At 36.0% G+C, this 144179-nt stretch overlaps 2 protein-coding genes and 1 pseudogene across 7 annotated transcripts; 1 reads left to right on the top strand and 2 right to left on the bottom strand.

Moving 5' to 3' along the window:
* Positions 1–26926: 26926 nt before the first annotated feature.
* LOC107518236 lies at positions 26927–27546 on the bottom strand (annotated as a pseudogene).
* Positions 27547–30530: 2984 nt separating this feature from the next.
* Positions 30531–61844, top strand: HPS3 (HPS3 biogenesis of lysosomal organelles complex 2 subunit 1). Of its 3 annotated transcripts, none has more exons than XR_004950338.1 (17): positions 30531–30840; positions 34185–34676; positions 35219–35390; positions 35490–35575; positions 38597–38789; positions 42399–42480; positions 44935–45089; positions 46584–46692; positions 48458–48639; positions 49482–49662; positions 50545–50778; positions 52005–52190; positions 52525–52713; positions 53682–53789; positions 57550–57756; positions 58388–58482; positions 61036–61164. XR_004950338.1 is itself a non-coding variant. In XM_016159701.2 (17 exons), the coding sequence occupies exons 1-17, from the start codon at positions 30624–30626 to the stop codon at positions 61161–61163; spliced, it is 3012 nt and encodes a 1003-aa protein (XP_016015187.2). In that variant the 5' UTR covers positions 30531–30623; the 3' UTR covers positions 61164–61844. The 3 variants fall into 3 exon arrangements, 2 of the variants coding, with proteins under 2 accessions (XP_016015187.2, XP_036074678.1); XM_016159701.2 differs by having other exon boundaries at positions 58392–58482; positions 61036–61844; XM_036218785.1 differs by lacking the exon at positions 50545–50778 and having other exon boundaries at positions 58392–58482; positions 61036–61844.
* LOC107518210 (ceruloplasmin) lies at positions 52578–108510 on the bottom strand. Of its 4 annotated transcripts, none has more exons than XM_016159676.2 (20): positions 108155–108510; positions 100163–100410; positions 98176–98388; positions 97272–97445; positions 94765–95019; positions 93586–93757; positions 90477–90616; positions 89147–89299; positions 87468–87682; positions 79028–79178; positions 77477–77689; positions 76165–76372; positions 74686–74825; positions 73365–73493; positions 70206–70312; positions 68396–68612; positions 67845–67984; positions 66552–66714; positions 56230–56331; positions 52578–52710 (listed from the first exon to the last, which is right to left on the bottom strand). In XM_016159676.2, exons 1-19 carry the CDS (start codon positions 108394–108396, stop codon positions 56231–56233), a joined length of 3381 nt encoding a protein of 1126 aa, XP_016015162.2. In that variant the 5' UTR covers positions 108397–108510; the 3' UTR covers positions 52578–52710; position 56230. The 4 variants fall into 4 exon arrangements, with proteins under 4 accessions (XP_016015162.2, XP_036074677.1, XP_016015169.2 ...); XM_036218784.1 differs by lacking the exon at positions 52578–52710 and adding an exon at positions 55227–55747; XM_016159683.2 differs by lacking the exons at positions 52578–52710; positions 56230–56331 and adding an exon at positions 61956–63064.
* Between the last annotated feature and the right edge of the window lie 35669 nt (positions 108511–144179).

Raw genomic sequence — 144179 nt, 5'->3', positions numbered from 1 at the left:
GTGAGCTGAGGTTTGGTATTTACAACTCAAGAATGTCTTAATTTCAATAGTGACTTTTTGAATTCCTTAGGAGAAACTAGTTTTCAACGTATGACTAAATATTAAAGAGAAGTTCTAAAGTATTTGTTTAGCTTAGAATTTTGAACTGGATTTTTAACTTAAACCCCTCCCTTGACCCAATTATCTTATCTTATTTTTAAAGTAGCCAGTCATTAAATCTTTAAATTTCAGAATGAAATGATTAGTTAGGCTAGGTTACTCTGCTGCAAAAAGAAACTCTTACATTTCAATGGTTTAAAGAACAAATAAACAAATATGTTGGGCTTGGGTGACAGTTTAAAATGAATGCTTCAGGTTGATGGTAATTCTTCCACATGCTGTTCTTCCAAGCAGTCATTCAGGGACTTAGGCCAATTTAGCACCTTTCATCTTTAGCAATCTGTTTCAAAATAATGTCAATCATTGCCATTTTAGTCCATGGAAAGGAAAAAGGAACAGAAATCCACATCTGGACATTTTCTGAATCGAGGTGAAAGTTGCAAATTTTGCATCAGCTCACATTTTACCTTGAAAAGGCAGAGGAATGCTGGTCCTTGTTAGGCAGCTATGTCTAAGTTCCACCTCCATTACTGAAACAAAAAAGGAAAATCGTGTTTGTGAAGAACTAGCACATTAAACATGCAACTTTAGACATATTACATAGATTTCGATTGCTGTAGGTATTCTAAAATATGTGGAGTTCTATTAAGAATATACTATTGGGTACATGAACTAATGGTGTAATAGTACAGAAAGATTTTTAAATATATATTAGGAAAATAGAATACATTCTCCCTCAAATAATAAGAGAATAAATACATTTTTTCCTTTGAATTTAAAACAAATATCAAATAAACATTTTTTACATTTTAAATCATTTCAAATTATTTCAGCTTATCAAGTATTAATATCACATATTCCAAACTAAACCTTTCTGGACTTCAAGCTAAAGTTTGGCTATTTCATTACAATTAATTGCTTTCTCCATTTCCAGAGATGTATAATCGTCTTCATCACAAAAGCAAAAGAAATAAAAGTAAAAAATAAAGCATGGTGAAGTGTAAATGAGAGTTATGAGGTGTAAAAAAGCTTTGTAGAAGCTATCAAAAAGACTTGAGAGGTGGCATTTACTATGTGCCAAACATTTTCCAATGTACCTATCCTATCTAGACAGAGAAACAAATTCCACTGGAATTTTTCTAACATTAAAAGCATTTAAGCATTGAACTACTGATGCTTGGCTGCTAGAATATAGCAACAGACCTGTTATTATATTTTCTAAAATTATAATAAACATCACAGTAAATACTTTGATATTTACTAAAGGAGAAAAATCTATTCTCCTTTAGTTGCCGGCTAACTTTTTGATGACAGATGATTAGTAGATTGGCTTACCAAAGCAAGAGCAGCAATACAACAGAAAACCAAATCTTCATTTTGCATATTTATTATGTCTCTGTTTTCATATTTAAAAACTTCCTTTCTGCTAATGGTTCTTTGAAAAAGAAATAATGAAGTCGGTAAAGTTAGTCAAGGATTTTACAAAGACTACCCTAAATATTAAGTAAACTAATTTAATTTAGCTTGTCATGATTAGAACATAAATTTATGATATTATTTTTCTTGTTTATAATTTATAATATTGGGATATTTTATATGTGCAGGAAAAAGATTTGGTTTTAGTTTTTTCTCAAATCCTGTGAACTAAAGGGGCTTCCTGATGGTCTGGCTTTGAGTAATTTTTCAGGGTAGGAGGAATCTCATAATGGGAAAGCAATTTGCCCCAATCAGATATAGTTTTACTTTTATAGTGGCCAAATTTACAGCACTTCTTAAGATAAGTATGCACTTTGTTCTCTTTGGTTCCTAAGGCAGTTGTCATAGTTGAAACAGACTCATTTAGTTAATTTTATAACCTCTTCTAATCAGTCTTTACTTGCGTCATTTAATTAGGATAAACAGAGGATCAAGACGTTATTTGCTTTATCTGTTATTAAATGAACATCTACATTTTCCAGGACACACTGAATTCCTCTTCAAATTTTTGAAAGTATATAACTCTTCAGACAGTATAGTATTTATTTATATTATTAATTATAGTATTAATATATTATTAATATCTTATATAAATAGAAACAACATTCCCATTATTTAAAGGCATATACATAACACACAATTCCAAAATTGTAACAAATATTTATTTTAATATATCCTTCCTGTTTTATTTGTTTCTTTCAGCTTTCTTTTTTGACAAACAAGGAACTATCAGTACTTTACTGCCTTCAAGTTTGCATGCCCAGATAATTATTTATTTATTTTTCCTCTCCTTTTCTTGAAACAAATTTCTTAAGGAGTTAATGATTAATAGCATTTTCTTTATCTTTTGTTATGGAAACACCACTTTTTTCTCAAAATCATCTTCAGGTGGATTCAAAAATTTTTTTTTTGCAATGAATTAAGTTCAAGTATTAGACTGTCTCTTACATAAATAAGCATTAACTTCAAGTTATTACCATTCAAGCAATTAAGAAGTTTTTCTATATCTATATGCAATCTCATATCTTAATTTAAACCATTTTCCTCAATTTGATTTTCACTAGAAGTAGAGAAAAAGAGATTAATCTTATTCATCAAAATTCTGGTCTTAGAGTCATGTCATGTAATGAATGAAATACGCCATAGAGATCATTTAGTCAGCACAACAATTTAATACTTGATTTTTCTAATATTCTTACCTCAATGTCCACTAGTCTCTTTTAAAAAACTTACAGTTGGGAGAAATTCACCCCTTGATGTTCAGAAAGCTGTGAAAGTTGGAAAGTCAGTTCTTATGCTGAGATTATTATGACTATATTTATTCTCTTACATTATTTTCCATGTGCTGTCCTCTGAATCTTCATCAATTTTAGCATTCACTCCTCTTTTAAGGAGTATGACTGAGGAGGAAAATTCATTGTCCCTGGACCCTTCTGAGTTCTTAACTGAGACTCCGTAACAAAAACAGATTAACACAAGAAAAACAAACACAAATTTATTAACATGATATACATTATGTATACATGGGGATACCTAGGAAAAATGAGTAACTCAAAGAGGTGGCTTTAGAATTTGGCATTAAATATTATCTTAATAGGGAAAGGGAAAGGGGTACATAAGCTTCTTAGGAGAGTAAATAGTTTTTGAAAGATAAATGGGAGATCTGATAGTTTGTGACAAAGTTTGCCTGGGTGTCCTGTCCACTTCTAGTCTGTTCTCTTGTGATAAGAATCAATCTTTGCTAGTTGATGAAGCTCCTAGGGAGAGAGAGCTGTGACAATTGAGTTCCTTTTGGAGGAGGCTCTTTCTTTAGGTAGAAAGGGAGAGTTCAGAGAAAATCTCTCCCCAAATTTGCTGTTATAAAGAGCCTATAGCTCAAAGTAATCAATATACCAAAGTGGCAAATTTTGGGGTGGCGTGTCCTTAACTTCTACTGTTGTAATTTATGGTGGCATCTTTGTCTACCCTTCAATTGAAATTGAACTAAACTCTTCGGTTAAGACAGATGTGACAAGTAATGTTATAGGATATTTTTAACTAGTATGAGATACTCCATACTAGTTAAAAATATCCTATAACATATTACACTCTCCTACATTGTAATAATGTTTATAATAATGGTATACTATAACCCTCAAGGTTTTCTTATTCATTTTTTGTCTCCACATAAATTAATATGTATTAAATCTATTCAATTTCTTTATATTCATTTTATATATCAATTTATATTAATGCATTAATATATCTTAAAGTTCTATATTAATATATTTTCAATATCTTCATCTTTACTTTCCCCAGAACTCTTTTTGTAAATGTTAATGAATACTTTGATTTTAATATATATATTTAGAAATACTACTTTTTAACTTTAATCTCCTAATGTCCTATGTTGGTTAGTTCATATCTGTTCTCTAACAATTAGACATTAAAATGAGATTTAATAAGCAAATATTTTGTTAGGTAATATTCCTATATGAGAAAAATGATGAGGAAACAGAGTAAACCTTCAAAACACATGCCTTCAGATACCAAGTGAAACAGAGGGAGAGAACAATCCTAGCCTGCTATGTCTTTTAAGTGACTAGTCTGTCATTTATGAGATTCTGCATGATAGTCAGAGAGTCCTCAATTCATAGTGAGATGGAAGATAAGTCATGTGTCTCCCAGGAAGAGACTTGCCTTACCATTTCTGCTTTTCTCATTCATTATCTGTAAGCGGCCCTTTGGAAGCATGACCTTTACATAAATACAGCAGTAGACTTCAGCAGACAGGGACAGGAACCTTGGTCAAAATGCTTCCTATAGTTGGAGATCTGTGAGGCACAATCTCATTGCTACCTTATGTCTATATCTGATGAGAAGTTTTCAGTCAATAATAACACATTTTGATCTTGTGGAAAATAGTTGTACTGTCATAATCAGAAAATACATTTTATATATCTTTCATCTAATCCAAACAGAAATATCAAAATTTAATAGTAATTCAAACACATAATATTACTTTAGAATAAAGGGACTCTTGTAGGTTGTGTTAGCATTTGGAAGACTGAAATTTGCCCTCGATCTCAGGATGTTGGAATAAGACTAGGATTCACTTGACATCTGTTTTAGAGGTAAATATCATGGAAAGGTCAATACATCTGGAATAGATCAGAGAGTCTAAACGTGAATATTGATTTTGAATGGGAAATGCAGTATCTTACATAATTTACCAAAAATTTGAGTAAAGATAGTTGTTTACAACTTTTCCAAACAAATGTGCCAGCAATATAGACATACGTGGAATATTTATTTAAAATGAAAATATATCAACATTGATTATTAAACTATTACATTTTGCATGGTTTAATGCCACACTTATGTTCAATTCTAAGGATTTGTATATTTTACAATGCATTTGTTATAAAAACAAATTCAATTTTTTTATTTTTATATACTGTAAAGAGGTAAATGTACCTAACATATTTTTATTAACATCTTGAACAAATTGATATTTTGTTAACTTTTAGGAAAAATATTGAGTCATTTTCAATTTCTGGAATTATTCAAACTTTATACAACAAATCTAAAATAAGATTACTATACATGTAAGTATCTTAACATTTTTTTTAAAAAAAAATTCAAATCCTGAGTGAAAAAAGAAATCTCATCAGTTCCCTATTAAAGTCAAAAATTCACTCTCAGCTCATTAATGTGAATTGGTCTTATAACAAATGACAATGCAAAAATTTTATACAGTTTATATTTTAAAATATTTTTCGAATTGCTTTCTATTGAAGAATTAAAATAGAGTTGAGTTTATAAAGAACTATAAAGAACTAACAGTCTATCTGCTGTTATTCAAAAACAGAGAGAAAGTATAATTTAAAATCCAGAAATTCATCTTTATTGACTATGGAAAATGAAAACAATTTTATAACAAGGGCCACAGAATGGTGAATGAGCAGTTCTAGTTATTTCATTATTCAAGAGATGAAAATTATCCTGTACACTGAAGAACATTGCAATCATTCTTATGTAAATCACACAGTTTGGACCTAGGGATTTTTAATCAGTAACTACAATAGTTCAGGGAGAACTATTTGTCTTGATTTTAAATAATGAAAAAAAGCTATCTGTAAACTATTATTACAATATAAAATAAATCCACACACAGAGAGCATCTCTTGTTTGCTAAGATTGTTTTCTATTTTAATTTAGATTTATTGTCAAATATGAGAGATGACTTTACCTGAAAATAACCTTTTTTGTCTTTTCAGGGCACTACTAAAATGCTGCTACAAAGATAGCACATTTTGCCACTTTAATTATTGAAAGAGTGACCTTTTACAAATGATATTCCTAGGTCTGGCCTCATGAGCCTACTAAATCAGAATGTTTAAATATGATCCAAAAAATTTTAATAAGTTCTTCAGCTAATTCTTCTGTTTTAAAGTTTGAGAGCCAACACTAAGAGATAGTACATAAACTTTACTGAGAACGATAAATGAAACAAACACATAGACATCCTTAATGACAGATGTAGCTTTCATAAAATGTAGATTTCATGTCATTTTCTGAACTCGAGGAATTGTGTACAACTCCAGGGCTTCCATTTTCTTGTCTTCAAGATGAGGAAACTTCATAGATCTGAATAGAAACTAAACTCTTAACATTAGTAAGCACACTTTGGAATAGATTTAAAAACCAGGGTCTAAGCACATGATCCTTTCTTAATTTTTTATCTACAATCCATCTCAAGAATTCTGGAAGAGCTGGTATCTCTTTTCTGCTTTATGCTTATTGGAAACTGTTTTCCTCAGTTAAATATGTAAAATTAAATCACCCTGATGAAATTACACCAAGGTTACAAATAATGAGTTCTATTTTGTGTTTTTTTTCTTCCTATTTTCATTAAATTTCCTCATAGTAGATATAAAAACTGTTTCTTAATTGGTAGTGATTTGCAAATATATTGAATACTAACATGTAAAAATAAATTAGATTTTCTCTCAGTAGAAAGAAAATAATATAGCCCGATTGAATCTCAGTGTAGTTTTATAGCATATATGAAACCATAGGGCATTTAAAATAATCATGTGACACATATAACATTAATTTTTATTGTTACTTCATGAACCCAATAATAAAGTAAATTTTAAATTGTAGAATAATCATTTATCTACATGTGAAATGTAAAAAGTGGTCCTAACATTTGAAAATTGCAAATTCTGTTATTTTAGTACAGCCATTATTAAAAAGACAACGATCTTTAAAGGCATTTAATTAAGATAGGTTTATTGTAGCCTATATTTTCAAAAAAAAATTAATATATTTGAGATGTAAAACTGATATCTAAGAATTAGTTTATGCATCCATGATAAAACTATGTGGTAGTATCTTGCATATAAATTGTGTAGCAGTTAACTTTCCAGGGATGTAGTTTATCTGCAAAGAATTATTTCTAAACAAGAGATTTGGAGTCATTTTGATCAATTTCCTTCTTCCTAAAATACCACAGTTTGTAGTAAATCCTTACAATGTTATATGATTCAGCAATAAAAAGTGTCAAGCCACAAAAAAGGTATGGGGGAAGCTCAAGTATATATTGTTCAAGAAAGAAGCCAGTCTAAAAATACTACCTACTTACTATATGATTTAAATTATTTACATTCTGGAAAGGTAAAAGTATACAAACAGTAAAATGATCAGTGGTGGTAGATTCGTGGGATGGGAAAGATGAATATATAAAGAACAGATTTTATTTAGTCACCAAAACTGCCCTGTATGATACTGTAATGGTGGACATATGACATTACACATGTGTCTAAACTCGGTACCACATATGACACAAAAAATGAAGCCTCTTGTAAAATGTGGATTTTAGTTAATTGTGTATCAATATTGGTTCAATTGCACCAAATGGACCATATTAATGTAAGATATCAATAATAGAGGAAACTGGTGTTGGGTGATGCATATGGAACTCTATACTTGGCCCAATTTTTCTTGAAACCTAAAACTACTCTCAAAAACAAAGTTCATTAATCTTTAAAAATTTGTAGCTGTTTTATGTGGGAAATATAGGAGTGATGAAGACAGTGCAAGTGATAAGATAATGAACTAATGAAATTTAAAAGTGATATATGTTAAAACTGAGAAAATCAATTGAATTATCTAGTCTTCATTTAAGTATTAATTTATGTAATTTTGAAATTTCAGTCAAAATTTGTGGGATTTAAAATTGCCATTAATGGCCCAAAGTTTGCTCTTGGGGGAAAAATAGGAGTTAGAACATGGGCATCAAACCCATCAAACCCATCAGATAAGCCTTGTGAAAGAGCTTCTGGTGAAGGCCTTTCTAGAAGACATTTTTAAAATATGAAGCCATCTGTCTCTGCAATGCTCTAGGTCCATATCTGTTAAAGATATAACCAATTCCTCTAGTATGATCTTAGCTGTCCTTCTGGACAGTAGGAATCCAGGTGATCTCTTGACTCTTAAGCTTGATCATTAAAGCTGTATAGTTCTACTACCTGTTTCATGTGCCACTTTTATTATAAGTTTTTTCTAAATTATATTAGCAGTAAATCTAGTTTTAAAAAGTAGAATTCTTGAATTTCAGACACTCAGCAACTATTTATTTTGAATTAGGTGTTAAAAAGTTAATTGGAAGATGGTTAATGATGTACTGTTTATTATAAATAATGAATTACAACTATATGAATTAACAGAGAGAGATATATACACATATATACATATATAAAAGGATATGTGTGTATATATACATATATGTATATGTACATATATATGTATATACATATATATACATAAAAGGATATATATACATGTGTATATGTGTGTGTGTATGTGTGTGTGTGTGTGCGTGTATAAATAAAGCCTTTTTAGAAATCCTTTATTTGGTCATAATTCTTGGCTTCAGAAATTAATCAATAGATTTTGATTATGCTCAACAGAAAGAAAAGAGGAAATGGTAAATCACATTATATCAGACTCAGAATGGTAGAACTGGAAAATACCTTTCAGATAGTTTACTCTGAGCCTTCCAGATTGTCAGTCAGCTCATAGATCAAGCACATAGATCAAACCAAGTCAGATGAAGCTTAAAAAGAAAAGTTCCATTGCTTGTCAAATGTAAAAGTGTATGGAATTCACATAAAAATTTGAATTTACTTTTCACTTTAAAATCTCTCTGGACTTACCTTATTTCATAGTACTTATCCTTATTAAATAGAATGTGCAGTGTCCGTTTCTTTACTTCAGCCACTTTCCCTATGAATTTATGTTCAGTTCATTCTATTCAATTTTGTTCTCTTTCTATCCTCTCTGCCATCTCGTTTTATGGATCTTGACTTCTTTTTGCTTCATTTTGTATTTAAACTAAATGTGACTCCAAAGAGAATATGTAATATGCCCCAGTCATGTACATAAAACAAAATAAAATGTGTGCTGCCTGGCAACAAATAGAACAGAATTAAAATTTGGTCATGTAAAGCTCATTATCATAGAGGCTCATCTAATTCTATCTTGGAGAAAATTACATTTTTATGGTATGTTTTGATTCTGGTAGAAAGAAGTGTGTTGGAACAATAAAAACAAAGGTAATGAGGAGAAATTTTGTCTAGAAGTAAATCTGTTTAAAACATTTACTAACAGGTAGAATATTAAATAATTTTTGTGTTATAAATTGGGTTTAAATTTGTTTTTAAATTATGCCAATAGATTACACTTTATTCCTCAGCAAACCACCTTACAACTTTCAGCAAGGAAAACCACCTGAATAATAAAGACATCACCTAATGAATTAGTACAGTTGGTGGTTGTCTTTAAATATTTCTTTGGGGGAAGGGACACCTACTCAATTAGAGGCCTTTTATTTTATTTTTTTCAAACCTATCATGTCATGAATTCATAGGAAATGAGCTACAGCAGCTCAGATTCCTTACCATTCATTCTCACAAAGTGTGGTTCTCTGAGTGGAGCAATCTTGGCTGTTAGAGTGCTTAATATGCTCAATGCGTACATTAACTCTCTTGTGTAGAATATCGCCCTTAACTGATTTGTTTACAACAATGCCAACTGTTAGCTGGGTAACACTGTAAATCTGTCTAGTTTTGCTATGGAAACATTTCTGGGGCATTCCTTTTTACGAATGCTCTTTCCCTTGATATCTGCAATATCACCTTTCTTGTAGATTCACATGTATGTGGCCAAAGGAACAACTCCATGTTTTCTAAAAGGCCTAGAGAACATATAGCACGTGCCTTTCCTCTTCCGTTTGTGTTGGTCATTTTAGCAAATTACTGGAAGTAGGTGGTCCTGCCCAAATGGCTGTTCTGATACTATTTTTGTGTGTGTGATTCTATCAGTTCTTTTCCTTGAAGATAGCACAGTGTCTTTACTCATTAACCTCTTTTCCTCACAATGAATATTTTTCACAATCAATTTATTTATTTATCTATCAATTTATTCAACATATTTGTTAATTCACTTCACAAAAGTTTATTGAGCATCTAGCCATGAGGGATAAAGCAATGAAAATATACAACCCAATCCTCACAGACTTTAACCATCCAATAAGTAGAGATGGACAATGAAAATTATTAAACTGATAAATGTATAGTAATTAGGTAGTAATAAATGCAGTGGAGAAAATTAAAGTGAGGAAAAAATACCAGATGTGCAAGAAGTAGGATATAATAAAATATTCTTGCTTGTTCCTCACTCAATTATAAGTAAGCAAATCTATTTTTAAAAATGAATATCAGGGCACAATATTTTAAGCCATTTAAAATAAAATATATTTTTAAATAACCAACATATTAAATTATCTGTTTTTCCCTCAAGTGTTCTTAGCAGAATATACAGAATAATAAGTTGCATTATATCGTTAAAAGTATAATAATTTAATAAGATCATAAATGATTTGGTGAAACAAAATTGTATGAGTTTCTTTAAAAAAAGAATTTCTGAAGGCCTTTAGTACAGTAGAGGGCCATCTGAATCCATGGTGAGGGGTATACTATGCATTGCTCCAAATTGTAATTGATTACAGAAACATTAACTGTCAGAAGAATCTCAAAAAAAAAAAATCCTGGAATTTCAGGGCTTGCACTTAGGATAACATTGATTCGATCAATTCTGAAACATGGTTCCAAAAGCCAGTATGTTATCACCTTTATGCATTACTCTCATTATAAAGAGGTGTTTTTTAAATCACAGTGCCTTTTAAAGAGAGTTATTTTTCCTTGTAAAAAAAATGACCAAGAAATTATATTTTAATTCTCAATAAGTTTGGAATAACATCATGGGTGTTATCTATGTGAATGCCCATCTGGACAATGAAACAAAGACAAGCTATGTGTTTCAAATCCAAACTGACTCTCTAGAAGTGGTCCTCATCAATCTTTGAGTTCCTTCAAAAAGCAAGATGTATTATTTAAGATATGTTCAATAAATTGATAGTGTTTTGCTCATTGTCTAATGAAATGCATATGTCTAAAAGTTCTCAGTGAAGAATGAAGATCATGAACACTCAGAGAATTTTTAGCATTTATTAAAATTTCTGTTAGATGACAATGCTGAATTTCATACTCCTGAAATGTCAAGACAATAATATGCTATTTCAGACTTTGCGTATAATATTATAGAACATCATCATTATTTGACTATGTTAGATAATAAACCTTATTTTCATTCTGCTGTGAGGCACTAGCTAACCCTCTGGGATGCAGTATATTGTTAATGGGTATGTGACTGCCAGACCTTCCCTGAATTGTGTGGTTTCTGGTACTTATGTATTTTCTCAGAATAGATGAAAACACATGTTAAAATTAATGACTAACATTAATCGATACATATATGTCACATTATATTTAATTCACATCCCTTTACAGGAAATCAAAATTTTTATCTTCACTTTACAAAGACATGATGAGAAAAGGTTAAGTGATTTTCTAAAAATGACACCTGTCAGTAAATGAAAAGTTGAAGATTCAGTCTCTCACTGAAATCTTTCTTCATCATTTCGGTTTGATATACTTTAACCACACAGAGAAACAAGTCAAAGCCAATTTGTGAAGTGGGCCAACACAGATACTGTGAGACATTACAAATAATAGGATGAACACTTTTTTTTCTCATACTCCTTTGCAATTAAGCAATCCATCCTTTTTTTTTTTTTTTGCAATCACACCAACAGCTGTAGAATCTAATTTAATTTAATTTAATTATTAGTAGAATAGTGGCACAGAGAAAGCATGAAGTAGGAAACAGGATATGAAACACTTACCTTTTACTCAGCAGGCCATTCATTCCTGGACATCCTATCAAATACTTCATCGATCAGCATTTTTAGAAGGGGAAAGAGGAAAAAAGAAGAGAGCCAGAGCAAGTGTAAAATCACATATGAATGCCAGTGGAAAAGAAAGGAGAGTAAGATGGGAGTAAAAGAAGAGGCATGATAAAATTTCCCATCTGAGTTCAATTGATGATCATTAAAAATACATTACTATTTTCCTTTACTTCAAATCTCACTGATCCAGCATTGAAGTCTGCACAGATACAATCTAATAGTTTGAAAAAAATCAGATTATAAACTACGTGTCTTTGGAATTAGAGGAATTAAGTTGTCTTGCATCATTAAGTATCACTTGCATAATTAAATGTTTTAAAAATAGCAGGCCAGTTCTTTGAGTTTTTAAAATCTTTAAACTGTAGACAGTAATATTTTTTATAAAATCTAAGGAGTCAAAGGTTATCATTAGTCTAATTTACATTACATAAACTACCTTATTGCAAATAAAAATAACTGTAAGAGTTCATCAAAAACCGTATTTGTCATCTTTCTTTGAAACAAATGAGTAATTAAATTTAAAAAGAAAATTTTGGTAAATATTTAGTTTGTGGAACTTGGTATTTTTTACAAAATAGCTCTGATTTCTAGGAATAGAAATATATTTAGTAGTCATATATGAATATAATACAGCTGGGTCTCATTACTGTTATTTGAATGTAACTGTAAGGATAACAACAATTTACCTAATGCACACATGCATCCTTGTATGTTCCCCACTATGCATGTAGAGGTGAGAAGGAATAGTGAATTCATAGACTATCCCCTCAAAAATTCGTGAAGCCTAAATGCTAATTATTACTTGTTTTAATGCCTGATTCTTGAATATTGTTACTAACGTTTCATGACAAACCTTTGCCTCTTCAGTCTAAAATACACTCATGCATTTCTAACACTGTTTAATTTAATATGCCTGTTAATGGCCTATAATCAATTCCTAGCCATTAGATATGTAAATAATATCATTATGTAATTTAAGGTTAATTGTTTCAAGGTTTATCCTTTCTTCACAATTAGCTACCCATGGTTTTGAGCTCTACCCCATATCATATGAATGAAGATAATAAAAAGAATAAATTGAATTCATTAAAGAAGTATTTTATTGTGATTTATGTACCAAGAAGTTATTAATGGAAGTCACTTGCAAAGTAAATTTCATGACTATGCTGTAACTAAATTTAATATCTAAATGAAAATTAATAATTGAAATAGAAAAAGTTTAAAACCTGTTTCCAAAATTTGACACCACCAGCATTTAAGACATTTTAATCTTTTAGTATGGAATATCTTAAACATAAACAAAATTATGGAGACTGTTACTATAAACCTCCATGTATCAAATATGCAGCTCAACATTATCAAGTCCTAGGAAATCTTTTTCTCTATACTTTCAATTGCTCCCTCATTCCATTCTTTTGAAGCAGAGCAGAGACATATTTCACCTGTAAATATTTTAATATAACTTTAAAAACTTAATCACAATACATTTCTTACTTGCCCCCAAATTAACGAAAATTCCTTTATATCAATTAATATTCTATCAATATTTATATCAAAATTTTATTCACATCAGTATCCAAATAAAGTTCATACATTGTAATTGGTTGATAGGTCTTTAAAGTCCTTTTAATCTATAGGCTTCAGCATTGTCACTTCTTTTTTTCACCTTGTTCAAAAAAACAGATTTCTAAAGTCTAGAAACTGATGATTATATGTTCAGTGGCTCACTTCATATTTTTCTGTCTCCTCTATTTCCTATAAATTGGTAGTTAGAAATGGAGTCCTGATTAGATCCATGTTTTTGTTGTTGTTTATTAGAAATAAATTGTAGATGATTTAGTATCCCCATTATCCTCAGGGTATACACTTTCCAAGACCCTTGGTAGTTGCTTGAAACCTATGTGTACTATGTTTTTTTCCTATAGCTATATACCTATGATAAAGTTTAACTTATAAATTAGCACAGTAAGGAAGTAATAAGGATAACTAATAAAAAATAGAATGATTATAACAATATAATAAAAGTTATGTGAATGTGTTCTTATTTCAGGGGATCTCTTGCTGATGCCTCAGTGTTTTCTGGTGCAACATGTTGCTGTGAATTGGAACACATTTCATGTTCATGGCTTCTGCCCACAAATGTAATGTCTTTCCCATCTTAATTAAACACTTGTCATGCACTGTAACTATGACTTTCAGGGTGAGGTGCAACACAGCAAACCTAGCACAAATTTCTCTTTCCTTCTTCGCAATTTCATGGATAGAAGATTTGTTCTTACCGTAGATTTTAGCATACAGTTTGTTTTCTTTCATGATGAAGCGGAGGACTTTTACCTTTTTTTTACTAAAGGAAAGCACTATATGGCTTCACTTTGGTATTTCCGAATTGCTAGCATCGCTATGATTACACTTTGGGGGCATCATTAAGTAAAAAAAAGGCAACTTGAGCACAAGTACCATGATACCAGGGAGGTTGATCTGAAAACCCACAGGGCTACTAAGTGACTAATGGGCAGGGAGTGTATACAGCATGGAGACATTGCACAAAGTGTTGATTCAAATCCTGGGTGGGATAGTGGGGGAGAGATTTAATCATGCTACTCAGAACAATGTGCAATTTAAAACTTATGAATTGTCAATTGAATTGTTTATATCTGAAATTTTCCATGAAAAGTGAAACCAGGGATAAGAGGGACTACTTTCTTTAAGGAGGTACACCAGATCTCTTTGGCTCTCCTTTATTATAGCAGCAACCACTGATAATCATTTCCTACCTATTAATTCCTTTCAGTTCTTCTGTGTTTATTAGCTAAAATATTTCTATAAAGAGGAACCTCTTCACATCAAACAACTGGTTATCCAGAGGTCCTGCTCCCATAGTAAAGGCGGGGGGGAAAAAAGTATATTTCTTTCCTTTAAGTCACTGGACTTCAAAGTAGAAGTTGATTCACTTTCATATCCCAAATATGACTACTGAAATAAATAGATTTGATTTTATGAGCCACCTAGATTCCATTGAAAGTACTCAACTCTGCATTCGTAGTTTAAAAGGAGAAAGAGATAATACACAAACAAAAGGGTGGGCTGTACTCCAGTAGGTAAACAAATGGATGTGACTGTGCTCCAATAAAATTTTACTTACTAAAACAAGCATAGGCTGGACTTGACCAAGGTAGTGTAGTTTGCTGACTCTTGTTCTAATCCTTACTTTCCATAATATGCTTCTCATCCTTTTTTATTTTCCTTTGGCTGTTGTTTGTACATTTTCTGCAAGCAGTGCTTCTGCTTCATCTCTACCTTTCCCGTACATCTAAATGGAAGTAACATTGTTTTCTCATGGTTAATATTAATAATATAATCAGTCATATAGCTATTTGTACCTTGTGTGTCTGGAGTCTCCTCAGAGCAGGTTCAGCGGTTCAGCATTTCCTATGTTCGTACACATTATTTAGTTTATCTGAAGCCCTTGTAATTGAACCTAAATTTGGCTAGATACTTTATATGAGCCTTGACCCACATTTTTTTCTTTGACTTAAATATATTGCTCCATTTTCTTCTCCTATGAGGCGTTACAATAAAAAGGTATAACTACAAAATGAATTTCTTTTTAAACATGTGTTGGACTTATTTCGAGTTTTTCAAAGAGATTACTTTTTTTTAAAGTCAATAATATATTTAACATATCTGGAATTGGAAGGTCGGGAGTCAACGACCTGCCCCCACCTGGAGAACCAGCACCTAAAGGTCTGTGGGGCAGCGGGCAGGGGTGCTGCCTGGCTCACCTTGGCCCTGAGTGTCCAGGTCCCAGAAATTCAGGCTCTAGCCCCAGGCCTCTTGACTGAACAGGAAGAGAACACGAGCCAATTTTTCTGGCGTCCTGCTCCCCCTTGGAGCTTCTTCTCTGTCTCTTTCTCTATTGTTGCTTGGCTCTTCTGCAGACTGGCCCGCTCCAGGCCCAGGCCACTTGGGAACCCCTTGAGGGGAGCTCCGGGCTGGAAGGGGTGACTGGACTTGGGTTCACCTTCTCAGGGCCCTGTAATTGGCACAGGTGAGTTGCTCAATCAACGTTCCTTGGAAGCGGGACAAGCCGTCAATTAATCACAGCTGTTGCCCATCAAATTAATTAGGGCCAGGCAGGGGAATCTCTTTTCCTTCTTTCCTCTGGTATGTCTTTCCATGACACAGCAGCCCCACACTTTTTCCAGATAAACCATTCCATTTTCTTTCTCCTTTCAGCATGCAAGTCAAAGCCCAGGACCCTTCCACCTTTTTCGGCCTCCAGGCCGCCCATTCCTTACCTCTGCCATGATTTTGTACCCATTTGCTGCCAATTCGACTGCCCTCCCATCACCCATTTAACCAGTGTCCTTATCCCATTGCCATATCTATGATCCTCACCTACCTGATCCAACACAAGCAGCCCATTCTCCACCTCCCACACCCTCACCCTGGACAGACTATAGGTTCACAGCAGGGCTTTGGACCACCAGCAAGCACACTGTTCCTTGGGCTTTGGATGCTGTCAAGCCCACTGCTAAACCAGGCTGGGGCAGCCAGGGACTGGGCCTTGGGGGCAGAGAGTTGGATATCATTTTATTATGCATGGCGAGCACCTCAGAAGTTGAGAAACATGTCCCCTCCTACAGCTATGGAGCCAGGGACAGTCCCATTCTTCCTGTGACCAGAAAATCAGAAGACGAAAGAGACTGAGCACATGCAAGCAGAGCACAGAGAGAAAGGCCTCTGTATGTCTTGAGTGCACAGCTGGGAAGCCTCCTTGACTTCGAGAATCTTCACACGTCTGTATCAAATAGGCACAGCCTCATTTTCCCAGTCGGGAAAATGGTAATTGGACCTGTTGCAATTACCTCAATCTCTAAAGAGCTAAGTACAAATAGGTTTCTGGCTGGGAGGAGAGAGAGAGAGAGAGAGATGGTTCTGTGATATCCAGGCAGGTGGAAATATGTGAGTGTGTTGTGAGTGCCGTCGTATGGTTTCACTTGTGTTTAATAATGTGGGTGCATTGTGCATGGACTTGCATAGGAGTGCAAAGCTACGTGTGTGCCTCAAGAAACTTTTGGGGGTATTAATGTCTGGCAGAGTTTGTGACTGTGTCATATATGTTCCCCAGAGACATCTGTCAACATTTGGTTGGGCCTGTATGTGATGGCCATGTGTCCCAAAGGAGGAGAATCCTCTGTCTCATTATGATTGTTTTCTGGGTGACAGATGATTGTTGGACCCCTAATGGTGAACTGTCTTTATCGAACTGTCTCGTCTGTGTGCTTGCCCCTTAAAACAAAGCAAACAAACAAACGAAACCTTGGAATGCATCTGTGCTTCCACTGAGAATCTGCATTTCAAAAGAGTCAAAGTAAGGAAAAGAAATCCACCCAATAAGATCCCCCCACCTGTACACACCTGAGCCCAGAATCATTATGATGGAGCTTCATGCACTGTCTCCCCACAACCATTTGGTGGCCTGCTCAGCCTGCTCAGCTCAGCATCCAGGTCAGGACCAGAGCCTCCTGTCCTGAGGACATGGCTGACACATCCACTAACAAGAGCCAAGGGAGGTCCAGTCCACCTAAGGCCACAGCTCAGCCCAGGGCCTAGATGGCTGAGGGGAGGCCTGGCTGTTGCATCTCTCAGATGTTTTCCTCATTAGTGAGTCAAGAACCTTTCATTTGCTCCAAGGTTACCTTGTACTTCATCCTTTCCTTTTTTTGCTTCATGTATGGAATTTTTCGTGACCATGAAAAAGGTACGAGAAGTGACACACATTTCCAGTGGCTAGCCTTAACTTTTGAGGATTCCAGACAAGTCAGCATTGGGCCCAGAGACTCTGCGGCACCGAGCAGCCACCAGCTGAATCTCAGAAACCTTTCTCCCTCCACCACCTTACTTCTCTTTTGATGTCTGAAAAGAATTGACCCAATTATCCATTTCTGAGGGTTGGCCTCAGGAAATGCCTCGTATCCTGTACTGTCCCTTAAGGAATTTGGATTTTTTTATGTGGAGCAATGATGATAGAGTTTCAGAGAGAGGACATCACCTGGATAGGGTAGGGTTATAAAGTATTTGGCATCTGCCTGGGTCCCCAGGAGCCCTTCTTTAGCCTGAGGCCAACAGAACAATTGGCTCCCAAGTATCCTTGTTCTAAACAAGATTGTTCATTGTTCTTCAAGGTTGACCCTTGTGAAAGCTATGGAGAAAGGACTGGGGGTCCCTTTGTCAGGAGAGTCACAGTCGTCTTTTCCTTTCCCTATTTTTTGCTCCTTTGTTCCAGAATGGATTATCCTGTCCCTCTTCCCGCTCCCGAGGAGCCAACTTCTCACGGAGAGTCAGACACATCCTTTGGGAGTCCTTCTTATTTTCAAAATACAGGAAGAAGTTGATGGACACCCTTTCAGGAAACACAGAGACAACTGTGCTGCCGACCCATTTCAGATGGCACTCAGATAACTCCAAAATCTTTGCTCTTCTGTTCTGCAAAAAGATGGTAAATGATCCCATTGAATCCAAACAAGGTTCCAGTGTGTCCATAAATCTGTCTTCACGAGAATGCAAGACTAGGGTTTGGTGCCTCCAATCCTGCTGCGGTCTGTCCAGTTGACATAATGAAACCTCGTGGGGGTATGTGGCTTAACACCCTTACCTGCATGTCGGGGTACTGCATTCTACTCCATCGTTGGTCACCTGTGTGGGATGCTCAGCACCCGCGGCCTGGTGTGCCACAGTCTCCCAAAGGCTGAACCCCTTTACACACATGTCATTCTCTCCCTTCTGCCCTTAGGCTCTGACCACACAGTTCTCATGTCTAAATCTCTAAATTGGCTTCTGTTTGTTTGCTTGTCGGTGTCTTGCTCTCCTTTTTAAGTCCACATGGGAGAAAAATCATAATGGTGCTGTCCCTTGCGGTCTGACACAGTTCCCTTCCCTTGGTAGGGTGGGGGACTCCTTGAAAGGGCCAGTCACAAAATGAATGGGCGAGTTTAGGAGTTCCTAAGTGGCAGAGGCCTGTGTTCCAGGCAAAACGCAGCTCTGAAATTCCCAGGGCTCTCCGGAGACCTCTTGTCCCTGGCCTATATAATAGTGGCTAGACTGGCCCCTGGCCCATAGGGGACAGCTTATGGCATTTGGGCAAATAGAATACAGATGTGATCATGATTATAGAAGCCAATGCATGGCTACGAAGGATGGCCTCCCAGCGGGCAGGCAGCTAATACCTGACCCCTGGCAGAGGACAGAGCAGGCACCCTGAGCCTCAATTCTCCTGGGGTCTCCAGGAGCACTGAGTTCTCTGGAGAGTGAAAAGCTGGTCCATCAGGTACACCCAGGACTATGACTGGGGATTAGGTAGTTACCTACACTCCTGGAGGCTCCTGGAGGGGTCAGCTATTGATAGAGCCTCAGCTGTATGCAACAGTCCTGACCTGCCGTTTTTAGTTCAGGACCCACAAATGGCACACTCACAGTGAAAGCCTAGGATGAGAGCCGGCCTTTTTATGTCAATCGCCTTGAGAGCCAGGCCTAGAATTTGGAGGTCTAAGACTCATTGCGCTGACCCCACCTGGAGAACCAACACCTATCTAAACCCCTAAAGGTCTACAGGGAATCCGGCAGGGGTGCAGCCAGTCTTACCCCTGCCTTGAATGTCTGGGTCACCATTATACATGCTCTCACCCCAGGCCTCTTGACTGATAGAGAAGTGAATGCAACCCACTTTTTCCTGCCTTCCACTCCTCCATGGAGCTTCTTCTCTCTCTTTCTCTGTTGCTGCTTGGCTCTTCTGCAAACTAGTCACCACCAGGCCCAGGGCACCTGGAAACCCAAGTGAGAAGCTCTGGACAGATAGAGGTGACCGGACAGGGGTTCAGCTTCTCTAGGCCTCATGATTGGCACAGGTGACTTGCCCAATCAATGCTCCTTAAAGGTGGGACGAGCTGTCGGTTAATCATAGTTGTTGTCTTTTGAATTGATTAGAGCCAGGCAAGGGTCTCTCTTCTCCTTTCCTCTGCTGTGTCGTCCCTTGACACAGCAGTCTCACACTCTTTCTAGAAAACCCATTCCATTTTTCTTCTACTTTCAGTATCCAAATCCAATCCCAGGACCCTTCTACCTTCTTCAAATACCATGCAGCCCATTCCCAACCTCTTAAGTTTCCGTACTTTCTTGCTGCCAATTCTACTGACCTTTCACCTTCTATTTGACCAGAATCCTTACCCCCTCTACACAGCCATTATCCTCACTTACCTGATCCAACACAAGAGGCCCATTCTCCCCTCCCCTCCCCTTACCCTGGACAGTCTGTTTGTCCACAGCTGGGCTTCAGACCACCAGCAAGCACACTGCTCCTAGAATCTTGGCTACTGTCAAGTCCACTGCCCAGCCAGGCTGGGGCAGCCAGGGACTGGGTCCTGGGGGCAGAGGGTTAGGTCATATTTTATTAGGCCTGGCCAGCACCTCAGGTGAGCCTCTGTGTCCCATCCACTAGCCAGTTTCCCAGCACAGACCCTTTCCTCCTTTGGCCAGGATGCCAGAGGGCTGAGGTAATCGGTCTGGGCCCAGGTATCAGTGTCTCGGGTATTGCTGACCCAGAAGGAAAGGTTTGATGGTGTAATACCCAACTGGAAGAATGCACAAGAGACAGACAGGAGGATGAAATGGCAAGCACCAACTTTATCGTATGGAATGCAGTTCTGTTGAGGAGTCTGTCTATTGCACGGGGCACACTTGTCCTGCTCCCCTTTCTTGTGCTCCCCTTCAGCTCTCCAGGATACCTCTTATAGCTCCTCATATAGCAAAATACAAAAGTAGCATTCAGGTTATTGTGTGATACAATAGCAGAATTATGTTTACCTATTTTCTAAATCTGGGGTCCTAGTCATAGCCAGAGGTCTGGATCACAGCCAAATCTTAGACCAACCAGACGTTGGGCCAGTCAAGGCCATGGACCAGCCAGGCCCTGGATAACAGCCAAACCTAGGACCAAAGACAGACCTTGGGCCAGCCAGGCCTGGCACCCACACCAGGCATGCAGGGGACAGAAGAAAAAAGCCTCTGAAGGCCTTGAGAGCTTGGCTGGGAAGCCTATTTGACTTTGTGTCTGTATCAAACAGGCATAGGCACAGCTCGCCTCATTTTCTCAGCCGGCTATGGACCTGTTCCACATACCTCAGTCTCTAAAGAATTGACTTCAAATAGGTTTCTTGCTGGGAGTTGACAGTGACCATGTGTATGTGTGCGTATGTGCGAGCGTGCATGTGTGCGTGCGTGCGTGTGTGTGTGTGTGTGTCTGTATGTGTTTCTCTGTCTATGTGTTTGTGTGAGATAGAGATATGGTTGTGTGATATCCAGGAAGGCAGAAATATGTGAGTGCTCTCATCTGTGTACCTGGGTGAACACTTCTATGAGTGTCTGCATTCGGTTTCACTTGTGTTTAATAATGTGGGTGCATTGTGCAGGAACGGAAGCAGAGAGCAGGCGGCATGTGGGCCTCAAGAGACTTTTGGGGTTGTCAATGTCTGGTAGAGTGTGTAAGTGTGCGAATATGTTCCCGAGAGACATCTGTCAACATTTGGTTTGGTTTGGGTGTGAAGGCTGGGTGTTCAAAAGGAGAACCCTTTCAGCCACGTTATGATTGTTTTCTGGGTGACAGATGATTGCTGGACCCCTGGTATCGAGCTATTTGTATGAAACTGTCACGTCTGAGTAGCATGCCCTTGAAACCAGTATCACCTTGGAATCCATCTCTGCTTCAATCAAGAATCCAAATTTCAAGAGTCAAAGTAAGAAAAAGAAATCCACCCGAAAAGATTCCCCCTCCCCCATATACCCGAGCCCAGAATCATTAGCACGGAGCTTCATGTGCTGCCTCCCCACCATCCGGTGGCCCGTAGTCTGCTCGGCCCAGCAGCCAGGTCAGGACCAGAGCCTCCTGTCTTGAGGACATGGCTGACACACTTGGTATCGGGGGCCAAGGGAGGCCCAGTCCACCTGGGGTCACAGCTTGGTCCAGGGCCCAGTTGGCTGAGGAGGGGGCCTGGCTCTGGCTTTTCTCAGATGTTTTCCTCGTTATTGAGTCGAGAACCTTTCATTTGCTCCAAGGTTACTTGTACTTCATCTTTTCCTTTTTTCATGAATTTTTCATGACTGTGAAAAAAGGTATGCGAGGTGACCCACATTTCCAGTGGCCTGCCTTAACTTTTAGGATCCCAGACAAGTCAGCACACTCTTTTCTGCTCCAGGAGGGCTCTGCTATCAATAGAGCTCTAGCTGTACACAGTAGTCCTAACCTGTTGTTTTCAGTTTAGGACACACAAATGGCACACTCACAGTGAAACGAGGTCACTGCCCATGGCCCAGTCAAGACTCTTATCACCATCCACCTGCCAGCATGGTGGTAGGAATGAAGTAAGCACGTCTCATTGAAGGCCCAGGATAAGATCTGGCCTTGTTATGTCAAACTCCCTGGGTGCCAGGCCTGGAAAGAGCCTGAAATTGGGAGGTCTGGAGTCACCACCCTTCCCCTACCCGGAGAACCAGCACCTGCCTAAACCCCTAAAAGTCTGAGGGGCAGCAGGCTGGGGTGCTGCCAGTCTCACCCCTGCCTTGAGCATCTGGTCACCGATAAAATGCTCTTGCCCTGGCCCTCTTGACTGATCGGGAAGTGAATATGAGTCACTTTTTTCTGCTCCCACTCCCCCCTAAAGCTTCTTCTCTGTCTCTTTCTCTGTTGTTGCTTGGTTCTTCTGCAAACCAGTCCCCTCCAGACCCAGGGCACTTCAGTACCCCAGAGGGAAACTCTGAGTGGGAAGGGGAGACTGGACAGGGGTTTAGCTTCTCCAGGCCCCGTGTTTGGCACAGGTGACTTGCCCAATCAACACTCCTCAGGGGAGGAATGAGCTGTCAATTAATCACCGCTGTTGCCCATTGAATTGATTAGGGTCAGGCAGGGGGCTCTCTTTTCCTTCTTTCCTCCACTGTGTCTTCCCATGACACCACAGCCCCACTCTTTTTGCAGATGCCCCATTCCATTTTCCTTCCACTCTCAGCTTTCAAGTCCACTCCCAGAACCCTCCAATTATTCGGCCTCTAGGCAGCCCATTTCCAGCCTCCTCCATGTTTCCGTACTCCCTTGCTACCAATTCTACCGCCCTTCCTTCTTCCATTTGACCAGCGTCCTTACCCCATCTCAACAGCCATGATCCTTACCTACCTGATTCAACACAAGTGGTCCATTTTCCCCCTCTCCCACTCTCATCGTGGACAGTCTGTTTGTCTACAACAAGCACACTGCTCCTGGGACCTTGGATATTGTCATGCCCACTGCCCAGCCATGCTGGGGAAACCAGGATCTGGGTCTGGGGGCAGAGGGCTGGGTCTTATTTTATTAGGCCTGGCTAGTACCTGGGAAGGCGGACCCCACATCCCCTCCACCAGCCATGCCGCCAGGTACAGTCCCTTTTTTCCTGAGGCCAGGAAGTCAGAAGGCTGGGGAGACCGAGCTAGGCTTAGGTATGCAGAGCACAGAAAAGAAAGGCCTTTGGAGGCCTTGAGAGCCCAGCTAGGAAGCCTCCGTAAAGTCAGGGGCCTTCATGTGTCTGTATCAAATAGGCACAGCCATGGCTTACCTCATTTTCCTAGCTGTCTCTGGGTGTGGTGGACTTGTTCCATGTCCCTCAATCTCTCAAGAATGGAGTTCAAATAGGTTTCTGGCTGGGAGTTTACAGTGTCCCTCTGTGTGTGAGTGTGTGTGTATGAGACAGAGATGTGGTCATGTGATATCCAGGCAGGTTGAAATTTGTGAGTGCCCTCGTGTGTGTGCCTGGGTGAACATTTCTATGAGTGTCGTCGTATGGTTTCATTTGTGTTTAATAATGTGGGTGCATTGTGCATGGACTTGTGTGGGAGGGCAAAGCTACATGTGTGCCTCAAGAGACTTTTGGGAGTATCAATGTCTGGTAGAGTGTGTGAGTATATCAAGTGTGTTCCCCAGAGACATCTGACAGCATTTGCTTGGGCCTGGGCATGAAGGCCGGGTGTCCAAAGGATCACATTATGATCATTTTCTGGATGACAGATGATCGCTAGACTCCTGGTGCCAAACACTTTGTATGGAACTGTCGTGGCAGCGCAGCGTAACTCTGAAACCAATATCACCTTTGAATCAATCTGTGTTTCATTTGAGAATCTGAATTTCAAAAGAATCAAAGTAAGGAAAAGAAATCCACCTGATAAGTTCCCCCAACCACCACACAACTTAAAATGGTTTTATGAGATAGTTTCTGCTGTAAATAATTTTTGCTTTAATAAGATTTCAGATTCATCCAATAGTTTAGTAAATGGTTCTCAAAGTTTGGTCTGGAGATTAGCAGCATTAACATCACCTGGGAATTAGTAAGAAATGCAATTTCTCTGACTCCACCCTAAACTGTGGAATAAAAAAAAAAAGCTGGGAGTGAAGAACAGCAAAATGTCTTATCAAGCCCTCCAGGAGATTCTGATGTACACTCAGGTTTGTGAACCATTGCTTTAGTGTGAAGTGTCTATTTCTTTGGTTTAAGAAATATATAACTATAATGAGAAGACTCATTTTCATTATAGTTGCAAATGGAGGGGCACTCACAGTCCAAGTTTGGGTTGATCATTGAATTCAGGATATGATGCAGTTTTAAGAGCAACTCTCCATTTCTGTAGAAGCCATCAAACCGATCTAAACATTAGAAGATTCACTTGAATAAGAGATTATAAACTTTGTGTCACTTTGTTGTGTGAATGCCAGCCTCTGACTGCTCTAGCTTTGCATATTTTAGGGTCTAAGTGCCAGACCATCAGTGGAGATGAGGGGTGCCCAGCAAAGCCCTGATAGTCTTCTGAGATCTCCACAGCTGGAACTCACTTCTGCTTGAGGTCGCTAAGATTTCTATTAACAACAAGGGTTTAATTAAAATAACATGTCTTCTAGAGTTTCAGTTATGATTAGGCTTGCTTTCAGAAAACTCATAAAGAAAAGTGAGTCCACATGGTCTGCCACCTTTCCAGCCTGGCGGCTGCTGAAATGTTTATATTCCTCGCCGATTTTTCATAGTCTGTTTCTACGGATCATTACTGCATTCTTGGGACTGCGAGGCTTTTCCGTCACTATTCCCTTCTTTATTTCCTCTTCTCCAGACTAGTGTCATGAAAACCCACAGAGGCTGTGTATGGCCCAATAACCTTCACACTATTCTTGGTTTGCATAGGGAATTATTATTTCCACTCTGCCTTGGGGTACACCAGGAGGCTTCTTAAGGCTGCTCAGGCCCATTGTCAACCCTCACCTCAGTGCCACTTCTGCAGGGTCTTTGGCATCTCTGTGGGCCAGCTGTTTGTTGTGTTATTAGGTTCTGTCATCTTGTCCTCTCTGGCCTGTCTTGTGTAATAGTGGAGAGCCTGAGTTTGGGCAGAACCAGAGGTCTTTCTCAGAATCCACACCTCCCTCAACATCTTTACTTCCCTCAAGCTCTCCCTCTCTTACTGTATTTAGCACACTTTATTTAGTCAATGGTTTGGAAGGTGTTGACCCTGAGGAAAAAAAAAACCTACCAAGAAGGGCTTCTAGTGGCTAACTGGGCTCAAACTTAAAAACAGCCTAGTAGCCATTTCTAAACACAAGCCACACTTTAGGGAGAAGCCTGCATTGAACTGCCGGCCCACATTGTGTTCCTGCTGGCAGAGCCAACCCTTATAAAGGCGTGCTTGAAATCACATTTTAACCAATAGAATTGAGACTTTCTCAACCCAACAAAAGTTGTGCAGAGATACCCTCTTTAGTATCTTCACCAACCAGTCAGAGAAACTCCACTCCATCCTATTAGGACAGTGTCTTTTGAACTAATGAAACAGGATTTGGAGTCTGCATTTACATGAGGACAGACCAATCAGGGACCAGAGGCGAGGACTTCTTTTAATATAAGTCAGCATCGCTCTGGCTTGGGGAGTGCACTTTCCCTTTCCCCCGAACATGGAAGACTGCATTACTCCAGCTGAATCTGAAACTCCAAAAACATCTCACTGGAGTAGAGCTGTCTAGTTTGAGAGGCACCTCACCCAACGACCCCCTAATAGCCAAGCTGTTTCATAATTGAGTTGTAAAATGTCTGAGCTGTTCCACAGCTGTGCTATATCACAATTGAGCTGTCTGCAGTAAATAAAGTTTCCTCTTTTATCATACCCTAAATTGGTGATTCCTGTTGGTGTTAAATTGACTCTAATAACCATTGGTTGACAGAGGCCACTGGTCCCACCTAATGACATAGTTTTCCAAATCTTTTTGTCATATGAATTGATCTAGACTTTTTAAAACTTGAAAGACGAGAATTAGGTTCTCTGGTCATCTTTTCCACATCTTTTCCACAGAGGCATATAATGGGCCTGGCTCCTGCTGCCTAAATTGGGAGAGAGGATCCTGGGTAGCAGAAATGGCAGAAATAACAGTTAATATATCAAAATATAAAATACAAAGAATGCGTGAGCCACCTGCCATGTGCCAAACGCTGTGATAAATGCTTTAACTGCATTGTCTCATTTAATCCTCTTGACAACACTCTAAGGTAGGAAATGAGGAATCTGAGGCCATGAGAGATTAAACAACTATGACTACATAACTATAAGGGAGGGTTCCATTCACCTGGGTCAAAGCTCATTCATTCAGCAACTACTTATCAAATACAACATGTCAGGCCATGTTTTAGGTTCTGGAGATATAATTGTGAAGAAGACAAAGTCTCTATTCTCGATTTGCTTATTTGTTAGAGGAGAGGGCTAAAGTAAATAAGAAGTAGAAAAATAAGGTAGGGTAAATTGATAGAAGGTACCAGGAGTCTGGGGTGGAGGGTGTATTATATGGAATGTCAGGGAAGTGATATTATTATTATTATTATTATTATTATTATTATTATTATTATTCTTTGGTAGCAGTATGGTTTATTAAGCTGTGCCTTAGTATAGGTGTTAAGGCTTGCCCATGGTGCTTAATCTATAAAACCCAGACATTCTGCTAGTTCTATTTGAGCAATGACACCAAAAAATTGACAGCTAAGTAGGTGTTGTACACCAGCTCCTCTTTGTCATCTTTGCATGGCCAACAGCCACTGCCAGACACAGCACCTTCTTCACTTGGAACTTGATGGTGGACTTCACTTCATCAACTTTGGCCACCATGTTCTCACTGTGGGTCAGCAAGGAAGGGAACTTGCCTGCCTTATTCAGGTCTGGGCCCAGGATTCATGGGATCTGCTTGATAAGAAACTCTGAAGCCAAAAAGGCATCATACTTCTTGGCCAGCTTCTTGACCAGTTTCTTATTCTTGTTGAGTTTTTTCAGTGCCTCGATATCCATGTGGGGACTATCCATAGCCCCGGCCTCCTCACAGTGCTGTTGGCCCCCCAGAACACATATGGAGAACTGTGGGCAGGGAGTGGGCTTAAGCATTTGTCCTTCTGAGGGTCATAGTTCTTTAAGCTGATCTACAGTTCCACCGTCTCCCAAAGCTTCCAGTGTTTGCGCTGGTTCCTGTGCAGGACTTCCCGCACCGCCTTTTAGAGGGTGTTGCAAGAGACTTTTCTGCTCATGATGCCTCCGGCTGCAAAAACTGGAAAAGAGAGGGAAGTAATATTAGAAAGGACCTGAAAAGAAGTGGGGGCAGTAGGTCATGGGAAGATCTGGGAACAAGTTTAGGCAAAGAGAACAGGAAGTGCTAAGGTTTGAAGAAGAGAATGAGCAGAGAGTGGGCTTCTGTGTCTAGAGTGAAATGAAAGAAAGTGGTAGAAAATGGGGTTGGAGAGAGATAATTAGGTCAGCCAGAAAATGTAGGGCCTTGCTGGCCAAGCAAAGAAATATGTTTTCATCTGAATATTATGGGAATTCATTTGAATATTTTGAGTGGAAAAGTGATGCTAGCTCTTTCTCCTCTTATTTTAGGTTTTGAACAGATATTTATGAAGTAACTGCTATGTAATTGAGGTTCACACAGTGAGCTTTGTCTCTAAATAGCAATATGATTTAGGGTAGATCTCTTAACCATTGAATGTCTTGTGGACTTAAAAAAAAATTCCACATGTTTAAAGTATACAATCTCATAGGTAATAATGTATGTACACACCCATAAAAAACATTACCAAAATCAAGATAATGAACATATCAATCACTCTTAAAAGTTTACTCATGTTCCTCTTTAATCTCGCCCTCACACTCCTGTTCCCAACTCAGAGCTAGGCAACCACTGCTATCTGTTACTATAGATTAGTTTGTATTTCTAGAAATTTATATGAATAGAATCATTTATATTAATAATTGTATGTACTATTTTTGTCTGGCTTCTTTCATTCAGCACAATTATTTTGAGATCAATCCATATTGCATGTATCTGTTCCTTTTTATTGCCAAGGAGTGGAATGGTTGGATCACATATTAGGTACATGTTTAACTTTGTGTTTCAAAAGTTTTTGTACCATTCAACATCCACACTAGCTGCTCCATATCCTCACCAGCACTTGCTATGATTCACATTTTTAATTTTAATTATAACATATGTATAGTATTTTTTAATGTTGATTTTGACTTGCATTTCCCTAATGACTAATGATGCCAGGAATATATATGTACTAATGCCAGATGTGATGGTGTTAGAAGATGGGCCTTTGGGAGGTGATTAGGACATAAGGGTGGAGCCCTCATGAATAGGATTAGAGCTCTTGTAAAAAAGATCCTACAGGACTCCTTAGCCCCTGAGAGCAAGTGAGGAGGACACAGCAAGAAGGCAGCAGTCTGCAAACCCGAAGAGGGTCTTCTAATTCTGGCACTTTGATCTTGGACTTCCTAGCCTCCAGACTGTGAGAAATAAATTTCTGTTGTTTAAGCTATCTAGTCTGTAGTATTTTGTTATGGCTACCTTAGCAGCCTAACACAGTCTCCCATAAAGAAATGACGGTGTGCCCACTGCTGACCCTACATTTGTAACAGGATTACAAGTAGGCAGCCCTATTCACAACTCCTGACAAACACAGAAATTAGGCATATCCCCCACCTTCCCTTGGCTAGCATGTCTATTTTCTAAGAATCTTAGTGAGCCAATGGTAGGATTCCTTATAGTAAAGAAGTGGCTATCTCCAGAAGGGATTGAGGTTTCAGGCTTTGAACAAATCTTAGCCTCTTTCTCCAAAAAAAAAGACATTTTTTTTTATACGGGTGAAATTACGATGAAATTGTACTTTTAGTTTTGAAATTATATTTTATTTTTTTACTGAAATTGTAATTATTTATTACTGAAATTATAATTTTCAGCCTTAAGGAAGAAAATGAATTGAAAGGACAATATGGCAGATATTAGTAGAAGAAAAGGGGTGTTTATGAGTATGGTATCTAAAACAAATGTTGTGGGTTATTAGGCTGTTTTATTTAGCAGCCTTCTATGAGTTTTCAGCCCTCGCTGGCTGACCAGAGCAACCTGCTTGTCCACATCTCCACCTCGCTGAATTTGATGAACATGTTGTCTCCAAGAGTCCATAATGGTTGGGTGAAGGAGAAAAGATGTTGCTTAGCAGTACTTTATTCATCTGAAGGGCACAGAAAATAGAGGCAGAGTTTAACTTCAATCCAACTGCACCTACTTTGTAAATTCTTAGGAGGGCTCATGAGGGTCACTGAACTAGAAATTGGCTAAAGAAAATTTTGCTTTTTTTTTTTTTTTTTTTTAGTTCTGTCCCTGTGTGCCAAAAGCAACAGTCCTAACTATACTTTTCTGGATGAATTAGAAAAATTAGCCACAATCCCTGCTTCATCTAAATCTGTAAAAAAAAAAAAAAAAAAAAAAAAAGGGATCGCAACCACAAACTCCATGTTCCAGGTGTCAGGAATGGAAACAGGGTACAGATTACAGGATAGTTTAGGACTGAGAGCCAGCAAATTACTGGCCCTTAGTACTATCCTCTGGGGCTCAAACTAATCTCTTGTTAAATGCTTGGAATTCATTAGATGATGCCCACAGATTCTTCCATGCAGTATTTTATTTTATTTTTGGCCAAGCACTTTCTAGCCATTGCTCTTTCCAACTAAACCATTTTAGAATTTACAGTATTTCTGAGCAATTCTACTATGTGTTTAGCACGGAGTCTAGCCGTGTACACGTCATTATTGTTTTTGCAGTCCGATCCTCTAGAAGCTCATGATTATTGGGGAGACATGAGTAATGGCCCTGAAGCAAGTAGGAAGTAGTACATGAGAGCAGATGATCAAATGTTAAAGCATATTCCAGGGCCTAAACATCTCTCCTAGCCAAAAGCGGTAACGTGAAAACACGAAGGGAAGGACATTGCGGTGCCTCCGCCGGCCGAGCACAGAGCACAGAGCGTTAGCAAGACTGGCCATCTGAATGCAAGGCGCTAGGACCACATGCCGGCGGAGTGCGGGCTCCGGCAGAGCCGAGCAGGGCGGGGCCGGATGGGCGTTACCACTCTCCAAGCTGCAGTCACGCATGGCACCGGCCTCTTTAAGAAGCGGAACCGCAGGCTGGCCGGGCTGAAGGTCACGTGACTCAGCTCCTAGCAATTGCTCGCGGAAGTGGTCTCTCTTCCGCAACCTGCGCGGGGTCCCGGGCGCCCTGCGGCGCCGGCAGACACGAGCCAGTACCGGCACACCGCTGGTCGCCGCAATGGTGCAGTTGTACAACCTGCACCCATTCGGGTCGCAGCAAGTAGTTCCCTGCAAGGTGGAGCCAGAGCGGTTCTGCGGCGGGGGCCCTGACGTGCTGTTCGTGGCGGCGGGTTGCAAGGTGGAGGCGTTCGCCGTGGCAGGCCAGGAGCTGTGCCAGCCGAGGTGCGCCTTCTCCACGCTGGGCCGGGTGTTGCGCCTGGCGTACAGCGAAGCTGGTGAGTAATGACGGGGCTGGGAGGCACCTGAGCCTCTACCCCCTGTTTGGGGACTCCTTCTTAGCGACCAAGCGTCCTCGGCACCTCTGGGTGGGAAAAGGGCTTTGTGTTTCCGGGAACTTGCCCGATGGTCTCGCCTGGTGGCTCTGCTGGTTACTGAAAATACGCTTTGCCTTGCGGTTGTCATGGCAACCACAGGTGAGAGACTGCTGTTAGGGGGCGGGGATGCTGATTGCTCCCAGTTGCCTAGAGCCTAGCCAAAAAGGCCCGTTGTTGGGTGGCTGGGTTCCACTCAAACCAGACACTTTAAACAATAACAACAAAACAAAGGGGGGGGGCACCTTTTCGTATGGAAAATTTCAAACACATATATCTGATAAGGGATTAATAGCCAGTATATGTAAAGAACTCTTGTAACTCAACAATGGAAAACAACCCAATTCAAAAATGGGCAAAGGATTTGAATAGACATTTCTCCAGTGTTCAACAGGCAAATGAAAACATTTGCAGCATTACTAGTCACCAAGGAAGTGCAAATCAAAACCGGATATGAGCTAACACTTCATACCTATTAGGATGGCTATTATAAACAAAAAAATAGAAAATAACAGCTGTTGGTGAGGATATGAAGAAATTGGAACCTTGTGCTTTGCTTAATGGGCGTATAAAATGGTAGAGCTGCTGTGAAAAACAGTATGGTGTTTCATCAAAAAATTAAACATAGAATTATGTGATCCAGCAATTTCACTCCTGGGTATAGATACAAAATAATTGCAAGCACAGTCTTTTGCATGTATTTGATTGCTAGTATTCATAGCAGCATTTTTTCATAAGAGCCAAGAGGTGGAAGCATCCCAAATGCCCATGAACAGATGGAATAACCTGTTTCCATCAACAGATAAACAACAAAAAAAAAAGGTACATACATACACTAGACTATTATTCAGCCTTAAAAAAGAATGAAAATCTGACACATGCTGCAACACAAATGAACCTTGAAGGCATTATGCCAAGTTAGGTGAGCCAAACACAAAAGGACAAATATTGTATGACTCAGTTTATATGAGGTACCTAAAGTAGTCAGATTCATAGAGGTAAAAAGTAGAATGGTGCTTGCCGGAGGTCAGATTCAGGTAGGGGAAGGGATGGGGAGTTATTGTTTAAGGAATTGAGAATTTGAGGGAAAATAAAAAAGTACTAGAGAGGAATGGTGGTAACGGTTGCACAACAATGTGACTATACTTAACCATGTAATTATATACTTAAAATGGTGAAAATGGTAAACTTTTTATTGTATATTTTACCACAATAAAATATTAAAAAAAAAAAAAAAGACTCATTTACTGAGAGAATTCTGGGGAGATGGAGGCCACAAGGCATCTTTTGACCCCGGCTCCATCCAAACTGCTTATCTGGAACAGAGTGAGCAAACTTACCAGGCCTGCAGGGTCTATTTAGGCATCCTACCAAGAATTCCAGGGACAGAACAGGTGCAGCCTCCATCTCTGTGGCATCACCAGAACCAGCGTCAGGAGAAGGCTTGCCCCTTTTGAACGCTGGCTCCTTTAGGAGGAGGAGGTGGCCAAGCTAGCCCAGTGAGCATCTGCAGAAGCAGCTGCACCTTCTTGCCTGCTGCATGCATATTAACAGCAGTGTTTCCATTTCAGTTCATTAGAAAAGGGCTTGTTTACCTAATAATGTTAGTTTATAGTACATTCTACATTTTGAAGAACGTTGACTTAAAAAACCCCTCTTACCCACAAAATTCTAAAGATTAAAAATTTAAATTAAAAACCACTAAAATAGAGTATGTAAGGTCATGTCTGTATAATTTGGAGGACATAGACTGGTTAAGCAAGTTAGGAAACTCAGAAGAGGGAAAAGATACATATCTGACTACATAAAAATTGTGTTTGGTAAAAGATGCCATAAGCAAAGTCAAAAATCAAACAATACACTACAAAAAACGATTTGCTGTTTATGGTCAACAAAGCCTTAATGTCACTTTTACCTAGAGAGCTGCTGTTCCTTGACAAGAAAAACAAACAGCTGAACAAAAAAGTGAGTAACTTGCAGAAGAGAAATTATACATGACTGGTAAACATAGAAAAAGATGACTTTATTAATAGTCTGGAAAATATAAATTATAATAACCATGAGAATCTGTGTACCCCCTCATATCAAGTCCATCCTAATGGGGATGTAGGGAAACAGACGTGTCAAATGGTGTTGCTGGCAACATGAATTTCTGATAAGTAATTGTGATAGTAATCGGCCAGTATCTATTAAAATTTAAACTGTATCTGCCCTTCGGCCCAACATTCTCACTTTTGGGTGTCTATACCATTGAAACAGCCCTCCAGTGAATAAATATGTATGTATAGGCCTATTATTACAGCATGAAGTATGGTGGTAAAAACAAACAAACAAATGAAAAACAACTGTGAATACTCGAATGTATATCAACAGGAGAATTGAATAAATTATGGCACATGTATATATAAGATATTATGCAGATATTGAAAAGAATATTAGATATTCATGTATTGACCTGGAGGGAAAGATTTATTGGTAATTTTTAAAAGTTGTAGCTTATTACATATATTTAGTGTGATTTCATTTTGGTAAAAAAAAAAAAGAAAAAAAAAAACCTGTGATCTACATTTATATGAGATGATGTAGAAGGACAACATGCCAGGCTGTGTGTGTTAACATTGGCTCCTCATGGATTGGACTACAGGGAAGAGATCGTTATGCTTTTCATTTCATATCCCTTTACCACTCTTGGACTTCTCACAACAAAAAGTAATTACAATTTTTTTTTAATTTAAACATTTAGATCAACAATTAAGGGAAAATTAACTTGGATTTACATTTTATTTCGTATATACAGCTTTATCCTATTTCTCAGAGTTCACATGAAGATGTGAATTTATGGGAAGGAAAGGGATTGTAGTTCTCACCTCAGAGTTCTTTAATTTATACCTAATCTTAACAGACTAATACTACTGAACTCTGTATATCATGAGAGCTTTGTTGGAGCCGTAGATTCAGTACTACAGTAAACACTTAAAGCTAATATAAGGAATAAAATGTGAAATTTCTATGTAAGCATGAATAATTAATAGGTATCTTAAGACTTTTGAATGTAGAGAGATTGTATTTCAGAACCCAAATCCCTAATATCAGCTAAAATGTGCCTAAGGTCCTGTTACTTAGGGTTTTCTTCTAGTCAATCTTTAATTCAACCATTCACATTAAGATTCATTAATAATTCCTTTTCATGAAGCAAGGTAAGTGGTTCCTAATGACAAATTTTAAGTATAATCTTATTTCCTTTTCAGGAGACTATTTGGTAGCAATTGAAGAGAAAAACAAAGCTACGTTTCTGCGTGCTTATGTGAACTGGAGAAGTAAAAGGATTGAGAACTCCCGAGTGTGTATCCGAATGGTTGGACATAATGTAGAGGCACCCTTCCATGAAACCTTCAGAGACCAGATGTCTATTGTTGAAATGCCGCTTTCTGAGGCCCCCTTGTGCATTTCCTGTTGCCCTGTGAAAGGAGACCTTCTTGTTGGCTGCACAAATAAATTAGTCTTATTTAGTTTGAAGTATCAGATCATTAATGAAGAATTCTCGGTATTGGATTTTGAACGTTCTTTAATTATACACATACATGATATCACTCCTATTGAAATTTCTTTTTGTGTTAGCTATGTCGCTGTCATGTCAGACTTAGAAGTCTTAATCCTAAAATTGGAGTCAAATCCTAAAAATGGAGAGAGTGTTAACCACCATCCACATAAGACCAACAATCCAATCAAACAGGCAGAAGGTAAATGATGAATTTAGCTTGCTTGCTTGTGTAAGTATAGAGAAAACACTTAACTTCTGGCAGTCTCTGAAGGGCTCTAGTATATCTGTTGTCAAGCCACATTATTTATAGATTTAGTTATTAAAACATGGGGTTTGGGTTTATGATCTGGTTACTTGTGTCATTCTATACATGTATTTCAATAATATTTGTCAATAGAAATAATGGAACAACTACTAGATGAGGAGTTTCTAGTCCCAGTTCTCATATTTACCACTTGAATACCCTTAGGCTTGGAATACTGTCTCTGAGTTTCAGTTTCCTTGTGTAAAATGAGAATGGTGGTAATAATAAATCCTGTGTACTTCATCAATTGTTGCGAGGATAAATGAGCAAGTGCCAAGACTTCAAAACCATAGTGCCTTATGAGATGTGTATGTGTGTGAATAAATAAATAAAATTATTACATGCCTATTGGTAGGGGGGGATGTTGTAAAATCTAATTTTCATTCAAGCAGTATTTAAAGTTATTAAATTCTTTTTCTTAAATATTATTTTTTAAGGTGTCAGTAATGAAACTTTGCAGCCTGAGTCAGATGATTTTGTTATTTGCCAAAAGCCCATGGAACTTCTTGGTGAAAAAAGTGAACAGTCTGGAATATCTGTTACACTGGAATCAACGGGATTAGATGATGAAAAAATAAATTATTTCCATGTTCAGCACCTGCTCTATAGGTATTGGAAAGCTTTGATTCACCAGCATTTAATATATATTTATCTACTTAAAGTACATGGAAATTAGATCTCTCTCTCTCTCTCTCTTGAAACTCACAGACGTTTTGCTCCTGATATTTCATCCTATGCCTTATCTGATGACATTAAGTTGCATTCACTTCAGCTGCTACCCATTTACCAAACAGGTAAGTATGATAGTGATACTGTGCGGTGAGGTAAGAAAGGCTCTGGGCTGGAAGAGGAGACTGACATGGGTAATAGGTTAGGTTCTTCTACAGAGCCTTGGACAAGTTCCTTAGCATATCCCTGTGAGCACTAGAAAGGGAAGTTGAGGCTGCTAGGAGAAGCCATGGAGAGGACATGATAGACAAAACCCATTTTCCCTTTTGGAAAAATGGTCACTAGACCCAAAAAGGGAAATCAGAGTACTATTATACCTGAGGTTTATCTGGGTTCCAGCTGGGTATTTGGCAAAGCTTCTCATGATGGCCTTGTGAACTAGGAGGGAAAATGTGGACTGAAGGGAAATTCATCCAGAGCAGACTTTTTCACCTTAACGCACATTGGACTGACTTGGATGCTTTTAAAAATAGTGATGCTCAGGCTCTACATGCTGGAGATTCTGACATGGTCAGTTATGGAGCCTGGATATTTGTATTTTTTAAAAGCTCAATAGGAGTATAATGAGCAACCAAGATGGAGGATCAGCATTGGGTTCTGTGCTTAGTCCTGGCCTGCTTAACATCTTTAGATATTGCCTAGAGAAAGATAAAAATATTATTCTGATTAAAAGTGTTTATAACTTTCAGTTACTTTTTCGTTTCTTTTAGTAGATATTTATTGAGTGCCTACTGCGTTGGGTATTATGCTGAATGCTAGAGAACCAGTAATGAGCAGAAGTAGGCAAAGTGCTTGCAGTCATGGAGCTGCTTGTTTCATGGAGGAGGCAGACAATTGATAATCAGTTAATCACAAAAAGGCTTCCATAATTAGACACTGAAATGAGTGCTCTGTGGGCAAAGAACTCTGCCTTGAAAGCCTATAACAAAAGATCCTGACCTTGTCTGGTGGTTAGGGCAGGCTTCCAAAGGAGGATCTGAAGAGTGAATTGGTGCTGATTTGGGGATAGGGTTGGTGCAGAAGCAACGGCAAAGGCGTTATAGCAGAGGATGAGTCTTGTTTGAGGAACTGAGAGAAGTAAAAGTGGGAAGAGTCAAGCAAGGGAGAAGGGGTTTGAGATAGGGTTTAAGACTTTGCAGGGCCCATAGCCATGTTAGAGGGCCAGCCAACACTGTATCTAGTGGCTTCCCATGACACGGGATAAAATCCCAAATTGTTTCTATGTCCTACCTGACCCTAATTCTGGGCTTATCTTGTCCCACTCACCCTGCTTACTGTTCTCCATCCATAAAGACTTTCTCTTTTCCTCAGCTATATCAGGTGCGTTCTTGTATAAGACCTTTTGTTTATTCTTCCTATGCTTAGAATGTACTTCCCTCAGATCTTGCATGACTGTTATCTCACCATAGAGGATTTACGTGACCTCTTAATTTAAACTGGTCCTTCTCCACATACTGCAGAGTGTGTTTATTCACCACCCCTGTCTCCATTGCCAGAATGAGTGCAGTTGCCTTGTCTTGTGCACTGTAACCCCAGACCCTGGAACAGTGGCAGTTAGTTATCTGAAGAATGTTTCCTTATAGGAGAATGAATGAATAAGTAGTGCATATTTGAGGTGAGCCCTAATGGATGAGCAGAGCTTTTAGAAGATGAGAGATTTTAGTGAGGCGCTATGTAAGGAGAACCAACATGTATAGGGTGTGAAAGCGTCATATGTGTTTGGAGAGTAGCAAGCAGTCCTGTCTCACTGGAGCATCAATGTGCATAGGAAAGAAAATGGAGAAAAACTGGACAGGTTGCTTTGGGCCAATTGTAGGGAATGCAGAATTGGACTTTCTTCTATTAATGGGTTCCTTGAAGAGTATCAATCAGAGCTATATTAAAAAAAAATTGATTATGAGAAATTTCAAGCACATAGATATAGAGAAAATAGTGCAATAAACCCCATGTACCCATCACACAACTTCAACAGTGTTGCCTCGTGACAAGTCCCTGCTCCATGCCAAGTTATTTAGATGTGGAGTTTATACCATTTGAACCATAAATATTTCAGCATTTCAGTGTTTCTGAAAGAAAAGGATTCTTTTATTTAAACAAACCTAAAATACCATTTTACTTTAAAAATTCATCGATATCAAATATACAGTGTTCAAATTTCCCTGATTGTCTAAATTTTTTTTTCTTTAATTAATTCCAAGTAAGGTTCAAACGTTGCAATTGTTTGCTGTGTCTTTAAAGTCTCTCTTAATAGTAGGTTCTCCCTCGTTATCTTTACTTAGCAATTTATTTAGCAAGAAACTGAACTAATACTGTAGAATTTCCCACAACCTGAACTTTGCTGATTGACTCCCCACAGTGTCATTTAATATGGTCCCCTGTATTTCCCTGTGATTTGGTAGTTCTGTCTAAAGCTGCACTGTTCATTATGGTAGCTAGCCAGCCATTAGCCACAGATCACTGTTGAGCACTTGAAATGTGATTAGTCTAAATTGAGATATACCATAAGTGTAAAATTCACACTAGATCTTAAAGACTTAGTACAAAAAACAGACTATAAAATACCTCAAATTTTTTGTTGATTGTTGAAATGGTAATATTTTGGTTTTGTTGGGTAAATAGAATATATTATTAAAATATTGGCAGTTTTTACTTGTGTAAATGTGATTACCAGAAAACTTAAAATTATGTATGTGTCTCACATTACATTTCTATTGATGGTGCTAGTCTAGAATTAGGCTAGATCAGATTATTATTATTGTTATTATTACTACTATTACTTTGGGGCTAACACAAGTAGTGTTGAGTCTTTTGGAAGGTATATAGTATCTTGTTGACTCTTTTTGCAATGTTAATAGCCCTTAATGATTATTACCTAGATCTGTTCATTTATTAGGGGTTACAGTATGGTGATATTCTAATTATATCACTCTCTTTTTATTTCTTACTGGCATTCTTTTATGAAGAGCAACTACCCCTAAACAACTCTTTGGTTATCTACTGAATTACTTTTTTTGTATAAAAAAGTCAAGATATTACTTCCCTTTATTTACTGGTTTCATTTTTTTTTCCACTTTTTTTTCATACAGGTTCTCTTACTTCTGATAGAAAAAATTCATCTCAGGAAAAAGAGTTGTTGAGTCTCTTTTGTTTTTTCTCATTACCTCATGTGGGCTATCTCTACATGGTTGTCAAATCTGTTGAATTAATGTCAATTTATCAATATCCTGAGAGGTCCCAGCAGGCAGTGCTCACGCCACAATTTTTGCATGTCATCACAAGGTATGTTACAATATCACTTGCTGGCCTTTGAGTCACTTGTTTTTCTGTCAATTCTTGAGGTGCCTTCTAAATCTTTAAAAGAGAATTGTGTGAACCAGTATATAGCACTATGAAAAAATGATACTGTCTGTCTTTTGATGGCCCATACCTACCTTTTTAATATCAATGATTTTGATTCTGGTTTCGCCTTTGTTTTATTTTCTAGACTAGATGAGAATCTTTATAATGAATTATAAGGTTCTTAATGAGGGAAAATTTTCATAGGGAATTCCAGTGAAAAGCTAGGGAGGCCAGTCAGGGCATCTCTAGATTTCTTTTTAGATTCCCTAATTTCCTTTCTCACTGCTATTATATTCTTTCTGCATGGGTTATTTGATAATTATTTAGAGCTGTGAAGGAGCCAGAAAGACCATCTGATTCTACCCTCCGATTAGTACAGATAGAGCAATAGTCCAGAGGTTGGGATTGGTCAAAGTCTTGTTGCTAATTAGTGGCAGATGTCTTCTGAGTCACCTTACCCTAGTGTGCTAACATGTAAACTGAGTTCCCAAGCAGGGTTTTGATCTCATTTCCTTTTATCTCAGCAGTAAGTGATACTTTTGGTTCTGTTTCCTGTTTTTTGAGCTTAGATTATTTGTAAAGCTTTGCACTGGGTCCTCTGGCCAAGCAACCACGAATAAGTTACACCATCTGCTTTCGAAAGCAACAGCATAGAGAGGGCCAGAGACACATATGTAAGGCACAAATACTAGGGGATTTGTGAAAAATGTCTGAAGACTTCATGAAAGTAGAATAGCACTGGGGGGAGATAAATTAACTTCTGGCTAAGTCATATGGGAGAGTTTTTTGTGTTTGAAATGAGGCCTGAAAGCTAGTTAGAATTCAACAGATGGATATTGGAAGAGAAAGGCATTATACATTGAAATAAGACTAAAAACGAAGGCTATGTCCAGTTTTGTTCCCCTCTCCTCCCACTCTGGTGTAAAGAGAAATTGTGTGTTTCTTAAGTGAACATTGTTGAGGTAGCTAGTCTTCTCAATTTCTTAAGTGTTGCATGGTGATATTCTTTAAGTATGAAGAAGCTGAAATGTGGCTCAGGGCTTTGAAAATTAAACTAAGGAATTTTTTAAGGTTTTGAACAAAGAAAGCATTGCTTTAGGAAAATTAATGTTAGCTATTGTGGAAGTTGGATTGAACATAGATAAGTTATTGAAGTGATTCAGGTAAGGATAATGAGGGGCTGGACTATGTTTGAGCAGTGAGAGGAGTAAGAATATATGGGAAAGTCTTCAGTAAGAGAACAACAAGACTTGCGTCTGATGGGATAACGGGAATGAAGTAGGCATGAAAACCCCCACAACAGTTTTGAGCCTGCTTTTACAAAAGAGTATAGGCTGATATTGTGTAGGGAGAAATAAATTTGGGTCATACATTTGAATTTGAGTTGCTTAGGGAATATCAAGACCAAATGTTAAGTAAACTTTTGGATACACAGGACCAGAGATTATGAGGAAAACTTAGATTTTTATTACCATAAAAAAAAAAAAAGCCGATTATCAAAGTTGTGAGCATAATCCCAAGAGTGTTGTGGAGAAAAGTAGTTGAACTAAAATTATGGTGAAAGTCATGTTTAGGAAGCAAGAGGAGGAAGAGAAGGACCTTGAAGGATGCTAGGATACTATAACATCTCTGAAATCAAGATGAAAATGGAGAAGGAATAAAACATTAATTTCTGTCCCAAAATATTAATGCCAAAGACTATTCATCTGTTCTCCATCTGGTTTCATAGATATACAGGACAGAGTTTAGCAAGTAGACCCTGTAAACGTATACTCATCTCCCGCTCTGCCTTAAGTATAAGTCATGTTTCTTGAAGACTGGTATGTTTATATACCCTAAAAAAAAGGAATAGAAAAATTTTTTAAGAATCTAAGAACAATATAACATCATGTAAAATATCACCCTTATAGAAATACATAAATAGGAAAACCCTCATTCCATCCTGTTCCTCAGAGTCAGCCATATCAATAATTGTATATTCATCCAACTTTTTTTTAAACAGCACATATACTACTGTGATTTGTTTTTTTGTTTTTTGTTTTTTGTTTTTTGTTTTTTTTACAGAAGTAGATCATATATCCACTGTTCAACAACTTGCTGCTTCACTTAGCATATCCTGGACATCTTTCGATACCAACACATTTCAGTGCACTTTATTCTTGTATACTGCTCCTTAGTACTCCAACAATAGCCAACAGCTGGATTGCTGTAGGAGGAGGTATCAGAAGAGCCAGGCTTTTTATCTCAAGAAACTAATGGTCATTTATCTTTTTGGACATAGCTACTTTGATCTGTCATTCTGGTCCCGGTACAGGTGCTTTTTGGCTCTTCACTGTCTCAAAGTCCCTTCCAATCATTTTAATGCCTAAGGGTGGTAACACTCTACTCCAGATTTCTAAGTGGTGGTGCTGTTATCTCAACTATTGTCATGACTCCGGAGGTCATGTCCTAGAACTTTGTGGAAATGGACAGAGATGGTAGTGGGCTGAGTTTGACGTGGAAGCTTCAACAAACAGATGGAGAGAGCCCTGACTGATGCCCCTTACCTACATTGTACAGTCTCCTAAATGTGAAAATGTTAGAATACCTTTCTTGTTAAAGAATTATTTCTCCTATTTTAAGGTTATTCTGAGATTTGTGTTATTAGTCCTTTATTTTTTTATTTTAATAGTTCATTTTTATTTCTCTCACTTAAAAAAAAAATTATTCCAGTGAATTCACTGCAAGGAGGGTTTTGTAGCAGTTTCTAAGTTAACTAATTTTAATGTCAATATTGGAGTGTTGACTTATTCACTAATCATCAGGCATCTATTGTTCACTTGCTGTGGGGTCCCTAGGTTGTTTCACTGTGCAGAAGCAGCCTGAGGCTGTGGAAAGAGAGGAGTGTGAGGAGTATGGAGACCTAGAATCTAATTTGGCTCCATTCTCCAGAGAGACCTTGAACCAATCATGAACCTTCCATGCCCAAGTCTTTAAAACAAGTTGCTGGAGTGGGTAATTCTGAAGATTCTTTCAGACAGGCTGATTTTCATTTCTACCATTGGATTTGTGTTTGCATACTCTCAGTGTGTTGCCCAGTATAATCTAGGCTCAATTTCATCCTGAGATGAGTAAGAAAGAGATAATAGTCAGGAAACTTGGATTCTAATCTTGGCTTTGATAGTGATTGCTCTGTATCTTGGACTCATCCTGGGGGCATCATTCTATCTGTCAAATGAGTGTATTGACCATGATCCATGGTTCTTACATAGAAGTGTACAACAAAGCCACATGTAGAGCTTTGTACAAGCAGTATGTCTACATTCAGCCCCTAGAGATTATGATTCACTAAGGGTAAGGTGGGGACCAGTTATACATTTTCAAAAACACTCCATAGGGATTCTGAGATACTTTCCTTTTTGAGAAGCAATCTGCCTCTTCAGCATTTGACAAATACTTGAGTCTTCCCCCACCCTGCTATGGCTCCATTCACCTGTAAAGTCATTCCAGCTATGGACACATTGGTTACTTACCTCTGCTTTGCTCAGTGGCCTCTCTCCTTTTCCTCAGTAACAACCTACAGTGTTTCACGGTGCGGTGCAGTGCAGCGGCAGCTCGTGAGGAGGACCCGTACTTGGACTCTACCCTGAAGGTTAGTGACGATGAAACCTTAAGATCAAAAAGGAACATATGAATGCTTGCAAATTCACTCTTGAGTCTAAGCATGGCAAGCAGTAAAAGTGCTAAGATCTCGTTTATTGAATTAGAATTTTTGAATGTAAAATAGTAAGCATCTTGTGATTCATGGTTTAGATGACAATAGTTAAGGTTACTTTGAAACATTTCACTTTAAATTTAGGTATAATGCATAGTTTTAAAAGTTTGGTAAAGAGTATAGTGTAACTTCAGAGAGAGTACATCTAGAGGATACTACAATTTTATTATTTTTTAATGGAAATATTGGTAGCCGTTGTATATAGCTGTTAACAAAGCTGTTATTTAAGAGCACAAAATTGAATAAAGTGCATTAAATTATTTTTATTGTTACCAGTTACGCCTGTAATTCTCTTGTCCTTTTATAAGCCTTCAACAATAATTTATATTACCCTAGTTAAACCTAAGAGCTAATGGATACATTAGATCAATAACCTCATTTTTAGTATGCTTAGTCTCTGAAAAGTTTTTGACCACAAAATAAACATAGGCAGTTTTATGATGAGATTTTCTATTTTCTGACCTTGAATTTTTATTCTCAAAAAATATAATGATCATTTGTAAGATAGTTATCATATGCTATTTCATATGATGTATGTATAAGCTACTTGAATGGATGTTTGTTATAAAATTACAGCCTGTAAGAAACTCCCAAATTATGATGGCCTGTATTTCACAAATTAGTTTAATTCTATCATTAAAAAAAATAAAAGGCATCTAGAATACCTTTTCCTGGAAAAATAAATATTTAGTAATGATGGTTATATTAACAAGCCCATACTTTGTAGTGCCTAATGTCTCTGAGGTACTCCACCACTGTCCCTGTCGCCCTAATTATGATATGTGGTAGTGTTTTATGTGATCTGCGTTCCCAGTAACTCTTTTTTGCTATGGCCTGCCTGTAGCTTTCTGTTACTGACCAGGCTAACTACCTACTAATTTGGCCTCTCGGGAAAGCAGAAGCACAACTTCCTGGACATGCCTTTCTGTCTGTGGTTGAGATACACAAATAGCCTTTCAACAGATTATTTTTAAAATAAGGGTTATTTCTCTAGTAAAAATTGAAAGGTGACAAATTCTTTGTTCCTTTCTTCTTCTCACCACACTTAGCCTCTCCTTTTTTTAAAACCTTGGAAAGACGTAGGCTAACGTAGATGGTGCTGGTGGAGTGAGGGGCGTGTAATAGATGGAGGTAGGATCAATCTACATTTGAAAAGAAATCATAATTTCACTTTTTCTCAGGGTCTCATAAAACCACAGCAAAGTAACAAGGAAAGGAGGAAGGGAGAGAGGAGAGATGGGCGGGTAGCTGGTGGGAGGTGCTGCCCTTCAGACCAGTCCTGTCGAAGGTGGTACAGAGGGTAGGACACTCGTGACCACACTTCATGGCACCCCGTCCCCCACGCCTCTACCATCCTGAAATCCTGGGCTCCATCTGTACAAGCATATAGTCATTTAGCTTACTTGCTGACTTGGACTTTGGGAGCTGTGATGTCTGAGAAAGAGTTCACAACCTCAGAGTTTGGTCCAAAGTGCACATATTTTTATCATCCTTTCTTCTGAGATTCCAGCTCCTCAGCACTAGCCAAGGTTACCTTAACTATTCTTAGGAATGAAAAGATAGAAGTATTTCCCCAAACACTTTGTACAAAGGGACAAGAAAGATGACCTCTGAAGCAGAGCAGTATTAATGGAAAAGAGGGCATGGGCCCAACAGCACCATTTTGTGAGCTCCCAGAAAGAATTCTTCTGTATCTTTCATATCCATTCTAGTTGAATTAACGCTCTCTTACAGGAACAGGAGCCTGGCTCCTGGTCCACGGTTTCCTCCAGTTTACCTGACACACCTTAGCCTGTCAGCCATTCCAGGCAATGTTCACACCTAAGGATCTAAGGGTGAGGGCCCTGCTAAACCTACAGGCATTTCTATCCTACGCACTCATCTATCCTACTAATAAACCATTTTAGGTACTCTTTCTGCAATACATAGCCCTTTTATAGTGTCTAATTTTGCCTAGAAACTCCATTTGGGCATACCCCTAAGCTAGCCTGCTGTTAGTGGGGATTTCCCTGGGTGGCAGGTTACCATCCCATGAGTACACTCCCAGAGCTATGTAGGAGTCCCCACACCTGCAAAGGGCCTCAGGTGCACCCATTTCCTGCATGCACTCAGTAAATACTGAGTAGCTCTTTGGTAGGCGCATATGAAATAGATGGTTACATAAGGTTAGATAGATTAACCTCCTAATAATAGAAATTTGAGGTTGTTTTTTGGGGGCAGGCGGAAGAGGAAGGGTGGAGCAGGAGAGCCTTTATCAAGAAACACTAATATTTTGAAGATTAAAGTTCATATAGCTTTTCTTGGCTAAACTTGTGATTTTTCCTTTACTAGGCTTGCCCACCTGTCAGTATGGATGTCTGTGCTTTAAGAATACAACTCTTCATAGGCTTGAAAGCCATCTGTCACTTTAAAAACCACATCATACTTTTGACCAAGGCAGACCCTGAGGCCATTCCAGAGAGAAGAGAGTCACCCAAGAAGCTTCTGTAAGGATCCTTCTCCCCCAGACATTCCTGCCAAAGTTTCTGGAATGAATTGTTACTGATGTATTTTGTATGTGTCTTTGCCTCTTTTTTTAAATCAAAACTTTGAATGATCAGATGACTTTTTTATGGTATTTTTTTTTCCAGAGAATAAAAGTAAGGTTTCAATGATATCCTTTATAATAGGCCTTGGAACTTTTACAAGAAAATGAATTATAAAATAATTTCAATAAAAATCTGGAATTTTAGATAAGAAGTTAAAGGACATGCTTTTCTTTGTAATTAATGAGAAAAATAGAGCCTCTAATGTTAGCCCAAACAAGGAATCTCTTTACTATGTATTTTTATTCTTCGATCTTTCAGTGGTCAAATTTTTATCCAAAGATTATTTTATATTTCAATTCAAAAGAAATTGACAGTATATTTCTTAAAGCACATTCATGATCTACAGATAGGTACTGACCTACCTTAAAGTAAAATTGCAATTTGATAACACTAATTTCTGGTTAACCCTTTAGTTTTCTGCTTTCCCATTGTTTAGAATAGAATGCTAATTCCAGACTAGTTTTGCTTTTATTAGGCATGTTCTATGTTGTGAACTTAGTGATAAGGAATGAAGTCTAATTTGAACATTTCTCTAAAGAAGATTTAATCAGGAAAGAAGTCTGTTTCTGGGGAAGAAACATATAGTGTATTTCAAGTCAAACATTGGTTTTTATTTTTAACACGAGTTTTTGCTTTTCAAATTGTGCCTGTGCTTTGTTCTACTAACAAAAGTAAACATACTGACTTGGCTAACTGGTTACTTAGGGAGTGCACAGAGTGGTCTGACCGATCTTAAAAGCCTCTAGTGAGAAGAAAAACAACTTATAATCTTGCACGTTGACATTTGTAAAATATTATGTATTTTAAATTATTTTTTAACATTGTAATTTATTTGAAAATTCATTTGGTCAAAAGTCTGCATTTTTAAATTTGTATGCTACAAAAAAATGCCTCACATAGTGAAAGCAGGAGATAGGATAGTGCTTTAGGCAGACTTGCAGGTATATGTGTCTTTTGCATTTTCCCAGCAGCCATGGGTGTTTTGAGTGCTGCTCCTTTGGAGCTTCTCCTTAGATTTGTGGTCTAGGGCATACTGACCTCATGAAGGCCACACACAGGAGAAATCCTGGGCACAGGGACTTTCACAACCAAGTCTCTTTTCCTTTTGAGTGCTCTTGCTTGTATTTTGAGGTTATTGCCCATTTAAAAATGTCTGTAGAATGAATTGGAAGTGATTGGTTTATCAGTTCATGAGAGTCGTAGAATATTAAAGGTTGTGGGCCGGTGCAGCATGGTGAAGTAATACTCTATAAAAAGTGACTGTACAGTTCATACTAAATAAAAATGACTTCATAGTTGTATAATTTTCGGTATCAAATATTTACCATTTAAAATTGCAATTTATTAATAATATGTCTTACCTTACAGTTCTTGTCTTTTTTTTGCTTTTAGTTCTAGAAAAGGTACCAGTGTTAAGCTCAAAACACCTCCCGTAGCTGAGGCTGGGTGGAATTTGTATATTGTGAATACAATCTCACCAGTGCAACTCTACAAAGAAATGGTACTCCTTTCAGATTTCTAATTCTTATTTGTAGAAATTTAGAGTGGAATTGATGTTCAAAAAACTTGTTCTAATTATCGTACATTCAGAATGCCACACCTACCATCTTACAAGCTCTGTCTGACAGTGGAGCGTGTATCTTTCTCCACCTCCTTGTTTTTCTAGCTCCTGACATTTGAGGAGCCAGTAGCAATTTCCTTCACTAAAGGAAGACTCCATTATTCCTACCCACCTTCCTGCAAGGATCAATTAACCAGTCTAAATATAAATAGCCTTTGACCTTTACGTTGACCATTAACAAAGAGAACCAGGAAATGGAGCTGAAAGAAATCTTATCTCATTATCCCTATCTCACTCTTTTCAAAATAATAGCAGATAGTACCTGGCCACTGTATTACCTGTAGCATTGTCCTGTGGGTGGGGGCCCAGAGTGGGCATTCTTATTCCTTTTCTAAGCGTAACAGCTGCCAACTCATTTCCAGCAATTTTTAAAACTATTTTAAAGAAATAATTTCAAACTTACAGAAAAGTTGCAAGAATAACAATGGTACAAAAAAGCTTGTATATTCCTCACACAGATTCACCCTTAATAGACAATTCACCCTTTTACACCCTTTTAGCTTTTTCTTTTTCTTTTTTTGCACTCTTGTACTTTCTACATATACACACACACACACTCTGATCCTTTAGAAAGTAAATTATGTAGATCATAGCTAACTACTTCAGTGTATGTTTCCTGAGAATAGGGATATTTGCTTAAATAGCCACAGTGTAGCCATGTACTTCAGTAAATTTAACATTGACACAGTACTTTATTTAGTTATGGATCGTATTCTGTTTTTGTCGGTTGACTCAGTAATGGTCTATAGCATTTTACCCCATTTCAGTCCAGTATCTACTGTAGCATCAGGTAGTGTATTTAATTGTCATGTCTCTTTAGCCTTCTTTTAAAAATTCTGATTATGTTCATAGCCTTTCTTTGTTTTTTATGATATAAATATTTTCAAAAAATATATTTACCCCCTCCACCTTTTCTTTTCATGATTAGATTCAGGTTATGTATTCTTCTTGGCCAGAATATTGGTGATATAGTATATTTAGAGTAGCACATTGGGAAGTACATGATACCCCATTGGTGGTATTAATTTTGATCATCAGGTCAAGGTTTTATCTTCTTTGTTCCCGTCATTTTAATGTTAGGTATTATATCAGCTTTCGCCTGCCTTTTTCATTTTGCTTAATCGAAAGTCTTAGACTTCATCTAAATAATTTGCCTACTGGAGTCTGAAAACATGGATTGACTCAGGTAGCTGGTAATAATTTTTGTAAGCCCACTGTGAGTTACAGGAATAGATGTAGTAGAACCTAAATTCACCAATTAAAATGAAGGGATACTCAGTCTGAATTTGAGAAGGGTTTAAATCTTAGAATTAAAAAAAGATTAACTATTTCAAATATTTTCATTAGCTTTATCAAATTGTGACCCAATTATTGCTAAGTCAACAATATTATTATTACAGTATTACTTGTACCTTCTCAAATGATTAGTGCTGTTTACCAAGAGATTGTTTGCAATCATAAATGTATTGAACTGGTTCAGATTGGGAGTGGGGGACACTTCATTTAGGCCCTACCAGAATAATAGGTGCTTCTTATGCTTTAGGATTTAATGTGTCCACATATTAACTTTAGTAACAAAATATATGGATATTATTAAGAACTGGGAAACTTCTGAGAGTCTTTCTGTTTGCCTATTTTGTTTTAGGTAGACTACAGTAATACCTACAAGACTGCAAAAACTCAGAGCTGCATCCACCTTCTTAGTGAGGCTCATCTGTTAGTGAGAGCTGCCCTGATGGATGGCAGTCAGCTGGAACCTGGAGAAAAAGCAGAGCTTTTAGATGCATTTAAAGAAAGCTGTGGGCACCTTGGAGACTGCTACAGCAGGTTGGTGATACTTCTTGGAAACTTGTTAGAGAAGCTATTTTGAACTCTGGGTGTATTTACTAGCCTTTCCATCTCTGGTAGTTACCTGATAAATGGGGGTACACACAAGGCGAGGTGCTTCATTTAGTCACTTATTCCACAAGTATTTGTTGAGCACATGCCAACTATTATGCTAAGCTTAGAGATACAAAAATGAATGTGACCTATTCCCTGCCTTCAAGAAGTTACAGTTTATTAGATGAGCAGTGAATCTTAAGTTCATGAGTCTCTCACCACTTTATTTAGGAATTTGAAGTTTCTTTTCAGGCCTTGGGGGATGGTGGAGGGCCATGACCAGTAAAAATCCCTGAAACAGCCATATTACTAGTTTATTACCTGTTGGCTTTAAGGGAATGATTTTAATTTTAGTAGTCAATGCTTTTATAATGTCATAAAAGGACACTAGTATGAATAGTAACTTTTATTTCCGAGAATGATGTTTACAAATTTTTTGTGTATACGATTGTTTCAAAGGCTTACTTGACCCACAGAAATGGTTATAGAGTAATAAAATGGACTTTTCCTACCTATAAATAAATGCCATTATTTTAGAGCCATGTTATAAAAATAAAATTTATTTAATACATTTTTTCTATTTTTAATATTAGTAGACAAAAAGAACTGTATTAATTAGAATGACTGCAGAATAAAACTGAGGAGCTTGTTCCAACTGCTAATGACAGTGGAAAAGTATTTTGAGATTTATGTCATCTGGAAATTATGATCTGTTTTGTTATCAAATGTGTTTGATATCTAGGCTTAAAATTGACAAATTTGAAGGTGTTTTGCTTCCTTTTTTTCAGGCTCGACACCCAGTATTCCCACCTTGCCTTGCCATACTATAAGATGTCTGGTCTGTCTATGGCTGAAGTTTTGGCCCGAATGGACTGGGCAGTAGAGGACGGATCACAGAAATACGAGAGGGGGTTAATCTTTTACATTAATCATTCACTTTATGAAAACCCGGATGAAGAATTAAATGAAGTGAATATAGTTTTCTATTTAGTTATATCTAATATTTTTAACCTTCCATTTTATCAATTTATTTTATGTAATATTTAGAAGTCAAATTCCAAATATTTTTCTTGAGTAATATTTCCTTTTCCTAAAATGGTAACTTATGTGACCTCTTCTTCATTAATAATTATAGAATTGTAGCTTAGAAAAGAACTTATAATCATCTTATACTTTCTCATTATATAGACAGGGAAATGTGGTTCATTGTGGTTGAGTGACATGCCCAACATGACAGTGGTGTGTCTTTAGGAGAATGACACAGAACATGGGCCTTGCGTTTCTTATCTGAAAGCCTTTCCACAACCCTAGTCACCCCACTCTCCAGGCGGCCAAAGCTTCACTTATGAAATCCTGGCCCAGTGGGCTTAATGCATTATTAAGGATTATTTTTTGCCCCTTGTATATTTTTAAAAAGGTTTGAATACAAATATGAAAATTTAGATACTGTGATACCAAATGTTTTAAGGTTAGGAGATAAATGAAATTTTCTCATATAAATTACCTCATTAAGTATATTTTGTACTAAGCTGTAATTTTTTATAATGGACTTTTGAGTGTAATTTAATATTTTCTTCAGAACTTTTGTTAAAATTAGAAATGCTGGCCATAATTTGGTACATATTTTCACTGCTTTTTCTTCATTTTAACTCAGCAAAGAGGTCACTTCAGGTCATCACAGGTCTCCCACATTAATACCATCAACTCTTTTCAAATCAGAACTTAATATAATAATTTTATTTTAATCAGAATATTGTATCTTGGTTTTGTATCCTTTTTATTCTTTTTTTCCTGATTTTGTTGCTTTCTGTTGGCTGACTGACTCTTTATTTCTTGTCATGCTCACGAAAGGAATTAGCAGCAAAAGTGGTTCAGATGTTTCATGTGGCTGAGCCAAAGCAACTGCCTCATATTCTCTGTAGTCCTTCTATGAAGAATATTAATCCTTTAACTGCCATGAGCTATCTAAGGAAGCTGGATACTTCTGGGTTTTCATCAGTCTTAGTGACATTGACCAAGGCAGCAGTGGCCCTGAAAATGGGAGATCTTGACATGCACAGAAATGAAATGAAAAGCCACTCAGAGGTATGGTGCCCTCCATGGTATCAACCGCAGGCCAGAATGTGACCTAGTAGCCCTGAGGTTTTAGGCTTCTTCTAGCTCATTTTTTCTTAGTTGTAAAGGAAAATAGACTGATATTAGAAAGGAAGTGACCCAAAGTGGAAGTGCTTGGGCTTCAGATCTGGCAAATGAAAAAGAAATAAGAATGATAAATAGGTATCCAAAGACCTTTCAACTTAGTGCCAGGTATGTTTAGAGCATGGAGAATATATAGGTTCTACCCTGAGCTGACAGTCTGATCTGACACGAGGGAATGCTGTATCCATTGAAGACAGAGCAGAGTGATGTGTATTCAGGTACAAATGGGGTATTAACTGTGAGCAATAGGAGTCCAGGAGTTGCAGAAAGAGCCTTCATTTGGAAAACCACAAATGGCTTTTTTAAAGATTAGGCATTTGAATGGTGTATCAAAGAAAAGGTTGTTTTCCCTCCATTTAGTGTCATGAGCCAAAGATGTTAATCATCAGTGGAAGAAATTAAAAAGTAACCTTAATTGAGCACTTATTATGTCCCAGACCTGTCCTGAGCCCCTTGCATGTATTCTCTTATTTAATTCTTACAACAATGCTATAAAATAGATGCTATTATTATACCTATTCTACAGATGAGAGAACTAAGACAAAGAAAGGTTAAATAATTTGTCCAATATCACACTGCTGGTGAGTGGGAGAGCCAGGATCTGAAGCAGGCAGTCTGGTTTCAGATCCTATGTTCTTCCACTGTTGTTTTAGTGCCTGTGGTCAAATACTCACATTATGTCTTTGATTTCTAAATAAGAAGAGCATGAGTGCTTTATTGTTGTTCAGATGACACATTTTGTTATGATGAGAAGAGCAAGTCACCACTGAGGTATTCTTTGCTTAAGAGTATACTTCTTAAGAGTAGAATCCTAGAAAGATGAATTTTCTTTCCATAATTTTGAAAAAACTTAAGGTATTTTATTGTTAAACCAAGCACACCTAAACATAAATAGGATATCTTGATGCTTAATTAAATATCAGTAACTTCTATAAAGACAGTTAACAATGATGTTCTTAGAGTGAGAACTAGTCTTTATAGTTAGAGAAAAAATTGAGATTAAATCATTAGTAGTTTAACTATGAATCTTGAATGCTAAATAGGTATCTAGTATGTATTTTCAAGATGAATGCAGTGTACATTTTGTTCCTAAATTTCTTTTTTATCTTAAGATGAAGTTGGTATGTGGCTTTATTCTGGAACCTCGGCTGTTGATTCAACAGAAGAAGGGACAGATTGTTCCAACTGAACTTGCAGTTCACTTGAAGGAGACTCAGCCTGGATTGCTTGTGGCTTCAGTCCTAGGCTTACAGAAGAATAACAAAATTGGAATTGAAGAAGCAGATTCCTTCTTTAAGGTTTGTCTGTTTGAAAATGTTCTTTGAAATACTTTGGATAGCCTGATAAAAGTGGTGGTGGGGGGGGGGGTTGCGATGAGGAGCAGAATAAGAAAAGTGAGTTTTTGTTTGTTTATTGAAAAAACAGATTTAAACATAACCAATCTATATTAAAAGAATACAGAAAAATTCATGCAAGCTAGAATCTGTTTTCTATTAAAATTTCTAAATTTGCTTTGCTATGGCACTAAAGCTAATGATAAATGATTAAATGATGGAGTGCTATTCAGACCAGCTGTAAATGATCAATATTGTGTTTATCTGGAGTGTGGTGGCTTCTTTCACTGTTTTCAAGGTACTTTGTGGTAAGGATGAAGATACAATTCCTCAGCTCTTGGTGGACTTTTGGGAAGCTCAGCTGGTAGCATGTCTCCCAGATGTGTTACTGCAGGAACTCCTTTTCAAGCTCACATCACAGTACATCTGGAGGTTATCTAAGAGGCAAACCCCTGACACCACACCGTTGCGAACATCAGAGGATCTGGTAAGATAGTGGAATAATATATTAAGTTAAACCTGTGCATTACGCCTTACAATAATATACCTTCTTAGTGGTTTTGAATCAAACCTAATTTATATTACCAGATATCTTTTTTAAGCAGGAGTTAAAAATACACTTACAATTTGTCCACGAATGAAGTTGCCCACATTTTAAATAATTTTACATTTTAAAGAACATCCGTACTGCTCCTATATTGCTTACTTGCAGTGGTACCTCAGTAGCCAAAGAATGGTTGAAGGGGCTTTCCCCAGAACAGATCTGTGCTCCTTCGGGGCATGGTCTTGAAGTAGACCGCGAGAAAAGAGACATCTGCGGATATCCTGATGGTCAAGGACTTGCAAAAGGCTTGTGGGAAAGAGACTTCCTTACTGGACCTTCATTTCCTGTCGGCTGCACACACAAGAGCTGTTCCGCAGCCCACGAGGCAGCCCTCACAGCTGCTTTTGCCCTTCCTGCTCCCTTCCTCGCCCCAGCTCATTTTCTTCTCATGGATGCCACAGCCAGTGTGGGTTCACTGGAAAAGTCACCAGCTTCTTGAATACATGGGGCTTAATGAGAATTATCTTCAGAACTTACAGAAGAGATTTTGCCTCTCAAGGAATGTAGTAGAAATAAAAATTATTTCCAGTGTTACTATTAATTTTTTTGAGTATAATTAGATTAAAAGCACTATTGCTCTTTTTACTAGAAAGTGCCTTTTTTGAATAGTTTAAAACTTAAAATATTAGGAAATACTTAGTGTGGATTTGTTTAGTGAGAAGCAGCAAGCCTGAAACTTTTCCTAGAGGAATAAATTCTTAAAGACTTTTCTTACCAGTTTCAGGAAAGTGTGTACTTAATTCTGCAACATGGCAGAGGATTACCTATTGCTTGCAAGCTCTTTGGGGAATGGATGAAGAACTACTTGTTTTGTTATATTTTGTTTACGAACAATTTCTTTTACATTTTAGATAAACGCCTGTAGTCATTATGGCTTAATCTATCCCTGGGTTAATGTCTTAATATCATCTGATTCCTTAGCCGACAAAAATTATACAGAAGATCTCTCCAAATTACAGGTAAATAAAAATGCCTCTTATTTTTCTGACTATGCACGTTACCATTTAATGTAGGCTATAAATTTGGTAAGACCTCAGGTGTCCTGTTAATCTGGAGTATATAATTTGGGGAGACAGAATCCATAGTTAGGCATACCCACGAGCTCTGGAGAGAATTTCTGCTTCTGCCTGAAACTGCTTATGGGAAGCCTGGTTTTGTTACCAGTAAATGAATGAGCATCACCAAGTCACATGACTATCTTGCCTAGTTTTCAGGATGTGCTTAAAAATGCTGTGAAATGCAGGTATGGAAAATGTGCAGTGTTGACATGATTCTTTTGTGTGTGTGTGTGTGTGTTCACTCATAGATTTTAGCCCTTCAGTCTAACCCAGCTACTACTGTCTACTTTATAGGAAATAGGTCAAAGTAGCCAGTTTATCTGGCTCCTGAAAAGGATTTTTTTTTTTTTTAAATAAGAAGGTTGATTAGAGAATATAGATCATCCTATAGGAATTCTGACCATGACAGTGTTTTGACTGGAAATGAGAAATAAAGTCCACATTTGATTTGGTGGATCAGGCTGGGCTAGACGTGGATGTGATTTTTCTTAATGTAGTTTAGCAGCCCACGGATCAGATAGAAACCCCCGATCTGTTTTGTGTGTTCTGGCTAGTGTAGCTGCCAACATATGAAAATCTGAGGTTTCAAATGAAAAATTCTGAGTTTTGAATTTCTCTAGAAAAATTCAGCAGCACTGGTAACCCTGGGCCCTCATTGCCAGAGACCTGTGGGTTGGAGGCAATGAGTGGCTCCCCTTCTTGGGCAGTGCTCATGCTGTCCTGCCTGCAGCAGTTCTCACAGCGATGTCTTCCTGGTTCTGATACTGAGTGCCTGGTGTTCATTTCCTGTACTCAGCTGCCTTCATGCTTTTTCACCATCTGTTTGGCCTCATTAGGTTTTTGAATTTGCAACTCTTGATTTACCCTGGGAACAGGTGTAAGTGTGGTTATTGCTTATAGAAACCAAAATGTCAGATTGGGGATCGAGGTCAGGGAGGGAAGGTCAACAGATCATATTGCTTAGACAGCCCCTAGAAAGCCTGTGTTGTCTCCAGATATGGAGTTACTTACAGTCTTAAAAAAATCACCAGAGAAGATTCTTGTTGGTTCTTATCACTAGTGCCCTTAAGGTACGGAAGCGGCTGAGCCTGAGATTTGTTCATTCCACAAATATCCCTCAAGCATGTGCTGAAAATATGTTGTGCATCATTGGACAGTGCAGGCAGAGCCTTGCTCTCCCAGAACATAGGTACTCAGCACATATTAAAATCATAAATGTAATCAGTGGTGTTAAATCTTACCTGATAAAGCTTCAGAGCAAATTTGAAATCACTGCTTTAAAAAGTATAATTTAGTGATCTTTTAAAATCTGTTTTTAAATATTTTAAAAGAGTAGGGTTTTTTTTTTCTGAGATCTTTTCTGTCAGATAGAAATGTGGTCTGCCTAAACTTTTCTATCATTTTCCTAATTACAGTCTTTCTAGATTAGTCTTAATCATTAAGAAAAAAAAATAACCCTCAAGAAACAACAAGATCTCATTTGGTCCTCACCTAGAGTTATAGGGTGGTTCAGAATCACCTGGAGAGTTTTTTCAAAATTGCATGCCTCCCCTTTTCCTCAACCCTACCACCACCGCCACATACATTTGATATGAGTCTGTATCTCTTGTCTTCTGTCACCTTAATGTATTTGTGAAAGAATGAAAAACAATCTATAAATTATTTACATGTCAAAACCCTGTTATTTGAAATGATGCAGTAACTAATAAATGCCCTATCCTGTGCCAGAATTGTCATGGTCCCCTCCACCTACCTCCTTGCCAACCACCTCGCCTGAGAGCCGCACTTGTGATTGTATAGGTAGAGAAGACAGAAGAGTCTGGATTCCAGCCCTGCGTGGTCAACCAAGGGTTGGAGATCTAGATCAGAGAGGGAATGAACAGTGCACATGCTGGGGAGTGGAGATGAGTCCATTTCCAGTACAGAAAAGAAAAGTTGGAGCACTCTGCTAAGAAGCAGACAGCATTGAGTGTTTTAAAAACCTGCAGTAACCTTTGGACCATTTTTTTATTCAGTAATATATGTGTTTGGTCTTTCTTATTTTTAAACTCCTTGATGACATGGATAAAACCAAAAAGGTTTATGAGTAATCCATTTTGTACCTAGTTTTGACTAGTTTCATTTTAAACATAGTTTGGGTTCCCTGTGCCTCGCTCCTTCCTCCTTAGACCATTGTCCTGATTAATCAAGAGTTGACTATAGAAATAATCTGTGTTTTCTTTCATGTTGGGAGACCCTATGAGTGGCAGATTATCACTTTGTTCCGTATTTGCTATCTTATTGTCAGGAAATTATTCAGATGAAGATGATTATTAAACTTTCAGGAAGGAAAGGGACCAACCTTATTCTCCTAGCCGTTCCTTGGTAGATATTTGGAATAAAATAATCATGCCGACTGTAAATGGATAGTTCACATTCCATATCCTCCTGTGAGCCTGCAAAGCTGTAGCAAAAAGGATACAGGCAGAAGAAAAATCAGTATGTGATCACTCTATCCAAAAGAAAGAGAAAGCAGAGATTATTTTGGTGGTAGAATCAAAAGTAGTACAGTTGACCCTTGAACAACGCTGGGGTCAGAGGCACCAACTGCCTGCGGAATCAGAAATCCGTATGTACGTTAAATCGGCTCTCAGCACACCTGGATTCTCAGCCGCCAGCTGACCCTTGTACAACTTGGGTTTGAACTGGATGGATCAAATGAAAAAAATCCACATTAAGTGGATGTGTGCAGTTTAAATCTTAATTGCTGAAAGTTAACTGTGTTTATAATTTAAATGCCTAAAAGTAAAATATTGATTACAGTTCTGAATACTGTAATAGTGCCTGCTCTGTTATTCAGAGTATGGCAGATGTATTGTGCAGCAAATGTATTGATACAGATTATTAGGATATTAACAATTGTTTTAGTTTTGTTAAACATTGAATTTCATTTTTGGCCACATATGTGGTACATGCTTATTATAGACACTTTGGAAAATACAGGGAAATATAAAAAAGAAAACAAAAAGTGTGTCTCAGCCTCCCGTTTGTTGAGCTGATCTCTATTTCAAATTCTATGCTCTTCCAAAGGCATTTCTATGTATGTATGTACCTATGTGGACTTTACAAAACTAATCATGATTTTCCACTCATTTCATCATAAGTATTTTGTTAGTAAGTAGCCTTTGAAAACAATTTTGATGGCTATATAGTATTCCATCACACGAATATACCATAATTTCTTTACTAATCCTTTTTGTTTAACGTTGAGGTCGTTTCTGGTTTTTCAATATTATAAATACTCTTGTGGTGGACATCATTGGACAAATCTTTGATTACAATGTTGATTATTTCCTTAGGATAGAGTCCTAAAGTATTTCCATCAATTTTAATTTGCAGTCTATCCAAAGCAAATAAAATCATGTTATTTTAAAAATGATTACTTTCTATCAAATCGTTATTATTTAAACTACATTTGGTTTAAATATTATTTAATATTTCAGTCCACTTAGACTTATTAAATAAGTGTCACGTGCATGTGCTCTAAAATTGCATTCTTCTTTTTCTGTTTTTTTCTTTTTGCACATGAGGTTTAGTCTTTTGAAAAAATTGTATTCTATATGTTGTACTTTAGTTTTTTTTGGGTACCTCATTCCATAACATTTCACTTTTCTGTTCATAGTCGCTTATATGTGGTCCTTCGTTTGACATAGCTTCCATTGTTCCGTTCTTGGAACCACTCTCAGAAGACACTGTTGCTGGCCTCAGTGTCCAGGTTCTGTGTCGGACACGTTTGAAAGAGTATGAACAGTGCATAGACACACTGTTAGAGAGGTGCCCGGAGGCGATCATTCCATATGCCAATCACGAACTGAAAGAAGAGACTCGGGTATGCTTTTCAGATTATGTTTTTTTAGGCTTGATCAGTGATAATCAAAATTGATAATCTTCTTGCCTTATCTGCAAAATGGGGACAAATTATGCCAGTCCAACCTCACAGGGCTGTGCAGGTTAAGTGAGCATGTTTGTTTAATTAACTATGTACTTTTAGTATAGTTAGAGGCTATTAAAATTTATGGTGATGGCATGTCATCTTCAGTAAAAGTCTCTCTTGAAGATGAAAGATAAAGTAGGCTATCACCTGAAGATTTGGGAATTATAATGTATGAAGGAAACATATTTTCTGGGCTATATGGTATTTACTTTAGAAATTAGAATTTTAGACTTTAGTACTTTTATTTCTTCTTGCCACCTAAGAGATAGTACAGGACATGTCTATGTGTCTTCTTGAAAATAGCTATGTACATATGTACAATATACACATTATTAGATTTTCAAGTTACAAATCCGATTTGTATGTTATAGGTTAATCAGAAACCTGTCTACTGATATAACTTCTGTTCTGATGCCTTGACCAAAATGATGTATTTTTGACCTGCACTTTCCTGCACAATCATATCCGTGTTGGAAATCTGAATGTAAAATACATCAAACTTAAAATGTATTCATTTTTTCCTAAGATAGATTTTGTGGTGGAAGAAACTGCTTCCTGAACTTTGTCAGAGAATAAAATGTGGTGGAGAGAAATATCAGCTTTACTTGTCATCATTAAAAGGTAAGTGATTCTTTTGCTTCACTATAAATTTGTGTCTTAGTTTCAGTTTCCAGAATTGCTGAAGCCTTGTTTTCTCTAGTTTTTTCATGTGATTCTTAAGTGAAGATGATCTTAGCAGAATTGTCTGAAGAGCTTATTTTCAGCGTATGCTTCCCCCGCCATTACATTTGATATTCATTTATCTCTTCTAGCTACATAGTTGATGCTTTTAAGTTAATCTTTTCAAACACTTAACAAGTTATCACAGCCTTAGAAACTCATAACCTCAGTACTTTAAATTTTTGAATAGCCATTAAGACAGTTACATTTGTATACTCTCTACCCCTGACTCACCCATAATCATTTCTCCAAATATTCCATTTTCCATTATCTTCAAAATATGTTTATGTGTGTGCACACATGTGTGTATGGCTCATGGGACTAACTGCTGTGTGTAATTTACCTTAATTAGACTGTAGTATCTAAAAAGCTGATGTTTTAGTCATTTTTCTTATCGTATCCTCCTTACCAGCAATATGCCTCTCCATAGAAAGCATTCTGTAACTATTTATTGATTTGAAGGGAGAATTCGAATAAGTTTAGGTCCTTTTTCAAAGGAGGTCTTTCAGTAGACAACTGTAGTACACCAAGAAGAGACCAGCATTGGAGTCTGGAGAATTGGAACTGAGTTCCAGGTCTGATATTTAACTGAGTGACCTGAAGCAAACCAGTTTTTTAATCTCCTGGGACTAATGAGAATTCACGGTTGACTCTTAAGTAAAATGTTAGGCAAAATGACAAAATGGTAGGGTTGGAGATGGAGGTCAAGGACTTAAATAATATGCTCAGGAGCTTAGATTTCTTATCTCTCATGCAGTGGTTTTCAACCTTGGCAATATTGATATTTTGTACCAAATAATTCGTGTGTGTGTGTGTGTGTGTGTGTGTGTGTGTGTGTCCTATAAATATTAGGATGTTGAGCAGCTTCCCAGCATTTAGTACTACCCACTAAATAGTACTATCCCAGGTATGACAAACAGAAATATCTCCAGACATTACCAGATGTCCCCTGGGGGGCAAAATCATCCTGGTTGAGAACCACTGCACTAATTCAGAGCCATTGAAATGGGTTAGTGGTTGGCTTGTTTGTTTCAAGGAACTATTTGTTACTGTTTTTATGATAATGCATTGTGCTTATTATTTAAAATTCTCATATGTTTAGTAAATTACAAAAAAAAAAGTTTAAAAAGTCATTTACAATCCCACCAGCCAGAAACAACTATTTTTAATATTTGATGATTATTTTCTAGGCATGCTGGAGGGTTTAAAGTACTCTAAGTTTTAAGAAACTGATCTTGTTCTTAGAATTATTAACCTGTATTAGCCCCTCACTAGTTGGCAGAAAAGGAGAACTGGATAGTGGCCAGATTTTTGTTGGCTCTTTAGCTACTCTGCACTGGCTCCCCAACTCAGTTTTTTGTATCTAGGATACTAATTATAGGCTCCACATTTAGGCTAAATAAACTGGTTTGATAGGAAAGCATCGATAATTTGTTTTTCACATGGGTTTTGCAAACTAGTTAGTAGTTATTATTAAGGTTCTATTAATATGTCAGATGTGCATCATTGTATTTTAATTCTCAAAGAACTCCAAAAGCTAGCAGATGGTACCACTACATAGGTGGGTAAACTAGGACTCAGGAGGCTAAATGACTTTTTTAAAGTCACCCAGAGAGTAGGTAGAAAAGTCTGACTACAGAGCTAGGGATCTTAATATGTTGCTACTGCTCCATTCATTAAGTTTTTAGCAAAAGGACATGTTTTTCCTTTGTGTAAAGGGTGATTTAAGTTGCTGAATATTGGATAGATGACTTTTCAGTCACTCAGCAAACAGAGTAAGTGGTAGGTGTGCAAGGATCACACAGAAAGTGTCATTGAAATATATTTGGTGGGAACGTCATTCTTAAAAAGGACAGCGTATCTGTATCAAGAAGCAACAGAAGCATAAAATTGCATAGTTATCTTTACAAACATGTTTACTAAATTCCTTAATATTTAAAATGTTCACCAGAGCACATTTTTTTTTTTGCACTTTTGAGGGAAAAAAAGGTAAGTGGTCATGAAAACAGATTTGTGCTTATTAATAACATGAAAATCTTATAATAGTGAAGAACCGATTTAGGAAAATGCCATCCAACAATTAATAGTATTCCTGTTTTAGCAAACAATATTTATAAATTAGCTGCAGGAGCATTCTAACATTAAAAACAGTATTTAAATGATTGTATTTTTTTTGAGGATAACAGAAATTTATTAAAAAATAATGTAATAATCCAGCAATGAAATAGTAATTCCAAATTGCCTAGTGCTAATAGAAAAGAAACTTCAAAGAATTCTAGAAAGAATAAATAAGAAGTAAAACCATAAAGTATTGTATGGATTTAAGAGATTGTTTTCTTTTTCTTTTGTAGTTATTTTTTTTACCTGAACTAGCTTCTAATTGGTTGAGTGATAAGAGAATTGGATGAAAGAGAGATTGTCACTTCTAATTCAGATGTTCTTTTCTACAAACAGAAACATTGTCAATTGTTGCTGTGGAACTAGAACTAAGAGATTTCTTGAATGTCCTTCCAGAAGATGGCACTGCAGCATTTTTCTTGCCCTATCTTCTTTACTGCAGTCGAAAGAAACCATTAACTTGAAGGTATCATTTGAAAAGCACCACAGTGGCATATGGATTTTAAAAAACTGAATGCCAGGAAAAATGTAAATAAAAAATGTTCATATTGAATGTGTATATATCTTAGAAATGCTTTAAGGCTGCTTACCTTATCATGTAGTGGTATTTCATAATTTATGACCTGAATCCATTTAATTGTCCAGAATGTAAAACTATAAGGCATAAGAATTTCCTCAAAGAAGGCGTATATTTTTTAAAGGTAGAAATTGGCTTTTATTCCATGGAACATCAATTTACTGTTGTTGCAGACATGAAAATCTTTTTCATCCCAAGAACACAAACATTTTGCAAGTATGCTTGAAAGAATGTCACTCCAAGTGATCCAGGATTTAATTTTATTGATTTTTCCAGATCTTCCTATTGGGTCACTTTTTAAAACAATTTTCTTTGAGAAAGATGTTAATGTTTGACATAGTAAGATTTCAGACTTTTATTTTCTTGTTCCTTTTAAAACTCATGCTATTTCTTTCTGAATCAAATGAAGTAGAAGTTTACAAAGTTAACTTTTTTCTTGTCTTGGCTGTTAACATGATTTGTTGAATGCATGTTTTTCAGCCAAAGCCTTTTTTTCCATTTTTTGTTGATGTATGCTCATGCTCTTTTAGCTAGAGTATTTTTGAAAATAAAGGAATATATTACTGTATTCACAGTTGTGTGTACTTTTTTAACATCTTATTAAACAACTTTGTGTTCAGCATATTAATTGTGCACTTTTGATGCAGGACAGGGTGAACCTCCTCAAGTGGGGGCTCAAGTCCTGCACCAAGAGAGGCGTTCTTGACTGAGCACAGGAAAAGATTCAAGTGCATGCCAGAATTAGAGACAATAGGAAAGTTTATTAGAGAAGGAATAATGGTCCAAAGACAGAGTGTGGTCTCCTCTCAGAGGCAGAGTTAGAGAGACTGAGAGGGATGGACAGAAGCAATGCGGGTTGGATGCGACCAGAAAGACAAAGAAAGACTTAGAAACAGGGAGAGACAGAGACCCAGACCAAGACCTTGAGTGTTTGGGGAATTCAATGTATATGTCATTCTTGTTTTCTATTAATTTTAGTTTAAAGACTTGTTTATCTAATTTTCCTACAGTGTGAAAGACAAAGGTATGTAGCATGAAAAAGGCATGGGTATATAGCATTAAAAGCATGCTAGCAATTCCCAGCCTATGTTTCATAGGTTCCCCATGGTTGTGGCCATAGGAAATGAATGGTTGGGTTTATTTTGTGTAGGGTATGACTTAAAGACTATTTTCCCTTAGCTATGAGTAAATGGTTTGTTAGTAATCCCAACAGCAATTTCCTTTGTTTTATAGGTTTCCATGGTCTGGCAGCAGCACATTGCAGCTCTGAGTATAGCTTGATTTAACATTTACTTCTCATGCCTCCTCCCTACGTTACCTTGACTTCAGTTAAGGCTGAGTAAAAATGCTGCTTACCCGCCATCTGCCACAACTATGTTTTGACACTTTTCTCCTGATAGCATTGTTTCTCAACTCTGCCTTTCTCCAGTTCCAGATTCACATCCTTTTGACCATTCTTTCAAGGAGTCACAAAACTCAGATTAGAAGCTTTTTATTTTATTTTTAATATTTATTTTATTTTAAATTTAATTTTCATTTTATTTGTTACTTTATTTTTTTATATTTTATTTTTTAATTTTACCTCTCGTACCTCTGTTCCCCTAATTCCACTGGTTCATTGGAAATTATGTCAGCAGCATGTTAGAGGGATTGATGGGCAAGCCAATGGTTAGAAACATTTCAGTGAGTCAATAGAGATCTTTCGAGAACCATCCAGGACAACATCTCATCATAGATTTCTTTTTAAATGCAGTTTTGTAAAGGCCCAATGGTGGTGATATGAATGGCCTATATGAACCAATTATGTTACTTAGTATATTAGAGTCAGTCACATGTCATAATGCAGTCCATTGATTTTTCATATGAAACAATGTACAGTTTTCCCACAAATGCACAAAAGTGTATGTTTTTAATCTTTTTTTGTAATGCTTATAGCCATTCCAAAGTAAACATTCTATTCAACACTTTCACATACATCGTTATGAATTTTTTTTTTCACTTATCACCAATTTATTTCTTTCAGCCAGACTTGGTCTCTATAGAAAAAGAAATTTTAAGGTCATTATTAAAAATAGTATATATCATATGATTTTAAAAAATATATAAATGATACTTAAAATGTATTCTAATTTTTAAAATGTTAATTCCTGATTCATTTATATGTTTCTGTTTTTTGTATGTTTAAAAACATCTCTCATTCCAGTACTGCGTTATTTAAAGAAAAGTTACTCTCCTCTCCACAATATCTTTATAAATTATAAGAGAAAAATAGCTAACTTTGCAGTGGAGAAACCTGGCAGACACCTCTTTAATCAGATGCTCAAAGTTAACATGACCAGTAGGGGAACAAATCAGCATCTTGTGCCTCTTGACACATGTACTGAGAAAAACAATATCACTTCTGTAAGTCTTGCCAAAAAATTCACAACCTGAATCTAATCAAGAGGAAACATTAGGCAAACGCAAAATGAAGGACATTCCACAAAGCGACTGCCCTGTATTCTTTAAAAATATCAAAGTCGTGAGAGACAAAGGCTGAGGAACTAATCCAGACTAAGGTTGACTAAGAAGACATTCCAGCTGGCACAATGCCTGAGCAGGATTTTCTTTTTCTATGAAGGACATGATTAGAATAATTGGTGAAATTTTAAAAGGATCTGTAGTAGTAAAGCATTTTTACTTTCCTGATTTTGAGAGGTATGCTATGTTTATATTTTTAAGAAATATAAGTATGTATATTTACAATATTTTGTGTGTTCAGAGAGAGAGGGAGATAGAAAAACTGAGACAGCAAATTTGGCTGTGCAGCGTGTTGACATTTAGGGTATCTGGGTGAAGGGTACATGAGTTTTTTGTTTGTTTGTTTTTTGTTTTTTACTGCTCTTGCAATTCCGTCTGACATTATAAAAAAGTTTTAAAAATTCCTTTTCACTGAATTAATTACCAACTAGATTTGGGTACCTACTAGAAATACAGAATATACAGTTTCTGCCTATAAGAAACTTAAAGCTAATTAAGCTTTATTTCTATAGACTGCGCCAAAAGATTATCTGACAGTTGTAAAACTGTCATAGTCTAAAAAAAGCACCTTTTATATTTGTCATAGGAAGTCTTTAATATCCTTCTTCCGGTAGTAGAAATGAAGTATTATTACACTGAGTATGACAGAATATCTACAACTTTTTTCTAATGATTTTTTTTTTTTTTTTGATGGAAGAAATTGTCTCCTGGTGCATAATATTGAAAAATTTCCTTCTAACCCCATATGCTCGGTATCATGGTATGAAGAAATTTTTCTAAGGTTCGAAATAAATGTAGACTTGCCTCAAACTATCAAACTTTTATTTAAAAACAATTCAGACTGATAAATGTGGCTCCCTATTTTTCTCTATAATTTAAACTATCTTTTTTATTGATTACTGCTTCTTTCAGTCCCACACAATACCTTTTCTCTTGTAAATATCAAATTTCTCTTTAATCTTTTTTCCCTTAACATTTATTTTATAATTTTTTCTACAGCTTTTTAAAAAGTCGCCCCTTTCTTAACCAAGCAAGCAGTTCATCTCACTCACTCTTCTCCTTCCAAGCTCATTGTGCTGGAGGAATCTTTTAATTGTCTGTCTGTGTAGAATTAGCCCGTAGCAGGATCCTCATTCATGTATGCTAGTCATTTGCATACATGAATTTCCTATCTCCCGGTTCTGTTGCTTTTGGTTATTTTCCTGAGCGGGACCATCCTTTTGTATGGTAAACATGTGTGCTAATGTTCTTTAAAAACTATTTAAAATTTTCTTTCTCATGTTTGAGTCTTTATCTTGTTCATCAGTTACTGGCATTACACCCGGTGGCTTATTTGCCTGTTCAAGTCTTTGGTGTTCTGGTGCTCTCAGTACCACTCTCTGTAATAAAGTGTTTTAATGGAAGTAGTTTTTCATGTTACGAGGTGTTTATGTAAAACTCAGGAGAAATTAAAACGTTACATTTTTACTAATGGTCGATCTTTCAGTGATTTTTAATTTTTGAAATATATTTAATTCTATATTTTTTACCATCTATATGTTCCCTTTTATGCCTATTTTTAGGAGGGAAAACAAGTTGTTTTCTCTACATAATATCCCTCTGTTGGATTTGCCATTGCTAATTCCAACAATTCTGAACTCAGAAGACCCAGGAAAGACCAAAGCCTACAACCACAAAACAGCAATTTCAGTCTTCATACAATACATTGCATTAGTGTTTATCCACAAAAGGGCTGTTTGTTTTCCTGTGTTGTGTGTGTTTGTGTGTGTGCGTGTGTGTGTGTATGTGTGTGTTTGTGCATGCGTGCATGCTCGTGCCTACATGGGAGGGATTGTTACTACTGGGTTTGGGGCAGAGCAGGGAATTTAGATTCTATTTTTTTTCTGGATCTTTGCTATGGTCTGAATGTTTGTGTCCCCTCCTCCATTCACATGTTGAAAACCTGATGTCTAAGATGATAGTGTTAGGAGATGGGGCCTTTGGGAAATGGATAGGTCATGAGGATGGAACCCTCAGAAATGGGATTTCTCCCCTTATAAAAGAAAGCTAGCTTGACCCTTCTGCCACATGAGGGTACAATAAGAAGTCTGCAGAGAAGTCCAGCTCAGGAAAGGGCCCTCACTGAACCATGCTGGAACCCTGATTCTGGACTAATAGCCGCCAGAACTGTGAAAATAAATTTCTGTCCTTTATAAGTCACCCAGTCTGGTATTTTGTTATAGTAGCCCAAATGGACTAAGACAATCTTTCACAAACAGTAATCAAGAATACCTGCCTGCCTCCCCCCCTTTCAGTGGAAAGAAAGACACCATTCTGCCTGATTGCATATTTGAAATTACAGTGATTATTTGGGGTATTTTGGGGGGTGCTTTTGGTGTACCAGACACTACCTAGAAGAAAAAGAAATTAAATTCTAAATGTGTCTGTAAGCCATAGTTAGTTTCTTCATAAGTAACTGCTCTCGTATCACTTTTAAGTACAATCAGTTTTAGTATAAGTTGACATCAAATTGGTGTCAGCTTATACTAGCTTAGGGAGTATTTGGTGCTTTTTTCAGAACTATTAGAAAAAGCAGTATCCCACGCCATTTAGCAGTAAAAAAAATAAAATAAAATAAAATCCGTTAAGAGGTGAAGAAGGAAGAAGGGCAGCAAATTTACAAATACTTCATATTGGGGGAAGTATTTAGGCAGAGTAGTACGTCTTAATTATATTTGTGACATACGGCTTCTAGAATCACTAACTAGATATTCACCTTCATTCGGTAGAACAGTGTAAGTAGTTTCCATTCCAGCATGAATGTGGTCCGTCACATGGCAGTGAAGTAACCAGATTCCAGGTGTTCCTGGAAACATTTCTAGGGTCTGGTATGTTCCAGGGAAAATGTCGAAGACATCAGAACTATAAATGCCCCTGTGCTTAATTAGAAAAATGACAAATATTATGTAATGTTTATTATATGTGAGGATTCATTTAAGTAATCTTTCATTGGCCAGCTCAGAGATATTAGAAAAATGAAATAATATCTGTTTAAAAAATGAGACCCTGCATATTTCTGTGTTTAATACAAACAGTGGGATATGGGCTGCTTGTATTCCTGCTAAACCCTTGGCATTATGGACCACCAGGTAAGCGTGAAGGAAAGGTGTGATAAGAGTTAGTCCATCAATCAGGACTGCCTGTTAACCATTTACACTTTAACTCTTGCCTTTTTATCACAGCACATGTGTTACACTAGGGAACTGAGCTATGGCCCTATTTCAGCCCTAATCTCACTTTTGTTAAACCTATTCTAGATTAGCTTGTCTTTGAAACTTTAGGGGCAAGTAGTATAATGAGGGAATAGAAAAGCAGACCGATGGAAAAGTCAAAACTAGGAGCAGTTCAGGTAGAGTCTCAGCACAAAGTAATTGGGTATTTCTACAGAGATAGAATTGAAAGCCCACTATGAATAGAACACCTATGTAAACCAAAATATAGATAATAAAATGGCCTTTCTGCAGTGTGCTTTTTGGTAGTTTCTGAATTTTCTACATTAACTCAAAGATAAGCAAAAAAAGGATTTCCAAAGGAGCTAATAACTCTTGCTGAAATTAACACTGCCTGAGAAGTAGAAGTAGGATTGATATCTAGGGACCAATCAGTCACTTGACACCAAACTGATGATCTTGTTCACTTTGGGCCATTTAAGATCCAGAACTTAGAACAGGCAAAGCATATCATAAAGTCTTGTCCCTACTCTCTGGTCCATCATTTTGTGAACATTCCCACCCTCTCTGTTAATGATTCCATTCAAATGTCTTATCCAGGAATATGTGAGCAAAACTGCATGAAAATCCAGTAGAAACTGCAAATCCCAGGAAGAGCCCAGACATAACAATGGTTGGTGTTGGTAATTGAAATTGCTATGTGCCACACTCTTAGACAATAATTTAGTTGTCTCTTGAAACTTTCAACTTTTCATAAGTCTTCCTGAGGAAATATTTTCTTCATTTGTATTAAAACATTTTCAAATAGAGCAAGAATAACGACCATGGATGGTTCTTACCTTGTATTGGAAGCTGTGGCCATGGAAATGTACTGAGTGCAAGTCTATTTCATTGCCCATTCCCATCAGATACCAGTTGACTTCATCTCCTGCATGCATTGTGAGGCCTTGTAGGTTCCCAAACATTCTTCCATTAATAGCTGGGGAAAATACATGGCTTTTATGTTACCTTTCAGGATACTTTAAACCAACAGCTATTTCACATAAAATGTGACAATTAGGTTCATAAATAGGATTTTTTTTTTTGAAGTAATAGAACTTTTTTCACTACAGATGGAGGAAATGAATACTTTAAGGTCACTAATGTCACACTGCTTTTCTAGTCACTTAGCACCAAAAACCTTAATCCTAATTTTGAGTTTATTTAAAAGGGAATGAGACTTTGGAATTTGGAGAGCAGTTAATAGATGATTTCAAATATAGTCCCCTTTTGGCTTAGAACAGAATTCTACCTCACATACAAAGTGAGGCAGTTTGTTGTAAAAGAAACAGTCTAATTTTATTTGAAAGAATAAAAGGAAAAAAATAGGTTGTAGGATAATATATCATACCATGCATTTTATTGCTTTCTATGAATTCATCATTGTCTTTGTTTACTTTCTCAGGATGATCAGAGTATGTTTTGATATTTTCATCCAAGTACCAAGATTCATTCTCATCAAAAACGAAAAACAGAAGGAAAAATTCCAGTTTTTTAATAGGATCAAATACTTTCATGTAATGTCTTCGACAAACAATCAGTGGGCCAATTAATCCACTATAGAGATCCTGAAAATAATCAAAAACTTCAGTCATCTTTGTGCTATAAGTAAGGATTTCAGAGAACTGGGACTTTATTGCCCATGACCTCAGGAATTTAGGCAGGCCTCATTTAGGTAGTAGACTTTGACCATTGTGTTACTGGCAAATCAATACACTTTCCACTTGAAATCATTAAATTGGAGCAGTGATGAGTTGTAGGTTAGTTATGTTAGTGATACTGAAGGAACAGAAATGTGTACAGAGGCCAAATTTAGCTCAGCTAATAAGCAGCAGTGTAAAAGAACCCCGAATAAACAGTGTTGATTTGCCTATTCCATAAGCCAAGCACTATGCCAGTTACTGAAAATCTATAGATTAATCGAACAAAGCCCCTGCCCTCCAGGAACTCAGTCTAGTAGGAAAAATAGAGGAATAGAAGAAATGAACCACTTGCTGCCCTGGAGGTACTTACAGTGCTACTGAACACAGAGGAAGACCATGGTCGACTAAAATCTACAAAAAGTTTGGTTTGGCTGGACACCAATAGTGGAAGATGAGGCCTTGAAAGGCCTTTGAATTGCATCATGTTCAGGAATATTAGATTTTGTCTTGTGAGTCATATGTAGGCATTGAAAAATTAAACATGGAATGAAGGAATATTTCCAATTTAGACTAGTCATTCTGGTGGTAAAGTGAAAGAAGGCTTAGCAGGAGAAGAGCCTGGAGATTGCGAAGCCACTGCAGTAGTTGAGGCAAATTATAAGGACCTGATATATGGAGATGGAGAGAAGAAACAGACTGAGCTCTGTGTAGGTAGGTAAATTGCTTGGATGAACTAGGGAGAAGTATTAAGTACTTCATATCCAGAATTCTAGCTTAAACAACTGAATGGACTTGGTGCTTGTAGTGCTATTTATTATAACAAGAAATACAGAAGGAGGTAGAGGAAGATGTAAATTTTCACTTTAGAGTTGCCGAGTTTCCAGTGCTGTGGGACACGGGGGAGACATTCAGGTATATAGACAAGTCTAGAACTCGGGAGAGAGATTTGGACTAGAGATTTAACTCCACAGAAGAATTTTGGGACATAAGGTATAAAAATGTCAAATCATTATTGTATACCTGAAATTAATATAACTAATATAATATTGTATACCAACTATACTTAAATTTAAAATAAATGCACGAATAAATTAAAAAATTTTGGTACACATTCTGATTTGTAGTTGTTGAGCATTTTATTGGCCTTGAAATATTTCATCTTATCAAGACTGGTGAGGTCAGCATTTTCATTATCATGTAATAATAGAGCTCTGAAATCATATCTCAGTTCCTTGAGTTTAATGTATTTTCATATCCAAAGGGAAATAAAATACTGTATTGAGTAATATTTAATTCTGTATTATCCATAATTGGCAGTCATAGAGTTGATACAGTTATAACTTCATCCTTAAAAACAAACCAACCCCCAAAAATGAAACCCAAGTGAATTACAGAGTAGTTTACTCTCCTAGGATTTTACCGCAGAATTAGCCCACAGAAAAAACTATATCCTCATATTCCTTCAATTGTGTGTCTATTTGGGGAATTTTCAAAAAACTAAAATGATTTAAAATTTACCTTAACTTGGTCCACAGTTGAATAGTAAGCCCATGGAATACAAGCGGAATCCTCTTTTCCAGCTCCAGATCTTTCTGGGATTTTCCATATGTAAGTGCGAGTTTCACCTAAATTAATCAAGTGTTGATGTGTCTGGTTATATTTGATATATATTGGACACATATATAAGTCTTGATAGCCAGTGACCCAGAAACTAGAAATGTCGGGATAATTAGTTTTAAAAAGTAGAGGTACTCAAATATTGTTTTCAGGAATTTACCTTTAAGACAGACTGTAAGACATACTGTTATATCTTCTTTGTCAGTTATGAATTAACTAGCCATGACACACATGCAATGACTCCACAAAAGCCAGGAGGTGACAATTCCAGTTTCACAATTTGTAGAAACTTTGCATCAGATCTTTTCTTAGCTTGAAGAATGTTTCTCTAATATACTTTTTTCTTTTTAACTGTCAAGTGATTTTTTCCCCCAGAGCTAGCACCTTCCCCACAGTCCTTTCTGTGTCTGTATGTAGACTACTCTGTGTAATTTCCTCAGCTTCGCCATGGCCTTCCATTTCTCCTTTTTCACTTTCATCCTCAGTGATTTCATGATTCCTAGTGAAGAGACGTTAGGCCTTGATCTTGTGCATCACTGACCTGTCACATCAACCTCCTCTCTTGTCTGTCTCGTTCTGTCATAACATACACTGCTTTGTCATGATACTGTCAGATACACACCCTGGACCTTGACTCTTTGAAGATGACCAATTGCTCTACCCTCCTGTCTTGCAAAGATCTTTTACTCTCTTCTGTTTGTGCTGGGCTCTTCTCCAGCCTGATCTCTGCTTCCAGTTACCTCAAGGCTTCCAATACAATTTTAACCATGCAAAACCTTGACTCCTTTCAAATGGCTTATTCTCATTCTCTATTCAAACTGGCCTTGTCTAGTCTACTAGCATCATGACTCACTTGCTTCTTTTTTTTCCTCATCCTTCCACCTTTTCACATACTGCACAACCACTCATAATCATTAAGCACTTAGGTCAGCATCAAACAGTCTTAGGAATAAAGCCTCAGGCCTGTTGACCACAGAAACAGTTTGGGTCAAACTAAAGATAAGATCTTGATCTCAGTTGTGTTTCAGCTCCAGACCCATGAAGGTGGAACACCCCCAATGATCATGTCCCCTGAAAGCTAGATCCATGACTGATATCAGGACCTGATGCAATGATTAACTGCCTCCACCCTAGCCCCAACCAATCAGTAGAGTCCAAAACCACAGATCCTTTAGCTGACATGACTTACGAGTTTTCCTCTATGTAAGCTATTCCTAGAGGCTATTGAGAGCCAGTTATTTGAGCACCAGCTCTACTGTGTCTTCAGTCTTGGCATTTTCTCAAAAAACATTTACTTTCTTTGCCGTAACTCCCGTTTATGTCTCGTTGGGCTTTGATGAACACAGGCAAAATGAACGCCTGTTAGTTCAATAATATAGCTGCTCGCAATAACTTGACTTTCAGCCGTGGCCTCTCACTGTCCATTTCATTTATATAGAACTCACCATTATATATTCCTGCTGTCAGACTTTAATTAGACAGAGTCTGACAAATCTTTATTAGGGTATCAAGTGGGACATAGTCTCAAGGGATGTGTTAGAATTTTTCCTTTTTCCACAAGCCCTCCATCTTCCCCACCTCACCCTTTTTCTAAGCAGAACAGGTTACTGAGAATAAAGCATAGATTCACAAACTGAACATATTATTTTTGTAAGCTGAAAAATGACATTTCCTTTTTTTCTCCGTTCTCTGCCCCAACCTGCTCTGTCACCAATGCTCAAAGCCGGAAACTGTGGTCTCGGCTGTCTTGACTCCTCCACCTTCCCTAACATTTTCTAATTCCCAGTCTTTCAGCAGGTCCTTTTAGTACCACATTTCAAATAGAACCAGAACATGACAACTTACCTCTTCAGCTGTTTCTATCCTGGCCCAAGTCTTGTTATTTTCTTTTTTTTTACCCAGATTATTACAGTAGTCCCCTAAATGATCCTTGATTCTTCCTGTGCCCTACAGACACTTATCCATACTCCAGCCAGAAACAACTTTTCAAAAGTGTTCATTGAATTATCACTCTTCAGCTCAAACCTTCACATGGGTTTCTAGAATAAAGTCTAAGGTCCTAACTATGGCCTCTGAAGTCCCCATCTTCTTACTGCATCTGACCCCCTACCCTGCCTGAATCTCATCTCTTCACATTTTTCCCCCTGTTTGCTCTGCTCTGGCCTCCGACCTCCTTGCTGTTCCTCAGATATACCAAGTCACTCGAATCTCAGGACCTACAGTGCTCTTCCTCCACAACTTCCTGTGGCTCATTAAGACAGAGAAAGACATAGAAGTCCTCTTGACCACCCCACCTAAAATAGCACCATTGGTACCTAATTCTCTCTCAATGGCCTTATTTTTTTTCATAACTTTTTACAGCTTAATATTATATATGTTATCACCTTCGGAAAAATATGAGGGTCATGAGGGCAGGGCTTTTCATTTCTATACCCATAAATAGACAAGAGAAACTTTATAATTTATTTTTTTCACACTTGATATATTTGTGAACTACTAAATTACAGAGGAATCGTCCTTTGCTAGAAGCCAACTAACTTTACAACTAACAGATGAAAAACACAATTTTTTTTAAAGAAAATACGACCATGCATTTAATTGATTTAAGCTTTTATCTGTGTTAAATATTTATTGAATTCCTAGTACGTGCCAGATGTTGGACTAGATACCAAGGATTTAAATGTCAAGTGGCATCCTCCGCCTTTAGGATGCTGCTTTTGGACCCTGGGACGGAAATGTTCAGCCACATGCCTGTGTTGTGTTCTAGCTATGCATGGAGAGATCATCTCTGCTGACTCAAACCTAACTATTTGTAGATGTCCAGTACCATCAGAGTTTTTTCTTATAGTTCTCCTGTTAGGTTTTTTGATATGTGCTGTGGTCATACACACATTCAGACACACCTCTCTGTGTCCCCTGTTAACCACCTCCTTCACTTCCTCAAAAAAAAGCTCATTTGGAATAGCTCACTGATGACGGTCATTTGTGAAAAAAGTATAAAGTCTATTGAACACACACACACACACACACACACACACACACACACACACACACCAGTACCTGGTAAAGTTGGAGTAACTGTAGCACTCTCTGTTTTCACCCCATGAGCATGTATTGAGTAGGGCCTTGTGGCCATGTTTTTAAAGATAATATTAACTTTGTCTCCAACATCTGCATGAAGCTGTGGACCTGGAAAGAGTGAAACGGAAGAGTGGCTTATATATGTGTGAGATTGGAAGTTCTAACTCAGTAATGAAAACAAAGATCAGGTAACATTTTTAGTATTAAGGGCAGGAGGAGTCTATGGGGGTTTTTCTCTCTGCCCCTGTGGCTTCATGCTGTTATACTCTTAAATTTATACCTGTTCCCAGAGAATTCAGGATAAAAACACCAGTAATGGCTGCTTTTACAGATGGTACCTCTCTTAACTAGAGCTCTACGGAGGTTTTAGCCTGAAAGTCCCCTTTTGCAGAATGGCCTGGAGTCAAGATGTAGTACTTGCTCTCATTGCTCAGCATTTGGACTTCCAGGCCTTCAGGTGTGTGAAGAAATGGCAATCCTGCATTTGAAAGGGTGGGCGGGGCTATTACCCTCTTATTTCCACCCTCCAGCCAACCTTAGCTTGTCTCCCTTTTTTGGAGAATTATTGTAACCCAGTAGCAATGCCTTCTGCCTTGGGTGTCTTACTCCTTGGGCTGAGAATAACCAAGCCCTAGGGAACGTTACTACTGGAAACAGTGGCCTTGGGACTGGTGTCCCCTGCACTTGACGATTTTTAAGAAAATTCCCCAGGCCAGTGTTACTCATATTCTGAGACATTCTGTCTTAAAATGATTCCTGAAAAATTATAGTCAACTTTCCTCCAGCTTTGTACTTCCTTGTAAGTACTCTTTTTCTTGGACTTAATCATTTACATCTTAATATTTAAAGTAAATATCTATGATTTATTTTGGAAGGGTAGAATAACAATGAAAATTTGGTTAAGGATTTCATTAAAAAGTAATTTCTAGAATTTCACGAAAAGTACAGGCATCAGTTTGATAAAACACCAAACATTTTCAATTTCATTGGTTTATAGAATAATACGTTGTTTCTAACAGAAATAAGTAATATTTTATTATGCCATATTCTTTGGTAAATATAGGTTTCTGGTTTTTATTGAGTAACTACTATTTTTATTTTTTGAAGATCTAATTGGCTTTATTAAATGACTCATTAATCAGGCAGCATATCATCTAGCAAATAGAAGAATTCTCTTTAATTTTTAACTGAATAACTTTGATATATGAACTAAGATAATTAAACTCATAGACATGGACTGTCACTGCACGTTGCAGGGTATCACTAACCCACACCTGATGAGCTAGAGTTATTAGAGTACCTAGAATTCCCAAATGTTCTTCTTCAGGTTTTCTCTTCACTGGAACTTGGAACGTGCTATCAGTGTATTGCCGATACACAACTTTCTTGTACTTTGAGCCTATGAAAAATTCTTCCTTATCTAAAAACGCATTTGAAACACTTAAAAAAAAAAAAACATGCACAACTAATGTTAGTATTTGTCTTAATGAAAGTGGAGGTTGAGTTTTAAATTTTCAATATTGAATAAACATAGTTTTTATTTAAGTAATTATACTAGTTTTTAATATCAGTCTTCCATTCCAGAAAGAAAAAATAAGAATTTAAAAATAGACAGGTGTGGTACAAAGTTCATCTAGCTAAAAGTGGAGCCATCTGAGTCCCAGCCCTGCCTCTGACACTAGCTAAAATGAACTCCAGCTAGTCATTGCCTATTAGAGACTCAGTTTCTTCATCTCTAAAACAAGGTATTAGATGATATCATCTAAGCTTTCTTTATTACTAAAATTTTATTGGTTCAGATTTCACCAATGAAGTGTTCTCTTATTACTGCAGTATTTCTGATCTATAGGAACTGAAATGGCCATGTTTTTCTAAATGTTCCTTTTACCTAAAGTTTTTATTGACTCCTAATGGCTCCTGTAGCCTTTAGACTGTTTTACCCCAATCACTGAAATTACCTTTTACTCTATTACACTGCAAATCATACTCACCATCAGTCAAATTAACCAGCTAACAATTACTTAGCTACAGGTTGCCAGTCATGTTGTGTACTCCAGATGTAAACACATGCCCATCCCAATCTCTCAAATCATATCCACAAAGTTAGTGCATAACATATGAGATGACAGAGGGAAAGTGCTTGGAAAAGCACAAAAGGGCTGACTAGAAGTGGAAGTGATGTTGCTCAAAATGAAATATTTTTGAAGCTCCAACCACCATCCTTAACTCACACTAAACTTATTTTTACATTTTCCTAATGTATTTGTTATCGGTGATGTTGGCTCATATTTTCCTGTAAGTTCTTGAAGGGCAGACACCATATCTGCTACACTGCCCTCAAGAATTTAAAATATTCTTCTATGCATAATAGTTGTACAAGTGTGAAATAACTGATTACTAGACTAATAATGAAGTCTCTGGAAGAAAGAGAAGATAAACAGCAAATCATTGATAAGGGAAATAATAATTTAGCTCTGAATTTAGGCATTGATTTTGGTTTAAGTTTGAAAATCGGTGACAAGAGAAGGACATATGAACATGAGAAGACAGTCCAATAGAAATAAAAGTACAATGAGTGACTACAAAGAATCAAATGAGATAAATGGAAATTTTCTTGTGAGAAATTAAAAGAAGCTGAAATTGATGAAAGGATTCCTAGGAAGCATTTTGTTGTTATTGTTTAATATAACTTTGTTTTTCTGCAATTTAGCAAAATTCTTATTTCTCTGAAAGAGAAACTAAAAAAAAAAAAAGGGGGAATCAAAGTCTGGAGAATTACTTTTGCTCTTGTAAATGATGCAGCTCCTTTTCCCATTCCCTACTTGGGGAATAATCCCATTCCACCTCTACTGCTGCGATGTAATAGGTCCTCTCGCCTAGGTATAAGTTTGGATTCTTGGACAACTGCCTGCATTGGTTCACAGTGTAATTTTGCTTCATGCCACCTGTGTAGTGATCAGTTGTGAGGCACTCAACATCAAAAGTCCCTGGAAAGGTAAACAAGAAAGCATGTCATTCCTTTGCTTAGTGCCTTCTGTGGCTCCTCACCTCACTCAGAAGCAATACCAAAGTCCTTGCTGTGGCCTGGGTTAGATGATCTGGCTTCCCACACCTCTGATCACAGGGCCTACCACTCACTCCGTTCCAACCACAGAGGCCTCTTTGGTGTTCTTAGAACAGGTCAAGGGTATACCTGCCTCAAGATCTTTGCATTTGTTGTTTTCTCTGTCTAGAACACTTCTTTCCAATATACCCACATGGCTCTTGCCCTCATTTCATTTAAGCTTCTCCTTAATTATCACTTCCTTAGAGATTCTTTACCCTACTCCCCCATCAGTCACCAGCCCCTTCTCCTGCCCTATTTTTCTTTCATAGTACTTATAACCATTTGATGCTTGCTTGTTGGTTGTCTCCCTCCATTAGAATTTGAGCTCCATGAGAGCAGACACTTTATAACTCTTTTGTTTACTGTTGTATTTACACTTGTCTAATGAATGAAGGAAAAAATGACACTGGACCTGTCTTACATTTTAGTGGCACATGACGAACTAAATAAAGCCTGAAGTACTTTAGCAATACGTTCACATTTTGATTAAAATTCTTTCTTTTTTGTTTCAGTTTGTTTTATTCAATTCAAGCTAGGCCTGTAGGTTTCTCTGAATTTGCATGGCTATAGTTCTAGTATAGAATATTCAGTTGCAAACAACTGACAAGCCAACACTATATCTAGGCTACAGAGAAATGATGAAAAGATTAGATGCAGAGCACTATGGGAGTCATTTTCTTTCTAATCTGTTTTGCTAGCTATCTTTAAAAGTACCACAATATAAAAAAAAAAAAAAAGAATGCCTTAAGGATTCAGCTTTGTGGAAATGGGAAAAATCACAGTCCACTATTTTGCACTCCCTTCCCTCCCGCTAACATCAGAAAATGGACCCGTCATATAGCTGTTAGTGGCCTAGACTTGCTCTTCCAAGGGAAGAAAGGGAGGCTTGGGGGAAAAGATGAGCTTATCACCCAACACAAGATTTTAAACCAAAATCTCATGAATTAATCCACTATAGACTTGTCTTAACTTTAAAGAAATACACCTTCAGTGTCAGGCTGCATGAAGAGTGGAAGGCTTGTTTGAGGGAAGAGGTTTGCTGTGTCTCTCCTTTCTCCTCTTGACAGGTATGTGTTTCCTGAAAAATATATCCCATGTACATCGGCCTCATTTCCGGCACTGAATAAGTACCACATGACAGAATCTCCTTGGCACATATTGAGACCAGGCTGATTCCCGTACATAAATCCATTCATGGCTGTAAAAGGTGGAAAATAACATTTTTAAAGTGAAGTGGATTACCTTATATCCTACTACATGACAACCTCCCAGACTTTCCAGAGCCAACTTTGTTTATTTAATTTTTAAAAGACTCATTCAGGTCTGTCTACTCCTTTAAATGTCAGGAGTGTCTTGGCAACTCCTGGCCATACCCAGCACCTCCAGAACAGCCCCAGGTCAAAATGAGCAGAGCCGAATGCATATAGGGTTCTTGAACTTCTGTGCCCTGGGAATCTTACTATTCTTCCTAGCTATCCACTTCTCAATTCTCTCACAGGTTATATTTGTAAATACCCAAGTATACAAGCAATAATAGCTTTTCCTGGGCACCGTAGACTGGGAATGGATTTGTTGTCCTAGACGGAAAATTCTCTGACTCATCTTGAATAACAGGGCAGAGTGTTTGCAGGAAGTTTTCTCTCTCTGCTATTTGAATACTCTGTACTCCTTCAAAATTTAAAAATGCAAAATAAAAAAGAAATATTTTAAAGATTATGGGTAATGTGACTAGCATTGATACATCTAAAAAATGTTGGTCTGTAACACAACTTCGCATTTGTTTCTTCTTGCTACAATGATTTTCACATGTTGTCTATTAGAGGTGTGGGTGTTTTGAACGATTAACTCACTGTTCCTAAACCCTAACTACATTTTAGAATTACACTGGGAGCAAAACATAAATCTGGTGCTAGGTTTCAATTAAATAAAAATCTCTGAAGGTTGTCCTGAGTATTTAAAAAATAGTTTAGTTTTTAAAAGTTCCCAGATGATTCTACTGTATAGTCAAAGAGTGAGAATCATTGAAGTTCATTGAGAGCAGAGACCATATCTTTCTTCATTTTAAATAATAAAATGAACTTATTTTTAAGCCACAGATGAGAAAAGTATCTAATCCAGTAGTTCTCAAACTTAGTATATATCAGAACCACTTGGAGGGTTTGTTAGATAGGTTGCTGGCCCCACAGCCAAAGTTTCTGATTCAGTAAGTCAGGGTTGGGCCCAAGAATTTATATTTTTAATAAGCCCTGGGTGATGCTGATGCTGCTGATCCAGAGATCACATTTTAAGGACCACACATATAATTTACATATTTTGTATGTTTTATCCTGAGTGAAATGAGGAGTAACTGACCAATACATAAAATAATCAATGATATTACCCTCAGCATATGAGTCTTCTTCCTTGGGTTATTTATTTATTTTTTCAGATCAAAATTGATTAATGGGCAAAGCTATTGGAATTTTGATGTAATTAAAGGCATTCCATGTGCAGTTCTGATATAACTTAATAGATGGGTGGATGATGCAGTACTTACAGTGCATCTTATTAGATTCCTGAAAATCTGCATCTTCCTTATCCACCTGATCAGGTGAAGTTGTAAACGCTTTAATATTATCATCCAGGAGTAAACTCTCATTCTCATCAAATACCATGGGGAACAAATAGAACTCCTTGTCTATGTCTTTCTGTAAATCAAAACAAGAACAATGAGGTGAAGGCAGGATAAGTAAACCAGAAAGACTTCCATATACAAAATACTGTTTGTGCACAAACACACTAAAGAAGGAATAAAAATAATTTTCCATTCTTCTTTGACTACCAGAGTTTTCATTAGTATCTGTGTAGTGGATTTTTGGTTCAATATGATAATCTAAACCCCTCACTGCACCTAAAAGTTCTGACTCTCCTCTTTCTACCTTCCTTCCAGCCCTGTCAATATTAATTAAACCCACCAAAAACAATTGTTAAAAAGGGGTGTGAGTATGTGTCTGTGCTAGAAATCAGAGGAAGTGCCATCCATTCATGAAAACAAATTCTTACAAGGCAGAAGAATTCTTATAAGGCAGACCATGCAAAAGAAGATAGAGAGAGGAATCATCTTAAGGGAAGAAATAGCCTGCCAAGTGAATTGGAACAGGAAGTTACACAGCGTCCAACCATCTGGACAAACATTTTCTTTCCCTTTCCCTGTCCCTAGTGAAAAACAAGGAAGTAGAAGTGCTATCTGGTCTATGAAATGATTCAGAGATTCAGAAGAAGGTACTCAGTCTAAGGAGTCAAAGCATATGAGTCTAAGGAGTCAAAGCATATGAGTCTTCTTCCTTGGGTTATTTATTTATTTTTTCAGATCAAAAGCATGATTATTGAATTTTAAAATTTCAACTAAGGGGGGGATCTGAAGGTTAGATTCTGCAGAAAACTGAATCAGTGATGGTGATGATCTTAAGAAAGTTCCCATAAATTAAAAGAAAGGATTCAAAGATTAAACATATTCACATAAGAATAATTTTAGAGAGAAGTTATAAAAGGAGAAGATAATGATAATAAATAATAGTGGAAAAATTCACCATTGTAAAGGGAAAAGTCTAGAGTGTTCAGATTCAAAAGCTCCCTGAAAACAGGGGCTAATTAGTAAGAAAACTATACCTGGAAATGTTCTGGTAAAAATTTTGTATTTCAGAGATAGTCGAATTTCTACAATGATCCATTTAAAAGTTATCAGAAATGTTGGACTTCTCTAGTACAAAATATGTCAGAGGAAGATGGAGCCGCATTTATGTTTTTGAGGGGAATAATTACATTATGAAAATTCTCTACTAGACAATAAACAACAAAAAGATATTCTCAGATGTATAAGGGTTCCAACAGGAGACTGCTATAATCACTTATATACAAACTTACAGAGAAAACTTCAGTGAAAAGATTATAGGTCACATTTTCTGATCAACAAATCTAAAAAGTAATAATAAAAAGACAAAAAGTTTTAAAAAAATGTAAAAGATAATATTTGATCCAAATAACTCCTAGATCAAAGAAGAAACAAAAAGTATTTGGTAAATATTTAGTAAATAATATCTCGAGAACATGAGTCATAATGTATGAAATATAACTAAACATATAAACTAAGAGTCTGAAATGCTTTTCATTTTAAGCAAAACCTAATAAAAATGTTGTAAATATCTAAATATTTTAGAAAAATGTAAAAAAGAAAAATTGATAAAGACAAAAAGCAGAAATTGATAAATTATAACACAAATTAAGACTAACTAACTACTTCTTAGAAGTCACAAAGTCAAAATAATTTTACAGGCAGTTTCTTTCAAATTTCTGTGGATAAAATGGTTTCCTATGTATTTAAATTGTTCCAAAATATTAAAAAACATAGGAATCTCCCCAATCTTCATTAAATAAATTGGAAATATTCCAATGTTTTTAATCTCTGAAAAGGCACACTTAAACTAGTATCACTTATAGCTTAGATGAGAAATTCTGAATAAAAAACTATCAAATTAAACATAAATATATTGAAAAAAAAAAAACACCATGCTCAAGCAATGTCTTTTTTTCCCTAGAAGTGCAAGGATGGTTCAACATTAGAAAATCCTTAATGCAGTTGATCTCACTTATAGGTCAAAGGAAAAAATAAATGGGTTCTATATATCTTTTATTGTTTTATTAATTTTATTAATAATTTCGAAGAAATCTAAAAATAAAATTTTATAAAATTAGTATTGTGGTACTAGCTATTTCCTTTACTTTTCCCTCAGATCTTTGCAAGGTTTCCTCCTTGAAATTTAGATATTGCTTCAAATATTACCTTCACCTTATCTAAACTAGGGTTTCTATTCACTATCACATTACCATACTTTGTTTTTAAAAGACATTTGTTACTTTCTAAAGTTATATTTTTCATTTTTGTGTGTTTGCTTATCTCCTCTCATTCCTGACCCATCTCTCCCTCACCACCTTTCTCTCTACTATACCACACACTAGAATATAAACCCTATTAGAACAGAAAACTGACCTGTCTTATTTACCAATGGATAGTGTGTCTAGTACAGGATGTTTTTTGAGCAGCTCAAATAAATTTAAATTAAAAAAAAAAAATTACAGCAAACCAGAAATAGAATAGAAAAAAATACTAATAGCCAAAGTCCTGCTTAGCAGTTAAATAATAAATATGTTCTCATTTAGATCAGACATTAAACAAGGCACTCTTTCACATTATTCTGAATATTCTATCCACTCTGAAGCCACATGGCTAGTAAGTGAAAAAGCCAGCATGAGGACTTTTAACGCCCCCTATAGACCTTCCTGTGTGTGACTCCTTCATTTGCAAAATGAAAATAATGAAATTTGTAGAGGATAAAATTTACATTTTAAATATCAACTCATGGAGTATCCATTTCTCCTCTGCAAAGAAAAATAGGAATGCAACACTTATCTTCTTGGGTTGCTGTGAAGGCTAAATTAAGTAATATGTGTGAAAATGCCTGGACAAAGTTCAATAAAATTAGTCTCCTTTTAGTCCTTCCAAGGTAAGCACAAGATCAAAGAGTGGGATCCAAAGGCAGAAAACCATTTTTTCCCCAGTAACATGTTTAAAATTTTTAAATGATGGCATTATCACTTACAATAACCAAATAAAAACTAGGTATAAACTAACAAAAATATATCAAAAATCTATATAAGGGAAACTGTAAAATACTCCTTAAAAACACAAAAATAGACTTTAACAAATGGAAAGACATATGTTCTTGTGTAGGATGACTCAATAATAATGTCTATTCTTTTTAATATAATTTGTGTATTTAAGACAATCTCAACAAAATATTGACAGCCTTCTTTTTTTCTTCTGGACCCAGGTAAGTTTTAATAAGGCTAATTAGACATTATAATTAAAATAGTATGATATTGGTACATTAATAGAGAAAAATAAATTAGAATAGAAAATCAAGAAATAGACTTAATTGTGTATGGAAGTTTTAGTATTTAATAAAGGCAGCATTTAATTCAATTGGCAAAAATTAAACTTTTTAATAAATCATGTTGAAATAACTGGATAGCCATAAAGAAAAAGATAAATTTGATCATTTCTCAACTGTACACTAGGATAAATTCTATCAATAAAATTAATAAGCCTCTAGCCTGTCTAAGGAAAAAGAGAGAGCAGTCAATTTACTAATATCAGAAATAAAACATGGAATATCACTACGGAGCCTTATGGACATTAACCTAGAAAAATGGAGCAATTCCTTGAAAGAAACGATTTGCCAAAACTCACAAAAGAACAAATAGACAATTTGTATAGGCCTATATCTCCTAGAGAAATTGAATCAATAACTAATAACCTTTCAAAATGAAAAGTACCAAGCCGAGATGTGTTTATTGGTGAATTCTACCAAATGTTTAAGGAAGACATTATACTAGTTCTCTACAATCTTTTTCAGAAGATAGAAGCAGAGGGAACACTTATCTCATTCTAAAATGCTAGACTTATGTTAATAGCAAAACAAGACAAAGACATTACAAGAAAAGGAAACTACAGAACAATAGTACTAATGAACATGGAGGTAAAATGCCACCCAAAATATGAGCAATGAAATTCAACAATGTATAAAAATAATTATATACCACGACCAAGTGGGATTTATCCCAGGTATGGAAGGCTGGTTCATCATTCAGAAATCACTTAATGTGAGCCATCACATCAATAGTCTACAGAAGAGGAAATCACATAATCATATCAATAAATACAGAAAACACATTGAACAAAATCCAAAGACAAAAACTCTCAGTAAACTAGAGGTAAGGAACTTCCTTAACTCAAAAAATATCTACGAAAAAACAACTGCTAACATTATACTTAACGGTGTGAACCTAAAAGTTTTCTCACTAAAATCAGGTACAAGACAAGGATATTCCCTCCTACCAGTCCTTTTAAACATGATACTGGAAGTCCTAATTAATGCAATAAGATAAAAAAGTAAAAGGCACGTAGATGGGGAAGAAAAAAAATAAAACTTTTTTTTCACAGATGACATGATCATTTATGTAGAAAATCCAAAAAGATCAACAAAGAACCTCCTGTAACTAATAAACAATTATAGCAAGGTTGTAGTATACAAGATTAATGTACAAAAGTCAATCATTCTCCTGTATATCAGCAACTAACAAATAGAATTTGAAATTAAAAATAATACTTTTTGTATTGACATCCCCCAAATAAAATATTTATGTATAAATCTAACAAAATATGTACCAGGTCTATATGAAGAAAACTACAAAACTCTAGAAAATCACATAATCATATCAATTGAAGAACTAAATAAATGCAGAGATAGTCCATATTTATGGATAGGAACACTTAATACTGCCAAGTTGTCAGTTCTTCCCAACCTGATCTGTAGTTTCAATGCAATTCCAGCCAAAATCTCAACAAATTATTTGTGGTTATCAACAAACTGATTTTAAAGTTTATATGGAGAGACAAAAGACCCAGAATAGCTAACATAATATTAAAAAAACAAAATTGGAAGACTTCCGAACTTCATAATTTACTACGATACCACAGTAAACAAGACAGTGTAGTATTGGCAAAATAATAGAAAATAGGTCAATGGAAAGAATAGAGAGCCCAAAAATAAATTTAGTCAACTGATATCTGACAAAGGTGCAAAAGCTATTCAATGAAGCAAAGATAGTTCTTTCAATAAGTGATGCTGGAACAACTAAATATCCACATGCAAAAATAAAAAAAAAAAAAGAATCTAGACACAGACCTTATACTCTTCATAAAAAGTAACTCAAAATGGATCACAGACCTAAATGTAAAGGCAAAATCATAAAATTACTAGGAGATAACTTAGGAGACAATCTAGATGACCTTGGGTATAGAGGTAACTTTTTAGGCAAAACATCAAAGACACAATCCGTGAAGGAAAGAATTGATAAGCTGCACTTCGAGTTAAATTTTATGTTCTGTGAAGATAATTTAAGAGAATGAGAAGATCAGCCACAGACTAGAAAATATTTACAAAATACACATCTGATAAACACTCAAAGAACTCATAAAACTCAATGTTAAGAAAACAACCCAATTAACAAATGGGCAAAAGACCTTAACAGACACTTCATCAAAGATACATAGATGGCGAATAAACGTATGAGAAGATACTCTACATCATGTGTCATTAGGGAAATGCAAATTAAAACAACAATAAGATACCACTACACACTATTAGAATGGCTAAAATGTGGAACACTGACAACACCAAATGGAACAACAGAAAAGCTCATTCTTTTCTGGCAGGAATGAAAAATGGTACAGCTACTTTGGAAGAGATTTCGGCAGTCTCTTACAAAACTAAACATACTCTTATCATATGATCCAGCAATTGGGCTCCTTGGTATTTACCCAAAGGAGTTGAAAACTTATATCTACACAAAAATCTGCACCTGGATGTTTATAACAGCTTTATTCATAACTGCTAAAACTTGGAAGTAACCGAAATGTTCTTCGGTAGAGGAACTACCGAATAAACTGCGATACATCCAGACAGTGGCATATTATTCGGTGCTAAAAACAAATGAGCTATCAAGCTATGAAAAGACTTGGAAGAAACATAAATGCATATTAGTAACTGAAAGAAGCCAAACTGGAAAAGCTTTATACTATATGATTCCAACCATATGACATTCTGGAAAAGGCAAAACTATGGAAACAATAAAACACCAGTATTGCCAGGTACTGGGAGATGGGGAGAAGGGAGAAATAGGAGTATAGGGGACTTTTCAGGCATTGAAAATATTCTGTATGATACTATAATGATAGATACATGTAATTATATATTTGTCCACACCCACAGAATGTTAACACCATGAGTGAAATGTAATGTAAACTACTGATAAATGGTGTGCAATGCAGGTTTCATCAATTGTAGCAAATGTACCACTATGGTAGGTGATGTTTATTAGGGGAGACTGTGGGTATGTGGGATAGGAGGTATTTGGGAAATCTCTGTATTTTATCCTCAATTTTGCTATAAATTTTTGTTTTCTAAGAAAACTGTCAACAAAAAATAAATAAAAGAATAAACTATAAAGTAACAAAAGTGAGCTACCCGTAGTGAGGAAATAGGTGAAAGGAGAGAAAGAATAAATGCTAGATTTCTTTAAATATACCTCTTTTTATAAATTTGATGTTGGAACCAGGTAAATATTTTATATAATTATAAAATAACATTACAGTTTTAAAATCAATTCTTAAACAAAAAAAGAAGTGAAATGAGTTAAATAAACCTGTGTATCTTGTGGGCGACAAAACGGCCAGAGAGCCACTGTTCCAAGAGCCCTAGTGGAATCTACACTAAGGACAAAAGGGGCTACAAACAAATCTGAAACTGTTTTCAGTAATTATGCTGTTGGCTGCAGTATTGTAATTGTGATTGTGAGGCTGTCATGTGTATATTATGGGATGAATTGAGTGAATATTTATTTTGGTATCACTGAGAACTAAGATTTCTCAGTGCAGTTGAAGGCGAATACAGATGTAAGATCAATGAAATTAAGTAAAAAAAAAAAAAAAAAAAAAAAAAAATCCAGAGAGCTGAATTGAACAGAGAGTATCAGTATAAATTCATGATGACTTTTATTTAAATTTTTTGCCCCCAGTTCTGCCCACTGAAAAGGCCTAAAACAATCATTAATCCAATCGCAATGAGGACCATGAGGGCTCAGATTGTAGCTCTAAAAATAATTTCATACCAAAAAGAACCAGGACTTTTTGGAAGAAATAGCTGATTCCAGGTATGGAATATGAATTGTGCAATAAGAACCTGAAATAGTTTTTTATACTAGAAGTCAAAAGAAGCTTCAAAGACTAAGTTTACTTAAAAAAAAAAAAAGTTAAAATAGAGGGAAAGAATCAAGCACTTGCTATTCCTGTCTTATATAATATGTACCAAAACAAATAGTCCATAAAGGGAAGTTTCTGTTATTAGAACTAGACTAGCAAATAAAGAATGAATGATAGAATCAGAATATTACTATCGTGCAATCCTTGATTAGTTTATGAATCTAGGAAATGGTTCTCAGTGGTTGATAACCTCCCTAACTGAGAGACAATTATATAGTATCTACTCCCTGATAGAAGTACCCAGTACCACATATGAAGTAGTATTACAAAAAAAGAACAAAAAGCAAAACAAAACAAAATAAAACTACCCTGAATCTGATCAAATCTGTAGCTCTAGCCACTGCTTTATAGGAAACAAAGGGAAAGAGAAAGAAACATGTTAAATGACACCACAGGAATGTAATCTTAAAATCTAGATGTGGGAAACTTCTGTAAGATAAACGATTCTTGTAACAGAAAAAAAATAATGCAAGAAAATAATCTTGAGAAACATATCAACTGATTGTAATGTGGGAGTTATTTGGGTACCGATTTAAACAAACTTGGAACAAACGACAATTGTGAAATGTGAAAATTGAAAATTTGATGATATTAAGGAATTATTATGATGATGATTTTAAGGTGTGATAATTATATAGTTTTAAAAGAGTCCTTATCTTTTAAAGATTCATATTAAAATATTTATTTTAGATAAGAACAATGATGAGTTAGGTATTTGTCTTGGTCAAATGGTTATTTTCTCAATTCTAAAAAATATTTTAAGCATGTTTTCCTCAGTGAATGTTGAATGACCTATATCATTAATAGCTCATTTTTTTTTTAATGTGTGCATTTGTATTATAAAAGACCTTGGATTCCAGGAAAAAAAATGTGTTTCCAACTCATCTTGGAACAATCATGTTAGCCAGAGAATCTCTGCACAATACAGATCTTATAAACTTGAGAAAAATTTGTTGGAAACATTAAATGTAGAATCCTCACTGCCTCAAAACCCAGAATTTTCCTTAAATAATAGTGATTCAAAGGGACTGGGAAATCAATCCCTGATCGAACTTACCTGTCTCCCATTTGCATGTAAACTTCCTTTCTTGCAGATTTTCATTGGCCCGATAAGCCCAGTGAATATATCTTTGGTGGGATCCACAGCAGAATAATACATCTTAGATAGACAGACAGGGTCTTTATAAGTGGGTCCAACTTCTTTGGGGACAGTCCATTCATAGGTGAATGTTTCTTTGGGTGCCACATGGGAGGCTGACGGAGAAGGCACACCTGTGAGAAAGGTCACATTGGTGAGGTTAAGTATACTTTCTAATATGGTGATTTAAGCCACAAGGTAGACTGGGTTTAGTCTAGAATAACCCACTTCTGAGCATTGAAATGGAATTCTGCTTGAATGGAAGCCTACTTGTGCTCCTGTGTCAGATCACTGATGCCTGTGATTTCCTGTAGGAAGTCTCCTTTAAGCCTCTGTTTGCGATTGGTGCCTACTACAGTCTGAATGTTTGTGTCCCCTCACTTCCAGATTCACATAATTGGAATCCTAATGCACACTGTGATGGTGTTAGAAGGTGGGGCCTTTGGGAGATAATTGGGTAATGAGGGTGGAGCCCTCCCAGATGGAATTAGTCCCTTATAAAAGAGACCCCGCAGAGCTCTTTAGCCCCTTTCACCATGTGAGGATACAAAAAGAAGTCTGAGACCCAGAAGAAGGCCCTCACCCGACCATGCTGGCACCCTGATCTTGGACCTCCAACCTCCAAAACTGTGAAAAATAAACTTCTGTTGTTTACAAGCCACTCAGTCTATGGTATTTAGTTATAGCAGCCTGAATAGACTTAGTGCCCCTCTATGTACTCACACAGCCCCTGAGAATGTCCCTAGCACCTTTCATGTTATATTGCGTGTATCTCTTCCAAACAGAACTTAACCTTCCTGAAAGCCAGCATTGACTATATTTCCATCAGTTAGAACAACACCTGGAAATAGGGAATAATCAATGCATTTTCTATTGCAGACAACTGAAATGAAAATAGTTTTAGAACTGAAAGGAAGCTTACAGATGATCCTGTTCAAATCTCCCAATTTTACATCTGAGGAAGCTGAGTCCAGAAAGACTAAATAACTTGACCATGGTGACAAAGCCACTAGTCTTCACTGGTTTGACTTGACCTATAAAAATACCTAAATACACTTATATAATAGAATATTTTTATCACTAAAATGCTTATAATGCAAAGAAAACAAACTCGCTCCAAATTAGAATATGATTATATACTATGACCTCAACCACATTTAAAATATACACTATATGTACAAAGATGAAAGAGTGGAGGAATCAATAAAATATAATAGTGGTTGTCTATAGAACTATGAGTAATATTTTGGCTATACCTTTTTATATTTTCCAAATATTCTAAAATGAGCATCTACTTATTTTTTCAGAACATTTTCAAATTTAAAAATTACCCAAATAGTATTCTAGAAATGTAGAACTGATATGATCCAAATAAGTTACTACAAGCATTGGCAATAATCATGCAAAAAAGGCAAGCTGAACCAACTGGAAATGACAGAAGAGATTCACTTGCTTCTGGGCATGTTGTCTACGAATTGGGTAGATAAGCCGTTTTCCTCAGAAGTTTCTGCCTTTGGTTTTGCAGGACAGTTTTCCTGAGGTGAGTGGCACAGTAGGTTATTAAACACTGCTAACCGGTTGCAGAGTGCTGTACTCACCTCCACTCTGAGAGCTGTAATGTGAGGCATAGTATGTGCCTTCATTGTTCTTATTGACTCTCACCCCAGTTGGCTCAATACTGAGGGGAAATGCTGCTTTATTATGAAAAGTGACTCTGATGGTGTCTCCCACTTCTGCCCAAATGACGGGACCTAGGGACAAAGAGAAAATTATTACTCTCCCTTGGACTATCACATACAGAATACATAAGACAGTTATTTTCTTTGGAGTGTCCTCTGGCAAGAACCACTGTGAGCAATGTGCTTATCTGTGGCGAGTAGAAAGCTTGGTTGTTAAAAGTCCATTCGTAATTTGACATGGTAACAATGGAAAAAGATAAGGAGGGCTTTTCAATTCAACCTCAGATTTATGAAATTTGTTATCATTTTTGCCCAAGTCTATCACAACCTTTATACATCTACAAAAAAACTACTCAGAGTATCTATGCTCTCTTCAGCCCATTCTTCTGTTGCCTAGATGTATGTTATTTATCCCAAGAGTCAGAAGAGGGCTATAAGCCTTGACCACCCAAATGGGCTAAATTAAATTGTCTTGGATGTGAAGAATAATACTGTTGTGGATTTTCCATCGCCACACTTAATATTATCACCAAATATAGAATGAAAACATAGACATATAGTACATAATTATTTTAGGTAGTAGATAAAATGCTTTTGATTGAGTTTCCTATGTACTCTTCTGAGGATTTATGTGAATTAATTCATTTAACCCTGACAATAAACTTATGAGCTAAGGACTATTGCATTATTGTTCCCATTTTACAGAAAGAGAACAGGCACAGAAAATTGAGTACTGTCAAAGGTCACACAGCTAATAGGTGAAGAATGAGGACAGTGTGAATCCACCTACTCCACTATTCTGCCTGAGTGCTTGAGCAAAATAGTTTTCTGGGTTCTGCCTGAGGGCAGCCTACAGAAGGCTCTGAGACAAACCCAGCCATCTCATCAGTAGCCTAGAGTTTCTTTCTAAGGGAATGTATCTTTAGTTAAGAGCAGAGGCTTACACCTTCGTTTTCTATTTAAACAACATGACATAAACTCGCAATTCCTCTTACCTCTTAGAAGAGGAAAAAAAAATAATCATTTGAAGTCAGCATGGTGTTTAATGTTGAAGGTTTACTACTGGTAATTTACATTTGGATAAGTAATTAGCTGCTGCATTCTACTGATGATTGATCTTTCCATCCCTATTTTATTCATAGAAGTCACACAGCAGGCCTTGGAAATGTCTGTTCTTTGGGAATAGAAATTCCCCTAGTATAGCCAGGGGAAGAGAGCAGTGGCCACACCTACTCTGCAATGGACTCACCCAGAATGCCAAGATGCTCCTCTTCAGGGCCTCTCTCCTTTTGATTTGTGAAGGATGCATCTGTATACTCATGATAAACCAGTTTTTTATAAGAGCCTCCAATTCTTGTATGACCATGTTCAAAAAATACCTTAGAAGCACTATCAAAAGAAAAAATGTCTGTCACCTCTAACTGAAAAAAAAAAAAATAATTTAACGCTGGTGCTGAAAGCAGAAGAGAAAGCAGGTATTCACATATGATACTATTTGAAGAAAAAAAATTCTGACCAATGCTTAGAGATAATTACCCATGATTTACCAAACACTCGAACAGAAGTGGGCAGTCCTAGGCCACCCCATAGAAGGAGTAGAGGATCATGGCATAGAAGTTTCACTTTTTCAAGTGAAGTAAAACAAAATTCAAGAGGGCCCATGTCAACCCCTGACAGTTAATAAAGTGTTCTAAAATGGAACCTTTTAACAAATTATGAAATGTTTAAAAATAAATCCTTATTACTACTTATTGCATATTAGCACCAGCCAGATGCTCAGAGCTTTTATTGTCTGAAACTCACATAATGCATCAAAGTTAGTAATATTCTCCCTATTTTGCAAATGAAGAAATTCAAACTTAGAAAGATATTTGACTTCACAAAACTACCCCATTTATCTCTTCTTGCATTCGACAAAGGTATTGAACACCTGATCTTTGCCAGCAACTCTGTGATGTGCTGATGACATAACCATAAGCAAGCTGGACCCATCTCTGTCCACAGGAACCTTACATCTGTCAGAGAAGACAGACTATGAGTCAATCAATATAATAACATGTAATAAGCGCAAGGTATATGGAGCATCTCTCCTGGAGGTGGGAAAAGATGTGAGAATTAGTATCTAGAAAAGAAGTAGAGTTAAAAAAAAATGAAGTGTGTAGTAGGGAGAATGGGGCAGGTGTTTACAAACAGGAAGCAGCCTGAGGGAAGGCTCAAACGAGAGAATACGCATGGCATGTTCTACACAGTATGACACCAGCATAGCATGCAGGGCAGGGGAGAGTTGTAGAAAATGAAGGGGGAACAGGAAGACCTAATTAGGATATAATTCTGCATCCCAGGGCAGTGGGAATGCTTTGAAAGATTTAATCATTTAGGAATTCATGTTTTAGTAGGATCCCTTGGGCTGCTGTCTGGAGAATGTGTTAGAATATGCAAGATTGCTGGAGGGAGACCAGCCAGGAGGCAGTTTCAAAATCTCAATGAGAGGTAGTGATTTCTTGAGAGGTATTGGCAAAGATGATAAATAGAAAGAGCATGACAGCTTTCCCAGATCTATTGGATATAATGAGGCAGTACTTGAGAGGAGAGAGGAGAAACTGGGGAAGGAAGGAGGGAGTCGAGGATGGTGTTCAGGTTTTGGGTTCAATGGATAGATGGATGGTGGTATTATTCACAGAGAGGAGAAAACTCAGATTTGTGGGGAAGATAATGAGTTCGGGTTTGTACATATTGATTTGGAGGAGCCATATCCAAATGAGGTGTCAATTCAATAATTTGAAAGGCAAATCCACCATTTATAAGAGCCTTCTGGGTGAAAGATGCAGTTTTGGGAGTCAATTCATCCTGATATCAGTGTAGCCTGAGACTTAAATCTCTGCTTTAAGAGTCATAGACCTGGGAAGAGCCAGACCCAGCTATTGACTTATATGTCATTGAGTAAATTACTTAATTTTCTGAGTTAGTTGGGTGGCAAACAAAGCTTTTCTGTGGAGGTGATGTTCAAATAGAGACTTGGAGGAGGGAGATAGCATAGTCTATTGACATTTTTGAAAGATCACAATGGTTAGTAGGAAAGGAAGACTTGGGCCAGAATAATGGCTGGGAGGCTGTGCAAGTCATCAGATATGTACAAAGAGTAGCTTTCATGCATCAAAGGACATGATCAAGACTGTGACAAGTAAACCTACAGAATGAGTGAAAATATCAGTAAAGCATATATATGATAGAAAGAACCTCTATAACTCAACCACAAAAAACAAACAACACAATTCAAAAATGAGCAAAAGACTTGAATAAGCATTTCTCCAAATGGCCAACAAGCACATGAAAAGACATTCAACATCACTAATCATAAGAGAAATACAAATCAAAACAATGAGATATCACCCATTAGAATAACTACTACATCAAAACAAAATAAAACAAAACAAAATAGAGAAAATTAGTGTTGGCAAGGATGTGGATAAATTGGAATCCTTGTATGTTGCTGGCAGTAATATAAAAATAATGCAGCGCTATGGCAAAAAGGATGACAGTTCCTCAAAAACGTTAAAAATAGAATTACCATATGATTCAACAATTGCACTTTTAGGTATATATCCAAAAGAATTGACAGAATGGACCTAAAAAGATACTTGTACTCTGATGTTCATAGCAGCATTATTTACAACAGCCAAAAGGTACAAACAACCCAAATGTCCATCAATAGATAGATAATAATTAAAGTGTATTATATGCATACAATGAAATATTATTTAGCATCAAAGAGTAATGAGATTCTGATATATGTGACAATATGAATAAATCTTGTAAACATGCTAAGTTAAATTAGCCAGACAAAAAAGGACAAATATTGTATGATTTCACTTGTATGTGGTGCCTAAAATAGGCAAATTCATAAAGACAGAAAGTAAAAGTTAGCAGAGGTTGTGGAATTATTGTGTAGTGGGTACAGTTTCTATTTGGAATGATGAGAAGTTTCTGGAAATGGATACTGTAGGTGATTGTACAATCTTGCGAATATACTTAATGCTGCTGGATTGTACAATGCTTTGTTTCAGAAATAGGAAACAAATGAATCGATCTAATTACATTCCTTAGGATTTTGTTAAACATTTGATAACTTTTAAACCTGTCTTTTTTTTTAAGGACTCAAAAGTCATGGTTCTCAAATTTGGATACATCCCCAAAACCTTAATAAATAGTGAGCAGTTTAGTTATTCAATTTCAGGTACCAATTAAAATTTTAATTCCTGAGTGAACTTTTTATGATTTTTTTTTTTTTTTAGGAGGAGACATGTTTTGAAATTCAAACGGGTTTTTTTTGTTTTGTTTTGTTTTGTTTTCTGAATTACCTTTCAGGTGCTGTTAATTTTTCATTGGTGAAGGTGTCAATGCCAGAGGGCGCGTAGTTCCAGATGATTTCTTCAGCAGCAATGTAGTAGTGTCTAACGTGTTTCCCATGAATATCATGCTCTGATGAAGGCTTATTACAATCTCGTACCTGGAAAAAAGCCTGCAACCCCGCTGAAAACCACACAGAAAGAGATTTGTTAACGAAGCCAATGTTTTTCTCTCCTGTTGTTTTGTAAACACTGTTGGTGAAATGACAGATGGAAGTTGAAGAAACTGACAGTTGAAAACAATATTATAAACTAGAGCAAACGATTATAAATTACTGATGGAAAATTCAAGTGGTTTTTTTAAACTTCTCTATACAACATAGAGAAGAGATATTAATCAGTAGTACTTTTAAAAATATGGTACCAGTTTCTGTGGACTTTCACATGAAAGGTCTTTTGATGAGAAAAAAAAATACATATTAATATGTAAGCAAAGAAGAGAGGTTTTGCCATATTTTAAAAAATAGCATGGGGTAGAGGAGGAGGAATAGAATGAGCATCTATAATTATTATTCTCTCACACAAAATGATTGTCTGACTATTATACTAGGCCTTCTGTGGCCAAGGTTACATTTGGTAGGTGAGATTATGTTTGAAGGTCAAAATAACATATGCAAAGATCCAGATTAAACCAAATATCTTCCAGAAACCAATATAACAAATTAACATTTTTCAAAACCTAGGAATGTCTTATGACATTATATGAATGTGATGGAGAAGAGATTTATCAATTTAGACCAAGGAATAGCTGGACTCTAAATAAAAGGCCAACTTTCAGCACAATATACAAATGTTATAGTGTGTACAATATTGTGTATTTTACAAAGCTGAGAATCTATATGCTTTATTATACTTTTAGGGTCAATTGTTCTTTTCCAAAATTAATATATTTCCAGATTTCATTATTTTATAAATGGTCTAGTCTTTCAGTCTTTTTTTTATTATTATTACATCATGGTGCATATCAGCATAGGAAGTTTCAGTTACCAGTTCAAAGCTCATATCATTCCAAAGATATTTAGCCTTTACATTTTGATTCCCAATAATCACCCTTTTTACAGTGTAACTGACAAATGACTGTTTTTTGTTTTTTTTTTAGCTGACAGCTAATTTCAGGTAAAGGTATCCTACCTTTCAGATGGTTTAGATTCTGACAGCTAAGCATCCATTCTCCAGGGTTTTGGGCCACCATAAAAGCATCAAAAAGGGTAGCAGGAAAGAGATTGATCGTATCAATACGGTAGTTCTTGTTAGTCAATGTTTGGCCGTGGAAATAAGCTGCGTGCACATCAATTTCATTACCCATACCAAAAATATACCATTTCACTCTGTCCTCTGCACACATGGAGAGTCCTGGGAGACTTCCAAAAGCATAACCATTCACAGCTGTAAGTCAAGAGTAGAGATTATGACTAATAAATGTTGGTTCTTGGGATAGTGATAGCTACCTCCACAGAAATAGAATCAATTTGGGATGAAAAATACCTGGCACATATGCTGCTATTCATCCATATCTCACACCCATATCAGACATTACTAATGAATCACAGCACTCTTTAATTTTGGAGCTATATTTAGCCTCAGGACTTTTGTCAACACAATATTAGCAGATGAACACAACACTGAAGATGAAACCTATCTGATTTTTTTGTTATACACCATACACATTGGTCTGTATGTGTATGTATTTGTAAATATAAATCTGTGCATATGTATAAAACACACATATATAATGAATAGAAAAAGACTAAAGGTTATTTAGTAATTCATTGTTAATTATGATGGTGGTGGTAGGATGGATAATTTCAATATTTTCTTTTTGCTTGTCAGAATTTTTTTCAATTCTCTACAGTGAATACAAATTGTTGTCTAGTAAAAAAAAGGGGGGAATTAAAAAAAAAGATTGGAAGATAAAATTAGAGGAGATATGGAGAAAATAAGAAATGCTGGGGAAGGACAATAGGGACCAGACACCAGAGCCACAAAGACTTAAAAGTTCAAAAGCAGGTGGCTTGAGACCCTTCGAAGATATTTAAGGTCTCTTCTCAAACTCAGTGGCCCTAGTCATAAGGTGGAAATTGGTTCTGAGAAACGCTGTGTAAGCACCAGAGGCAACCAAGGTACTGTTAGGTAGTTAGGTAGTCATGAATGTCAGGAACAAAAGCCCAGCTCTGTAACCATAGAAAACTCCCTTAAGGACCTCCCAGAAACATTCATTTTATGATTATGAATTATACCTACATCCTAAGGCACAAAGGCTGTAAAAGCTGCTAGCTTAAATCAGTCACAAATGTGTGTGCAGAAAGTATTACCCTAACCTCTTGTAACCTTAGCCTCATTGTACTGTCATGTACTATCATTGTACATATGCCTGGAAGTTCATGAATCTAATTGTTTTACAGACTGACTTCTAAGTAAGCGCATGCGTACTGGGCAAAAGGTTAGATAGCAGCCAACCATCTGTCAAGGCGACCTCACATGATGATCATCTAGTACCACCCTTTAAGGCCCCATCACAGCTCAAATATAAACAAACCTTCCCACTTCTACTCTATTACAGCTCTTCACTGAAACTCACCCCTCCATTGGAGCATACTCTATCTTTTGTTTTTCACCTCCCAAGTTCCACAGGGCTGCCGCCTTTCTTGGTATGGTCTGTCTTCTTCTAAAAATGTACTTTCAATAAATCTTATTTTTCCTAAATCTCGCCGACCTGTAATTCTTTAGTGAATCAGCAGAAAAGAAACAAGGTCCCCTCCATGCTGCTGGGGCGACACTAGATTTCACATCAGCCCTATGGTAACAGTACCAAACCAGAACTATCCACGCTGGAATTTTGAGTAACTTTTTCTAATATCTATTTTTGCTGATATATGAAAGAGGCAGGATTAAAGTATGAAAAGAGGATCTTCCAGCCTGAATAAGCAAAAGTTGGGGGAAAAATCTGTACTTTCTTAATAAGTTTAGTTTTCTGCTTGATAACACAGTTATTTTTGTATCCTCAGTTCCTTAGTAAAGATTATTTTGAAGAAGTAAAATACAAGCAAACAAAAATCTATAGTTATCAATCTAGCTAGGGTTACTGTACTTAATTTCTTATGCAAATTTTAAGTGATAGAAGCTCTTACTAAGTTCATTATTTGACCTCTGAGAATTAAGGAGAAGCCTAGGCAGTAAAGAAAGCATTTCTAGAAAAAAAATAAAATGAACTAAAACAGAGTAAAAAACAATTTCAAGTGCAGAGGGATAATGTATATCCAAAAGAAATACCTTTTAGAACTATTTTCTTAAATATAGCTTGATGCTTTATAATATAAACGTAATGTTAAGCATTTAGTTTAATAATTTTAGGCTGCCTCAAATAATTGTTATAATGAGTTTGGAGGATGAATAAATTTAGAAATATACATATACATTAAACCACAACTGATGATGTTTTATCCTTATTAGTTTGGGTACAATTTGGTGAATCTGGCTTAAAGTTTTAATCTGACCTGTTCAACTAAATATGAAGTCCAATAGGGTTTGTTATCAGAGCCACAGATTACAAACTACTTATTCATATGAGGAAATAAACCTAGCAGAATTAAGGGACCAAGAAAAATAAGATTAAGTTTATATGTCTTCGGTAATCTTACAGTACATCCTGTTACTCTCCTGGAAGTCTTCATCATCTTTATCAGCTTTCTCTGGTTCAGAGCAGTAGGTTTTAATGTTGTCATCTAGGTACCAGCTGAAATTTTCATCCACCACAGAAAACATCACCACAAATTCTTGGTCAATGTTTTTTTCTTTTTCTTCCTCCAAGGAACCTAAAGTGAAAAGTACTATTTTAGTTGAACTTAATCTTTAGTAGAACTTAATAATTGCAACATATTATTTATAGTTTTAAAAAATTTTAGTATTTATTTTTCTAATAAACCACAAATCTGGACTAGTCACTCCTGTTTTACAGATGTAGTAATACTTAGTTCGATGTTTAGTATTCTGGGTGTAGCAGACACTCATATATTTAGATATTCACTGACCACATAACTATTAAATGCTTTTTTGGAAAATGAGAAGGTTGGAATTCAAAGTTGTATATACATCTTTTAGTGCATATAGCCACAATCTGAGGCAACAAGTCTTTTCAGGTAACTAATGATTGTTCAAGTAGGAATTAGATTTCAAGCTCTTGAGCTATGTTGTCTTTTTCATGATGGAAAGAGATGCTATATTATATTTACCAACACAAAACAGATAACCACAGATATATCACAACGGAGCACCACAAGGGAATCACAGTTGGTAAAGTCATATACTTTATCACACTCTTTAACATCACTGTAAAGTGAGATACAGTAAACCTGTCCTCAAAGAGAGCATATTTCTTGCAGCTTCCTGCCCTGCTCTTTCCTTCATTTTTTTCTAGATTCATTGCCTCTCTACTTTGCCTACTCAATCACAACACAGAAGACTCAAATTATATGTAAAACAAAACAAAACAAAACAAAACTGACCTGTCTTTTGTCTTTCAGTCATAAATTAGGAGAAATGTACCTTTTTTACAGAGTATTAAAGGTCCAATGAGTCCTGAGGCAATATCTCTTGGAGCATCAATGTGAGAGTGGTAAATCCTGGTCACACAATTGGCATCTTCTTCACCAGGACTTTGTTCTTGGCTGGCATGCAATACATATGTATACTGCTCACCTGGATATACTTTATCATCTGCTTTATGAAAATCTGTGGTGTTATCAGGGTAGATGGCCCCTAGGAAGCAACGTGCAATGAAATTGCAAATTGAATGTGTTTGAACTTAAATTAAAAAAAATAAACATTTATCAATTAATTGAGTAAGTATTTATTCAACATCTAGTATGTGCCCCTTTGAGGATACAGTGATATCCTATTTGAACACAGAGGAGTGAGTGGTTAATTGCTAGGGGGTCTGGAAGCTTCACAGAAAATTTTGTCATTATTTTTCATACTTGACTGAGTCTTCAGGGAGCATTAATAGATATGTCAGGAACATAGTAACTTTGGGCTTGTAATTTAAAGAACCATTTTTTGCCCTGAGATCATGGTTTGGAACTGTGAACACAATGGTTCTCCTCTCCTATAATTTGAAACTTTTTATATAATATCAGATTTTTACCTGTGAAGTAAGCATGGGATTTTTTATCTTTTACTTATAATTTTGTGAATTTGCAAACATACGCAAATTTGAGAGAATAATGTGATGAACCTCCATGTACCCATCAACCCAGCTTTACCAATGACTAACTCAAGACCAATCTTGCTTCATCTACACCCTATCCACTCTTATCTCCATCACTATCTAATTATTTTAAAGCAAATGCCAAGTATTATGTCATTTCATTTATAAATACTCAAGTATGTATCTCTAAAAAGTAAGAACTATTTTTTCTTTTAACATAGCTACAAAGCAATTATCATACCTTAAAAATGACTAATATCCTAATGTGCCATGACATTTAAAAAAAGATATAAGATGGTAGTCAACCTCTACACTATTACATAATCGTTGGGTTCAGAAAAAAGAAACAAAAATATGTGGTTAAAACATTCACCTTTTGAAACAAAAACTCTTTTAAAAAGAAGACAATTAATTAGACTAATCTTAATTTTCAGACTCGATCCTTATAATTTTAATGAACTGCATAATGCCCAGTATTTTTGCTTATGATAATAGTTGACATTTATTGAGATATAACTATGCACTATCACTGTCCCTATTTTAATGTGAGGGAACTAAAGCACAGAGAATTTAAGTAACTTGCCCAGGGTCATTCAGACAGTAAAAGCCAAAATTGTATTGGAAATTTGTTCTATTAATTTTGAAGCCCTCGCTCTTAACTACAACAAAACATAGAGTCTTTTCATCATCATCATCAAGTACTAAGAATGATATAACAGTCACTAAAACTAATCTTTGTTCTTCCTGTACTATCTTTAAGGCTTCTAGGTCCTAAATTCAAATGACCTTTTTATTAATTGTGTCTCAGAGGTGATGGGTCGTCCACTCATGCATACGATTTGATTGATGTATATGAGAGTACCCGTGCTACCTTAGCTGGGATAGTTTATCCAAAGTTAAGATGAAAGGTGACAATGGCCACAGTATGTTTACATGCAGGAACTTCAAAAATAAGACAACTCTGTCTTGAGTCCTGTTTCTTTCTTCTGAATTTTTGCCTCTTCTAGACCTGTACACACATTACTTATTTTTCTAATTCTAACTATTTGGCTGGAAAGAAGTTGGGCACCAAGAAGAGAGTCCCAGCTCTCACTGCCCGTCACTATATGTGTCCACCCAGAAATCTTATCTCAGTCACACTTCACACAAAGGCAACCAAAGAAAACACATCATTATTAAGATGAAACAGAATACTTATTTATAAAATAGTTTAGAGCAGAACAGCATAGGCCTTATCTGAGAATGGAGTCCATAATCTTAGAACTTAAAAAGGGCTCCTATTGAAAAGTAAAAGGAAATTCCAGCTAGAGTAGGGGCTGAACTTACCCTCATTTTCCTTATAGTAAGTTATCCCATGTGAATGAAAAGTGTAAGGCCTAGAGGCGAAGTTTTTTAAATGTACATGAACTTTATCTCCAGTTTCTGCTTTGATAATAGGTCCTAAAAACCCCAGCCAGACAGGTTTTTCTACAATGGTCTCAAAGTTGTCATCTGTGTACTGAAGATAAAGGGCCTTCTTGTACAATCTTCCAATTCTATTGGGACCATTTTGAAGATAGATATTGGAATGTTCCCTGAAAAGGAAAAAAAAGGCAGCTCTATCAGAAGCCATCATGTCTGGGGATAACATTATAATTAAAGAGAAATTAATGACCATATCACATTAAATGTTTGTCTCTTGTTGTAGGGATGCCTCCAAAAAATAAAGAGGAGAGCTTGCACTTAGCCCTGTTAATTTGGTTATGTGAGGTGTCTTACATCATGTATGTGGCAGGGAGCCATCTGTAAAGGTACCATAAAAATACTTACAGAAGTATTTTCTATAAGATTTTTATATTAAAACATGAGATACTGAGGAATAGAAGAATAGAATATACAATTAAAGTGAAATATTAAGATAAAGCAGTTGAAACTTAAAACATTTCTCACCTATGGTGTTCCTCTTTCAGCTACTGAGAAATTTGAGTTTATAAGCAATCAATTTGGATATCTGAGACATAAAAGTGTATGTATGTATTCCTAAATAGAGTCAAATTAATGATGTAAATTCATTTTATCATTTTTAGTAGCACTAAATCAAGGTTGGAATTGATGCATGCAATGTGTGTGGGTTTTTAAATTGCCTTGGGATTCAAATTACCCTTGTGTTTTTTTAATCCCTTGCTACCAAGAATACTGAACATTGAATGTTTATATTCTGATTAGTAGCTGATTAAAAGTTGCTTAAACTTCCCTTAAAATATCAGCAAAGTAAACAGTAGCCAGGAAAAAATAAATAAAGGAAAGGAAAGAAAGTGAGCTTGGTATTCGAACATTTGCACTGATTCTTGCTATTGTCCTTAACAGAAGCCTGCACAGATTAGTGGGATCTGTGGGTGATCCCATCTAGCGGTTTTTGAGGACCCCCTTAAAACCTGTACTTTGACAAGCTCCTTCACAACCAAGCAACTGAGTTCTCCTCCACTAGAATAAAAACTGCTAACACTCAGGCTGATGATCTAGGGTGTGTGTGTGTGTGTGTGTGTGTGTGTGTGTGTGTGTGTGTGTCTGTGTGTGTGTGTGTTTTGCTTACTTTTGTCTTATTGAGGTTTAATGCCTTACCATTCATTTGTCACTCAGCTCCTGTGGAGCCCAAATAACCTGATGAAGAAATAAACATCATCTTGTTTCCTCAGCTGTAAGCTCTTCAGAAAGAGAGAAATATTTTTCCTTCCTTTTTTCAGGACAAGAGTAGGGCTTGTCTGAGAGCTCTGGACTTTCTTTGCTGCAGTTTAGACCTAGCTTTTAAAAAATCTAGGGCTCTAGCTTACACTTGAAAGTTTTAATGTGCATGGGAATCTACTGAGGATGATGATAAATTGCAAGTTCCTGGGCCCCAGCCCCACTGATTATGAGTCTGTGTGTCTGGAGTGGGGTATGGATATCTGAATTTACTAATAACCCCCACTCCTCTCTAATGCTGCTCTGGGCTCCTTGGCGGCCTAAGCAGGGGAGGCTTGGAGGTGAAGGGAAAGAGAGCTGTCCAGTCCCAGAGGCTGTGGGGTTCCTGGAGACCGGGAGACAGAAAGGTGGCAGGGTCTGTTTCTAGACCATACCTGGCAGTGGCCAGGCTTCTGCTGATACGGTTGCATTGGGGCATCAGATTAAGCCTGTGTGCTAGAGCCAAGGGACATAGCCATTTGGCATCAGTCCTGGTGGCTGAGTTCGGACAGCAGGAGCCGTGTTGAAAACAGCAGAGTCATCGTGCTCTGGATAGAGCGGGGGGCTTTAACAACGAGCATCTCATAGTTGTTACCATAAACTAAATACTCCAGTTTTCCTGAATTGTGTAAACCCCAGGATTCTCAAATTGTTCACTTAAAAATGAATGAGATGGGGTTCCTTTCTCCCATCCTGATGGGAGGAGGCCCAAGCAGGAAGTTAGAAAAATAAAGAAGTGACCTCTTTTGTACCTAGTATGAGGTGGCAAATCCATGCTTATGCCTTTATTTCTATTTGTTTTCATTTTCTAATTGTTGCAGTTTTTGTTAGAATAAAACAGAAAAAAAAAATCAAGAAGGCTCAGAGACTTCAAGGACATCAAAATACATGGAAAAACAGCAAGACAGTGATGTGAATTCTTTCCCCAAAACTGCAGCATTAATATGGACGAGAGCAGCATTAATAAACAAATGTTTTAACAACAGCAAAATTCCGAGACACTGAAGATCACTGAGATAAATATCTGATTCATCTAGTTCACTGCTGAGAGGTCAGCAAGAGGACAGTTTCAGTCAGGAACGTAGTTACAGCTGCAGAGCTTACAGTGCAAAGGTGAAGTCCTCCCTGGTTCCACCAGAAGAAAATCTGAGTCAGTCAGTCTCACAAGACCCATCTGAACCCCAGGGTAAATTTTTCCCAGTATCTATACACACTCCTACTGCTGACAGATCAGTCCCCATTATATGTAGAGATTCAGATTCTAATCTCTGTTGTTGATACACATCTTACATAAAGCCAAGTTTAAAAATAGCTCCCAAATTCTTAAGGCTTCATTTGAATACAGGGTGTATTTATATTTTTTGAATGTGACTCTAAAGCACTTAGCACTACTTCATATCTTATTTCAATAGTAGTAGGCTTTGTCAAAACACTTTCATTGTATTGAAATTCTCTTGTATTAATCATATTCTAAAATAGGATGAGCATTACCTAAGCTTCAGGATTTACTTTTTTGTATACAATGATTTTTTGGCAGGTGAAAATTACTTTTAAAATAGTTGATCTGAAGTTATAATATATTCAGGGGTTTTAACATTTGGAATTCCTTTTTTATACATAACAGCATGTAAAATATATTTTGCATCTTGTCTTTTTTGGTGAGACAAAATTAAGTCTTAACCAAATTAAGAAATATTTTACATCATGTGATACTTTTGGGGAGGTCTGTTTGCTTATGTTCTGTCTCCAAAGGAACATCAGAGGATCATTAGGGGATGTCTATTTAACTTCAAGAGCACAGCTTGGGGACAAAGGGTCAGTTACTGGAAGATCGTAGGAAATTTGCCAGTCAGATAGTCTGTCAAAAGAATATATTATAGTTGTTCTTTGAACCAGATAATTCATATTAATTATAGTTCTTCCCGTTGACAATTCTGACATGCTTTTTTTCTACTTATTAAAGTAGATTCGTCCCCTTCACATCTTTTCTTTTTAGTACTCAGTTTCTATAATCCTGTAGCCAGCTCCTATAATTTCTGGTAGATTCAGACCCAGAAGCAAAATTTTAATTGTAGGAGAATTAAAAAAAAAAATTATACTGCCTTAGTAAGATAATAATAATGTTACCCTAGCCCGCAAATCCAGAATATACTCAGTTTATGTTTAGACATGGTTACTAAAATGTGGGTAATATATGAGAAAAGTTTGTGGATTCTTAGTTTCATTAATTGAGACATAATATATTAGTTTTCCATTGCTGCATAACAAATTATCACATAGCAGCTTAAAATAACATCCATTTATTATTTCACAGTTCTGTGGGTCAGAAGTCTGGCACAACATGACTGAGTTCTCTGTTCAGGTTGTCACAAGACGATGGTTGGACTGTGTGCTTGTTTGGGCTCTCTGTGGAAAAATCCACTGCCAGACTCATCCTTGTTGTTGGCAGAATTTAGTTCATCATGTTTGTAGGACCGAAATTCCTGTTTCCTTGCTAGCTGTCAGTCAGGGACCTCTCCCAGTTCTTTAAAGCCACCCATAAGTCTTCTCAAGTGTACCCTTCCATCTTCAAGTCAGCAACAGTTTGTTGAATCCTCCTCAAATCTCTTTGAATCTCTCTGACTTCTTTTTCACTGGAAACTTTTCTGCTTTAGATTAGGCCCACCCAGATCATCTTCCTATGCCATTGAATATAATGCAAACCATGAAATTTAGGATAGGACATCTTTGAATGTCATTTTAAAAATTCTTCCTACGACACATAGAGGTTAAAAGGAAAACAATCAAAAATTAACTGCTAGGCAAAGACTCAACCTAGGTTTACATAGCACAAGCAAGTGGATTATATGTCCAAATAGCCTGGCTTCACTAGCACGGCATGAATACAGTATCTAGTTGCCAGTCTTTTTTTGGATCTGTTCTCAGGGAAAGTAGCAACTGTGATAATAAATCATAGATCTTGGAAAGTATGAAATGTTAGAGCTGCCTAATGAGCTCCTTCACACAGGCGTCCTGTATGAAGTGTTTGAATCATACTAGCTGGTGCTTGCTATTTTTATTTGGCAATCTTGGAGTACAAGTCATCATAACAGACTTTTCCATGTTATTTTAGTTATAATTGTACCTTTTAAAGAATCATATAAATATTTAAGAGCATTTTCGAAGGGATAAAATGAATGCCTTCACTGTAAATTTTTTATTTAAAAAGATTTTGTTTGCTTAAACAAGGAACACTGAAATAAATTTTAACTTTTTCTCTGATAATAATAGTAAATGTTAAATTAACATTCGTAGAATACTTTTGGCATTCTGATCACTTAATATCATAATTATAATACTTATCATTATATCATATGGTAAAATGTTCTTAGTTTGTTCTTTATTCCTTTGGCCAGAATTTGAGCTGCCATTTCTTCTTAGTCATTGGTTCTGCTTATAATAACATCTTCACTATATCATTTCTGATTTAGTTCTCAAAACTATGATGGGCTGAAAAACTAGGTAACAAAGTAAGAACTGTACATTAAATAAGAGTCATCAAGTGTGAACAAGAGCCTACAAAGCCAGTGTAAAAGTGTTTTGTTAATGACTACTATTGTGCTTAAAGAATTTTTAATTTACTTCTAGATTCCTATATATAAGTCACCAGGAAAAAATTAACCTGAAGATAATAGGAGTAGTATTTATTATTATTATATAGCCAATAAATGCCACAAATAATGAATGCCTATTATAGGCCCAGAATACACTGCTGTGTTTACTAATTATTTCTTATATGTATATCTCTTACTATTCTTTAAATACAAATAATTTAAGAACATAAAATTATACTTTATAGAATCTTTATTTTTTGATTTATCAAAGTGACAGATAAGGCACTCATTTTAATATATGGCAGTACTAAATATAAGAAAATTGCTTTCCATCTCATCCTATTAGAAATAAAAATTATTGCTATTAATGCAGAAGGAGTAAATTATTCCCAGCAAAAAAAAAAAAAAAATCTATACATTGTTCTCTTTTAATACCTGCTAATGTTTTTGGTTTCTCTAAACCTATTTATAGCTCCATAAATTGACTTCGTCTTTTTAATTCTATTGTCTGATTTATTCCAGTGTGAATCTGTCCACATCAGGAAAATTGTTACAATGTTGGCAAATTTTTACAACACGGCCTATAGTTTCTTCTAGATTCCTAAATGCCTTTGTTCATTCATTTTCATTTATTCACAAATATTTATTTAGTGTCTCCTATGTTCTGGATATTAGTGACCAAGCAGTAAATGTAACAGATGGAGTTCCTGTCATCTCATGCATATTTTCTTCTTCATAGTCTCATATCTTCAAGGTAAATATTAGTTTAAACCTAATCTTCTGCTTAATACCTATCTTGCACACTTCTAACCTTGTTTCTCAGCCTGTTTATCTCCACTCCTTTTTAGCATTCAAAAAACTAGTACCAATTATATCTGGTAATAATTCCACCATCCTTTGCTAACTGGGTTACTGTTATGATCTAAATATATGTCTTCCCCCAAATTCAGATGTTGAAATCCTAACCTCTAATGTGATAATATTAGGAGAGAGGGAATTTGAGTGGTGCTTAGGTAATAGGAAGGAGCCTTCATGAATGGGATTTAAGTACCTTATAAAAGTGGATCCAGATAGATCCTTAGCTCCTTTTACCATGTGAGGACACAGCGAAAAGGCTATGAACCAGAAAGAGGGCTTTCGCTAGAACATGACCATGCTTGCACCTTAATCTTGGATTCCCCTGCTTCCAGAACTATGAGAAATAAATTTCTATTGTTGATAAGCTACTGGAAGCTACTGGGTCTGTGGCATTTTGTTATAGCAGCCTTAACTGACTAAAATAGCTTGACATGCTGGTAATCAGAGACAAAGAGGGGAGAAAAAAAGTTGCTAACTAAACTCATCCATAAAAAAGTTTAGAATAGTATTGGCAAAATTGCTGAAGCTCTAGTCAATATTCACTGTTTAGATGTAGAAAAAAAAAATCACAAGTAGAGTGAGCAGTTCCATCTACAGTTTGCATGATGGCAGACTATTATTGAAGGAGGTTATCAAACTCATGCTGCATAACCTCTCTAGCACAGAAACGACAGAAGAGTATTATAAAACAAAGGAATTCTTTTCCCACCTCATACTGAAAAATTCTTAGCAAATTCTCTATTTCTTCTATTCTCTAATTTCTAGAATTTGAGACTTCTTTATTAAAGCATGCTCAGGGCAATGTCTTGGATTGAGTTTATGCCTAATAAAACTGATTTAATTTTCGATCATGAATAATGGCAGAAGGTTGATGGTGGGGGAGCATGGAGTAGGACTTTTAAAAAAAAATGTGTCTGGTTTCCCTATAAAAACTATATATAAAAATACTGAATCTATACAAAATAATGGTTTTGATGAAGCCATGAAAATGTGTTATACCCCTAAGAAGAGAATATTAGCTCAAAATAAGGTTTAAAAAAAAAAATTGCAAGATGTATTGGTTTTGTTTACAATTGGTTATTTTTAAGTCAGAAACTTTCCTTACTGTATATCACTAAATTAATAACTTAATTATATAGTATTATAATCTGTGTGTTTACTTTTACTGTGAAAAATTTCAAACATACGTGAAGTTAATAAGAATAGTATATACCCATCAACAGTCAACAATTATGATATTTGGCATACTCGTTCAGCTATTTTCAGAGATATAGTCTTAGCAGCTGATGGTCATTGGGCTCATTTGTGCTTTATCACTATTAAAATACATTTTTAAATGTAGTGAACATCGTCTTTGAATGCTAAATTTCAACTTGGTAGTAAATGTTTATTAACATTATTAAAAGTGAGGACCTCAGTATAGGTAAACTTCCATTACAAAAATCTTCAAGGAGAACTATACTCTTGTTTTTCTGTATAGTGACTATTGCTGGAAATAAGGGGCTTTCAAATGAAACATGAAAACATTTAACTTGCATAGAGTTTTTTGAGGGCCATCATAATAGATATCTGACATTTAGTAAATGGTACATGTATGATGTGCCAAGCACTATAACAGGAGCTTTACAAGAACCCATTCTTCAAACAACCTTATTAGATATTCTCATTATCTTCTACAGATTAAGATGCTGAGGCTGAGAGAAAAAACTCAATTAAGTGTCCAGAGCCATCCAACAAGTATTAGGCATAGTCATATTTGCTTAACTTATATTTAATTTCTATAAATGATGTTTTAAATTATTAAAGAATTTTATCCTTACCACTAATAATCAATAAATGGTACATAGTGAGCATAACACTTTATATAGTCATTATTTAAATTTAAAAATATCTGCATAAACAGACGAAAGGACTAAAATAACAACCAGAGGACATAATAAGTAGCCCACACAGTTCTCCAGGACCAAGGGCATAGGAGCAGAGCAGCCTCTCAAAATAAAAAAAAAAAGGACCCAGAAATTTAGAGATTTATTAAAGAATTTTGAGTTTCGAGTCCATATTTTGCAGTTTCTGTATACAAAAAATTAAAGAAATGTTTCATTCCCTGGCTTTATTTTTAAGATAATAATTTATAAATTTGTTTTATAAACAAAAAAAAGTGACTTACGTGTCAACTGAAATAAGTTTCTTTTCCCCATTGTCAGAGGCATAGTTCCAAGTTGTTTCAATAATTCCAATATAATAATGCTTATCTTTTGCCCAGGCTGTATTACTATATAAAAATAGGAAAATACCCAGTAACAAAATCTTCATTTTTTTTTTCTTGTTGGAGCTGAGAAGCAATGAACTGAGATCAGAAGCAGGCAATTTTATAAATAAGGCTTTCTCCTTTATTTGCTTGATCGACATGACTTACTGTTGCATAAGAATAAATTGTTTCGTTAAAGTAAAGAACATTTTCCACTTGAGTTCAGTTCTCGTAAATCCAGGGGAAAGAAAAAAAAGGTTTTCCGTTGCCAAGCTTCCCTGATTACAAATAAAAAGTCAGCAGTTATTGCTGGAGGGATTAGAGTATAAGTAACTCTGTGCCTCTTTCGTTTATTTTATAAATTCCAGGAAACCAGAGATCATCTCTAAATGCTTCTTTTGTTCCTCCAGCAATATGCCATAGTACAATGCCCTGCACTCTGTGAACTTTCAACAAAATAGTTTAACAGATTATGCAAAATGGATTAAAACATGCAGCTCTTTACTTTCAAAAAAATCTAACAATATTTCATTATAACTTTAAGATACAAAACATGATCTGGAGCATGCCAAATTTAAGTACCCAAAACTAAAAATTTTATTTTGAAGAATTTATGTGTTTTGTAAGCTCTGAACACATTTAAAGAAACTGTACCAGATAATTCTGTATTGCTATATGCAAATCACTAGGAGAACATAATAGAGGTTGATAATTCTCTTTTAATTATCAAAGAAATCAGACATAAATCAACCTGTCTTCAAAAGCAAAGGTTGATCTCAGTAAATATTAGAAAGTTTATTAAACTGGGATTCCACTTTTTGATGTGGACATGAATTTTAGGGTAAAAGACTTTTTTATTAAAACCATGTCTTTAGTCATGACATATTTACCTAAAAATATAAAGTAATCTTTTTTTTGGTGGAAGAAAATCTTTATGCTAATAGTGCACATTTTGTGCTTATATAATCTTTTTCTCTTGAATACATTAATGTCAAAAGTTTTTTATGGAAATAGATTGTTATTGGAGAAAGTACCCTAATGTTTGAACAATTTATTAATTTAATTAGTATTACTGAAGAAGCCCACTGTGCCCAACCCTGTGCTTAGCACTGGAGATATAAAAGTGAATACAAGACACAAATCCCTACCCAAATGAAATACCTGGTATTAGCTGCAAGTGCTACGGAGAAAAATACAACAGGGAAGAAGAGTAATGAAAACAGCAGATGAAGATCAAAATCTGATGGCACCACTTGACCTCAGGCAGATACTTAACCCCAGCCTCAATTTCCTCATCTATAAAGTGTCAATCTCAGAGGGCTATTGTCCAGATTCATTGAAATAATCTATGTTAAGGTACATGGTAGAGATGCCCCTCTCAACAGCTAGTAATAACCTTAACGATTGTCCTGATACAGAAAACTTAGTCACAGGACCCAAGATGTCCCAAGACCTCCTTCTGGAGCCACCTTAAGTGATCGTGCCCTCTTGTCCACTGAGAGGACTTGAGTGGAGCCAAAATCTTGCCCAGACTCCAATAGCCAAACTCTGTGCCTGGCAAGGTGTTGTTCCTTTTAAAAGCTGGTCCACACCGAGAGGGCAGGTTTTAGCAATCCATCCTCCCAGGGGGACTTTTCTAACTGGTACAAAGCTGCCAAGTGAGCAGCACCTTTGGGGCATTTCCTTTCTCATTCTCTGCTCCATGCTCAAACTCAGCCCTGTGGGTCGAAAGGATGGTGATCAGAGCACAACAACAATTCTTGAAGTCACTTCTAAGAAATTCTACCCTAAAAACCTGTTCAGATAGTTATTTAGTGCTCCAGATTGTATGCTTGCAGCAGCCCCCATACTGGTAGTGAAATGAAATGGTTAAACAATAACACCCCTGACCAGTGCAAGTGAACATTTTATCGTGTGATGCAGGAAGGGTCATGAAGTCCATACTTCTGTCTTGTTTTGTGACCCTTCTCACTAAAAAACATGTAGCTGATGTGTGGCAGGAAATAAAAAGAATACAAGGGAGAGGCCAGCGATGGCTAATAAGCAACCAGCCATTGACAGAGTCTTCCTAACAGCAATTCCAGAGTTGGTACCTAAAAGTAGATTTTGAATAATGTTGGTATTGAGAGTTTCTGCATTCAAAACATGCATCATAACCAGTGTAGACTGAGGGGAGACAAGAAAGCAGGGGGCCCATCAGGAGAGGCTCAGCAGACTTAGAGCATTGAAAGAAATAGAAGAAAGGAATCTAGATTGGACCAAACAGCCTGTCCTCTTGGCTGAATCTGTCAGAAGGTCTTTACATCAGAATCCCAGGTATACCTTTACAATTTGTCATAATTATTACATTTCCAAGTTAATTGTTTAGTAACCTAAGTTACATAGCACAAGTTCTGTTTTCCACAATTTCTCCTTTTGTCATCTTAAAGATTCCTGGACTGAGCGAATCTCATCTGCATTAAGATTTTGGGGCCGATGATGATTAAGGATGCTTACAGAACTGCTTGGAGAACATTGTTTCAGCTTTATTTCTGCCCGGCAAGATGCAAACTCTCCTTACCTTTACTATGCCTGCTATACCCACTAGTTTCTTATTGATTCATGAGAACTGACTTTTAACTTCTCCTCCATGGCATCAGAATTATTAAGAAACAAACCACCAAAGACAGCCTTTCACTTTGTGACAGAGGGAGACACAAAATATAAAATAGCAGGTCATTTTGTCCATGACCAGCCAGACCATCTCAATGCTATCTTTTCCACGGAATATTGTGTAACTATAGAATTTTATTGGTGAGTATGGTCATGTACAGAACTTTGATCATGAGTCCACTGACTTGACCTCGCTCAGTGCGAACACGGCTGATCCTCTTCTCTGCTATTGGCCAGTTCAGGGAATGATGACACTGATAGGTTTTTGGTGGCTCCATCCACTTTGGCTGCCCATGAGTGGGTCAAGGCCCTGCTCATCATTTTCCTGGCATGTAAAAGGGTCATAAGGGAAGGGAAAAAGCCTAGACTCTAATCCAGCAAGAGCCTTGACATCTACAGTATTATGAGAAAAGGGGATTTTTTTTTTTTAATGGAAGAAAGACTTCAGTTACTCCATCCTTTTTGTACTTTCATAACATTGAATGAAGTAGAAGTCAAACCATATGATTTATTAACAATGAAAGAGACACAATACTAAAATTATTTTTACAAAAGATTAAAGACTAACATTCACAAAGCTTGATTACATAGCATTTCAGTGTATGACTTTCTTGAAGCATTTTCCTCCCTTGTCATTCCTAACCTCATTACTTCTTGCTTCTATACCATTCTGGAGTAACAGAGGCTCTAGTGTTTAAAACTTTGATTTGTGCCCAGGTCTTAATTTCTAAAAAGTGACTAAGTCACGACATGAAGAGGCTAATGCCATTGCAAGAAAAGTTTGTCGTCACTCTCAGTTCCCCTAGAAAGCAACATACATGTTGGGCTGCACGAGGGAGCACCAGAGTTTTGTTTTATGTTTGTTTTAGGAGACTGAAGTAGGAGCCAGAGGGAAGCACAGGCCACAGCCTTTATTGGGATTTCTGTGGGAAAGACAAAGCAGGGCTGAGTAAACAGTTTAGGACTAACTGGTTTGAATAATTCCAGCAGGCTTTCGGACATACAGACTGTCTCTAGCTGTCTGAAATTTGGCTTTGGTTGATTTAAGGCAGGGGAAATATTGGCTTGATGTGTGAGAGTTAGACAAAGGAAGTGGTTGGGGATATGGACTCTGGGATTGGTTGGCTTGCATATGAAAGTAGCAAGTTTTTTACTATCTCTAGGAATTTACTAGTTCTGGGAGGGGCAGTCTCTCCCAAATTAGTAAACACCACCTCAAGAAGTCAAAGCATCATAAAATATTAGAAATTAAAAGCATGATTAATACATATTTCATATCAGAATTACTTGTTTATGTGACTGTCTCCTCGATTAGACTGGGCCTCTGTGGAGCCAATGACTATACCTTGTTTTGTATTGACTCCAAGAAACTTAGCATAGTACTTGACACAGTTTAATAAATATTGAAGGAATGAATAAATGTTAACTATAATAACAGTCACTAATAGTTATTAGATGACTACTATGTGCCAGCATGGTGCCAAGTTCTTTATAAATTTATTTCATTTAATCTTCATGATGAACAGTTAGATAGATGTATTAGTTATTTTTATTACTGCTATAATAAATTGCCATAAAGTTAATGGCTTAAAACAACATAAATTTATTACTTTATAGTTCTGTATGTCAGAAGTCTAACACATGTGTCACTGGGCTAAAATTAAGGTGTCACTGAGGCTGGGTTTCTTTTTGGTGGCTCTAGGGATGAACCCATTTCCCAGTCCGTTCCAGTTTCTAGGGGCTGCACACATTCTTTGGCTCATGGCCTCCTCCCATCTTCAAAGCTGATAATGGCAACAACGGAGGCTTTTGTGCATCAACTCATTGTGACCTTCTCTTCTGCCTCTCTCTTCTACTATTAAGGATCCCTCCCTGGTGATAATCCGGGATAATCTATTTTAAGGTTAGTTGATTAGCAACCATAATTCTATCTGAAATTTAATTCACCTTTGCCATTTGAGACAACATATTCATGTTTTAGGGATTAAAATGTGGCTATTTTTTGGGGGGGGGGCATTAATTTGCCTATAGAATAGCACAAAAGGTATTATTATTATCTTTATTTTACAGATGAGGAAACTATGGTTAAGAGAGATTTTAACCCTTGGCCAAGACGCCATAGCTAGTGAGTAGAGTAGCTAGAATTCCAGTATAGGCCTGCCTGACCCAGACATGCTTTGTGGTCTTGAGGGCATTAGAGCACAGCTCCAGACTGTCTTAAGCTGGGCCTCCCAGGCTCCATGTGCTTTGGAAGGATTTTATTCCAGGTTTGCTTGTCTGTTGGAAAATTCAGAACCTTCATTTTGTCAGTTCACATAAAGATGACTAGGTTTGGAGATCTAATTGATTGCAAACCAACTTGGAGAATAAATATAGTAATTTATTCATTTAAAAGTAAAGAAAGATGGGCATATATTGTTGGTTTTTTAAAAAATTCATTTATAGATCTACTCAGAAAATCATATTATGAACAGAGTTTTCTTGGTAAGACTAAAATTTGAGCAAAAGAGTATATATGCTCTTAAAACAAATTCCTTTACTTATTTTCTTTGATTTTTTTCACCAACAATATTTCTGTCTAAATAATAAATACTGATCATTAGAATAAAAGCAACTTTCAATATTTGTGCAGGAGACTTTCACTGATGCATTCCTGGTTTTTGACTCTTTCCTGTTAAGAATGCATGCAGATGGCAACCCTTTCATTCAACTGTTTACTAAATCACATTTTACACATACATTATATCAGATTTTACTTTAATACACTGTGACTCCTGTCTATCTCTGAATCCCACAGTCTAGGATTATGTTCTCAAATAAATGAATAGTGGATCAATCAAATATTATTCTTGGTGAGATTTGGGCAACACCTCTTTCAGTTCCTTAAGAATATTCTAGTTTTATCAGCAACAACTTTAAAACCCTCAGACTTGGATGCTTCTCTAGGGGTAGAGGTGGGGATGGGGCTAACTGCATCCATATTTTATAGGTTCTTATTAGTTTCATTGTCAGAGAGTGAAATAGTATTAATTTTGTTCAATATATAACAGCATTATTAGTATATTAATTTTAGAAAGTCTTTTGAAGATACATATTAGAGCATTTTTGGGTGAAATGATATGATGTCAGGGATTTGCTTGATATACTTGAGGTATTCATGTATTATAAAGTTAAGAAGTTAAAAGTAAAAACAATGATGCCATATATCTGAAACTAATATAATTTTGTATGTCAACTGTAACAGAAAATTTTTAAAATTAAAATAGATAAAATAAATAAATACAAATAAAACAAAATAAAAGTAACAAGAATGAAAAGTCTGACTTTGGTTTTAATTCTTATGTTGAACTCTTTCGTTTGAGCAATTTCTGATTTCAAATATTCTTACTTGTTGAAGGCAGACACTGTTAGTCAACCCACAAGACATTTCCAACTTGTTTGCCCTGTTATTTCTACTGCGGTCACTATGAAAGCTATTTTGCAGCCTTCCTTGCAGTTAGGAGTATCCGAAGAATAAGGGTTTGACCAATGCGACATAGGCAGAAGTTGCCTAGGACTCCTCGGAAGACTTTTTGTTTTCCTGAGAAAAGGAGAGATCGTTTGTTGTTACTCCTTTTTCCTTCTCTGCCTTCAACCTAGTCATAATATCTGAAGCTGCAGCAACCATCTTGCAACTATGACACATAATCACAAAGGAAAGGCCCTCACATAAAGTTTCTGAACCAACCCTAGCAGCCACTAACCTCCAATATTTTTAAAATTTGAGACAAACACCATTGATAATTCCTTTGTGGCTAGGGTTTTTGTTACTTACAGCAGAATATATTCTAACTGCTAATATCGCTAGATGCAAGGTCGGAGCATAAATTTTTATTTTTGGTTCTGAAAAACTGGCACTTATACATTCTATAAACTACAGTCTTCCAAGCCTATGGCACAATATAGTATATGGATTTGTATTTTGAAGACTGTTTCAAATGTTTACCCCATGTTATGAGAATTTTATTTTTTTTAAATCGTTTACAAATGTTCAGTTTAGGGTAAAGTCTTAGATTGTGTGTTTTGTTTTCTGAGTTAGACTTTAGTTTGCACCTGTTTCTTTTGTTCTTCTTGCTTACTGCCACTGCCATTTGTTAAAACCTTGGTACAACACTAAAGATTCTAGTACAGTGACACAGTTTACAGAAAAAGTAGGCAGCTCACAAATAAAATTTATCAGGAACACTCTTATTTCAAGCTAATTTTCCTGGTACATTGTCCACGAAAGTCTTTATCCAGCCTCTCCTAGATTCCTTCATTCCCAGAGCTTTTCTTCTTCAGTAGCTTTAGCTCTGATTTTAGGGAGATATTTATGCTATAGAAAAAAAGTTTCATAAAATTCTAAGTTGGAACATTAAACTAAAATAATTACATACCTAAGAAAAAATATGAAGTTTATATGTCTTAAGATCATCTTTAAAAGGACTGCCATTGCTTTTGCAGCAAAAAGTTTACTCATTAAATTGATAGTAATAACACTGTCATTCTCTCATGTGGACAGAAGTCCTGTAAAATTAACCAAATTTCATTTTATATTGTTTGAAATACAAAATCTAGTTTCCCAGAAAAAAGATATTATAGATAGGAGATTTATCTTTTGGACACCACACCAATGTCTCTTTGCTAAGAATGAATATGAACAATTATAGGAATAAGAGTAATAATTATTGAGGAAGAAAAAAATGATGTAGATGATAGAGGCTCTGTTCATCCCTCTGGTGACCAAATCAAAGTTGTGACAGTTAACAAGAAGCAGTAGCGAGAAAAAAATTGCCTTGGATCCAGATGAACAAGCCATACAACTAGTGAGAAGCCCAGGAAATCATCCTGCAATGGCAGAAGAAAGAGAAATTAAAAAAAAAAAAGTAATAATTACTATAATTGTATCATTACTAATAATATTATTGGTATTAATATGATTCTGTAGGTAAAAATGATATCTGGAGCTAACAAGTTTTTGTTTTTGTGAGAAACATTGTCCTCATGTTCAGAGAGGATTCTGAGGACCCATCCCACTGGCCCACCCTCCGCCTGCTTCAGCTGCTTTGCTCTTTCGTCCTCTCAAGGCGCCCCACAGAGAAAATACCTGCAGAACTCAAGATCTGCACAGTCTATTTAAAATAACATATGATATATATGTTTAATAGTTTTCCTGATTTTAAAAGTAATTTAAACTTTACAGTAACCTCAGAAGAAATGGAAATGTATAAGAAGAAAATAAACCTGAGTCATTGTTAACATTTCAACAATTTTTTTCAGTCCTTTTATATTTCTATGACATACAATATAAATATAAATATGTAAATTATTTGGATAATATTTCAAATACTATTTTTTCACTCAATATTGTATTATAAGCATTTTCACATTAAAATTTTAAGGTGTGGTTTTTAAAGTTGGAAAATGCTTTGGATAATTAATATAGCAAAAATTATAGTATAGTAGATCATTGGCTTGTTTTCAGTTTTCCACTAGCACAAAATAACATGGTGATAAATGTTTTTCGGCATTGTTGATAATTTTCTGAGATCAACAGCAAGGTTAGATTACTGGGTCAAAATATTAGAATCATTGTGTCAAAAGACCAAAAGATAATGACTTCATGGGTAGCTTAAGTTACTAAGAAACTAATGAAAATCTCAGTAACAAAGACACGATTTTTATACTGAAGTTACTAATAAAATGTATTGCACAAAAGAGAGATAATGAAAGGAAATAAAATGTCATCTGAATGTTTAAATGTGATTTTAAGTGATTTGATTATTAACAAGTTTAGATATCTTTATAGGTTTAATTGTCATTTGTATTTCATGTCCTATGAATTGTACAAATCCTTATGCATGTATTATATGGATCTGGAAATTATGATTAACTGTGGATTATCTTTTATCAGATCAGGAATAATTTGATAAAGAAAATAAAACCAGAGTTTCTTGATCATCTCAAAACAGTAATCTTTGAATGAAAGAGTGATGTGTTACAACATGTAAAGATATCCTTATATAAACATTAAACTTAAATGTGATTAGTTCTAATTAATTTGGTTTCTTTTTATTTGATTACAGTGTAAGTGCTTTCTATTCCAGCCTCAATGTGATCATTAACATGGCAATGAAATAACAGGGTTCCATCATCTCTTTGATACATTTTTAGTTTTATAAACCCCAGGAGGAAGGTCATAAACATCAGAGCGATATAGTCGTGAATCCTCAACAAGGAGACAAAACACCATTAAATAGTTATAAAAGGGATCAGTCATTCATTATACATCTTACCATTGTTTGAAACTAATAGACTTGTTAGATGAGACCTAGAAAGCGTTGGGTGCCATTGCACTTCTCCTCTGAGTACAACTGAGGATTCGGAGGAGCAGCAAGTCCCAGAACATGTCACTGATACACAGGCCACAGGAAAAACGTCTCACTCTAAAAGGGTTTCTGGGTCACTGCTGGTGGTAGCTACCTTGTCAACATCTCCTATAGAAGAATGCTCTAAATTTCAGAGAATATATTCTCTGAAAAGTTTTAACTGAAACATTTCTAACTAGGGATATTGGTGTTGTGAGCATGATTATTTCTTGGGATGTAGGTAATCAAGAAAACTCATGGTTACGGGAAGAGGAGGAGCTCATCTGGCTCCTACAGCTACATCTGCCTTCTGGGGTTTGAGGCTGAGAGTTGAGAGCCATAAAGTCTAATATAAACAGTTATAAACTTAATGACAGCCCTAACGTTTAGGCTTTTCCTTAAAATATATGAGGAGTATAGATGAAAGTATAGAAAGGTCATGATTGTTAGCCTTGGGTGATGGGTAAAGGGGTTCATTATATTATTCTGTCTACTTCATTATATAAAATTCCCTATATGAAAATAGTTTTTAAACTAAAAAGAAGTTGAAGAGGAATAAATTTGTTTATGAAAGAATAGGGAAGAAAGCATAAGGCCAGTAAAACTATAAATTAAGTCATGCAGATTCATTTTATTTATTTTTACAATTCTCCCTGAGCTTTAAGGAAGCTATGAACATGGTACATCTAGAACTCAGGAGAGCTTTATGCAAACTTTAATAAATATGGTAAAGTAGCCTGTATTGTGCCAAGTGCTTGAATTGAATGTAGGAGATGTTAAATAAATAAAATATAATTAGTTTTCAATTACTATTGATTTAAGGGAATAGGATGGTAAATAAAGAAAATGCTCCTTAAGTAAATAAATGATACTAAATTGGAGCTGGAAGAGGGAAGAATAAAATTGAAAATACTTAAAACTTAGAGAATGGCCAATGAAAAGTGGTCCATGGTAAAAACAATTATAAACAAATATGACTGATTGGGTGAGGGAATGCAATTCAGAAAGAAGATATAGAGACAAAGAATACATAATAGAGGAACAGATGGTAATAATAATAAAAAGGTACGATAAAACTAGTTGACAGCTACTACCACATTTCTATTTTATAAAAAATGTTGAAGAAATGATAGACTATAGAAAGCTACAATTTGTACCTCTACTAAAAACTTATTTGGGCGAGGATCATTAATTGATCCTTTTTAAAACTACAAGGTGAAAAATTGCTGGAGAATATTTTTTAAAAAATCGCTTTACAGATTACTTATTAATTACAATAGGAAAATGATACTTTTAAAATTGAGAGAATGGTACACATCACTTTAATAAAGTTATTGGACTTAGCCTGACCAACCTTAAGACCTGTTGACACCAGGTAGTCCTTAATGTGATGTATGAGAAGTACACAATATTACTTATGTAGTGTTCTTACTAAAGATGTTTGACATGGATTCAATTATGAGTAAACTAGCAGACCAATGCATTGTACATAACATTATATATGGCCTGTACTCTTCAAAAATGAAATGTCATAAAAATTTAAGACAAAAAAAAGGCATAAGGCCTCTTCTGATTTTAGGAAAGACATAATGGCAACCAATTGCTATACATAAATGATTAGATCTTGGATTAAAAAAAAAACAGTATTAAGAGCATTTTGGGGATACCTAGGGATACTTTAATATATTGTATGTTAGGTTATGTTAGCTAATTAATGATAAGTTTGGGAATGTGATAATGTTATTGTGGTTGGGCAGAGATTATCTTTATTCTTATAATACAGATGCATTAGTATTTAGGGATGAAGAACCATAATGTTTGCAATTTACTTTCAATTAGGTTCAGAAAATATATATATATAAAGAGAAAGCAAATGTGACAAAATGCCACAGAGGTTTTTTTTATGTCATTGATAGTTAGAAAAAATTTTTTTAAAGTTGGGACAGGAGGGGTACAACTAAAGATTATCAATGCCTTATTTACTCATTGAGTAAAGTGAGATTAGAGTGAGAAATGCACTTCATGTATTCAGCAGCATTTATCAAATGTCCATGGGATATAAAAAGCTAGATGATTAATTATTTACTTGTACCCAATATATTCTAGATTGTATGTATTGAACCTGAATTCCAGTTTGTTCACTTCCTTTCCGGTCCTATTATCCTGCCATGCTGGTTTACAAGATGCCACAGTAATTAAATGGAGCTGGCCAAAGCTCTTACCATGTTTTCAAAGCTGTGGCCATTAAAGCGAAGGTCAAACTTACTCCCCATGCCAATCAGATACAATTTCACTTCATCTCCAATATGAAATGTCAGGTCTTGGTTATTTCCATACATTCTTCTGTCAATTGCTGTGGTTAATCATATTCAACAAGGATTTGAAATAATGTGAGTTTTAAAAAAACGTAGAAAGTATCATAGTTGTTTTCAGGGATCAAAAGGTTTTTAAAGCCAGCTAGAGGAAACAGTTAAACATGAACAAGCCATCCATTCATAAATCTGTCCAATGCTAGAGAATTTTTCTTGCAAATGAAAATGAAGTTGACTTTGCTTTAACAAAATTGGGTTGGACTAGGCTATTTCATAGCTAAGGATGCTTTAGCAGGTGGATACTTAAATATGTCCATATATTTAAAGTATACTTAAAATGATCACACGAGGCTTAGAATATTAGCAGTGCCTGTTCCCAGTTAACTACCCTTAGTCAGACCTCTGTGATCTATCACCTGTATGACTGGAATAGCTATTTGCCTGAGATCTAGGCCTCTTGTCTCTCCCCCTCTCTAATCTTCTATATAGGTATGGTTTTCAAAGGGTAATAAGAAAAAAAAATATTAAAATTAAAAAGTATATATTCTCTTCTTTACTTTTCTATTTTGTGTATATCTTTTGAAACACATAAACTACATTAACACAGTAATACAAATATATAATTTATAACTATGTATCAATGGAAGTAGGGTTCTAATATATTTAGATGGAAAGATGTAATAGCAAAAACTAGGAGACTCTGCTTTAGACCAGTGCTTCTCAAATTGTACTGTTCATGTGATCTAAGAATCTTCCTAAAAAGCAGATTATGATTTACTAGGTCTGTGAAGCTTAAAATTCTGCATTTCTAACAAACTCCCAAGTGATGCTGAGGCTGCTGATCCATGGCGCACGCTCAGAGTGCAAGTGCCTAGCTGAATGCCAGAGTTGTTCCTAAAATACACACCCATTTCTATCATTCTCTAATTCAGCCCCCCTTTAGCACAGCAGTTGTCAACATAATTTGGTCCTCCAGAGGACATTTGGCAATGCCTGGAAGCATTTTTAGTTATAACTTGGGAGTAGGTGCTTTTGGAGTCTATGAGATAGATGCCAGGGACGCTGCTAAACATCCTGCAAAGCACAGGTCAGCTCCCCCACTGCTAAACAGCAAAGAGTTATCTGGCCCAAAATGCCAATAGTGAAAAGCCTCAGAAACGCTCTTTTAGATCAAATCTACATTCATAGCAGGGTATTTAAGGTCTTTCACGATTCCATTGGCTTTTTCTTTCCAGGTGTTATGTGACTTAGCTCACATTCCTCCATCTACCTGGAATGTCATTCCCCTCCTTTTCTACTAAATGGATTTTTATACATCCTCAAATACCCACTTCATGAAGCCTTTCTCTACCTTCAAGCAATAAATTAAAAGATAGCCCTGTGTTTATAGTTCCGTTAAGCATCCCCCAAGTCACCCTTGTATTGTAACAATGCACAAGTCTGCCACTCTTACACTGCAAACAAATTGAGAGAAGATGTCCCATTTTATGGGCCTTTGTATCTCCTTAGGGCCTAGTACACTGCTGTGCACCTTCTGTGATTCCTATTAAAAAATAATAATTACCATGGATATAGTCCTTGAATTAATTTTTAAGTTTATATATATTTCTTGGGTAGAAAAAAAAAACCTAAGAAATGAAAAACAATTATATTTGGATTTGCTTTGTTAGGGGTCCCTTACCCAGTCATCTCCTTAAGTTTCCTCAGGTGAAAAATTTGAGACCAGAAGTTTAACTAAGTAAGATTGTTATTAAGTAATATCATTTGTGTATTTTATTTGAATAATTGTCTTACTACTGTGATTCTAGGTGGAAGAGGTCATAAACAGAAGGAGCTTTGTCACAATCAACCTATAATGGAATTTTGGTTGGTTGACAAGCGTGGGGTTTAAGTTCTGTCTGTTAAAGTTATTTGGTAATGGTGGTGGGAAGAGTGGGTGGGACCACATGCCTTTCAGGTTGCCTTAAACTCCACCTGCCCCTGTGTTCATTGAGGTAAAAATATTTAGAAAAGTGTGCAATGGGGCCCTCTGGACATTGTAACTGATATTCTGGTTTTCCAGTGCCTGCCTGGTTCCAGAGGCATCAGAATTTGCAATGCTACCAAGACAGTGGTCTACAGCCCACAGGCCAGATCCAATGCACTCACTGCATTTTTCTATGACCTATGAACAAAGAATGTTTTTACATTTTTAAATGATTGGGAAAACATTAAAGAAGGAAAATATTTCCCGCTGTGTAAAAATTATATGAAATATAAATTTAAGTGTCCATAAATAAAGTTGTATTGGCTTGTAGCCAATTCTACTTGTTTCTATCTTATGTATGGGGGCTTTAAGGCTACCATGGCAGAGTAGAAGATAGTTTATGGCAAAGACTGTATAGTCTACAAACCTAAATCCTTTACTATCCAGCCCTTTATGGAAAATTGGTTAACCCCTGGTCCACATGATATACACCCTAGCTATGTGTGACTGCGTTCTCTAAACTGTGCTGAGCTTGATAAATTTGAACTTTCATCTGTTTGCTTTGTGGGAAATGGCTTACAGACTATGATTAGACAATTAGTTAACATTACCATGCATTTGGTTGCTGAGTTCAAAATTAATATCATTCCCGTCTACTTGGCTTTATAAAGAATAGGTTTTGATATTTTCTTCAAGGTACCAGGATTCATTCTCATTAAAAATCATGAAGTGGAGAACATGGTGACCTATGACGGCTCCGGTGTTTTTGAGGCATATTATCAAAGTGCCCACCAGTCCGCTGTTAAGATCCTGACAAGATAAAGCAAGAATATTAACTGTATCCACAACTAAAAATTTCCCCTAATGAATAAAAAGAGAAGAATCAAGTTTTAGTTTTAGTAAGGTCAGATCGTGAGTTTTTAATTATTTGGATTCTAAATCTGAGAGTAAGGAACAAAAAAATTGACATGCTAAACCCTTGAAGAAAGATTATTATCTCACTCATTAGAGTTTAATTCTAAAGAGAAAAACAAACCCCTGAGAGGGATTTTAGACACAGTCTTCAGTGGATTTAACTCTATTTTTGAAAATTTAATTAAAAAATGGAATTTTGGTTTTAATTAGAATTCTCTGACATAGGAGTTGGTTAGCAGAGATGACTAAAAGTCTCAGATCCTTTCCCCTGGATGCTTCTTCCCCTGCAGTTATCTTCAGCTGGGGCCCGTGGTTTGTTTATATTCGTTTTGTTTTGGGGTAGAAGGTCTGAGTAGGTTCTTGTTCCAGGCAGAGAGAAGGCCAAAATAAATAAAAGTTCAAAAAGGGAACTCTTTTTTTTTTTTTAATGCAAATAAACTGGAACTCCAGAGTTAAGGGTTTAAAAAAACAAACAAACATATGCATATATTTCTAAATTAATCACAGAATTTTTAAATTCTGTGCTTTGTTTTCTGTAACTTAAGTCCTGCTCAATGAAACAAAAAAGAGGGTATTGTTATATAATTATGTATATTTTTCAATTCACAGTAACATTTTGGAAAATGTCATAAATCTACATAATCATAATGTAATGCAAACCTGTGTAAGACTAAAAGCTGAGCTGTACTTAGATTACTTAAAAGAAAGTTTACATAGAACTAAGGTTTTTTAAAAACAAAAATGAACTCCTTTTTCCTTTCATTATAATCTCTAGGTGGAGACAGGATAAAAACTGAGAACTGCTTTAAAGTTTACCTTGACCATATTCACAGTGGAATAGTAAAACCAAGGTATGCATTCGAAGTCCTTTGAGGTAGGACCAGTTCTTTGAGGAATCTGCCAAAGATATGTTCTGGTCTCTCCTAAAATAAGCAAATACAGTTTATCTTTTAAATCACACTTTTTAATGAAGAACTAGATAATGCATAAGCCCCGAAGTTACACAAATAATTGGTAGAGAGTCCTCTGGCTCCTCTGTTTTTAGCTTTGTGATCTTAGTCATGTCTTTACATTTCTGAGCTTCTGTTTTCTCATGCACATAAAATGGGGACTTAAGGATTAGACAAGATGATGCAAATCAAGCCCTTGGTGTTACTTAACTTGGGCCAAAGAGCAAGATCAGTGTCATTATCAATGTTGGCTATTATATTCTCAAGGTTACTGAATCAAAAACTTACAGTGATTCTGCCATTGAAAAATTTCAATCATTAAATATCTAATTCATGTGTTCAACAAACATTTATTGTAGTGATGATAACTCAGGCTTTGAAATGTGACAGAGTTATTTTGAATCATTGGTCTAAACCTTTGATTTGTGAATGACATGTACCACTTTCCCACCCCCAAGTTGTTTGCATTAGCCTTACTAAATCTGAATCCACTTGATTCTTGCATGAAAGGTCTTTTGGTCTCCCACCCATCGTTGTATAATCCTACATCTCCCACTTCCAGAGGCTTAAATTAATTTTTCCACATACCTGTGACATAGTCTTTCTCCTCCATTAACCAATCTCATCCCCAGCCTCCCTGCTTTCAAATTTGTAATACTCTACTTAATACTAACCCTCCCCTTCCAGCACTCCACACAGTGCTGGGGCAGCAGGTACTCAAAAGTGTTTGTGAAATATATGTAATGTGATCCTTTCCTGACTAATCAGAACAGAATGCTGACTTGCAAATTCCTTTGATGGGAGTTTTATGTTGGCATTACCATAAGACTGTCTATTTTTAAAATCAAAAGGGAATATTATAATGAACATCGATGCCTGCCTTCAGTCCCTCTGTCCTACGAATCTTTTCTTTCTGAGTTTGGCTCTTTCCTTGATACCCTTAATTCCTAGAACTACTTGTTTTGGTGGGCAACTATGAGGGACATTCTGGATTCTTATCTCAGATTCCCCTTTAAGAATGAAAGACTAGCTCCAGTGGATGTCAACTCCCCTCGCGGACAGCATTTACTGAAGAGTGTCACCTCATCCAAGCTTTCATCCAGTGACTGATGTAGAGACATAAAGGACCAAGTATCTTACCCCAAAGCAGGACAGCCAAGAGCCATCCTATCTTCAGAACTTCTTGTAGGATTGGCTATGACTACTATTGAGGCTGTATCTCTGTCCAACTTCTCCCCCTACCCAATTATGCTTCTTTTTCTTTCCTTTGTCATTGATTCCAAGAGCACTATCTGCACACAAATCTTTATTTCTGCGTCAGCTTCCTGGGCATTCATATTAAAAACTTTTCATTTTCTTCTGAGTTGAAAGTGCTGAATGACATGCTCTATAATAGTGATGCCTCAGAAATATTAATATATGCTATTTATCACTTCCTCTAAGCAGCTCAACTCTCACCTCTGCTCCCTCCTTCACATTGCATCTTGTACTCAACTCCTACTTGAGCACTTGAGTTGGAGAGATTGAATATAAGAATACCTGGCAGCTGGACAGGTAGAGAGGTGGGCTGGAGGTGGCCCTAAAGGAGAAATTGTATACACAGGGGAGTTTGGCCCTTGATGTCCCCTCCTGGAAGCAAATTTGACTTACAAAAGGAACTCCTCTCCCAAGTTCTTCAGGCCCTGCTTACTTACTACTCTACTGGATTTTCTCATCTGAAACAGCACCCATATTTAAGAAAGAACATTAGCCTCATAGTCCTATATAAACATTTTGGGGCTTTTTTTTTTTTTTTTTTTTTTTGCTCCTAAAGCAGTTACCTGGCTGTGTTGGAGCAACAGTGGAATTGTGTGTTTTCACTCTATGAGTGTAAATAGAATGTGGTCTTGAGGCTTTATTTTTAAAGATAATTCGTATTTTCTCACCGGGGGTGGCAAATATCAAAGGACCTAGGAAATACAAAAAAAAAAAAAAAAAAAAAAAAAAAAAAAAAGAGAGAGAGAGAGAGAAAGAAAAGAAAAAAAATGTAAATAATTTTTACTTGTTTTAAATTGTGAGTCATCTGTCTTAAAGTATTTATACAGTGACTTATTCTTATCCTTTTCCTGAATACACAAGTGAAACACACACTTAACAAGTGGATCATTGCTGATTTATAAAACATGATTTTTTGCCTGAAAATTTAAGTCATCTAGAATTTTTATGAGCTTCACATCTAGAATTTTGATGAGCATCAGTTAATACCTACAAAAACACACACTTTAGAAATGGAGCACTTTATTTTCTTTCTTGACCAACCTCATTATGTAAGCCTTTTCTCCTTTTCCTCCTTCACCCTAGTAGAGGACCGGAAGGAGCAGCAAGGCCTTTTTATAACCTTGGGTGATTTTCTCTTTCACAGACTAAAGACAACTTAATTTCATACTCTTTCTCCCTGTATCCCAGGCCAAGAACTGAAAGTATAAAATTTGTTTCCTATTTGAAAGTAGATAGAATCAGCACCTCTAAAAATTCTGAAACAGAGATAATTTTGAGATGAGCTAAACAGTACAAACCCTCCTTGAAAATGTGCTATAATTACTAAAATCAGAGCCCTGAAGAGACTTGGTAGACACTAAATGCTAGTTAAAGTCAGCACCTCTTTGACCTCCATGACAATTTTACCTTCCTAATCACTGTACTGTTTTGCCTTTTCTATAAAGTGTTTTCCTTTTTTTTGTATAAATAATAATGAAATCTAGAAGGTCATACTATGTTATTTATCCTAGTGCATTTGGCCAGAATTCCAGAAAAAAACAAACAAACATTCTGCTGTTATAGAAGATAAGGAGCCTCCTAAAAGAAGTAGGAACTAGATAGATAGTACAGTTCTCCTTCCAGGGATCTCAAAGGAACAAGTTCAAGAAGAGCTAAGGAGAGTAAAATTTTCTCTTCATCAGCATGTAAATCCACCTTCTCAGGGTCCCATGCTTTTGATTAATACACCGATATCAGGACCAAAAAAGATTTGGGGATACATAAATGCCATGTGACTTCTGTAAATAACATGCAAGGTATAGAAATGCCATTTGATGTATGAAAACATCACGTGACCCACGGAATGCCATGTGACTTATAGAAATGCCACGTGACATGGAATGTTACATGTAGATAGATGATCAGGGATGACTTGTAGGTTTCCTAGCTGATCTGTCAAAGATGAAGAAAGGGCTATAATTTTTCTCACCTTGGACAGAGATAAAATTAAATTTTAACACTTAAGTGTTTAAATTAAACACTTAAATTTAAACAAAGAAGTCCTCCTTCTCATTACAGTAGGGTTTCTGGGCTTTCTTTCAATTTTGAAAAAATTATCTCTAAATGCTACTTTTAAGGTCTCTCCCAGATTTAGAATTCTTAGATTCCAAGTGCAAGAAGCCAGGTAATTTGAAACTGACCATATTAATTTTCTGTGGTCTCTTTATTTTACATTAAATAAAACTCAAATCATTTACTTTCTCAGTAAAAGTACATATCAGCAAACAAATTAAAGTTAGAATTATAGGCATTTTCCTCTGTCAAGGTAGAAGCTGGCAATGTCCTCAATGTGCCAACCATCTCTAGCAGCTGAAGACAAGAAGAAAATCCCCAAACTGATATTACAATATATTAGCATATCTAGTATATCCAGATGTTTTTCATCTTCATTTCTTTCTGTTTGCTTTGTGAATGTGATTTCATCATATTGATGGTATACAACTTTCTTGTATGTGGACCCAAGAAATGTCCCAATTTTATCTAAATATATGCTTGTTTCACTTTGAAAAAAATAAAACCGAAAACAAAAACCACAAAGTTAGTTAATTTAACCATTAAATTAGACAAAGTCTCACATGGAAGAACTTCATATTGAAATCATGCAATTTATTAAAATCTAGAGGCTATCTTACCTTGGAAAGTATTTCTTTTTTAAAAAATATTTATTTTCATAAGATCATTGGATATTCATTTTTTACCTTAAAACACGTTTTCAGAAGAAATTTTAGTTTTGATAAATTAATAAATTGTAGGAGAGAAAAATCGAATTTTACAAAAAGAAAAATCGTCTTTAATTTGAGGTTCTCAGAAGAACAGACATAGATGGAAATGAATGAAGACAAAAGAAAAATCTGACTGATTCCGAATGTTAAATATAGCTAAATTACATTTATTATACCACAAAACAATAAAATTAGATGGTAGCACACATAAGGAAGACAGTATGCAGGAAGTGGAAAGAGACAAAGAAACAAAGCACAGAGAAAGTTATGTATTTAGAAAGATATGAAGTTATTTGTAATCAAATAGCCCATATCATATACACATACACATCAAAAACATAGACAGTACACACACTATAGCGTGCACGCATGCACGCACACACACACACACGCACACATAGAAATGAAAGGTTGAGACCGAAGAGTAGAAAACTACAGAATGAACTCTTCCCAATTAGAGGCTGAAGTTATCATTGTACTTCTTTCTTTCTAAATGTATCAGTTCTTTCTCTTACTTCCTGTCAAGAGAATAATTCCACACAATTTCCTCAGCTGCGATATAAAGAATTTTCTCCTTCTGGTACTGTGTTCGATCAGGGTATGGCTCTGAAGACTGCCTCACTTTATATTTACGTTTCATGCCTCCTTGATGGTACTCTGAAGTCAGACAAATGACATCAAAATTTCCTAGAAGTGATTAAGAAAATAATGCATAAAGCTTTACATTCAGAATTTTCTCTCTGTGAAGTCATTTATAAGACATAAACCCTGGGAGAGGCTGGGGGCATTTTCATGTACAGGAAAATGATATACTAATGCTCCCATAATTTAAGTGGAATAGGGCAAAAATTTTTAAAGCACTATTGGTAGAAAGTCTTTTTTTTCTGTACAAACAGATATGCAGTGTATATAACGACTCTATTTTTCATACTTTAAACATGTTTAGGGCTGAAGGAAAAGATCCACTACTTACCTGTGAATCAGATGTCATTAAAAGTGTCTGGGAAGTGTGAACAAACAGAGCTATAGTGTCATGTCTTCTCCTGGGGAAGCGAAGGTATTTCCTGAAAGATACATCCCATGTCATTCTGACCATGATCCCACACTGAAGAAGTGCTATGAAATGCTGTCTCCTGAGTACATGTTCAGTCTGGGTAGGTTTCCACACATACATCCATTTATGGCTGCAAGACATTTGTAATAAAGACAAGCATATTTAATGTACTTATACTTGATACTGATTGAAACTCAACAAAGGACTAATCATAAAGTAGCTCATTCATTCAGGAATTTCAAGATTATCCAAGTCAATCCCTTCCTTTTAGATTTGAGAAAACTAAGGCCAGATGCATAGTTACTTGTTCATTGTCTTTAAGTTAGTAAATGGAATTGTTAAGATCAGTGTTCGAGTCTCCACATTCTAGGTCAATCCTTTTTCCACTACATTTTACACTCTTTAAAAAACAACCAACCAACCAACCAACCAACCAACCAATCAACCAACAAACTCAATAAACACTTCATCCACCCACTCCACTAATTTATCAATAGAGAAATACATGACTTTTCTGTCTTAAACTTAGTAATAGCTAAACAATATACTGCATTGGTAAACAAAAAGGCATTGGTAAATACTTGGTAAATTGAGTTTCACATAACCACCCTAGTAGATAGTATTTTTATAGGAAAATTATATTTAAAGGAAAGATGAAACATTAGCCAACCACTGAGAGGAAAATATACTTTTTCCTTTCTGAAAAATCAGTTATTGTTTAGGTATACTGAAATTAAACAACTGCTTAATACATTTATTTTGTAAATATAATATCCCCTTATAAGTCATCGAATTATATTTTTGGAAGTTTGAATCCTCTTTATCCACATTTTCAGGCTCTGTGGTAAATATTTTAATATTTTTATCTAAGAGAAGACTATCATTTTCATCAAATACTGTGGCAAGCAGGTAAAACTCTTTGTCTATTCTGTTCTGTGAATGAGAATAGAAAAAAATAAACATGAAATATAGATGGTCCATATTCAAAGTTTAGTCAAATGGCTGATCTGTATTCAGGAGTTCCCATACAGGGAGATTTGTATACTCCTAGAAAATTTGAACAACTGAAATCTCCACTTATAGATATTTTATATAAAAGCATGAATCCCAGTGAATAGATTTATCGCTGAACTAAAAAGTTCGGGAAAATCTCTACAGCTGTTTTTATATAAAGCTCTTACTCTAGGAATCCCTACATCTGAAACTTCATAAAACTAAACCATGTAATCAGTTAATCACAGATAGTGGCTTTTCATAGGATGCTTTGTAGAAAGGATGTTAAAATAATTGTTTTAATTCTGGAAAGTCTGCATTTTTAGGGTTTATGAAGAAATGAAGTTTGTACACATATTTATGTTTTTGGATAAAATACAAAAATTATATGTACAAGAATTATGAGGGGAAAAAGATGGCAGAGTATGCGATGTCCTCGGATCTCTCCTCTTGAAACAACAATAAGCTGAACATCTAAAACTGAACAAAAAACACCCAAACTGCACACCAGCATGTCTGAAAATGGGATCCACACATAAGAGCTACCACAGGTCAGAACCTCAGGTGAAGTGTCGGACAGTGGACTGGGACAAATAAAGAAGCTGTCTCTCACAGCCACTGGATCTACTTGCAGGAGGAAGGGGAGAGGTGAAGTTGCAATGACTTCCCTGATAAACACTTCCTGGAAGTACCGGAACTTTTCTAAGCAGCCCGCAGCTGGACTCGGTCATCAGGGGAGAAAGCAGAGAAGTGGGACAGGACAGCAGAGAAACAACAGTTGTTTTCTACCACCCACAATTGCAAAACAGAGGTTGAGCCACAATTCCCAACCCCCAACTGAGAGGGCCACTCCCCCCATACCTTCTGAGACCTGATCACCGCGGAGTCCCAGGGGAATCTGAGCAAACACTACCAAAACTGTTGCTTACACTGACAGGGACTGAAATTGAGAGTATCGAGTAAGATTAAAATCCACAAGAAAATAAAAGACGATAAGCTTTATATAAAGCAGGGATCCAAGAGGCTTAGACACCACCTACTTAAAACCAAAAGAAAAATGCCTTCTTTGCAGCAGCTAAAGATAGCCATTTATATAATAAATCTTTGTAGAAAAACAACAGAATACACTTCCATTAATGCCCAGGCAGAGAAATAGTTCATTAAACAACATGAACAATCAAGGTGACAAGACATCTCAGAAAAAAAGAGAAAAATCTCCAGAAAATGAGCTTATAGATATAGAAATATGCAACTTAAGTGACAGAGATGATAGTTCTGAAAAAACTCAGTGAGTTCTGAAATGAGTCATATCCACAATTTCAGAAATTGCAAAAACAGCTAGATGAGCAGAACAAGGAGATTGAAACCTTCAAAAAGAATTAAATAGAACTTCTGGAGATAAAAACACTCAGTAAGAGTTGAAAAATCAAATAGCAAGCTTGGGAAATAGAGTCAACCAAATGGAGGAAAGGATCAGTGATATCGAAAACAGAAATCTAGAAATAAATCAGAAAGAAAACGAGAGAAACTAAAGAATGAAAAATAATGAAAGAGAAATACAAGAACTAGTTGATACCATAAGAATAATGGGCATTACCGAAGGCGAGGAAAGGAGCAGTGACTAGAAAGCATTTTCAGACAAATAGTGGACAAGAAATTCTCAAATATAAGAAATGAGCTAGAATTTGGAATTCAAGAATTCAACAGAACACCCAATTATCTCAACCCCAAAAGGCCTTCACCAAGACACATTATATTAAAGTTATCAAAAATCAATGACAAAGATAGAATTCTTAGGCCAGAAAGAAATGAAATCAAATATTTAAACCATTAAGTGAAAGGAACTACTAGCCTAGAATAATGTATCCAGCTAAGCTCTCCTTTAGATATGAAGGAGAAATTAAGACCTTTCCAGACCTACAAAAATTGAGGGAATTATGCACTACGAGGCCTGTACTACAGGAAATTCTGAAAGAGGTCAGCACACCTAAAACAAAATAACAACAACAAAAATACATATTTAGGAGTAGTGACTATCAGGCAAATAGAAGCAGAGGAGTGCAACCCTTACTAAGAGCAGGGCATTATAAGCTTAAACAATAAGATGAGAATTACTATAGCAAGATAGTAATGAATGTTCAGCATACATAGAAACAAATTGAGATAACAATGACTGAAAAGGGGAGGATTCAAAAATCCAGATTCATAAAGGGGGAAGGAGATAAGGCACACTCAGAAGAAAAGGGATGACTGTATTTGATAACTATCTTTTTCATATTTGTAATGATAACCACACACCATAGAGTCAGAATTGAAATGCATAACATAAAACAAGAAGAATCACAGGCAAAACCCACAAAAGCCAACCAGAATAAAAAATAAATAAAAATTAAAGAAAAAACAGAAACACAATGACTAGGAAGCAATGGAAACACCAAGCTACCAGAAAGCTAAAAATAAAATGGCTCTAAGAAGACCTTGTATCAATAACCACCCTAAATGTAAATGGACTGAACTCACCAATAAAAAGCCACAGAGTTGCAGATTGGATCAAAAAACAAAACCCAACCATATGCTCTCTCCGGGAGACACATCTCAGCTCCAAAAAACAAATATAGACTCAAAGTGAAGGGGTGGAAAACAATATTTCAAGCAAATGGCATTTGGAGAAAAGCGGGAGTAGCGGTGCTAATATCTGACAAAATAGACTTCAAATCAAAAATGTAAAGAAAGATACTGAGGGACACTTCATATCGATAAAGGGACATGCACCAAGAAGACATAACACTTTTTAATATCTATGCTCCCAATCAAGGAGCCCCCAAATATGTAAAGCAATTACTAACAGAACTAAAAGGAGAAACAGATGACCAAAATACTATTGTAGTAGGTAACCTAAATACCCCACTGTCAGATATGGACTGGTCCTCCCAACAGAAAATCAATAAGAAAATAACATCCTTAAATGATACATTAGACCAACTGGACATAATTGATATTTACGGAGCCTTCCATCCCAAAACAGCTGCTTATACATTCTTCTCTAGTTCACATGGAACATTCTCAAGGATCAACCACATACTGGGACACAGAGATAGCCTCAACAAATAAAAGAGGATTGAAATCATACCAACCATGTTCTCTGACCATAATGCTTTGAAGCCAGAGATCAACTGCAAAAAGAAATCAGAAAGAACCACGAATAAACAACATGCTACTGAAGAATAACTGGGTCATAGAAGAAATAAAAAAGAAAGATCAAGAGATACATAGAAATGAATGATACTGATAGTATATCATATCCAAACTTTTGGAACACAGCAAAAGCAGTCATAAGAGGAAAGCTCATATAATTACAGGCTTAACTTCAAAAATAAGAATGAGCCCAAATAAACAACTTAATGCTTCATTAGAGGTTCTAGAGAGTACAATCAGGCAAGAGAAAGATACAAAAGGCATCCAAATAAGAAACAAAGAAGTTAAACTGTCAGTATTTGTGGACTACCTGATTCTATACATAGAAAACCCTAAAGACTCGACAAGAACACTGCTAGAAACAATAAGCAAATACAGTAAAGTCTCTGAATATAAAATCAACACTCAAAAATTCATAGTGTTCCTATACTCTAATAATGAAGTGTCAGAAAAAGAGATGGAAAAAATAATTCCTTTGCAACTGCAAAGAAAAAAAATTACCTAGGAATAAATTTAAGGAAACATGTGAAAGGCCTATATAATGAAAACTACAAGACCCTATTAAAAGAAATGGAAGAAAATACAAAGAAATGGAAAGATATTCCATGTTCTTGGATTGGAAGAATCAACATAGTTAAAATGACCATATTACATGAAGCATTTTAAAGATTTAATGGAATCTCCATCAAAATCTCATTGGCATTTTTTAAAGAAATAGAACAAAAAATTATTATATTTGTATGGAAGCACAAAAGACCCTGAACTGTCAAAGCCACCCTGAGAAAAAAGAATGAGACTGGAGGCATCACTCTGCCTGACTTCAAATTATATTGTAATGCGACAGTAATCAAAATAGCAAAACAGACACACTGACCAGTGGAACAGAATCGAGAGTCCAGAAGTAAACTCATACTCATGCAAGCAAACATTTTTCAACAAAAACATCAGAAACATGCAGTGGAAAAAGGAAAGCCTCTTCACTAAATGGTGCTAAGAAAACTGGAAAGCTACCTGCAAAAGAATGAAACTAGACTGCTGTCTATCACAATAAAATGCATAGAAGAAAACATAAGAAAGAAATTCAAGGACCTTTGACTTAAAGAAGATTTTATGAATTTAACCTCAAAGGCAAGGAAAGTAAAAGCAAAAATAAATGAATGGGACTACATCAATCTAAAAAACTTCTGCTCAGCAAAAGAAACCATCAACATGGTAAAGAGACAACTATCTGAATGGGAAAATATATTTGCAAGCAACATCTCTGATAAGGGCCTAATATCCAAAATATACAAAGAACTCATACTACTCAATAACAACAGAGAAACAAACGATCCAGTAAAAAGTTGGGCAGAAGACCTGAACAGACACTTCTCCCTAGAGGACATACAAGGGGCCTGCAAACATATGAAAAGATGCTCAACATCACTAGCTATTAGGGAAATGCAAATCAAAACCACAATTAGGTACAATCTCACCATGTTAGAATGGCTATCATCAACAGGACAAGTAATAACAAATGTTGGAGAGGATGCGGAAAAAAAGGAACCCTCATACACTGCTGGTGGGACTGCAAGTTGGTATAGCCTCTATGGAAAACAGTATGGAGGTTCCTCAAAAACCTGAGAATTGACCTACCATATGATTTAGCAATCCCATTACTGGATATTTACCCCAAACACTTGAAAACCCATACCCATAAAGATATTTGTATATCGTTGTTCACAGCAACATTATACACAGTGGTCAGGACATGGAAGCAACCAAAGTGTTCTATAATAGATGATTGGCTAAAGAAGATGTTCATGTATATATAATTGAATAGTACTCAGCCATAAGAAGAGATGAAATACTGCCATTTGCGACAGCATGGATGGACCTTGAGATAATCGTGCTAAATGAAATAAACCAGACTGAAAAAGTAGAAAAATCCCATGGTATCACTTATATGTGGGATATAAAACTAAAAGCAACAAATGAACAGGAAAAACAGAGACTCAGGGACATGGACAATAGATTAGTGGTTACCAGAGGATAGGAGGTAGGCGAGGAAGGAAGAGTTAGATGGGGTAAAGAGTGTCAAATATAGAGGGGTATGGAGAGGGTGAAGTGGGTAAAGGGGATCAAATATATGGTAGCTGAAGGAAACTGGACTTTGGGTGGTAATCACACAATAGAATATATATATGTCAAATTATAATGTACACCTGAAAATTAAATAATTGTATTAACCAATGTTACAATGTTTATTAAGTTTTATAAACTTAATAAAAAAATAAAATAAAATAAAAAGAATTACGAGACTTCTATATGACTAATTATGTAGATGAATATAAATATATAGTCACATTTTTTAGTAAAATACATATTTAATTACACATATAATTATATTAGGGGATTTATAAGGATTTATTACATATGAATTATTACATATGACTTAGAAGAGGGAGGGACATGTAGTGGCTGTCCAGAGGGAGACGAAAAGTTAAAATAGTCAAGAGGAATTAGAGATGTCTGTGGAACATACCAGAGTAGGAGAAGATAAGGTCTGGAGTTGAGAAAAGAATAGGATTGGGAGATACCAGCTCCCAGAAGTGAAAGATACCAATGGCCAGAATGCCTTTCCTCTGCAGTTTTGTCTCAGGCAACCTCTCACAAAGGCACACCTGAACATAGGTCCCATGATTCACACGTTTGCCATCCTTTTCAAGACTTCTCTTTTTGCACACAAGAAGAAGCCCTACAAGGCCACTATTTGTGTCTTTTTTTCCCATTTACTGAGGAGTAGTATAACCAGGTAAGGCAGTTGGGATCCGTGGAGGTAGGACCCATGTCTCTTGGAACTTGCCATGTATAGACAAATGTTGTGCCAGGATTTACATGTGAGGGGGCTGGAGGAGTACCTAGTAAGAAATAAACATTTGTAAAATTGAACTTATGACCAAAAGTACCCTAGCCTAGACTGTGAGATCTAGGAGAGCAAGAACTGTATCTTGCTTATCTTGCAGCACCTTGGGTGACATTTGAAAGGGCCCAAAGGAATCACTCTGCCACAATAAGTAAGTATACAAAACTGTTATGATGTGAAAAGTGGGCTGCATAATGATTTTAGGAGGAATTTTACTTTTTTGCTGACATTATATTGCAGTATCACTTGCTTGAGCCTCTCATGAGTTTTAGTTACTTCCTCCCAGTGTTTTGCAGAATGAGCCCTCATTGCTTTTGTTGTAAAGCAGTCCATGTGGCTGAATGCTGAGTGGAAGGGAACCATTGTTATAGAAAGTGACCTTGATGATCTGTTCTACCTCTACTTTAATGACAGGCCTAGAAACCAAAAGCTAGTAGTCTTTGGTTTTCATAAATGTAATTTTCAGGTTGTGTTACTTGGGTAATTTTTTTCCAGAAACAAATTAAAGAGATGATGCCATGAACCAGAAATGTGTCCAACTGCAATACATCTAGATGATTTGGAGTTTTAGCAAGTCACTTTAGATCACATGAATATATTAATCTTGTTGGATTTATAGAGACAAAATAATGTAGTTTACAATCTAGTGAATAGGAATATATTGTGTTCATAAGATTATAGAATTACAGCTAATCAATAAAACTGTGAGATGGTGAATACAATTTGCATTGCACAGGATTTGTATAAATGGTATTTACAACTTGCAAGCTATAAATAGAATTTTATCGAGGATTCAAAGGTGTTCTTCTCTTGCCTTCCATGTTTGGAAGGAAGCATCTGTGTATTCACGATAAACTAATTTTTGGTAAATTCTTCCAATTCTGGTTGGGCTTTGTTCAAAGTATATCCATAATTCACTGTGCAGAGAAAATAGATAAACAAAGATCTTTTAAATTTATAATAATTATGTGCAAAGAAAGCAGGAATCTACATATATCGGTTTAAAAGTACTTGTAATTTATTTATACAACTAATTTATGCTTATTGTAGAAAATTTGGAAAATAAAAAATATAATAAAGAAAATTAAAATCTTCATAATCCTACCATCTACATACAACCATTGTCAATATTTCATGGATATCTTTTCAGTCTTTTGTCTATGCATAAATATACAAGTATCTATATGTCTCTACCTAGCAGTGTATCTACAAATTTTCTTTTGGAATAAAAATTTTAAAAACGTGATGTCTGACTTTTTTAAGGCAGTTAGTAACAAATATTGCTTTAAAAACAGCTATGTGAAAGAGATGTTAGAATATTAAGATGAGAGATGTCATTCTTATTTTTTTTTACTCTATTATAATAAAATAAAATGGAGTCCCCTGAAAAAAAGTGTTCCTTAGCAATGAATTGGTGACTTGCAGTGCTAAAACATCATAAAATTTCTCAGCCAGGAGAAACAAGCAAGCTGAAAGACGCTATTAATTCGTACTTACGTTAGTCAATATAAAATGAGAGTTGGTACTAAGTCTGAATCTACTATTTGCTCTAAGCCCAGATATCCTTCTCACAATTAATACAAAATTTTCATTATATAGATTGAATAATTTAATAATGAACTTAAAATGTAGGAAGAAAAAATAGTCACTTGATATAATATCTTTAATTTTCTCAATTTTTTTTTGTGAGTGAATTAGAGAAAAATAAATACTGTGGAAAATATTATTTTTTGGTGGTTTTAGAATTTGATATTTTCTGACATATTACTTTCAATAGACCGGAAGGATTAAAACTCTTGTAATCTTCAAATTGCTAAATATAGTTAGTGATTGGACTATCAGAAAAACTTTTTGTGTACTTTTAAATACTGATGCCACAGTACTGTATTTCAGTTTTAGTTTTTTGTCATTAATATAACAATTGGTAATATAGTCTTAGATGTTATTGAGTAAAAAATATTTTATAATATGATTTAAAGATGCTATGGGAAATGATTTGCCTTCAGATCTTAGCAGAAAAGTATAAATTACATAAAGAATGTTTTTGCATTTTTGTAAAATTATTATTGATAATATAATATACTGTGTTGTTAAATGTTTCCTAATTATAAAATAAATCCATTTTAAAATTTAATGCTAGGAAAAATATGAGCAGTACTTTTTCCTTTGCATTTGCTGCCAAGGCATTTAGAGAAAAAAAATCATGTGCAATGATCTTTGGACTCGATTTTTTTCCAATTATTGATATAATGATTTTTCTACCTTTATTTTATCAGTATATTTCTTTTTTAAAAATAAGATGCCTAAATCCTTTTTAGGAGTAGCTACATTATAAAAAAAGTTCAGATATCTTTATTTAACCATAAAGCTTTCATCACTGAATCATTACCTTTCATTTGCTGCTAAAGATTTGTTAGTGAGAAATCTATAGCAGATGGAGCATAGTTCCACAACGTTTTTTCAACAGCAATATAGTAATGTGTAACATGTGTCCCAGTAACATCTCCTGAAGATTTTTGGCAATTCCTTACATTGAAAAAGGCTTTCATACTCTCTGAAAAACAGTAAGCCCAACATTAAAACATTTTTTGTAGCCCACATATAGTTTTTCTTTTAGCCAGTGATATCACAAATTTCTTTGAGAAATTTAAGTTATTGTATTTATGGAATCTGTGTATAAACCTAAAATGTTTGAAATAAGTTCAAAAACCAGGATACAAAGATGAATGTTAGAGGAACATATATTACTTGGGAATAACAACCAGCTTGGGACCAACTTATAGCTGAAGATGGCAACTGCCTATTAAGAAGAATTTGAGAGTCTTATTTGGCCAAAAATGTCTTTCTTCATGGGTATAAAATTACTACCATTAGTCACTAATGACTTAGTTGGTTTATTAGATTAACTGAAGGCAGGCAGGAGGAAAATCAAAGCAGATATATGTTCATGAGGGCATCAGTCCTGCGTTTTGATTTCAGAGCACTGCTAGCGGAAGTGTAAATTAGTATAGACTTTTTAGAAGGCAACCTGGCAGCGTATGTTAAAATTAAAAATGCTTTCATTATATAATTTCACTTCTTGGTAGTTTCCCAAGAGAAATATTTGCACATGCATAAAAATGTGACAAATTAAGGTGTTAATTATAACAACAACAACAACAAAAGTGGAAGCAATTTAAATGTTTATCGGTAGGCAAATTGTTATATAAACTAGGATACATCCCCAATATGGAAAACTATATAACAGTTTAAAAGAATAATTTAAATAAATTGGGAATGTACTAATAAGGACTTTCAGACATATTGATGAGTGAAAAAAGCAAGCAGCGGAATAGTATATGTAGTGTGATCTACTTATGTAAAACAAAACACAAAACATAGCTGTGTATTTTTATTTCTACGTGTTCAAATATATTGTGTGAAAATGCATAGTAAAGAAGTTCGTAAATATTCACACTCAACCGATTATAGTGATTACTCTGTAGGGAGAGAATTGGGATGGTGGTGAAAATGCTATTGCTATCTAATGTTATTAGATTTGGTCCTTGAGTTAAAATAGCTACGTGTGGTTTTTATAATTAAATTCAGTCCTTAAATTATAATCGCTGTGTGTGGTTCTCTTTTTCCCCATAGCCCTAGGAGGATCACAGCACACAGGAAGTCCTGATAAATACTTGTTACTTAGTTGTTTAAACAATTAATTGAAAATTGATGCTAACCAAATATGGAATTTAGAAAAAAGAAAGATTTTTATCAGAGAAGTAAATCTCATTTTGTATAAAAAAAGAAAAGTTAAATTCTTCAGTTCCAATAACAATCATGTTTTCTGATTGAAAAACAAAACAAAACATTTACATGATTATATATAGAGTTTGGTCGTATTTAAGAATAGAAAAAATCAATAACTTTACAACTGGCCAGTCTCTTATTCCAGGGATAGTGTGATTGAAGAGGGGAATAAACTAAAATAAGGAGGTTTACTGAGTACAGAATTAGGATTACAGTTTACCTTTGAACAACCCAGGTTTGAATTGTGCAGGTCCACTTATATGCGGATTTTTTTCATTTTGTAAACAGATGATGTAAACTTAAAGTATTGGTAAATACAATGCAGTACTGTAAATATGTTTTTTCTTTTTTATGATTTTCTTAATAATACTTCCTTTTCTCCAGCTTACTTTGTTATAAGAATACAGTAAATGATATATATATAGTATATATATATATATGATATAAAATGTGTGTTAATTGACTGTTTATGTTACCAGTAAAGCTTCTGGTAAACATTAGGTTATTAGTAGTTAAGTTTTGGGGGAGTTAAAAGTTATATGCAGATTTTTGGCTGTGAAGGGGGTAGGAGCTCCTAACCTGCACTTGTTCAAGAGTCAACTATATTTTGTCCTATATAATTCCTGGCTCTGCTTCTTGCAGGGTTTGGGGCAAGTGTTTTAATCTCTTGGAACATGTTTTCTCAATTAAAAAAAAAAGAAAGAAAGAAAACCCCCTGTAACAATACCTGCTCTGTCCAATGCTCAGGTTTCTTGTGAGGGCTCAAAGATTAATGAATGTAAAAGGTTTTTTTGGGTTTTTTTTGGGGGGGGGGTTGTTTTTGGTAAAAATAACAACAAAAATCCCTATGCACCTAAAAGGGTTTATTATCATAGAGTTAAAAGTGTCAGAGACTTGGGTTCCAATCGTGACCCTATCACTAATTTCCCAAAAGACAATCCTATTATCTCTCTAAATATCAATTTCTCCATTTGGAAGATGAGGCATTTGCAATGGGTTGAAACCTTGGAAATTTTCTACCCCTGTATTATGTAAAAGTAATAAATCAGCCTCCACTCTCCAAGGCCACTGGCTGCCATGAAGTCATCTTTCAATGAGGCAGAGAAAATGGTAATGATGTCCCTTCTGTGATTCCGAGAGATCAGAGTTTGTCCATGGAGATAGATGGAATGTTCATCAGAAAAACCACCCATGCTAATAAAATGCCACTTGACCCTGTCCTCTGCACACAAGGTGAGATTGGGTAGATTTCCATACATGTATCCATTAATTGCTGAAAACAAATGTAAATTAACCTATAAGGCATGGTAGATAAGGGTCTCAAGGTAAAAATTTTATGCATTTCCTCATTACATAAAAACTCTCAATGTCAACATTGTTTTCATGCATAATCTATGACAAAAGTTGATTTATGTTTCACAAAAAAGAGGCCATAAACATTGTGCATGATTAGAAGTGAGAGGAGCACAAAGATTTTGAGGCAAGAGGAGGAAAAGTAAGCTGAAAGGCAGGAAGCAGTGAAAGGAGCAAGGAACAAAAAACAAGCTAAGTTAATGAAAGAAGAGAGCAAGCATAAAGCTGACTGAGACGACAGGAGCATCTTTTCTGAAAAATTCTGTGTAGAAACACGTTTTCATAAAATAACTCATCAGTTATATCTTTGTTCTTTCATAATATTTTATTACTTTAAAATGACTTCTTTCCTATGTTTTTAAGATCAACTTTCAATCAATATCAGATGTTAAAAAACAAATGCATCTACCTAATTTTACTTCCTAGGAAACTTTGAGAACCAGCAGAATTTACTAGATGCATTGCATATCAACCAGCTTACACCGAGTGAAAAACTGAAAAATATAAACTCAACTCAACAAACTTGAACAAAGGAAAATCACTAAATAGAATCACAGAAGTTAGACTTACAGGATGTTACAAATAAGAAAGCTTTTAAAATCTTACAGAACATGGGATTGCTCTCCGTGAACTGCAAATCGCCAGCATTAATTTAGCCAGATTCAGTGTACATTTTAATATTGTCCTCAATATACCAGCTCTTGTTTTCATCGATTCCAGAGAACATCAGAACATAAAATCTGTCAATATTTTTTTCAGTGTCTCCATCCAGTGTACTTGAGACAAACAAACAACAATAACAAAAAAACAGCAAAACTTCCTCTTTGCAATAATTATTTTTGCTATAAAATAAACTGGTAATTCTAATTCAACTTAAAATATAGAAGTAAAATCTTGTACCTCCACAGACAGAAAGAGTCCTAAGGAACCAACGAGGCAAGAAACAGATAGATAGCCTCTCATCTTCCTATTTCCTCCCACCAAGCTGATTCAACACTCTGTAGGAGGGAAAAAGGTGACAGTAATTTTGTGTGAGGATGGCTACAGTGAATTTTACTGGGTTTGACTACCATCTAGTGATCAATCTGCGTTATTGGACTAGAACTGAGGCGTACTCAAAATTGCCATTTAGTGCTCAGAGTTCAAGGTGGCAACTTTTTACTTTTTCTACTAGAAGATCATGGTCAAAGCAGGAAGAGAGAGCTCATTTAACAACAAAACTCCACTCAGTGGGTTAGGAAGACCCTACATATCCTGGTTAATTCAATTGGTACGATGAGATTTTAAAAACATGTTACCTCTTTTACAAGTCAGAATTGGTCCAACAAGTCCTGAAGCCACATCTCTGGGAGTGTCTACATGGGAATGGTGAATTCTTGTTATGCAGTTACTGTCATTGGGGCCAGGCTCCTCTGCTTTTCCTGCAAATACCACTTGTAAGTATATCGAGTCCCCAGCCCCAGACGGTCATCTTCCTTTTGCAGGCCCGTAGTATTATCAGGCAAATGTAATCAGCGCTGTGGTCACAGTAACCAATGACAACACTATTTTGAATAATACTCATATTTTCTACATTAAACGATGAATGTATGTTAATTTGTATTTCAGAGTAAGATGTACGCTTCTCCCCTTATCCTTTCTGCCCCTTGTCTCCCTAGTCTGGATTCCCCCTTAGTTGGCTTCCTCCTGAATGCCTAGCTTGGCTACTTCCTAGTTCAAAATGAAATGAGACAGGCAGTATATTAACAGACTATAATCGCCTTTATTGATGGATTCCACAAATATTTATTGTGCACCTACTATATCCTTACATCTTGAATACAGAGATCTGAGCTCCTGAGCTGCCCTCCATATTTTCTTCACTGCAAATCTTACTTGGGACCCATGCCATCAAGGGGCATCCATGTGACCCGCAGGTAGCCCACTGGAGCCCCAAAGTGGCCCTTTGCATGGATACATGTCCCTGAGCTATTGCCTCAGCTCTGAATCTGGGACCTTGCTCTTCTTTCTTTCTTCTTCTAGAATTTCACTTTAGATTTCTACCTCTTGAGACTAAATTCTGATAACTATGCATAAAATTTATCCATTCAATAGAACACTTTCAAGTATAGCTGACTTCTCATTCTTTATATACCTTTTGGGAACTTCCCACTCTGTGCTGAACACAAAACCCTATTTGTTGGCTTTCTCTTCCCTTTTTCCCCCATCACCATCAGGCAGGTGTGAGTGTAAATGTGTAGGAGAGAAGATACTGTCTGGAAATTTGTGTTTCTCTTGACACTGATGTTTTCCAAGAGACTAATTCTCATCTATGAGGAAATGAAATAAGAGGGAGGCAAAACAGTATTTCTGGCAAGCATTAGGTCAATTCCTATTACTTAAAATCATTTACTCATTTAAAACATTTGAAGATTTGTTGGTAGGTACAACTAGGAGCATTTTGGCCAACAAACAGTAAATCAGAACCCCACACGTAATCTCTAGATGTCCCCCTCCCTATAGTCTGAAAAGAAAAGTCAAGAAGATAGCTGCAATTTTACAATCTCTGATATACATTCAATATCAGAAAGAAAGTATTGTTTTACATCTTGAGCACCACTTGAACAAATTCACTGATGAACACAGAATCAAAGATGATCCCTGAAATCATGTGTCATAACGATGAGTGGCAATAATCCCAGGAACGAGCAATTTCTGATTTCTATTAATATCTGTCTTCCATATTATACTTATTCTAAAGGAACAAAGAAAGTTGTTTTCATAGCAAGTGTGCCCTTAAAGGGTCAATCATGGGAAATTCTTCCTCAGCATTCTATCAATGAATAACAATTACCAACATTTTGCTTCTAACAGTGACTTTTTCAATGCAAAGATATTACTTACTGATCTTCTGGAATAGGCTTCCCATTGAGCATATTTTTACCAGTAGGAGCATAGTTCCAAGTGGTTTCTTTAGTGCCTATGTAGTAATGCCTATCTTTTGCCCAACCCAGAGAACTGATAAAAAAACAGAAAGGTCAGTGGTAAAAGGGCCTTCATTTTCAAAGTCTGAGCCTGGAGAGACGAACTGAATGATGCTTGTGTTCCTTTTATAATCTAGACTTTCTTCCTTTATTATGTCCATTAACATAAATCAAGGTTGCATAAGTGTTCATTATATTCTTCAGCTACACATATGCCATTTTCATTCCAAATGTACTTAAGTTTTCATTAGTCAGGCCAAGTGAAATATTGCACATCCCATAGAGAATACTGGTTCTTAGCCAGGTGTATACTGCCAGTTTAGAGCATTTTTGAATAACTGGATAGATTGGCTACTCAGATCTTCCATCGTCCACTGACAATTATCATCTCTTCCTAGATTATACGAATTATCTCCAGTCTAGTCTCTAGCCTTAATTTTCTTACCATTCTAGTCCACCTACATACTATAGTCAGATTCTTCTTTAAATGTT

Source organism: Rousettus aegyptiacus, unplaced genomic scaffold, assembly GCF_014176215.1.
Source record: "Rousettus aegyptiacus isolate mRouAeg1 unplaced genomic scaffold, mRouAeg1.p scaffold_m13_p_4, whole genome shotgun sequence".
NCBI lineage: Eukaryota > Metazoa > Chordata > Mammalia > Chiroptera > Pteropodidae > Rousettus > Rousettus aegyptiacus.
Note: the sequence above shows the minus strand (reverse complement) of the source record. Positions and strands in the feature narration are given on the sequence as shown.

What these genes read in the sequence shown, in the direction of transcription:
- HPS3 (XM_016159701.2), top strand. Translation starts at nt 30,624, where the DNA reads ATGGTGCAGTTGTACAACCTGCACCCATTCGGGTCGCAGCAAGTAGTT. An exon ending in TGCGAACATCAGAGGATCTG is followed by an intron (nt 52,714 to 53,681) that starts GTAAGATAGTGG and finishes TTTACATTTTAG; the next exon opens with ATAAACGCCTGTAGTCATTA. An exon ending in AAGATCTCTCCAAATTACAG is followed by an intron (nt 53,790 to 57,549) that starts GTAAATAAAAAT and finishes TTCTGTTCATAG; the next exon opens with TCGCTTATATGTGGTCCTTC.
- LOC107518210 (XM_016159676.2), bottom strand. Translation starts at nt 108,396, where the DNA reads ATGTCGATCAAGCAAATAAAGGAGAAAGCCTTATTTATAAAATTGCCT. An exon ending in AAACTTATTTCAGTTGACAC is followed by an intron (nt 100,411 to 108,154) that starts GTAAGTCACTTT and finishes TTTCCTTTTCAG; the next exon opens with GGAACATTCCAATATCTATC. An exon ending in TACATGCAAATGGGAGACAG is followed by an intron (nt 79,179 to 87,467) that starts GTAAGTTCGATC and finishes TTTGATTTACAG; the next exon opens with AAAGACATAGACAAGGAGTT.